At 42.0% G+C, this 135,678-nt stretch overlaps 2 protein-coding genes across 2 annotated transcripts; both read left to right on the forward strand.

The window, feature by feature from the left end:
* Positions 1–14,723: 14,723 nt before the first annotated feature.
* Positions 14,724–25,547, forward strand: OSTM1 (osteoclastogenesis associated transmembrane protein 1). Its single transcript, XM_062572678.1, has 6 exons — positions 14,724–15,065; positions 18,423–18,537; positions 19,983–20,080; positions 21,387–21,551; positions 22,307–22,472; positions 22,792–25,547. The coding sequence occupies exons 1-6, from the start codon at positions 14,724–14,726 to the stop codon at positions 22,845–22,847; spliced, it is 942 nt and encodes a 313-aa protein (XP_062428662.1). The 3' UTR covers positions 22,848–25,547.
* Positions 25,548–49,683: 24,136 nt separating this feature from the next.
* On the forward strand, positions 49,684–106,749 carry SEC63 (SEC63 homolog, protein translocation regulator). Its single transcript, XM_062572679.1, has 21 exons — positions 49,684–49,892; positions 66,310–66,409; positions 67,275–67,389; positions 70,811–70,923; positions 72,796–72,857; positions 76,162–76,220; positions 76,965–77,015; positions 79,642–79,750; positions 81,262–81,356; positions 84,098–84,230; positions 85,217–85,309; positions 91,133–91,287; positions 93,042–93,189; positions 94,928–95,010; positions 96,448–96,507; positions 96,723–96,881; positions 97,606–97,764; positions 98,703–98,804; positions 103,567–103,665; positions 104,548–104,652; positions 105,155–106,749. Exons 1-21 carry the CDS (start codon positions 49,769–49,771, stop codon positions 105,296–105,298), a joined length of 2,268 nt encoding a protein of 755 aa, XP_062428663.1. The 5' UTR covers positions 49,684–49,768; the 3' UTR covers positions 105,299–106,749.
* The last annotated feature ends 28,929 nt before the right edge of the window (positions 106,750–135,678 follow it).

The following is a 135,678-nucleotide window of genomic DNA, read 5'->3' on the forward strand; positions in this document are numbered from 1 at the left end:
GTTTGTAATCCGTCAAAAAGCCGTTGATTGCTGCAAGCGTTACTTTTCATTAAGAAAACTTCGAAGCAATTTGGGAGAACTCTCCTCAATGAATACATTTACCCCCAAATGCTTTTTATTCTTCGCCTATACTTGATGAGTTTCTCTGGCACAAATCAGTGCTTACAGGCACAGAATGGGCAATCCCCTGATCCCCATCAATTGTCATCCAGAGTTTGGGCCACTTTGACCGCCAATAGTGGGGAAGTCAGAGCTAATCCTCAGAAGGAATCACGGGAAAAGAAAAGCAACAATAACCAAGTCAAGCGTAAAAAATGAAAGAGAAATCTCTATTATCACTCACTACATTTCCCAGCGATGTCCTGAAAAAATCAGCTCGTTTGTCATTCGAGTCAGACACCCAGAGAAGAATATGGGGTCGTGGTGGGTTGGTAGACTCACACGACGTAAGGAACAATATTTTAGAGCAAAAGGCCTCTTCATTTGCCAAATCCTCCTCACATCCGCCATAACCATTAAATACAGACTGACTTTATTCTGCATGGGAAGAACAAGGGGAGAGAAGCCTCCAGCCCCATAGCCAGACAAAAAGTCCCAGGAGCCGGGGACAGGGGAGGCGAGGCAGGAGGAGAGCCGCCAGCCTCCGAGCGGGCAAGGGTGTGCGGCGGGCTGGCGGTGCCAGTGCAAGGCTGTGTGTGCAAGGCGGCACGTGTGGGAGGGGGCGGGATAGGGGGTAAGCAGCATGTAGGTGTGCCCAGAGGTGCGCAGCTGTGCCTGAGGGGGTGCGTGTGCTGCATGTGCGTGATTGTGTGAGCAGGGGTGTGTGTGTGTACGTGTGTGCTGACACGGCAGCATGTGCGTGTGTGAGCGGGGCCTGTGCACAGGAAGGGCATGTGGCAGCACTTGTGGGTGCGAGGAATCTGTGCACCCCAGGGGCAGTGTGTGCATGTCGGTGGGGGTGTGCATGGGTGCGCTTGCATGGCAGTGTGGAAGGAGCAGGAGGGGTGCACCAGCACAGGCTTGTCTGGGGGCACAAGAGATGAGCAGGGCGATGAGCGCGAGGGGGGTGTGCATGGCAGTGTGTGTGTGCAGTGCAGCGTGCGCATGTAGGGCAATGTGTGTGTGTACAGGGCAGTGTGCACGTGTGCAGGGCAGCGTGTGGATGTGCAGGGCAGCAGTGTGTGTGAGCATGTGCAGAGCAGTGCCTGCAGGCAGGGCAGTGAGTGCGTGCAGTGCAGCACGCGTGTGCAAGGCAGCACGTGCATGCAGGGCAGCATATGTGTGTGCAGGGCAGTGTGTGTGTGCTGGGCAATGTGTACATGCAGTGCAGCATGCACATGCAGGGCAGCGTGTGTATACAGGGTAGCGTGCATGTGTGTAGGGCAGTGTGTGTGCAGTGCTGTGTGTGCGTGCAGTGCAGCATGTATGCGTGCAGGGCAGTGTGTGCGTGTGCAGGGCAGCGTGCGTGTGCAGGGCAGCGTGTGGATGTGCAGGGCAGCAGTGTGTGTGTGCATGTGCAGAGCAGTGCCTGCAGGCAGGGCAGTGCGTGCGTGCAGTGCAGCATGCGTGTGCAGGGCAGCACGTGCATGCAGGGCAGCATATGTGTGTGCAGGGCAGTGTGCGTGTGTGCTGGGCAGTGTGTACATGCAGTGCAGCGTGCGCATGCAGGGCAGCGTGTGAGTACAGGGTAGCGTGCATGTGTGTAGGGCAGTGTGTGTGCAGTGCTGTGTGTGCGTGCAGTGCAGCATGTATGCGTGCAGGGCAGTGTGTGCGTGTGCAGGGCAGCGTGCGTGTGCACGCGTGGGGAGGCGGGCCGAGGGGCCGGGCGGGCAGGGGGTGCCCGGCTCCCCGCGGGGACCCCGGCCTGCTCAGCGCCCTCGGCCGGGGCAGCAGAGCTGAGCGGGGCGCGCTGGGGGCCGGGAGACTTCGGAGAGGGGCGGCGAACGCGCCGCTTTCCCTGCCGGCACCTGCGCGGAGCCCACGCAAGGCCCCAGCTCCTTCCCCCCGCGGCCAGGAGAGCGGCAAGGCGAGCGCTCAGCAGCCCCCACAGCGGGCTGCCGGCGGGTGTCCGTGCCCCCGGGGCGGCAGCCGCGGAGCCCGGGGCTGCAGCGCAGCGCGGCACTGCCCGGCCCCGCCGCCGCCCCGCGCCCACTCGTGCCGCCGCGTGGCTGCCGCCGCGCCCCGCCGGGCGCTTCCCCGCGTGGCCGCGGCCGCCGCTGTTTACTTTTGTTTTTCGTTGCGTGATGCTTGGGTTGTTCGGGTTTTCTTTTTTTTCCCCCACTCTGTGTTTTAAAAACCCGCGAAGAAAACTTTGAGCAAAGCTACGAATCATTTTATTATCGCCTTATATTTTTTTATTCTTTATTTTTATCCCCTGGTTGGTAGCGGGGAGGTGTGGGGCGGGGGGGCGGCTGGGGGTTGTTGCCGCTGTTCGCTTCCCGCCGGGCCGGCGCGTTTCGGGGCCGGGCAGAGGCGCGGGGGGCCCGGGCGCCGCAGCCCCCGCTGCCCCGGGCGCCCCGTCCTGCCCGTGGCATTAAAAAAAAGAAAGAAAGAAAGAAAGAAAGAAAGAAAGAAAGAAAGAAAGAAAGAAAGAAAGAAAGAAAGAAAGAAAGAAAGAAAGAAAGAAAAAGAAAAAAAAGGGAAAAAGTGAGCTGCCTTTGCCTCATCGCCCCTCTCGAAAGGGTGCTTGAAGAACTCGAGGCACTCTGCAGTCCTAATTAGTGATTTTTGTCCTCTTGTTACGGGGCTCAGCATCTCATGCAAATGAACTCTTCATCGCCGGCACCATTACCCCCGCGCCAGAATTAACTGACTCTTATCTTTAATGATATGCCGCTGAACTTCTCGGAGCCCGGCTAGCTTTTTATCTTGATTACTCTAATCAATAAGAAATGATAGAGTAGAATTATAAACTCTATTGGCTTTTGAATGTTGCCGACAAGCCCCCTAGATGCGCTCCCCTTCCATTGTTATTTATTAAAATGATCTTCAGCTAGCGGCGGAGGAAAACAGGGGAGTGAGCGAGGAATGGGGGGGGGGGCTGCCGGGGGGGGGCGATCCCCCCGCCCCCCAATCCCTCCCCCTCAGCGAGCTTCGCTGGGGCTGGGTTTAGACGGGGGCAACGGGGCTTCGCAAACAAACGGCTTTTTATTTATTTATTTATTTTAATTTTTTAACCAGAGGCACGAGGAAAAAAAATAAAAAGGAAAAAAAAGCGAAAGAAACTCTCCCGCACACGCACCAAGTTAGCCCCCATCCCCCGCCTTCGCCCCCGAGGCCCGGGTCCCCGCAGCCCCGCGTGGGAGCCGCCCCGGGCGGAGGGGCAGCGCGGGCGGGGGAGGCGGCCCGAGGCCATGGGGCGGCGGCGGGGGCACCCAGAGGTGCCAGCCGAGCACCGCCGCCCGCCAAGGAGCGAGGCACCGCTGTGGAGCCGAGGAGCCCCGTAGCGCGGCTCGTCCGGCAGCGCCCGGCGCCGCGGCGGGCGCTCGCCGCAGCCCCGGGCCGGCAGCCTGGGCCGGCCGTGGGGCCCGCACTGCGCGGCCCCTGCTCCAGCCCCCCCGGTCCACACGAAAACGTCCTTTCTCATGTGTCAGCAGGAATTAGACACCCTTCCAGTGACACGGAGGTGCCCAGCGCCGCGGACTGAGTTTCAAGGAAGCGGGGAAGGCAGATGTGGGTATGCGCGCACACACTCACACGAGTAGAGGAAGCGAATTTTGTGCCTGCTCTTTTCCTCCTCCTTCTTCTTCTTTTTCTTTTTCTCCTTCTTTTGACCCAAAAGAACTGCAAGGGAAGGGAACGTGCGGCTGCCTGTCCCTGCCCGCCCGCCCTCGGCGCCGGGGGCTGCTGCGGCGCCCGAGCCGCGGACAGCCCGTGCGGAGGAATTCAGAAACCTCCTGTCTTGGCAACAACGATAATTTCCCTGCAGCTACTAATCTGTCCTGCTGCACTCCTTTCTCGTAGCGAGGAGTCAATTTTATGTCAATGCTCCAGAATTTAGCTAAATTGTTAGGTGGGTGCGAGTAGTGGTTTTTACATGCAAATGCTCAACGCTGTCGCATAGAAAAGGCTACACTCAGTTATCTGCATGAAAATGAAACCTCGCTTAAACGAATTTCTAGGAAAGGTACACGTTAGCTAAAATAACAGAGGTCTAGGGGCCACAATTTCGTCCCTGTGTATTTCCGAAACGCGGTGCTCAAGTTGTTTCAAAACCCTTGCTCTTGGCAATCACCTATCCGAGAAACTCTCCATATTTATTTGCCTCCACAGTCTTTAAGCCTCCCCGTGGCATACAAACTCTTGTAGCAATTTTTTTTTAACCAACAGTTTTAATTGCTTTTAATACTTTCTGTATGAACCCGCGGGAAATACAAGGCTCATCTTGTACAGCAATCATTAATCAAAGAATAGAAGCAGTTGCAAGATTCAAGATAAGTTGGACAGAAAAATAAAATTAGAAATCTGTGCGAGACAACATTGCTTTTCTATCCTTATGCCGGGCACACATTTTGTATATTCAGACGTTGCACAGACACATAAAACATATAATTGGCATATAATGGAGCAGTATAGAGGGTAAGATTAACAAAGTAGTCATACGCATGAAAATTGAAGTTGTGTGCCACAAAGGCAGAGTCTTTATGGGGGAAGGGCTGAATGTAGCAAAATCATATAAAATCTCAGTTCTTGGTAACATCTCGTTATTAGGAATGATGACTAAACCTCCGGGATTATTCTGGACTGTAAGTTATCAAGAGCCCACTAATTTCACATTAAAACCCATTGACTGCAACAGCGTGATTGAAGGGTTTTTAACAATTAACATAATCAGAAAATGAGCGGAGATAATTTTTATTCAACTCATTACTTTTTAATCATGTATTTCTTTTAATTAATATCTTCTCCGTGAAAATAACAAAAAGCTGAGTCCCGGCGCGGCCCCAGGCAGGGGCAACGACCCCGGCGGCGGTGGGGGGTGAGGGGGGGCAGCCCCGCTGCCAGCACGCCGCTGCGCCGCTAACCCCAAACACCCCTCGGTCGACAAAACCACCCCTCCCTGGGGCTGAACCCCACAGCTGGGGGTCACCCACCCTCCTTGGAGGCCCTTGGACCCCTCCTCTCCCCGGCCCCCAAGGGGCACAAGAAAGCCCTTCGCCTGGACACCCGCATGGCAATGCTCCAGCACAGCACCCCCGTTGAGCAACCCTCCCTAGTGCCTCCTCGGGAGAAAGGGGTGCTTTCGGGGGGGAGGGGGGGAGGACCAGCCCCCCCCCCCACGCCCGGAGGCTGCTTGTGCATTCACCAGTGCCAACAGGTTGCTCTCGCCTGCTTTCTCCTGCTGTCACGCGCTCAGCCCCTGGTCCCTCCTCGCCCGGCTCCCAAGAACGCATCGCCCTCAGCGCTAACTTGACTTGCGATTTGAGCAGCTGCACTGGCTCCTGTGCTGGGACGCTCTGAATTTCCCACCAGCATGCTCAAGTGTGTGTGTGTGTGTGGGGGTGTGTGTGTGGGTCTACTTCTATGCTTGTATGCGTGTGCGCTGGTTTTCATCGTCTGTTGTCTTTCTCCCTTCTGACTTGCTTTAGCCTTCCCCGAGTGCTGTTGCAGCAAGCTCAAGGCTTGTGATGAAGACAGAGGTACCTGGCTGGATGGCACTAAGCTTGGGAAAACCCTGCAGAACCCACTCTTCTGCAGATGTCCATGTTCTGAGGAAAATTTTATTGCAGTTCTCCAAAAATCTTCTGTGGAGTGAGCCACAGAGAGAGGGCCACTTTAGTATGATCCTTATCAAAGCAGAGTCATGAGTGAGAAGGAGAAACCTGAAGTTTGTCCATCCATCCATCCACCTGTCCATCCATTCTTCTGTTCATCTATCTATCCGTCCATTCCTCCATCCATTCATCTCCCTCCAAGGGAAAGGTCAGGCTCTGCCTCATGAAGACAGCATCCTCGACCAGCAGAGCAGAGCATCTGGCAGTCTGGGTGGACATGACTTGAAAAAAACCCAGGTGAGTGTGAAAGCACAGTGGCAAGAGAAAAGCTCTTGCAGTGCCACTGAAAGGTGGCTTCACACGTGACATCAGTGCCTGAGCAAAGGCCTGCCAAAATCTGGGAAGGGCCCGGAAGTGACAACGTACTTCCAAATCAGACACCCGGTGCAGGGAGATTTCTCACCACTTGCTCAAGGCAACAAACATTCATGTACAAGAAGATCTGGCTACAGGACAGAAAACTGCATCATGAGCTCGCTAAAAATGGGGACTGGTCCTAGTCAGTGCTGAGAACTCTCCAGTTTCACTGTCTTGCATGAGGATTGAAGATTTTTAAAATTTCTGTGAAATTCCTGGCATTTCCCATGGATTTCTATTTCCTCTCCTTTTTAAAAATCATCTGTGGACAACAATATGCAGCGGATAGTAGGCTTTGAATAGCTGGAATATGGTGGGATACCAGTTCATACGATATAGTCCATTCATACACCCATTTCTTTGCTGAGAAATGCTTTCCCAAGATAGTAAAAAATTCCTAACTTTGTATTTAATGAGTTTAATGAATTTTACTCTCTTTCAAACATTTCAGTTAATGCAGTCTAGGAGGAGTATGAAAATCAAATATTATTCTTTTCTAGAGTCCCCACAGCTAAACCTGACCTCTCCAGACTTAATCCTTGGCTCTTATTAGAGGCAAAGCTTCCCATGGTTTAGCTGCCGAAACTCCTCTTCCCTACAAGAATATTTGCTTCCAGGAGTCCCTCACCCGTGGAAGTAGCCAGTAAGATTGTCCATTTGAATATGGCTTAATCCTGCCAGTCAGAGATTTCAGGAGTGTGTCGTGGCTGTGACGGCAACTTGTCCTGCATTGTCTCTGCAGATAGTCCTGTGCACAGTGCCTTGCAGCTGACAAGAAGAGTAAATACACAGTCTTACATCAGGTTTAAGACTGGAAATGGGTTGGAGCTCCTTTCTTTTTTTTCTTTGAAACTTTTTTTTTTTTTGTAAGGAAAACACTCTAAAGGGGCAAGGAAAAGATAAAAAAGAAATAAGTAAAAATAAAACACCTGTAAGTATCATCCCAGCAGAATAAGATGCATTCATTATCTGTGATATATACATTCAAAATATTATTTGTGTTGCTTAATAGTTTCTGTGTGAACCCTTGGAACATGGGAAGAAACTTTCAGGCAACAGGTCTAAGACTGAAACGCTACAGTTAACATTACCAGGTGTCTCAGCAACTCCTTACAAAATTTCATCAAGAACCTTCAGCCATTTGTAGCCTTTGGGAAGTGACTGTTGGCTCATGCTAGCATAAAGAAAGACATCTGGTATCAACATTACGTTTATATCCCTTGACCAGAGCCTGTTCTCTTTATTTCACGCACAAAACCGCAGTGAACTCAGCTGAACAGACTTACAAACTCACACCTGGAGGAAGTTTGGCCCTTTGTGGCAAACAACAACGGAACAAGGCCGGCAAAATGCCCGGGGCTGAACCGATGCGCAGTTGTTCCAAGTATCCTGGAGCTCTGAGCAGATATGGTCAGATCAAGCCTTTCTATTTTGCAGATGAGGTAACTAAGATATACTGAGGTTGATTGAGAAACCACAGTGATTTGGGCAGTGCCTGCAAAGGAGGCATAAAATGTTGTTTGCCCACCGCTCACTTGGCTGTCCTCCGCTTCCACTGCCTCCAGTGGTATCTCTGCTGACTCCTCACCAGCTGTTAAAATAACCTGAAATTGTGCTGAAGACTAATTTCTCACGATCAACATAAAAAGCGGAGTGCTTCAGGTACGATTTCAGCTGTGGAGGATAATTGGTCCTTAAATTCTGAGGAGGTCTTTACTGAAATAATCTATCATTTTAGGCCCACTCTTCTGTTATGGCTCATCTTGCTTAGGAAATATGTGATCCTTCAGCTTGAGAGAGATAGAAAAATCTGTCAGTAAGAAACGATATTAGTAAATAGATCATTTTCAACTATTAAGGATAAAAGGAAGTGCCCAGATGCAATGTAAAGAAGAGATGTAAAGCAGCAGAGTGACTAAGACAGATATATTTAAAGTGGAGATACCTATGAAAATGTTCTTCCTTAACTCATGTGAATAGTTCACATGGTCATGCTAGTTCATATGCGTAACTTCAATCCCAGTAGCACAGAATGCATGGGAGGGAAACACAGTAGCAAAAGACAACTGTTGCTGTGCAGCTACTGGGGGAGATGATCTTCAGTTGACCCAGTCAAGGGATTAAGAAGAGTGAAATTTTGCAGTTCAACTTTATGGCTGAATCGCATCCTGTTAAAAGCAGAGGAGCAGTTTGCCTTTGAGAATGTACATGAACTAGTCATCACCTTTCCATTGGAGAATCACAATCTGTCCTAACATCTGTCCCACACTGTTGGAACACTTACTAGGAGAAAAGCCTTCTGCACATCTGGAGAGCAGACCTTGGTCATTGCTGAAAAAGAGAAGCTGCAAGTGGTCTGTCATAAAATTTGATGCCCAGCTCCACATTGAAATGACCTGAAGATGACAGGATTCAAAGCCCACTGAAGCTTGGCCATTCTCTTCCCTTCAGGAACTGTGTTTTGGGCCTGTAATTTGGGAACTTGATGAAATTCAGCAGGCTATATGAGGAGGGAGCAACAATCTCTGCAAAACAATAATGGTTCTGGATTGCTTGATTATGAAAAGAAGCTGGGTTTATACCATAGTGACACTAGGGGAATTAAAAGTAGAATTTGGCTTTCTGGGTATTTCTGAGCGTAGATAGTCATCCACACTTTAATGATCTATAATAAGAATGTACCTTTCATACTATTTACAATGATCAGGAAGTTATTTATGGTAATTTCACTATTATGCTGTTCCTAATGTTTCTGCTGTGTTTTAAATATCATTATCTCCAAAAGTCTTTTTTTTCCCAGCATACATTCATTCTTTTTCTATACATTATCTGTTTCACCAGTATCATCCTCTTCTACTATTATGAAAGATACCTAATGCAACAACCCTTCTTTCATTTTATAATGAGTGGCACAATTAAGATTTAATTAGAAGTATATGAGTAAGGGAATGCCATGCTACCCAGGACCTTAAATGTGGCATCATTCAATTGTGCAAGTGCAGCTTTTCCCTGAAAAAGAAGAAAAATACATAAACTTATTTCAGGCTGGATCTTTTCAGACTGACATGATTGCCTACTGACAATTAATTGTTTTCTAGCTGTGATTCTGAAAAGATAGTGTACATTTTTTTTTCCACAGCAAAAGTGCTGACAGGTGCATGGAAATGGCATTTCTCTGTGCATTAGAATCAGTGAGAGTATTATGTGCAAATGTTTAAGATCCAAGCAAATATCATGTGGTGCTCACTATGGTTTCTCAAGCTTTTACACTCTTTTATGTGCTTACAGGAGATAAAACCCTTCAAACTAAGAAGTGAGTTTCTTTCCTCTCTGGAAGGCTTGTGGTGATAAACAGGGAAGAGAGTTAGCTGATAGATCCCCTGTCCCTGTGTTTTCTGTATATATGATTGGAAAGAGGAAAATTAATGCTAGCTTTCTGGCTACATATCTCAGGTCACCTCAGTTCCTTTCGGTAGTCTAGCTCCCAGAACCATCCATGACTGCTCCACCCAAATTGTTCTAGCTGACTGCTAGAGTATTCATCAGAGGCTACAGTAATCATCAAGCTTCAGGAGCATGAAGCCACAGAAAACTAACCTGTAACTATGCTTATGGAAAAGGCATTTTCTTTATAGAAAAGACCTACTGTCTGAGGGCAGTAGTGGTCAGAAGAGCAACCTCTGATTCTTTGAGGATCTCAGATGTGGGTTAAGCCTTCCCCTGAGAGTGACCCAGACAGCTATAAGAAGGAGATACGTGTACTAGATGGCATATAATTCATTAAAGCTTACTCTGAGATTGGGGAGGTTAATGATTCTCCAAAATTAGAGCAGAGCGGTATGGATTAGAGTGAGAAAACCCTAATTTGCCATAAAATTGATCAAGACAAAAACACTGCAGATCCTGGTTGAGTTGGCCAGCCAGGCACAGTGATTTTAGACAACAGCTTTTGGGGAAACTTCGTTGCTATCAGTTCTTCCTTGTTTCATTCGGTAATTTGAGGAATCCAACCCTGAATTTGAAGAGGATTCCTAAAAAACAAGTATGCTTTATGAGGCACTGTCACCTGCTGCCTGTAAGTCTAAAAGTCCTGAGCTTTTACTTGGTGATAGCATTTTCTTGCACTCATATAGAGGATGCTGTTTGTGAGTGTGTGTTCACATTTCAAGTGCCTGACCTTCTTTGATTCCTAGGCAGCCAATCCAGCTTTAATTGCTCTGGAGTGCTAAAGGCTGGAGGACAAGATTTAGCATCTGCTTTGCAAATCTACTGGTGAAGTTTGGGGTTCTTCTGAAGGAAAGACTGAAATTGTTTCAAATCGTCAGTGAGAATATCACTGAATTGCTTTTTTTCTAACTTGTTATTTTGCTCATTCCTCATGATTTAGAGCAGATGTGACTCTGCCTTCTTGCACTGAGTGAAAATGCTTTAATATTCTTTGCTATGCACATAGAAAAATAATAGTTCAACAGAACAGTGCTAACAAATGCTGTGGCTCAGGCTAGTCAGAAATACTGCAGCTAGAGGACTGTTTGTCAAACATTTTCAAGCAAAGGCTCACACAATCACTCAGCATAAAAATTTGCTCAGACCATTACGTAGCATTGTCATGATGATTTTCACTTACAACCAACCCAAACCAGGGCTACATACTAATAGTTTAACTTATTTCCTCTGAAGTTAATTTTCTTGGATATGATGGGGATATGTACAACTTAATTATGTTCTTATACGTAGTTGTCTTCTGGACCACCTTCTGATGCTCTGTAGAGTCTGGGAAATTGTCATTCAATCAATGCTAAGCTTTGACATCAACCATAACAAACACATAAAGGAGCTGACGTCAGTCCTGCGAAGCAATAGGGACCTCCTTACTATAATAGACAGAAAAAAGCTTTCCATATGTCAGATGTGGTTTGGCAAAGAAGATATTATAAGCTGATCTTTTGTTCATGTCAAGCTTTGCAGTGTTTTTAGAACTGCAGTGAAATCAGCCTTTAGTTCCTCATGTACTGTCATCCTTGAGCAAGATTAAAGAAGTTCTCTGTTTTCACAGCTTCAGAGACACCTCTCCAAGGAGAATGCTCACACCTCCCTGCTCTGACCTGCCCCCCGTTTCAGACAAGATCCTGCCTGTCCTTGGGCAGCAGTTTCAGCTCAGAGGGCCAGAAGCCCTTCCTTCCTTTTCCCTTCCTTTGGAGCTGCTGTCTGCCCCACTCCCCATTCCCACAGCCTTTCTGCTGCCCAAGCACCCAGCCTCCGCATCATCCCTGACTCCTACCCCTCTTTATTCTTTACATGCAGGTTATCGCTTAGTTTTCTGGCACTGCCTTGTATTTACAGTCTGTCCCCTCCTTTTCCAGCCATTTTGTTAAAACTCCTTGTCCAAGCCATCATTCTTCAAAGGTGGCAAGAAAACCTGAGAAAATGGTTTGGTTCTCAGCTTGCAGTGCTGTCACTCAAGAAACAGATCACTGAAATCTGCAGGGAGATACCACATAAACAGAGAGAGGAGAAACAGGTTCTCAGCTTCAAATTGATTATTTTCCCTGGCTGATATGACATCTCTACAAATTCAGCAAGATGGCATGGGAAATCAGTGTTCATTTACTGTGTTCTGCTTCTTCATTGTTAAGAGAAGACTCTTGCTTCTGCTTGATTATATGTATTTCTTCCCTGCAGTCAGGGCAGGTATTCAATTATTTTTATGTGGTTTTGGAATAACTAGTACTATTTAAAAACACAAGAATTCTGATGTCTATTATTCATAAAGGCCAAATTCTGCTTGCCTTAGTCACGAGTATAGCCACTTCAGTGAGATTGAGTAGAAAGTTAATGGCACCCCTCTTAAAAGAAAACTAATCAGATTTGCTTGACAGTCAAGTTCTCAGTTAGGACAAATGCTGATTTTTGCCTGATAACAGAATTTATCTATATTTATAAAACAATCCTGGACCATGTCTTCTTCCTACCTTTTAATAACAGCTGAAAACACTGTCTAATTTCTAATCTTGCTTTGTAAATTTATGCTTAATGTTATGAAAATAAGGAGGTATTTAGTGACTAGATGCCTTCCATACAAATCTGCAGCAAATACTAACACTGGAAATATTTATATTCGGCTTAAGTCTCAGAGGTTTTATCTGAAACTCTTACATTTTTCCCTCATTTTTTTAGAGTCCAGTTTTCCACTCACAGAGGACTACATTCTCTTGAAGGAGAATATTTAACTTTCATAAAATGTGAGAAAACATCTATTTTGACTTATGAAGATAAAGTTCCAGCCATCAAAAAACCCTCAGTGTGTCCTTCAAAGGGATTGTGTCTGTCCATAGGAGGGAAAGCACGGGTGAGGCGAGCTACTTTTGCAATGTGAAAGGCTTGGCTGGTCATCTTTCCATCAGCCTCTATGAGCCAGATATTTTCAATCAGTCTATAGGTAGCGGAGATTAGCTCTTGGTTTGAGAAATGCAGAAGGCCTTTTTCAGACCTGTGCTTTGGTAGGAGGATTATGAAAGACCATAGCTCTGTACACTGACCCTTTCTAAGAGAAATTCTTCATTTGGGGCAAAGTGTGATTTCAGCAGCGATGTGCATGAATGCTGCTGCCCTCTCCTGGGTGGATTAAGTCAGACAAGACACATGGTTTCTTCGCACTCTCCACCTGACCACGCTGAAGGAGCAGTGCCAGAGATACTATGTATGTCTTTGGCCCCAGGGTGCTTGATACTCTCCAAATACACAAAAATCTCCATGCCATACATTGGGAAAACAAGGCAGTTGTGCATAAGGTGAGTAAGGGATGGGCTGAGGGACACTGCAGAGGGACAGTCAGAACCATGGGCTTCTGCTTCCACCTCAGGGCTCTAGATGCAGTGCTAGGCTGGTTAAACATATGTGCTGCAAAAGCCCTAAGGCCAACTGGTTACACCTGTCCTATAAAGCAACACCTTCAAAATATTGTGTTGGTCCAAGCTGCCTAGCAGACACAGTCCCTGGTTTAGGCTGACTCCTGAAACATTGCAATTGTGCAGGAGAATATTACTTGGCCTCAGCCAAAACTTAGGGCCTACTCTAAAATTGCAGTGAGACGAAGTCAAGATCTAATGCCCAAATTCAGGCATTCAGGCATCTCCCTGTTAGAAGTTAGATGCTCTCTATTGCACTGTTTTCCTGCTGGAGGGTATTTTTATAATTATTTTTATAATGACGCAGTTGTGTTTTTACCTGACAGCATAAAACATCTTGATCCTCTGTTTGATAATTGTTCCACAGTATGATCTTGTGACGTTTGTTGTAACACTGCAACAAGTTAGGACTAGATGGACCAGATCAAATTGAGATGATTAAGCTGGGCACAGCTGGGATGCAGAAAGCCAGTTCACACAGCACTGAACTATGGGCAGCTGGGAAAATGACCATGCTGGTATCACTGTTGCTGCCTCCCGTCACTGCTGTCACATAAGCATTACTGAATCAGCTGACAACTGCAAGAAATGGATGGGACCACTCCTGGCCAGCTCTGCTTTTCCTCCTGCTGAGGAGGTACACGCCAATGGCTCATTATTCCTGAAGGCATCATCACATGGAATTGCAGGGTTGTGTTCTGCCTCTTTGGCGTATCTAACCAGAGAACTAAGAAATCAAGACTGAGACAAAAGTCCTCTGAAATCATGAAAAAGAGCTTTGGTGACATGAGATAGGCATGACGGTCAAGATCCTACCACACACAGAAGTTAGCAAAAAGCTAGGTAGTACATGGTGAGAAAGTTACCTGTTATTTTAACTCATTCATCCTGCTCTGGAAAGAATTGTCTTTTGGTGACTGTATTTTACTGAGAAGACTGTGGGAACATAGATGTCCAAGTACGAACTAAGGCGTCCAGCTCACGACAAGACATGGGAACCTTGCAGTCCCACGCACTCTTGCCGTTGGTCCTGGCCCAGGCAGTGGGACAGCTACCATGGAGGATTACCACTTGCCAGGAGCTCCTTTTTTTCAGGGCTTCTCCGGCAGGAGTGCTGCCTTATCACTGGCACCTTGTGCCCATCCATGCAGTCAGCTGTACCAGCCGTGCTGCGTTCAGCCACGGGCCCCAGCCAGCCCGCAGGCGGCCCCCGAGGCAGCTGTACCAGCACGCACCGGCCCCTTTCAAACTCGGCCACGTGCACTGAGCTGCCCCACATGGGCCCACTGCCTGTGGCATCAGCAGACCAGCCCCACAGCTCTGCCCGGAGGCAAGTGTCTCCTCACGGCCCTGTCGTGGGGACAAACGTCCCCCTCACAGCCCTCCCTGGGGACAAGTGTCCCCTCATGGCCCTCCCTGGGGACAAACATCCCCCTCACGGCGCTGTCCTGGGGACAAGTGTCCCCTCATGGCCCTCTCTGGGGACAAACGTCCCCTCACGGCCCCGCCCGCGCGCCCCTCCCCCCGCCCCGCGACCGTTGCCTTGCTCCCGCCTCCGCCCGCCCGGCTCCGCCCCCCAGGGCGCCGCCGGCCAATGAGCGGCCGCGCCGTGCTCGCCGCGGGGGCGGGGCCTGCCCGGCGTGCCGCCACGTGACGGCGCTTCCGCTTCCCCGCCGCGGCCGCCATGGCGCCGCTCGGCCGGCTGCTGCCGCTGCTGCCGGCGCTGGCGCTCGCCCTCGGCCCCGCCGCGGCGGCGGCGGGCGGGGAGCGGCGGCGGCGCCGCCACCTGCTCGCTCTGGGGGAGGCGGAGGAGCTGTCGGCCTCGCTATGGGGCGCGGCGCTGCCGGGGGACCTGCCCGAGCTGGAGCCCGAGTGTCGCCGCCTCCTGGCCGCCTTCGCCGAGGGCAGCGCGGCGCTGGCGGAGTGCCTGGGCCGCCGCGCCCGGCCCGTGCGGCTCTGCCAGGCCTGCCACCGCCAGCAGGGCCGCCTCCTGGCGCGCTACGCCGCCATCGCCCGCGCCGTCGGGGTGCGTGCGGGGCGCGGGGGCTGCCCGGGGCCGGGGGGCTGCGGCGGAGCGAGGGGCCGGCGGCGGCCTCCCCCCGGGGAAGGGTGGCGGGGAGACGGGCCCGAGTTCCCTGCCTGTTTCCTTCGTGCTCTCGGCCGGTCCGGGTCCGTTCTGCACCTGGCTGGCAGCTTTCCCTCGCGCAGGAGCGGCGAGGGCGTCTTGCTGCCTGATACTGCTGCTGCACCCTTCCCCACGAGCCTTTCTGCGCTCACAGAGCAATCCTCCCGACTTCCATGTGGAAGAGGAGAAAGGGGGTATAGGTAATCCCGGAGGCCCGGGCCAGACTTGGGTGCAGTTGGCAGTGGAGCCTGCAACAGTAATGTCGTGAAGAGGGCGCAGGGTTTGGGGTAACCAGGCCTTTGGCTTGGGAGGTGGGTTCCCGTGCTCTGAACTCCACCTGGGCGCTTAATGCGGTTTGGCAGAGGGCTGGGAGTGTGTTCAGGGAGCGTGCTGTCAGTGAGAGCTGGCTTCTGCTTCCAGGTCTTGCAGTGAGATCTGTGCAGCCTGCTCCCACTGTGGAGCAAGTAGCTCCACCTGGAGAGAAAAGCTTTTCTTCTCTATGTGAGTGGGAAAGCTTGAGCTGTTCCTGCTGTTGCAACAAGACCTAAAGCAGCGCTCTGGCTTGTAGGTGGTTGTTGTACAGCATTAATGATGCCACTGACAGGTCTTGGGTGTGTTGTGCTTCATGGAAAACTGTCATTTGGAGCTTGGCCAAGTTATCCATGTTTTTTTTTCTGTGGGCAACCACATTACAGTGTTCTTAATGCTAAATCTGATACAAGTGTGTGGCTGCAAGGTAGAAATTCTCAGCATTTGCTGGAATGTATGGACCCTAACTGAAGCCAGTTCTTCCATTTACATCCTCCAGCCTCTTAATCTTTCTTTTCTCATTTCTCAGTGTTGGAGATAGTTTATTACTAATATTGTGTATTGGAAACTCTTCTTTAGCTCATACAACCTACCTATTTGTAAAAGTCTCTGAGATGCTGTTAGGATGGCTGTAGTGCACCAGACCAAAGGTCTCTGTAACCCTTTACCGTTTATCTGATGATGGGTGCCCTGAGAAGAATACAAGAAGAGAGGAAATATGTAATAATCTGTCCTCTGGATTATGTTTCTGGTTCAGAGATTTTTTGGATGATTGTTTGAAATTGCCATTGACATGAAAAAACTACTGCTGCACATGTAAATTTCTGGCACCGCAGTGTCCTGTCACAGTTTTGCAGTGTCCTGTCACAGTTTTGCAGTGTCCTGTCACAGTTTTGCAGTGTCCTGTCACAGTTTTGCAGTTTAGTTATCTGTCATATGAAGAAGTATCACGTTCTGTCTGTTTCCGATGTGTTGCCTTGTCAGCTTTCCCATTTCTTGTATTAGGAGAGCTAAGGGATGTTTGTATGGTGTTTGCTCAGGAGAAGGCAAGTACCTAGCCAGTTTCCTCTTCTGTAGTTTGGAAAGTTGTAGTCTGTTTACTGCTTGTGATATGGAAGTTGTTCCATACCTCTAGTTTGGTCATGTAAAAGTGAGAAATTGAGCATTAATTATTTGTCTGTTAGATGATATCTTAATGGGTCTCAAATGCTTCGTGAACAGTATAGAGTTCTTCTGAAACATGATGCAATTCAGGGAGCAACAAATAATCTCTAGATACTTTCAGCTCAGTTGTTTGGGCTAGGAGTAGTTTGTCAAGTATGTCCCAGTACTTTCAATATGTATGAACCCATTACAGCTGCTGTTCTTGAGTACTGGCAGCCTGGGGAGAAGGGGGGCTGCTTCAATAATTTTATCTGAAAGACCCATCTGTATTAGAGAACACTTGGTTTTTCTCCTGTGCATGGATTAACTAATCAATTAAATAGAAGAGGTGACCTTTTTTGCCCTTAATCCACAATTGCAAGTAATCAGTTACTTGAGGTTATCTGTGCCATTGTGCACTAGTTATACTGTGATCTGAAAGAAGCAGCCATGTTCAGTTTTGGACATCTCTGAAATGTAAAATCCTCTTCCTCATTAGGCTTAATAAAGAATAAGTTAAGCAACTTCCTTAGGAAACAATTTAGGTCTACAGATCTTGTTTTGGATTTAAACTGCTTTTCCTCACTCATGAGTCAAGCTGATGAGGAAGCTTTGCAGCTGAAGGCCTTCATGAAGCAGCCAGAGGGTTTCCTGCATAAATAACTTTCTTGCGTGTCTGTATGTCACTTAGTAGAGTTGAAAGTGAATGAACGTAGGAGTTAGCAGAACTGACGGTACTATTTTGCAGTTGAGTCTGAGAGGGAAATTTTTTATTTATTTAAAAATAAACCTCTTTCCACAGAGAGGTGAAAATTGGATTTTTCCTAACCTTCTCTGGCTGCCTGATTCTCATTGAAGAGATTCTTTTATGTCCCATGTCATTTATGACTCTTAAAGAGGCTTTTGACAGCTTTGGCAATTTTGAGGAGTGCGTAAGTCAATTTAGCAGCCAGAAACCAGGAGCTAGACCACAGGAATCAGCTGACTGGAGATCATGGTTTTAGATCAGTGACTTAAGGGCAGGGGGAAAATTAAAGCTTTGCAGGACAAAAATATTCTAAATCCTGATAGGGATATTTCATTTCATTTTTATTCTGTCACTACTTTTCTATTCACTATACATTTTTTAGTTTGACCCGGAGAATGAGTTGCTGTAGGAATTTCACGAGTCTTCCTGTTCTGAGGATGGGATGCATTAGGTGGCTTTCTAAGATAGGATCAGCTCGACGCCCACATCTATTGAAGAAAAGAGAATGGTCTGACGGTAGACGTATGGGAATGGTTGCTGCGGTTGCTTTTTTAAGGGTTGCATTCCTGGTGCGTTTGCATTTAGAGGAAGCTTGCTGCTGATGCAATACACTGATACAGCACTTTTGGACATTGTGTTTTGTTATCTGTTTTGAGAACATTTGCATTGGTTCAGCTTCAGAATATTCCTTCAGTCTAATGAGAGTGACCCCGTACTTCTGTCTGGTTGCGCTTGACTTGAGCCAGTTCCTGAGCAGCTATCCAAAAACAGAAAAATGTGAACTATCTGGCAGAGGGGTCTTCTGTCTCTTCGCAGTTTCTTTTTTTGCAGGTGTATGTTTTTGACTGACTTAGTCCTAGTAGATCTTCAGAGACTCTGTGTAGTAAACTGTGTTACTCACAATATGTTTTGGAGGAGCAAAAGATACTTATTGTTCCATTGATTCTGCACTGCCTATTCTGCAGATTTTAGTGTGATAAGATGTTAGCTGTGTTTACTTAAAATATTTTTCAAAATGTTCTCTTCACATTTATAATGATTGATTCTTTTTCTTCCAGAATTCTTCCGAGAGCCACAATTGTGCGAAAAGCATCTTGACCTCAGATAGGCTACAGGTAGTTGTGACACTTTCCGAGTTCTTTAATGAAACATGGGAAACAGCCAACTGCGCAAGTACGTAACTCATTCTGTAGCTTTCATGCTTCTGTTATGTCTTCGCTTAACTTTGCTAAAATTTGTTCAAATCAGAACTGTATAGGATTTGCCATACTACTTAAATTCCTCTCATTGGAGATGTTTTTTTTCCAAAATTGTTACATAATTGTTCTTTTTAGATTAGTCTTTCAAAATGGAGCTGTGTTAGTTTTTCCTGTGGTCTTCAAATGCTGCTGAAGACTTACCTTAGATTTATTGCAGTTTCTTCTGTTTTTGCCATGTTCCTCCCTGCCTTTTTTTCCTCCTTAAATGAAGTAAGAAACTTTTACTGTTTGCTAATAAAAAGTTGGTCACTGTGGACTGCTTACACATTGACTAGGATCTTACTCTACAGCCATGCTTTTGATTTAACTCCATGGGAGGCAGATGTCCAAGTCTGTCATGTTATTTCCCCATCTCCATGCTGTTGGTGCTGTGTCACACTTACCGCTAGAGCTGTGGTTTTGGTTCCTCTTTCTTTGGTGCACAACATGGAGCCCTGCGCTATCACGTGTGCCAGAAGACAGAGGGAATGGCACTGCGGAGCTGAGTATTAAAGCGTGCCGGGTTTGCTCAAGTCCCTTGATAATGCAGAAGAGGTTGTTTCCGTTAGTGACTCTGGACTCTGTGAGGGCTGGAAAGGCGGTAGAGGAAGTGCCCTGCAATCCCTGCTCTCTTGCCATATTCAGGCTGTGACCTGTGTGCTGCCTTCCTGTGGTCCAGCTGAAGGCATGCCCTCAATGCTAGGGGTGCTCTCTTTTTCTAGAGGATTGTCTAGAGTATTGGCTCTTGAAGAACATCTAGGTTCCTGAGCTATTCTGTTTTTCGAGGGTCCAGCTGGTCAGAGTGTGTGAAGTGGGATGGATGGGTGTGAAGAGAGAACGCAGTGGGTTAAGTTGGTCTTTGACTGTGAGGGATTCCCTTCAAAGCCAATGAAAGGGTCAGCCCCTTTCTTAATGCTATGATTATAGCTATGCTCTGATTTCTACTTCTGTGCTTGTGGTCTGTTGTTTCCTGGATGTTCTGTGTTTCATCTCTACTTCTGATGCTTTTCTTTTCACATAATGACTGTTAACGTTGCTGGGCAAAGCCAGATTTGCAGGGTGGAAAATAAAAGTAATGTCTTGTTTTATCTTAAAGCCCAAAGATAATTCAGATCCCCTCTTCAGAAAGCTCTTGATGATAGTCTTCATCTTTCACTTAATCAAGGCCAATTAATTCTGAAATATGTTCTCGATGAAGAGTTAGGTCAGCAGGTCTGAGACATCAATGTCAGGCATATAAGAAAATGCAGTGTTGACTAGTCCTGTCTTTTATAGTTGAGAGCTCTTTGTGTAGTGTCTAGAAGTGGAGTGTCTAGGGCTTGTTGGCTGTGGAAATGTTAGAAATTAGAATAACCTGATGTTTTTCTTTCTCTTTAACAGATTGCTTAAAGAACAGCAGTGAGGGATTATCAAATTCTACTGTAGAATTCCTGGACTTATTCAATAAATCTCTGACGTGTTTTGAACATAACCTTCAGGTATTTATGCTGTGTGTTTAAAAGAAGCACTAAATTCTCTAATTGCTAGTAGAGTCTTATTTATGCTGAATGAACTGCAGTCGATACATATTAGGCAAATAAAATTCAGAAACTCACTGGCAGTTTAGGCTCATCGAGCAATGATCTGTAAAATGCAAATGTTTACAAATTGGGAGCTTAAAAGTAATTCTAATTGATATTCACCTTGACTTCATTTTGTATATAATTGCAATACTACTTCACATCAGAATTTCTGAGTTCATAATCGTGATAATTATAAGGTAAGAAACATCATTTCTACGTGATGTTTTTTTTTCTATCTCTTTATAGAATAGTTGTCCTCTCACTTAGCAATGTAATCGTTTAATAACATTCTCATAATATATGCTAGTCCAGAAAGACAAGCTACTCTAAAGCATTGTAACAATTCTTTTAACTGATAAGATTGTTGGTAGTCAAAGCTTGTTCGTATTACAGAGGCAATATATTTCACTTTGTGAAGTAAGTGTTGTAATTGTCCTCAAAGAAAATGCCTTAAATATCCTAAGAAACTGTGCATATTCTGTTTCAGTCAGAAAATAGGTAAGTTCTGGTATCATTCATTAGTAAAAATGGGAAATCGTGGGTGTAGCAAAGGCTCTCAGAAGACTGTCTCCTTTTTTTTTCCTCACTAATTAATGATTTCTAGGAAATGTGCTTTTATAGACCTTGACCAGGAACATTATGGGACTGGTCTGTTAGTTATTTCAGGTGTTCAAATTGGAACTTAAGCCAGTGTGTAGGGGGCCTACTTGGGTAGGTAATGCAGCAATCACTGGGTTGGAATATCTTTAGTGATTGTAGCTTTGTTTTCAAGTTTGTTGCGTTGCATTCAGTGATGGTGAAGGCCTATGTCCATTGCTTTCAGTACAGTTCAGTAATAAAAACAGGTATTTTTTTTTTAGTTATGGGCAAATGAAAAACAAAACAGTAATAAAGATCCTGATTTATGACTGCAGAATAACATTTTATTACTAGTGATCTTTTTCTTTCTTGGGAGTTGGTAGTTTCAGATTTCTTTTTAAGCTGCTGGTTCAAAAAAAACAGTTTAAGATTGATATAACTTTCTAAAAATGGATCATGTCAGACAAACACCCATTAAATTAGAATCAATCCCTTTTCTTCACCTGTTCTTATGTGATGATTGTCTGTTTAGGCCCCTTCCTGATCTGGAATGCTAGAAATCTAGATTTTGGTTCAAATTTGACTCTAGTTTTAAAGATATAATGTCTTAAAACTCTGTATGAATGGTATTTTATAATCCTAGGGACAAACTATCAATCTGTCGCCAAATAACTACACGGAAGTATGTAAAAACTGCAACGCCACCTACAAAATGTTGAATGACCTGTATAACAAATTACAGAGGGTGAACAGACAAGGTGGTGAGTCAGGACACTCGGCACACTTGTGTATTGATGTGGAAGATGCAGTAAGTATTTATCAATGCTTAGTGGGGAAACCTTGCTTTGGAGCTCTTTATTAATCTGAGCTGTTTGGACTTGCTGGGTTCACTTTTTCCCTTTCAGTTTGGGAAGGTACTGGTGGCAGTGCCTTTGGCAGGCTTATGTCATGGGGGGAATGTTCTCAGAAGTGAAGCTAGCCCGGTGAGGCTGGTTCGTTAGGTGCTGTCTCAATCAGTGCAGCAGGAGCATGGCTGAAGCTCCTGATTACCTGAGTACATTGCAGTAAAGGGGATGGATTTTCAAAAAAATCTCTTAATCTTTTGGCTTTTAATACAAAGTTTTTCTTTATTGTTCTAGTCAGTATAATAATAGATTCCTTATTACAGCAGCTGTTTCTAGGGGGTTGGAAAAAGCATTGTTATATTGTGGGTTTTTAAGCAGTTGGGCAAATGGAGAGTTGTTGAAAGTGTGAGACTGGCACCCCTCTGCACAGGCGGTCAGCAAGTTCCTAGGAAAACGGGCATGTGGCGATGTCCACAGTATATCTGAATATAGTGTTTTTTGGAGCGCGTGAAAGATTTGATCTGAAGCTTCGGTTCCATTCAGGTTGCCCATTTCTATGTTTCTGGGATTTGCTTGCTTTTGATGGGAGATCTATTACATGTATTTTTTCTGAAATCGTATTTGAATGCTTGAATGTCCTGAAGCCTGAGATTTTGCTATGCTGTTCCTGAGAAGCGCATGTGCGCGCTCTCACTGCTTGTTCATGTTTTCTTTTTAGATGAATATCACTCGGAAGCTTTGGAGCAGGACTTTCAACTGTTCTGTTCCCTGCAGCGATACAGTCCCAGTGATTGCTGTTTCATCCTTTATTCTCTTCTTACCTATTGTTTTTTATCTGAGTAGCTTCCTTCACTCAAAGCAGAAGAAACGCATACTCATTTTGCGTAAGTGATGTTGTTGGCATTTCACTGTTAGAGTTGGGTGGTGCAGGGGACTCTCAGCTCTTGTGGGAGAGGGGGGCCCAGGCAGATCTGTCTGCAGCTGTGCCGACAGTGCTAATAGCAACTATTAGTCTGCTGCTGTCCCCTGAAGAAGAGTAGTGAAGAGTTGCAGCCAAGAGTTGCAGCCATATCTTTTCATTGAAGTTCCTGGATATGAACAGAAGGCTGTTTGCGAGTGTGTGTCAGATAAATAGAGGGAGTGGAGAGACTAGTTTTGTGGAATTCTTTGTGTTTAATTTTCATATAATTTTTCCTTTTCTAGCCAAGCGTATCCAGTCAAATGCCAGTCTTGTGAACATCCAAGAAAAATACAGCTGAGCTGCAAAACAAAACCTGAGAACTGCTGCTGGTATACAGTGGGTACAATTGTGTTGGAATGAGGCCGGCATAAAAGAGGAGTTAATTATGGTTTAGTGTAATGATACAGAGCAACACAAGTTAAACAAAATGCTGTCTGACTTCTAAGCGGGGATATTAACAAACATGATAAGGCAGGGCTGTGTGACACTGTATGGACTCTGGTTTTGAAAAATCTGTTTTTTCAGGCTCAGGCTTGATGGCTTTCTGTTTCTAAGCTTTTGTACTTCTCATCAGCAGAATAGTTACACTTCCCTTGCATGCTTTTTTTTTCCCTCTTTATTTTTTCGTATTTATTTCACAAAAGCCTGTCATGCCATTGTCTGTCTTTCTGAACTGTCTGAGATCCTGAGTCTTTCTGAGGTGATTCTCACAGACAAGAGAAGCTTAAAATAATTTTTGAGGTTCCTGTTTGAAATATTATGTTTAATTCCATATAATATTCAGTCTTTTCAGATCTTGGGTGTGTAGGAGACCATTTTAAAAAAAGAAAAAAGTAAAGTTCTGCTGTTTTTAATACCTCTCTCTAAAGTCATGCTGTTTAGTTGATTGTAATGGTCTCCTTAAAAAGCATGAAATGTGCAGAGGAAGTCGTAATATATTATGTCCGATGCCAGCAACAAAAGCAACAGAACTGCCAGTGCTAGACATGAATAGTAATCATTGATGACTACATTATTCAGCTATCTCTGAAACAGGCAACATATTTAGTCACTTGCACACTTAAACCACTAAAATCATTGCTTTTCAAATGTTAAATTTTCAGAGGCTTATTTTAGATGTCTGCCTGTGTAACTGAATGCCTCACTGTTTATCGTTTTATTGAGATTGTTTCCTTTTTCAATTATAATGTCTGTTTTCTAGGGTGTTTTGTTTTTTGTTGGTTTTTTTGGGGGGATTTGCTTTTATAGAGGAGAAGTGAGGTAAGGTAAAGACACTGGAGATGCTAAATTTACTGGCTTACAGCTTGCTGTGGCTTAATACAGAGGTGTTCACAGAAACAGTGTATGGAAAATGTTGCCTGTTACTAGACACCACATGTTTTATCAGTAAATGAACCAGGGGATTCTCTAACTTAAAAACTGTCCTAAAGGACTGTGTTGGGAATTGGTGACTTTCAAGAAATATGTTCAGAAATTATCTCTGTGAAATAGATGAATGTAAATAAATTCAACCTTGCACAATTCCAGAACTGTGGTGCAGAGGCTGTAGAATAACTGCAGGGATGGACAGCACTACTGACTATGCGTAGGCACAATTCAACAGCTATAGCAATACCGACAGTTCAGTTTGGTTGATTATGGTCATAATTTAGGAGAGTAGTGGGTTGAAACAATTCAGAATTGAGGCCAATGAATACCAGAGCCTTTGCTTGTGTGTGTTCTTTAACTGTGAGATGAAAAATGAGTGGCCATATTAGCTGAAATACTAAATTTCTCTGGGAGTCTGTGTGTTTGACTTCTGTCAAAAATTATCAAAGTCTTTTGTATTTGACTTGCTTTGGGACTTAATCTGTTTAACTTTTCATTTGCACAAAGGCTGAATAAATATATAACAAAACGGTCCTAAAGCTCTTCAAGTCACTGATTCTGTTAGGATTTTTGAATTGGGACATACTATGAGTTTTTAAAGTCAAGTTGACAGTCTGTTTAGTATTAGGTAAAATAATGTTTTAGTGATTGGTCCCACCCACATGATTACTTTCTTGTGTTTTATCACTATAAAGTATTTATTGCAGTCTTGTTAACCATGTGAATTATGAGGTCAACACTCAGTTTGTTCTAGGTAGTTTCTAATAGTAACAGAAAACAGTATTTCTCTTGCTTGTTGCATGAAGTTGTCTTCTTGTGGCTGGGAAAGGCACACTGCCTTAAAAAATGAAGATGCTGTTTTTCTATCTTTTATTCTTAAACTTTAACTTTTGGGGACTTATTCAGCTGCCTCCCCTAATAGCATTATATTGATTTAGGACATCATATGATTGAGAGCTGTTCAAAGCAATCTTTCATTCGTGCAGATAAAGCCAATTTGTATGTGCAGTGTTTCAGAATGACAGCTTTTATACTGTAAGCAGTGGCTTTTTGAGCACATTCATGTTAAGTAGGTCTGAAAGTCATTACTTCTGGATATGGTGGTTAAGCACTTTATTTAAAAAAAAAAAAAAATCGGCTTTTCTTACATCCCTGGCTGCTAAGCTAAATGGAAATACTCATGTGATTTTTTTTTTTGTCGTCGTTTTTTATTTTAAAGCAGCAGTAAAGTTTACACTTGATCTTTAATCTTACATTTCCTATTTTTTTCTAAACTTTGTAATACTAACTTTCTTTATGCAGTGTTATATATTTGGTAGGCTATTTCAGATATAAATTAATTAAATTGTCTTTACACTCTTCTTTCCTAGAGAAATGTGGGAGCACACAAATTGTGTGAAGGAGAACTAAAATTCTTTTTGCTGCTAATCTTTCATCTTGGTTTACTTCTGCCTTTTTGGCATTATGTGTATGAAGTAGGATGAACTTTGAAATACCAGTTGTTTGTATCTTTTTGTGCAAATAAAGATTTCTTACTCTGGGGTAGCACTTCAATGCATATTTATACTTGTGTTAGGAAATCTCTATACACTGAAAATCAGCTCTAATAAAGATTGTCAATAAACAGTGAGCAGTGTGGTTATTTAATTGCTCCACTTACAGTAGTGTTATAGCCTTGCCATTCTGGGTTTGTGTTTAGAAGCACCTGGCTATGTTCCTTATGCCTTTTGCAGGAGAACAGTGCTGCTCTGAATTGAAGAAAAAATGAGGAACTGCAACTACTTTGAAAGGATGGAATTTGACTTCAGCCAAAACTTACCAAGTAACATGGAAAGGCTCCCATTAGTTGCAAAGGACCTTCTTGGATGTGTGTGCGTGGGACAGGATAGCGGTGATAATTTGGCTCTCTTTTGTGGGAATTTTTTATTAGTCAGTAATAGGTATTGCCAATGCTTTCAGCCTCAGTGGCCACAGTATTGAACTGTTGTTCAGCTGGAAGATTGACATTACAATGAGGAGAGATGTATCTCAGGTGATGACTTTACCAGTGTCCACCAGTTATCTGATATGGTTGTCTCGAAGGCATATTTCAATCTTGGTCTGTCACTGGCGAGGGACTCCTAGAAAGGCTTGGAAAGTATTGATGTCAAGGTACGAGGTGCAGCTTCATGTGGAAAACTAGGTACAATTCTGGTTGCACATATTCCAGGCAGCAGGGTTTAACAGGGAATAAGTGTAAGGGAATGGCAAGCAGAACCAATGCAGGATTTAGCTAGTGACTGGAGCAGAGGCTCAGGCAGTAACAGAGAGTGGAAATGTATGTCTATAAACATACTCTGGGCAAAGTGTTTGGGGTGGAGAGGTGATTCAAAGGTGTTTAAAAGAGCTTGAGAAGAGAGGGTATAAATGGGGCCTTTATTGCAAGTGAGCTGGAAAGGGAAGGCTTGGTCACCTTGGAGAAGGTGCAGTTCAGGACTGGCAGCAGGAGTGACTAAGCCCAGATCCCCATCTGTTTTTGACGGGTGACATGAAGCAAAGAGCAGGATGGCAACTGAGACTTGCTATCTAAAAGGAATTACTGCTTTCCTTTAGGAGGACGCTTGAATTGTGTAATGTGGATGATACTGAAGTAATCTGGGTTAAAGGCTCTTAAGGCTCCTGTCTTATTTTGAGCTAGCTGAGGACACCTCTTTAGCACTGAACATTGGAGTTTTCTATGAAACAAACTACTTAGACTTTTTTGTAATGGTTGCTTTTCCCCATCTTTGTTAAATGCCTCCTACATTTGCAAAATAGCTTCAGACTGTCCAGTTAATCAAGTGTCATCAAATCTACTTGCATTTCTGCTAATTTATACATTTGTTTTCATGCCCTGAATACAGAGTTTCTGTGGAACGAGGAGCTGTGTGATCAGCAAAGTCACTGCACTCCTAATCAGAATGTGTGGGTAACTTACCCATTTCCCATTATACTTTATTGTGAATTTTCCTTCTGGGAAGAATGTGAACGTTCTTAGTCTGTTTTTCACTAAGGCTGACTGTGCAGGATGGGTAGGCAGTGTGTACTGTGTGCATTTTCACCAGTGTAAGAAGTTACATACTGGAAAATTAGAGTCAATAAATTCTAACTTCTCTGAAGCATTACTTCTCCCAGGGTTGCTGTCAGCCTCTGTTGCTGCTTTGGTAGAGTCAGCCAGGATGACTTATATGTAGCAGGACTAGCACTGATTGTGCCAGGAGTTGAAATGCAGACTTGGAAAGCCTAGTCTAATCCAAGACAAAAATAACATGTAAAGAAAAGAAATGGAAGTACCATGATCTTGTTTTAGTGCTGTATGAGAGTGTAAGATGATGACCAGAGTCGGTTACGTGTTAACCTTTTTGAAGTGCAGGTATTTAATGGGTAACAGTATCATCTCTGCTGGCCATCAGCAGGTTTCTGGCATGATCTTTACCTGGAACTGCTAGCCTGTCTAAGCTACAGCTTCCACCCTTGCATCTACTCTGCCTGAAAGATGGTGTTGGTCCAAACAGGTGTGCCCAGCTCCTGCTTGAGAGCCAAAGGAGTCAGCTGGGCCGCTTCTGGTTTGTGCTGACAAATGTGAATGTGTAGGAGCCCCCATGAGGACTCCCACTTCTCCAGATGTGTGGTGGAGCTAAGACAGACCTTCATATGTTGTATGGATTGGAGGGGATGAAAAACTTTCCTACCCGTGTTTCCTGCTGAGTCCTTGCTTTTATGCACTTGTGTACAGTGTGTGGGAAAGGAAACTAGCTGACTGCAAATGCCACTGTACAGGAAGTTTCCACTCTATGTGGGTACAAACAAATTATTGAAGCTGTGGCGAGGCCATGAGGCACTAGAGGCTGTTTTGCTTTTCCACCTGAACCTCAGCTGTAATTCCTGTCCTTCTCTCAGCCCTGCTTGGGACTGGGACCCAGTTTAGGCTGCCCTGACCTAGAGCAGAGAGAGCTTCCCAGAGGCCACCTAATAACCTAGGTCGGAAGGGACCTCTGGAGGGTACCTAGTCCAGCTCCTTGCTCGCTCTCCAGAGTGAGGCCCCAGCCTCTCAGGACCTCCGGCTGTGCACGCATGGCTCCCCGCTGGCTACGCCAGGCTCTGCGGCACCACCCAGGTGTGCTCCCGGCACTCTGGGCTCCTTGCTGTCCAGGGCGGCCGCCCGGCACTGCCCTCGCCACGGCTCAGAGAAACGTGTCGGAGAAAAGAGCGTGTTCCCCACAGCCTCAGCAGCCCGTCAGCCAACATGCTGTGGCTAAGGAATATAGGGCGATATGGTAGAGGTTTTGGGAAGAGACTAAAGTTTGAAGTGTGAGCTGGATTTGGGCTTCTTTTGCTTCTGTGTGGTTTCCTCATGAAAGTGGACAGACAAAACAGGAAGGATCGGATGGCAGGATGGCAAGAATGGTGCTGCCACGTTTTGCTGAGCCAGAGCGGCAAAGTTGCATCAAGTTTAGTGCTAATTATGTTTGAAAATTACTTAAATTATGCTGGAAATGAGTTAAATGAACTACAAAAGCTTCCTCTACCCCCTTCTGAGGTGAAAATGTTGGAAAGCTATTTCAAATATTTAATAAAGGAGACACATTTGCTAGTAGCTCTGTTGAAGCTTTAACTTTTAATACTGAAAATTCCACTCTGGTGCCAGCACAGTTAGTATCATGGATTGCTGCAATTAAACCAGTGCCTTAAGTTATTCATAATACTCTTTCTGGGCAACATTCCCACCTGCTTAATCTTAGCTATACAAGCGTTTATTAGAACTGACTGTTGAAAAACGCCAAGCTAAATCAGACCCTTAAAAAAAAAATCAATATGATGCCCTAAACTGGTTTAATATGTCTTTCCTCCTCAATAATCCCACATGTTACTGATTTATTTGCTGTAATGAACATGCCATTCAACGGAAACAAGATTAGCTACTTAAACCGCAGCATTAAGCACAGAGCAACTTTAATGCTGCTTTATGTTTCGTTGTAATGCTCGGCACTTACAGCGGTGTCTCTTTCTTTCCGCGGTAATAAAGAGTTTGTGTGCGGATCACCAAGGGCTCTGGAGTGCTGTTGTGTTAAAACACACGGAGCAGTGAATTTGAATCCGGGCCGCAACGCTATGGCAGCTCCTTCATCCAAACCTAAGCAGAACCAAACTGCTGAGCAGGATTAATGCATGAGTTTATATTTCCCGCAGGATTTTTCTGGGGTTAACCATAAAATAAATGGCTTATGTCAAATTGATCTAGGTTAAGATGGAGAAAACAGCCACTGGCAGTCAGAATAGTCTCTTGGATTTTATTCTTAAGTAGCAGTTGAAACAGCCACAGTTTTCCATGCTGTGAGAAACGCAAGCTGCAAGGAGCAGGTGTCCGGATGTTGCGGGGAGGAGTGCTGGGGTAAATGTGATCACTGGCCTTTCAGAGCAGCATATTAAAAAAAGAGGCAGGGGAACATGAGCAATACCAGTATGTCTACCGGGCTTAGGGCACGGGCAGGATCAGCCTCACCTGCTGGTCCTTGGAGCAGCTCTGCTTCTCCAAAGGGAATTGAAAGGGGCTCAGGCGGAGAAGGCCCAAGCTGGCACTGGCAGGACTGATGTTGGCACAACTTCACGCAGTGATAAAACAACTAGGTCATAACTGAGAGATCACAAAGCGTGGAAAGAGAATGAGCTCCAGTGGGCAAAGAGCTGTCTTAACCAAACTCGTGTGCATGTGGCGGCTGGGGGAGTGGGTTAGGTTTGGTTTGGGGTTTTTTTTGGTCCATATTAAATGGCCAGAAAGAATTGAACGACAAGGATGCGGTGGCCCATCATACGTCTTTTAAATCTGAGGATCCTGAATTCTACCAAGAGTCACTTCTTCAGCTTGTGTGCACCTCTCCCTGCTGGGGGAATGAGGAGCTGCCAGCAAATGTGCTGTGAAAGTGTGTAACAGATGAACACGAGGGATGAATGATGGCTTGTTTGATTAAACCTGGAGAGAGGGAGATGGGCAGGTAGAGTTCACGAGAGTTCTCAGACCAAGTCCCTTCAAGGGACAGTTTGTACAGTCAATTTTGCTCCTGCAAAAAGTCTTCAAATGGGCCAGCTCTTGGCTTTTGGTTATCGGTTGAGAGCAGCTCCTGCAGGGGGGAAAAACCACCTCTCTCTATCTCTGGAAGATGCAGCGGCATCCCTGGATCTATAAGGCCAACTTTCTGAAGGATGTGGGTTTTCCTGGAAATTCAGCTATCCAAGCTTAATCTATGCCCGATTCTATTTAATTTGCACCGTGTGCCAAATTCAAACTGTAAGCACTCCAGTTTCTGGGTAAAACTCTGTACCTGCGTTCCCACTACAGGAACAATCATTAGATGCTAGTCTCCAAATTCAGCGGGTTTCGCTGAAGGGCTGGAGCCTTTCCTCTGTCCTGAGAGGATTGCCTTAGGTAAGTACCTTTCCTTGTGGCTGACTGACAAGCAAGCTGTATTTACTAAGTTGTCAATATGTTTTCAATGGTTCTAAACCCAGAATTTTCCAGGGACACTGCAGTACAATTTTGTATTTTTTTTTTCCTTTGGAAGACTATAATGAGCCACCTGGGTGTATTTCAGCAGCTTTTTCAGGTTTTGGCTCAAGGAGGAGCTTCAAAGCATGCAGAAGTGTGCTGAGTTAAGGTTGATTTCTAAAACACTGTGGAAAACAGAAAAACATCAGAAACAGTGTGCTTGCACTCTCCTGGAATAGTTTTTCAAGCATGGGGTTGTGCTTCTGACTCAGGAAAGTGCATCTGTCTGTCTTCTAGTGCCCACTGCTTTTCCTCTCAGTGATCAGAATGGAGAATCTGAAATGTTCTAGTAAGGGGAGAGATGGGGGATTCAAAGTAGCTATTTTTGCATGAGGAAATGTGCTCTGAAAGTCTATTAGGAAGAGCAGCCTTATTTTACATAGCTTTGTTTAAAAAATAACACAAAGAGCGAGTGCAAAGAGAGGGCCGGTGAGTGATGGCAAAGATAGCAGCTTGCCATCAATATGACATTTTTTCATGGAAAAACAGACTCTCAGGCTGAATGGGCTGGAGCATGCTGAATGGAGCATGTACGCTGGCTGAGGGAAATAGCCTCCCAAATGATGGGTTTAAAGTTAGTCATGTGGTGAATCATAACGGTCAAATATTATTTCTATGAAACATGAGGGCATTGCCTTTCTTCTCAGTTACCAGAAGCCTCTCCAGCAGCGTTTCATGGCATTGCCCAGACTGCACAGTGATGATTGCATCTGGTCCCTGTGATTTAATTGCTTTGCATTACAGCAGACTGCTTCACTAGTGAATAATGTATTTTTTTTGTCCTGTTATATAGACAAGCAGTATATAAGGACACACCATTACTGCAGCCATTCACCTTGAGTTACGTCAGGTCCACTCATAAACTCTGAGGCTCATATATTATTCAAAAGCAAGTGGGCTCTTAAATTCTGGTAATGGAGGCACTTGGACTGGAAGAAGACCAGAAGAAAGCCAATGTCACTCCAGTCTTCAAAAAGGTCAAGGAGGAGGACCCAGGTAACTATAGGCCGGTCAGCCTCACCTCCATCCCTGGAAAGGTGATGGAACAGCTCATTCTGGATGTCATCTCCAAGCATGCGGAGGGAAAGAAGGTGATCAGGAGTAGTCAGCATGGAGTCACCAAGGGGAAATCCTGCTTAACCAATCTGATAGCCTTCTATGATGGCATGACTGGCTGGATAGATGAGGGCAGAGCAGTGAACGTTGTGTACCTTGACTTCAGCAAGGCTTTTGACACTGTCTCCCATAACATCCTCCTAGAGAAGCTCAGGAAGTGCAGGCTAGATGAGTGGACAGTGAGGTGGATTGAGAACTGGCTGAAAGGCAGAGCTCAGAGCGCTATGCCCAGCTGTGCAGAGTCCAGTGGGTAGCCTGTAGCTAGCGGTGTCCCTCTGGGGTCAGTACTGGGCCCAGTCTCGTTCAACTTATTCATCAATGACCTGGATGAGGGGACGGAGTGCCTCCTCAGCAAGTTTATTGATGACACCAAACCAGGAGGAGTGGCTGATGCACCTGAGGGCTGTGCTGCTGTTCAGAGAGACCTGGACAGGCTGGAGAGATGGGTAGAGAGGAACCTCCTGAGGTTCAACAAGGGCAAGTGCAGATTCCTGCACCTAGGGAGAATAACTCCATGCCTTAGTAGAGGCTGGGGGCTGACCAGCTGGAGAGCAACTGTGCGGAGAAGGACCTGAGAGTCCTGCTGGACAACAAGTTGACCATGAGCCAGCAATGTGCCGTTGTGGCCAGGAAGGCCAATGGTCTCCTGGGGTGCATTAGGAACGGTGTTGCCAGCAGGTCGAGGGAGGTGATCCTGCCCCTCTACTCAGCCCTGGTGAGGCCTCATCTCGAGTACTGTGTCCAGTTCTGGGCTCCCCAGTACAAGAGAGACATGGAGCTACTGGAGAGAGTCCAGCGTAGGGCTATGAAGATGATCAGAGGGCTGGAGCATCTCTCATATGAGGAGAGTATGAGAGAGCTGGGCCTGTTCAGCCCGGAGAAGAGAAGGCTGAGGGGTGATCTTATACATGGGTATAAGCATCTGAAGGGAGGGTGTCAAGAGAGGATGGGACTTTTCAGTTGTCCCATGTTTCTTTTCAGTTGTCCCATGTGACAGGGCAAGAGGCAATAGGCACAAACTGAAACACAGGAAGTTCCACCTGAATATAAGGAAAAGCTTCTTTACTGTGAGAGTGACAGAGCATCGGAAAAGGTTACCCAGAGAGGTTGTCGAGTCTCCTCTGGAGATATTCAAAACCCACCTGGATTTTGAACCCTGTCGAACATGCTCTAGGTGACCTGCTTGAGCAGGTGGGTTGGACTAGATGATCTCCAGAGGCCCCTTCCAACCTCAGCCATTCTGTGATTCTGTGGCGAGTTTAGTGTCCCAGTGAATGCCTGGAGGAGGGACAGCTAAGAAAAAAATGAATGAATGAGTAACAGCAAAACTGAGCAATAGAAAGCAGGACTGAATAGTCCTGGGAAAGTCTCTACCCTGCCTTAGCTTGTATAATGGGGACTTATACAACACGTAACCCAATCTGACCCTGACCCTGCCAGTGTTCAGGGACTATACTTTTACTAAGATTAAGCCTTCCATTTTTTTTTTCCTCTTTCCCCCCTGGAGCAATTTCCTTGGCTTCAGTTTGCCTGTTGGCTGTCTGTCCGGCCTGGCCCAGGCAGACTCCGTTCACTCTGCCTCTTCATTTCAATGATGTTTAGCCCGCTGCCCTTTGCAGCAGGCAGCGCAGTGTGTGCCCAGCTGCCCCAGGGAAGGCTGCCGGCAGGAGCTCGCCAATGACCACAGACGGTGGCTCTTCTCCACATTTAACAGCATTGTTTGGGGAAGGATGGAAATACATAATAAATATAACAATATTCCCCAGTGCAGTGAAGCAATGGTAAGCTATTTTACCTCAGAAAGAAAAAACAATGGAGTTTTTGGACCTGAAAGAAAACCACCACTATGACTTTTGCTAAAGCACAGACTTGCAGCACTGCCTGTGTTGCCCAAGTCATTGGTGTGGGACTGGTGGATGCTGGGCCCCAGTGCTGGCATGTCCTTGGTGGCACGAGTGCCTCTGCGAGTGCACCCTGAGCCCTCTCCCCAGGGACATCGGGGGAGCTGTGGCACCCCAAAGCCTCACCCCAGGCTATAGGTCCAACCATGGGACACTGAAGGCTTGTTGAACCGACTCAATGGTGGGAATCTGTAACGCTGACCTGGGGATGAGCTGCTCTCCTCAGCAAGGGCACAGGTAACAGGGGCAACGTGAGCCAGTGCATCTACCTGGATATTGGCTGGCTCAGGCATTTTACCTGTCCCAGATTTAAGCTGGCTGGTTTTTGCTTGCTCTCATCTCGCCACTAGTCTTGACGTTTTCCTTGTGCCTCTGCTTGCAGTCGTGGGGCCGCCGTGTCCATGGGACCCAGAAATCTGAATCTGAACTGATGAGTTCATGTTTCTCAGCCTTACATCAACCGATAGCTCTTTTTCTAGTGGAGATTTGAATTTTCCTATTCAAGGCTGGCTTTATCGGGTGTGTGACCTTGCTTTTCCCGGTCATTTCTCATGGTGCCCTTCAGCACAGCCTGGGGAGCCCCTGCAGGCGACAAACCAGCACTCCAGTTCTACACAAGCTGTGAGCGTTGATGTAAGGGTTGGGAACTGGACACCTGCGACTGGTGTGCTGAGCTAGACCATCCTCACCATCAGTAACCCTTTCTTCTAGCTTTAAAATCTATGAGAGAAACCGACAAGTCCTCCTGTGCTCCGAGGAATCGGTGTTACGCCTCTCGGCTATGAAGTCCATGATCTCTGCTGCTTCTTTTAGCTCTGCCCTGCTGCGACATGATGCAGTAATATTTGCCATCTCAGAAAGGCTTCTGCACCACATGGTTTCTGCTGGATCTTTAATATTCAGAATCCTAATTCAAGCAGGATGGGTGCAACTTCCCATAATTTCATCCAATGGCAACTGGCTTCTCATGATAATGCAAAATTTACTAAGCAGCTTTTCCCAAAGAAGCGTTAGTCAGCTGACCAAGGGGGACAGCAGGGTCTCACCATCAGTAGGGTTGGAAAGCAATGACAAGTCCAAAACTGGGAAGGGCAAAATAGACTATCTGAGATGAAAGTGAGCACATATGGACGATTATCCAAAGTGTTGAACAAAGATGGTCTCTCCGCTGAATCACTGTAACGCTTGGTATTTTGCAGTACAAGCAGATTGTGGCTTTGCATTAGGAAGCACCATTTATCCCATACTGGTTCCCAAATGCTTAAAAAAAAAAAAAAAAAAAAAAAAAAAGAGAGAGAGAGAGAGCTTTCCACCTGAACATAGATCCCCTTCCCGGCAGAACATTCAACATCAGGTCAAAGTTCCCAGGGACCGAATATTATAAATACATGAGCTCTGCAAAGCACTGCAGGTACGGAAACCCTTCTTAGCTAGTAGGTGCTGCTTCTTCACATTACTGTGGCGTGCAGCCGAAAGAAGAGCTACGCACGAAGCTAGCAGGTGCACTCTCAGGGGGCACTTCCCAAGCAGAGAGCTGGGAAGGTGCGCCCTTGCTCTCACCCGGCCTGGGTTTCCATGATGAAGCAGCGCTGATGGTTTTCTCTCTGCAGAAGCATCTGGCCTCCCTTCACAACTCACGCACCTCCCAGGCTCCCTTCCCCATGCCGCTGCTGCCACGGATGGGCATCCTCAGTGCCGCTGAAGCCCAGTGCCGGGCTCCTGCCGCATGGGCACCAGGCTTTTGCCGGGATCTGCATAGCATGTGCTGGCATGCAACGTGACGTCTGGGCTGCTGACAGGAACAGCGATCGCTGGCTGTAGCTCGAGTAGGGGTGAAAGCCCTGAGAAGCAACGTTGCCAGCACAGAGGAATTCACACATGCAGTGGGCTTCGCTGGGGAAGGTGCAACAGCGGGATAGAAGGGAGCCGCTGCTAACAGGGCAGCGCTGAGCAGGCTTCCCTCGATGATGACTTTGCCGTCATTTTTCTTGGTGGTTCCTTAATGAAGCCTTGCCCCAGGTGACCAGGGAACAACAGCAACATTTTTGTTTCTTATTCAGAGGGATATCCACTTACTTTGGTTCGGACAAAATCATACGTCCTTTGCTTTCTACCTGCATTGCAGAGCGAACGCAGCTCTGGGATGGAAACCAGGGCTCTTATGGGTCATGTATCACCTTCGGGCTGGTTAACTGCTGCAGCAACACACCTGTCCGGCCAGCAGCCAGCTGTCTGGCAAATACGTAGGTAACCTAAAGCACGGATTAAAGCATATAGAGGTGTCTTCAACTTCTTTAGGATCTCTCACCTGCCTTCATCATCTAGGACGTACAGGTTTTGCTGCTGCTGTGTCTAAAATTTTGCGTGCAAAATTGCCCTGTAACGAGGAACTCAGCAGTGTGGCTGTTCTGAACCGGGATGCCAGGTTGTGACTTACACATTCAACGTCTGAACTGATGGTTCTGAATCACATATGAAATCTTGCAGGCATCTAATTTAGGCAAAAGCATATGCTCTTATTTGCTGTGGGTTGTATTTATGAACATTTCAGTTTAAGATCTGCACATTTTTTTTTCCAAAGTGTTTGTTGACCCAGCTCAGAGGGGTCTGAAGGAATAGTACAATGTCTTATATAACCAGGGCAGAAATTAAGCTTTATGTTGTCTTGATGGTATGACAGCATGAAACTCTCATTTTTAACACTGGAAACTCATTCCAAGCATTTAAGCATAAGATAACATGGACATGCATAAAGATGACAGATAAAAATATTTAAAATATAAATACCTGCTAAGTGCATCTTCTTGATTTCAGAGCACATTACTTCTTAGCTCCTTTATGTGTCAAAGGATCAGTGAAATGGGGACATATAGGTGAATTCTATATGCACAGATTGTCTAATTTACTCACTTCCGGGACCTGAGGAGGAAGATGAGAGAAGAGGGAAAAAATCCAGAGATTGTTACTTATATGTGTAAGACACCCCCTTCTTACTCACTGACAAAAAAAAATGTATATGAGGCTAAATGGGGAATAAAAAGAGCATAAATTCCAGTCAGATGTGCCTCTTCTGAAAAATGACTAATGACATTGGTAGCTTAAAAATAGATTTTGCTTTAATGGGAAAATATTTTAGAGGTCATTGAAAAAAAATAAAAAAACAGGAGAGATGAGAGAGTATGGCTGCTAGCAGCAACCTGGGTTTTGTTATTTCTTAGAAGTAAATCACATTTTGGGGGCAGCTTTCATGAGCAGCAGTAATACCTAGCACACACACAATAGCTCCGCTCATACAAACAAGTGCAGTCCGGGGGATAGATTAGTGCAGTCTCTCCTGACCCTCCAACAAACCCTCCTGCACCCACCAGTTTCAGAGAAGCCCACAAAAGATTTGCTCCTGGGGAAGCAGAAGCGGAAACACTTCTGCTGTGAGTTTTTTTTTTTTTTTTTTTTTTTTTTTACTATTATTCTGGTAGGGAATGAAATAATAGTAAGTGTTTTTGCTAATGGATCTGATGGTGGCCGTTGTCCCAGCAGGTCCCGCTGCCCTGGGGCAGCAGAGGTGCCTCTCCCAAGGCAGGGCTTCCCCCTCCCCTCCTGGGCTAGCGGGTTAGCCCTGCTTCGGGGATGGACCCCACGCGAGCCTCCAGTGGTCCCCGGGGGAGAGTGAGGATCACTGGCTGCCCTTGGAAGATGGATGCTGCCCCTGGAGGAGGCAGAGGGGCAGGTCCTGCAATAAATGTCTCCCACCTCCTGGAGCAACCATGACCTGGGGAGATGACATATTGGTTGGCTTTTCCATCTTTGGGGAACTGGGATAGTGACATCCAGGAGTGTCCCTGCAAGACTGGGCCTGAAACCATGCTGTGTTATCACCTCTAGTAACACTTATGAACAGAAGTAAAAACTCCAGATCTAATCTGAATGGACTATGCATGGAACAGCTTGAAAATCACCTGACTTCGTCACCCTTCTGCACATACTGGCAGCTCCTTGTACTTGCACGGCCCTTGGGAAGTCCGAGAGCCTTTGGGAGAGTCCTGTCCAGTGGCCCAATGCAGGACTGACACACACAGCGGAGGCTGTGCAACCAGGTTGGGCAATACATTGAGTACAGAAAAGGTCCTGCTTGGATAAATCTCTTGTGTTGCTGACACCCATGTCCTGGGCATCCTTAGCTTTACAGGAATGGCCTTTAGGGTTGCAACTGTGTAAAAACAGTGTTAAGAAAATAAGCACTGGCATTCTAGGTCATCTCTAGTCCAGCATCCTGTGTCCACTAATTCTTGCTTGATGAGGAAGACTAAATAACTATTTCCCATTCACATTCTTCATGCTGTTTGTGATTTTATAAACCTTTGCCATTTCCCTTCTGCAGTTGCTCCAGTAGCACATATGCCCCAAACAGCTATTTCTCCAACCATGTGCCTGAACACCTGCAGGGTGATTTTTTTTTTTTTTTTTTTAATATTTATTTTGTATACTGGAAACATGAAAAGGATTAATGCAAAGGAGAAACGTTTGATCTCTTTGACTAAATAACCATATCAAAAGCTCTTTTTAACGCCTTTTGTTGAAACATATAAAAGTCATGAACTCTCTAGCTGCTAGCTAATACATCAGAGTGTATGGGACAAATTGTTCCCAATGCAAGCTAATGTCACTCTGTTGATCTCAAGGGATATGAACTGATTTACACCATGTCTGTATTCGACCTCTACAGATAGAGGGCTAGCTCCCAAGATAAAACAAGTATTATCAACAAGAAGAATAGACAGAGCTTGTTTATAGGCTCTTCGAGATTATTAATAGAAAAGAAAAACAGGAATCCCCTCTAAAAATACCTAGAAGTTTTTTTTTTTTATTATTTGAAACCTGTCTTTGAACACTCAGATTTTGCCTTTCTCTTTTTTTCCAGCAAAGTTTGCTTCCTTATATACGGGAAATTGCCTTTGATTCTCACAATAGTAACAATGAAACTAGGCTACAGGAAATTCTCACCTTCTGACCCAAACCAATGGTTCAAAGGGAAAAGAAGAGGTTTCTTACTGTAGTTTTTCACCTTGTATTTTAGATCAGAGATTTGGAGGGGTGCTGAAAGGGCCAGCTTAGAATTATTACAGTGCTTTGCAGTTGCAGTGAGGTTTGCTGCCAAGAATTGCCAGGCTGCTGGAGCTGCCAAGCCACTGTGAATGCTCACTTGACACAGTGGTTTAATATCAGTGGTCAGATGGGTCTCCAAAACCAACCACAGGTCACTTACCACAGCCTTGTGCCAAGAACCAGGACACTCTCTGGCCTGGGAACCACCTCTGAACCTGGGGGTTAGCAATGCTGAAGAAGTTGCTGCCTAAATCAGGAGATGAGTGAAGCACGGAAGCTCAGGGAGGTGCATGGCTTGCTCAAAGTCATGTATCATGGTATCTTTAGAGATATTTGTTCAAAGCAGGCCAGCTGGCAGTGGTGGGCTATGTATAGCATAGCTCTTGGAGTCTGCACAATGAAAGAAACTTCTTAATATATCCTGTAAATGCTTTCTTCTGCCTGCTTTTCACATGAGTCCTTAGCTTCTCACTTGAGCATTTCATTGCAGCTACATCCAGCCCTCTACTTGCTGCTGCTGCTACGTGAACCTGTGGACATGGCTTTGAAAATTCATCCAAGATCACCCCATGGACCAAAGAAAGGTTTCAAAATTCTGTGCTGCAGCCACTTTTTGCTATTGCCTCATATCCTGTTCTTGCTTATTTTCTGCCAGCAACATCTCTGTGAGCACAGGAAATACCAATGTCCATGGAGTGGTGACTTGACTTTTTTTTCTGGCATTTTATTGGCAGCCCACCACTCTCAAATGCTTAGTACTGCAGAAAACACCTTTTCCCTCTTCCCCAACATCAACCTGCCCTGTAACCCCCTTTTACTAGGCTCCAAGCAGGCACTCCCTGCCAGAGGTGTCACGTGAGCACCACATCTGTCACAGCCCAGCACTTGGTTCTCCGTGATCTCAGACTGTGACTGCTAAATACACATTTCTGCCCCCATCCCAGCCACTGCAGGTAAGTGAATCATGAGAGAAGCCGTCCCTGCTGCTTCTGCTGTTGCGTGCCTTCAATGCCTATTGTAAACATGAGATGGTTAAAGGCATGCTGTCAACCCAGTATTTCAACAAAAAGGCCCCTAGCAAATAAGAATAAAGCAAGTTCATCTCTTAGCTTGACTTTGTGGGGAAAGCAAACTTGTACACTTATGTTCTGCATAAATGTGTGTGTGTGAAAGCAAGCAACTCCCTTGTAACTCTTGAGTCTATTGGCAAATCTCAACCAAATTTGACTGAGAGGGGGAAGACACATTAGAGAAACAAGCTCCTATGAGTTTCATGACAAGAACAGCTGAGAAGAAGAAAATGACCCTTTCAGACCATTAGAAAATAGATGTATGTGCCCACAGTACTGACTACCAGTGTATTTCTGGAATACAAGAGGATTTTCTTTACTCTTTGTACCAAGGAGTTTTATGCTGAATTGATGAAAGACTTTTCAGCACAGTGATTTCCCTGAAAGATTAGGAAAGTCAAATATTTCTGAGGATCTCTATCATGTCTGAACTCTCTTTATCCCACATATGAACCACTTTTCTTCTTTTTAAACCCACAAATGCACTAAAGCTGAACCTGACACTTTCTTTCCCAGCTGTTGCTGTTTAGCTGCTCTTCTCTCTGCTTAAAAAAACTTTCTTAAAAAAAGTATTTTAAAAGGAGAGAGCCTGAGAGAGGTCAGATGGAGCATAAGTACTCTGCTTTTTTCTTTCATTAGCACAAGTGATGGCTACCCACGGATTTCAAATTTGTTTCAGCTCTTACCAGGAGCTCTTTGCAATGTGAAGCAGGGATGGATTGTCGATGAAGAGGCTCCACAATAACAGAGACAGAAGTCATACACTGCAGCTCTGACACGGGAGCTGTCAGAAGTGATGTCACCAACAGCTGACCCATCATAAGACCTCTGGGGAAAGCCAACGGGTGCCTACTTGGGAGTTTCTAGTGTGCTGCTCCCTGCTAGTTTGTGCTTGGAAACAGATTGACTAACATAATAGAGTGATTTTGTAATCTGTCATAATACCATAAGCTACAGATCCACAGACTTTGACCCCTCACAGGTATAATGAGCTCTTTTATTCAGCTGCACATGCTCTCTCGATGGGGGACAGAGAGGGGGCTTTTTCTAATTATATATCCAAAGCATATGTTTTGCCCAGAAACAAAGCATTATATTCATTAGTAAAATCCTATAAGCTAGGCTCTTTTTATTAGCCAGTTAACTAATTGACAGTTAAGCACGTGTATTAATATCATAGTGTAACCATGCAGTCACTTAATCTGACAGCTTTATTAAAATCATAGCATTGCTCCTCTAAGTTACAAGAATGAAAGGTTGTAGCATTTGCATTATAAACCTTGATGTTTGGAAATGTAGAGCTCAGCTGTAAAAAATTCAATATAGCATCATACCAAGTCTCAGTCTAGTGGCAGTTTCTCTTAATCCTTTGACAGAGCTGGAGAAGAGAGCTAAAAGTCTTTGCATTGTTCTTTTAAAATCTGCTCAATCAATTTTAAGTAGGCTTTAGGAGTGCACAAAAACATATGGTAGTACGTTTTCTTTTACTCTTGCTAATTCAAAAAACGATCTCATAGCAAAATGCAGATCATTACACATCTCAAGGAATAATGTGAAATGCTCAGTGCAGTTCAGAGAGGGGGGTGTATGGCAGGGAGAAGGGGGAACCTAAGCACAGCTGTGAGTATCTCACTGAATAAAGCCCGTCCATTTGCAATGGGAGTTTAAGAAGGTAAATGAGCTGAATAAGAAAAAGCTTAGAAAATAAATACTGATAATAGAATCAATGTCATCATACTATGATGACATTGTACAAATCAATCTATATGTCCTCACCTCATGTAAGTAATGACTCTCTATAGTAGTCTATGTTTGAAAAGGTGTGGTCACAGATTTATGTCACTGAGTCTTTCTATGAGGAATAATAATAAAAGCTCTATAGAAATAAATTATGCCCTTCATTATGCTTGCACAGCCTCAGCATTTGGTTTATGGATCTTTATCACCTGGTGCCTGAGATATGAGACAGGCAGAATACAATATGACTTTGTGTGCATCAGCCTGACATTTAAAGAGAGGGGTTAAAAAAAAAAAAAAAAAAAAAAAAAAGGCTGTTTGACTGCAAGGTGAGGCGAACTGGAAACCAGTAAAGGAAAAATAAATACAAAAACTCACCGTGGCGTTTTTATAGGTCCTTATTTCATATAGATTGGCAAAGAGCGAGGGGAAAAAAACATTAAAACACACCTCCACCTAGCAGCAAAGCTGTTCAGTTGTCTGTCCACAGCATCCCCCTTGCAGCTGTGTTTTGAGTTTAGCAGGTCCGGAGCTATTGAGTATTTGCTGACCCAGCATGAATTGCTAGGCAGGCTCTACCCCTGTTAATTAGGATCTCTTGGAGCAGCAGCCTGGCCTTATCCGTACCAAAGATGTGTGTACACCTGCCCCCTATGTTAGGCTAAATACCACTGACTCAAGCATATGGCTGTGTTCCCTGCCTTCCGCACGAGTATCTCCAGTAATCAGTGTTTTAGCTCACTGAACAGAAGATTACGTTCTGGCACCAAAGGCCAGCTCATTCCTGATGCCGTAGGCACACAAGTCATGTGGGCACTCATTATACTTGTAGGGCACAGCTATAAATTGTTGACACTCTATTTTTTCAGAGTCCATCCCAAACCGTTGCCCATAAATCTTATTTCTGCAGCTGCCTATATGGGGAGTGTACCTGGCTGGGATGCTGCAGAAGAGTTTCAGAGCACCTCCTGGTTCCACAGTAGAGCACCTCACGAAAGAAAATCCAGACCTACTGCAGATTCACCACCTCTTAAGTGGGAGAACATTGAAAAGCATGTCTTGAAGCTGTGTGGCAAGGCTGAGCCTGCAAAACTCACTGTAAGTTCCCATGTCACGGAAGATCTGGGCTGGGAGAGTGTGGACCCAATGGAAATCATCTGGGCTGAGGAGGATGAATCTGGGCTGGATGTTCCTGATGCAAAGGCAGAAAAGTCAACATGTGCTCAAGAAACTGTTGATTTATGCTGCAGAGAAGAAGGTTGTTTATGAAAGAAGACACTTCTTCAAAGCAAAGAAACCTCTCTACCACAGGAAGTGGGCTGATGTTAGTGTGCATGTATGAATATAAGCACATGTGTTGCTGCTTTCACTGTACATTGGTGGTAGAAGATAACTTTTTAGAGAGAGCATGTGAGCCTAGCAACCTCCCATGGCCCACTGCCCCCATTCTCTGCTGTACCTAGCACTGTTGTACTACAGATGTTTGGGGAATATCCTGGCCTTTTAATATCCATGTATGGATCTATTCTCCATCTAATCCCTTTATGAACTTGCTGATACTCTGACTCCCCCAACCTCCGGTAGCTGACAGCTATGGAAGTTCACTGCCTTCTGAATAAAGACATACTTTGATTCATCTGATTTAAAACAGTCTTCTACTGGTTCCCTCAAGTCTCCCCATGCTGGTGTTGCAATATTTGTGATCAGCACTTCCACTTACTGCTCTGTCACCAGTTTTGTAAACTTTGAGCATGTCCCTTCTCAGTAGCCTTCTCTGTGGAGTCCCAGCCCTTCTCATTAAGGTGATCTCCTTGACCATTTTAATTGTCCTTCCCTCTAGCTGTCCTCCTCTAGCTCTAATTTCCATATCATGAATAAATATCAACAAACATCTGCTTCAGATGCAAAAGTGAGATGCAGATCGGTCCAGCAAGTAGGTACTGTCTTTAAAGTCCCTTTTCGCTATGGCTTCTCTTTTATATTAATTGCATTTTAATCTTAATGAAAAACAATTTTTATCCTTTGCCTTCTGACACTTTAATCTACACCCAGAAGCTCCTGCCCCTTAAAAACAAGCAAAGGAGGAAGAATTGTAAATCAGAGAATTGTAGTTAATTATAAATCACTAATGAAACCTGACAAAAACCCTGTGGAAACCAGCAAAAGTTCTTATGCATTACTTTGCATTCACAGTTTTGCACCTATTTCTTGGGCAAATCTTGCATTGGTATCAGTCAGACATTGGTGTCACTGAGAATTTTGCCTGATCACTGGCAGCATGATTGAGATTATTGAGGAATAAATAAAATGTCAGGGAAAGCCCTTCTTTAACATTCAAACAGTATTTGTTAACAAAAAACAGCCATGGTAAAGAGACTGTAGTGTTATGCTGTGCTAAGCTGCTGTGTCTTGGACCAGGCCTGTGGGCTGGACCATAATATCACACTTCCTGAGCATTTTTGGAGCAGCAGAGGAGTAAACAATACCTCTAATGCCAAATCAGAGGTAAAATGAATTGGGTGATGATAACCCTTTACAAAGAAAAGGCATTTTGTGAGTTTCTGTGTAAAGACCATTTGAGCCCTAAGCTTTATAATCAGCTTGGAAAATAGTTCAATACACAGGAATCTTAGTGACTTACTTCTGTCTTCCCCAATTCATAAGGTCAAGTATCAAAACAGATATTGTTTGAAGAATTCTGAGTGCCAGGTTTAAGTATAATTTACAATTTATTCACAATTTTGAAGACAGAACGATTGCATCAATTCTAGGCTATGTTTAAAATCATGTTTTAAAATAATGAACAAAAGCGGGAAACTCGGACCAAAAATAAGGGGGGTGGGCTTTCCAGATAATCCACTTACTGCATCTTTGTTGTGCCTATCCTCATAATACCTCTGAGTCCCAGTTGCTGGAATTAATCACAGAGAAGCAGCAGCAGTGCCCCAGCTTTCATCATTAGTATTTACAATATTACCGTGCTGTGCTGATGCCTTTGAAACCCTGCAGCAAAGCCTGCACCTCCTCAATAGCAGAACCCTCACAGCAATACCAAACCTAGGCAGGGGGCAGGCTGCTCCCTTTGTGAGAGAGGAGGAGGAAAGGTAAAGAAGAGAGAAAGAAGGGAAAGGGAGAAAGAAGAGAAAGAAGGGAAAGAGATAGAAAGAAAAAGAAAGAAAAAGGAGGAAGACAGAAAGATGAGAAAAAAAGAGGAAGAAGAGGAAAAGGTGAGAAAGAAAGATGAGAAAGAGGGAAGGAGCTTGTCCTTACCTCTCCCCAAGGGCCTAGAGAGGCTGGACTGATTTGTTACAGCTCAGCATTTTGGACCTAGGTCTGTGGAAACCCCCCACACCTAAAGCACTGCCCAATCCACAATTCTCAGCCCACAAGCATCCCTACCACCAAGCTGGAAGAAGGAAAGAAGGCCAAAATGCTGACAAAATTAATTCCTGATGCAGCTCCATTGACTGTTGGATTTCCTACTGAGGGTAAAGCCCCAGGATCCACAGCTCAAACAGCACAGATGATGGTGCAGCCACAAGGCATGTAAGCTCTTCTCTTCCCACCTTTCTTGTTCTTCTGGCACAAAATTGGGTGGCATTGTGGGTTTTGGCTGCCATTAATCTCTAGTTAGCTGAGACACAAGCTGCAAGCAACTTGCTAGAGTAACTTTTTCCTGAATTTCTCATCTCGCACCAGGAAATACCCACAATTTCTTGTCATCTGTAACCACTGAGAGAAGTTTTGCAGTACTCAGCATGCAGCCCCTATGGGCTCCATTTCCCTATCCTACAAATTCTTACACCACTGCCCTCGGGTGCTCCTCCTGCCATCTCTTTGCTATAGGATTGGCTGAATCCTTGTGACTTGCCAGGAGAGGATCTATGAAAGATTCTTTGGCAATCACACCAAAATACTGGGAACCATGCCAAGGAGAATGCATTATGTGCCTTTTCTCATCCCTAGGTGGAACCAAATCCAAATTGTGGGAGGCAAGATTGTGGTAATCCCAAACAAAGGGACTGACACACTTGTGGGCACCCCAGACAGAAGTTAAATTTTTCTTTCTCATATGGTCACATTAGATGCATTGCACAGCTGTACTCCTCTACTGTCCTGGTGAACTGCTGTATTCATTTCCACCAAAACCAACTCTGGTTCTATATGTAAATCCTAAGGAAATAGCCCCCTTGTGACCCAAGGGTGGGTCACTGGGCCATTAATTTGATTTTGGCTTCTCTGCCAGAAATAAACAAAACAGCGACTATAAAAAGTGCTAGCCAGAAAGGCAACTGTGTTTGCAGGGAAGAGGATGCAGGCATCCACCTCTCCCAGTGGGAGTAGTTGGAGGCACTTCCTTTGAGGAGAGACTTCTGTTCAGAGGTGTTCAGGTCAGTCACATACACTACTTTTGCTGACTGGAACTAACTGACTTAGCCATCTTTTGTTACACAGCACGCACTTGTAGGAAGAACATTTCTAAAGTAACTGGGTCAGATACAGAGGCTCCTATGTGTTGCTGCCTGCAGAGCAGAGGTGGCTGTGGGACCAGAGGCAGAGCAAAGGCAGGGTCTGCTCTGCCACTGAATTCTGCCAGGTAGCCTGTGGTGGATCATAGTTACATACACAGCACAGATTCTACTGCCTTTCTCATGCATATAGCTTATCCCACACTACAGGTGTTTCTGAAGTTCTTACAAAGAACTCTTTTGCTAATAATGCCCATTTCAATGACATACGTCATGCAAATCTGTTACCTTCTCTCCTCATCTAAAATACACTAAGAACATTCTTCGTTTGTTGGTTTAATGACCCAGATATGGTAGACTTATATGTCACACTACATTTTGTAGAAAGTCATATACCTATAAAGCTGGCAAACCATTTGAAATCCATCACCTTCCTATTAGACTTGTTTAGCAACAGCATGAGCTGGAGAGCTTCCCAGTGCTGTGTTTGATTGCCATCTGCCGGCCATTCAGTACCTCTGGAAATTTCTGCTTTCTAGATTTCATCTGTTCTACAAAGGTAGTTCACTACCTCAAACAAGATCAGCAAGATGATGACATGTGGAATACTTGTCCCCCACTGCTGTGGGCATATCTGCTAGATTATGATTTCCATTTCCCAAGTCATAAACTCTTTCAGTTCTTGAAAGTGTACTCTGAATGCAGCTGGTATATTTTACATCTCTTATTACAACAGAAATGTTCTAAATTTCACCATTCCTACCTGCTAGACCAGTCTGACTGTTACCGTTGGTGCCTTATCAGATTTCTCCTACAGAGATCTCACAGAGATTATAGGGTCTTGTCAAAACACTATCTTTCTACCGATCTGGCTCTTCCTCTTCTTCATCTGCTGAGCTGTTTCATCCCTCCAAGCTGCTCCTGATAAAACTGCAGGTGTGCTTCTAGGCAGCACATGGGACTGAAGATTTGTCCAGCTCATCAGAAAATGGGCGGGTTTTGAGTATGAATGTGGATTGGTTATTGTACAGTTCCAGGAATTAGGCTTAAGTTTCTCTGCTTTCACAGTACCACTTCCCCCTTACACCGGAAGATAACCCTACTAGCTGTTTGGGTCTCTGGCTCATGTGTTTAGGAATTTAGGAAGGACTGAACGCAGGTCATTCTTCCGTAACTTTGCCCTGATAAAAGCCTGGAGTAATCAGCAGTGAGACAAAGTCAACATTGTCAGTGGACGCACAAGAGATGCCACAACTATGAAAACATTGTGCAAATGAAGGAGTGTGCACAATGTTCTCCACGGGTAAATGTTTACCAAACAATTTGAACCAAGTGCAGCAGCAGAGTGCTGAAGGAAGACCAGATTAACCACAAAAGTGTTCTCTGAGATGTAGCATAGCCCCCACTATCACAGGGATAACTGCAGCAATCCATTTGCACAGACTCTGCTCAGGTGAAAGAGCATGACAAAGGCATGCCATGAAAAAGAGCACTTTTGTGCACTAAAACAACTGGTTAAAGTACTTTGACAGCATTTCCAGAAAATCTAATTCCTCTTGGTTAGAAACAGGTATCTAGGAGTTCCCATAATGCTCTCTTCATCTCCAGTGGATCCAGCTGTACTTGAAATCCAAGTAGATAGGGCTATTTTTGCTTAAATCATCTTCCAGACAGTCCATGACTGGAAAAAGCAATGCTGAATCTCCTTTCCCCCTTAGAAGCAAGGGATAACCACTAATATTTACAGTGAGTTATGTACATAAGCAACAGCACTCAAACAAACCAGATCTGTTGGGAGTCCATGCTAGAATGGGCTATGTTCACTGCTGTTCAAGGACTGTGCAACACACCTCCATTCCTGGGGTCCCCTGCACTACCAGAGCTGGACAGCAGGAATTCTTCTTCCCAGGCCGTAATTTCCAATTACTCCTGCCTTACAGCTGTAACAGGCTGGTGGGGGAAGGTGAGACAGGATGACACCCAGAGCAGACCCAGAATTCCCTGACCAGTAGATAGTTAATACCACAGGCAAAAACCCTAACAAGCAAACCAGACAAAAGAACAATGTTGCAAACAACCCAGGACTGAAAATCAGGAGTTAGCTACAAAACAAGGGCTTTGAATACTCCCATGATCTGCAGCATGATCTGCAGGGCTATTTTCCTCATGATCTGGCTCCTGTGATTAGCTGCATACACTGACTAGAGATTTTCCACAGGGCATTTACCCATTATGTCTCCTCTGTGGGTTTTTCAGTGTCCATTAAGATGTTAGCTCACCCATTCCTGCTCTGCCAACTTGGAGCACCCTCAAGTCTCCCTCCTCTATGAGCCTATTTTCACAAGACTTCCATCTATCAATTACTGTATCGTGGCACTAGGACATCTGCTTATTTGTTGGTTGTGGCATATTACTTTCACTCCAGTTGACACATCACAGCCTTTCTTAATGCTGAAATGGTACACTTCCTACTAAGCTAGGGCCAACCTCTCCCCTTCTTTGATGCTATTGCAACTTCTGTGTACTACTTCCCCATACTCTGCATTTACAAACATAGAGATAGAAAGTAGCAGAACACTTGAGATGAAGCTTTTGAGGTTGGCATGTACTTACAAAATGGGTATGATTAGCAGCTTCTCCCACTTTGAACAGATAACTAGCAAATAACGGTGCGATGAATGCCAACATTGTTTCTGCCTTTTGATTTCACACCTTTGGGGTCACATTTTCTTATAGAGTACGATGATTCCTGCAGTCAAAACCAGAGTTAAACGCATGTGAAATGTTTGCCCTCAAGCTGCTGCTGAGAGAATACATCCACCATCCTAACCCTTAAGACTTTGTATGTCTTAACTCCCTTTCTTACCCAATTTCCTATCTTTCTTAAAAATCACTGTGTGCCTTTTGGCCCCTTACTTACCTTCTGAATTTTTCTCCACAGCTCCTACCCTCCTCCTCCTCCTCTCTCCCCTAGCTGTCCCTATTCCTGCTGCCTGCTTAGCTCCCCTTGTAGACCCCACTGCCCCAGGCCCAGCACAAACTGCAGCCACCACCCGCAAGGGGCAGCCCAGCTCCCGTCTTATTGGGGATAAAGACGGCACAGCCTCCGCAGGCACATCTGCGAGCAGCAAAACGCCAAACGCCCTTTTCCTTGGCCCTCCCGGGAGGCCAGACTTCTCAGCCATCAGCGGGGACACCTACTTTCGGCGCGGGCAGAGAAGAGGGGGCCGCATACCCGCGGCCATATGCCGGGGTGATGGGGGGGGGGCGCCATTTTGCGGGGAGCGGAGGCGGCCCGGCGGCGGCGAGGACCGGCTCGCCACAGGCCACTCCTTTCGGACACCCGCCTGCAGGAGCCAGACCGGGTCGCGGTGCCCCTCGGTGCCCCTCCCGGACCGCGACCGGGACCGGGACCGGGACCGGGACCGGGACCGAGACCGAGACCGAGACCAGGACCGGGACCGGGACGCTCAGGGCCCCTAACGGCGGCAGCCGCGCCCCCCCCGCCACGCCACCACCTCGGCCCGCCCGCGCGGGGGGCGGAGCGTTGGAAGGCGAAGGGCGGGGCCTGGGGCGGGCCAATCAGAGAGAGGGAGAGGGTGGGGGGAGGGAGAGAAGGAGGAGGCACGTGCGCCGCCTGTGACGCCACAATGGCTATGGTGGCTGCACAGTGACACGTCTCCTTCCGTGGCGGAGGCCGGCGCAGGGGCGGGGGGCGCGCGCGCGCCCGTCCGTTCTCGCGGGATCGCGGAGCGGCCGGCTCGGCCCCGTGCGAGCGGCGGCGGCGGCGGCGGGACCAGGCCGCCCGGGGGGGGAGGGAGCTGGTGGCGCCGCCGGGGGCAGGGCAGCGGCGGTTGCGCGCGCGCGCGGTGCGCGGCGGCGGTTGAGCGGCCATGGCGGGGCAGCAGTTCCAGTACGACGACAGCGGCAACACGTTCTTCTACTTCCTCACCAGCTTCGTGGGGCTCATCGTCATCCCCGCCACCTACTACCTGTGGCCCCGCGACCAGCACGCCGGTGAGCGGCCCCCGGGCCGGGCCTGCGCGCGGGCCCCCGGGCCGGAGGGAGCCGCGGGGGGCGGCCCGGGCGGGGGCCGCAGGCCCTGGGCGGCCTCCGGGGGGCCCCGGGCGGCCGCCGGGGCTCGCCCCGACAGCAGGGCACACCGGGCTTCTCCCTGCTCTCTTAAAAATGATTATTTACTGAACGGTGCTGAGGTGGGGAGGGAGGGGGGAATCTTCGTGGCAGAGGCGCAAATCCTGCTCCTGCAGAGTCATGGTTTTCGCTGGGCTTTTGCTCTGTTTGGGATTTTTTTCTTTCTCTTTCCTGGGCTGTTTCAGCGTGGGTGACCTGAATGTTGATGGGGAGGAAAGAAGAAATTACCGAATGTTATTTTGGTGTTGAGGCCAAGGAGGAAAAGTTGCCAAATCCTGCTTTTAGATACTGTGAGGTCACAGGGAGCATAAAAATGGAACTTTATTTCTTCTTTTGAAAGTCGCTCTTAAATGTCTTAAGTGCTTGGTTTTTATTCTGTTCTTTGGGTTTCTTCTTGTGGCTCAAAAATGTGTTAGAAAGTTTATCTGAAGACTTTCTAAATTAAAATTTCAGTTTTTCCCTCTATCCTTTCTGTTCTTAGAAGGAGAAGGCATTTTGGTACATAGTCTGCACAGGAACACATTTTTAACTGGAGTTTTGAAACAGAAAATAGAACTATTTTCTCTCTCTGTGTTTAAAGACAGGATATTAATAAATGCTCACTAGAACAGAGTTATTTGGTGATTCCAATCCCTGAAACTACTGACCTTTTAAAAACATTTGAGCTTTGTAATTGTTTTTGTTTCCTCCTCCTCTTTACCTTCAAAATAGCCTCATGGTTATTTAATGTTTCTTGAATGGCATTTTATAGGGCTTCTGTGGTTCTGTGTTACCTATATTCTTGTAGATTAAATAAAGCAAAAAAAATCAATGATGAAATATTAATCCCACATCTTGTAGTAAGTGATTAAAAATTGACAAAACCATATTTGGTAAACACCTATGATTTATCACCAAAACAATCTTAGTTGCTGGTAAACATGCCGTTGACTTCTGATAGGGTTCTGGCTACCAACTCACTTCGGAGAGTTAATCTCCTTGCCCTCCAGATACTGCCCATTGTGTAGTCGAGGAGTTAGTTCTTTCTGCTGGAAAGAGAGAAAGAAAGATCTAGCTTGTCTTGCTGAGTCCTGGCTGTTGCAAGAGGGAGGGATTACAGTTGTTGAAGACATTTTGTAATCTTTTGGTTGTTATTAAGGAATAGGAGATTGGAGGGAGAAAACTCTTCCTCTGTGACCTTTTCCTAAACCACAGGATTTTTGTTTTTCTCGTTCTTATGTAAGGTGGAAGGAATTGGGGGAGAAAATCATTCTTCCTCCTGGATAACATTGTACTTGTTCTGTAGTTTTTAGGGGTTTAGATTTACTGTTAACTATTTCAAGTGGCTGACGGAAGCAGCAAAAGCAGTAAAAATGTTGTCAAACTTGGGAACACTGTACCAGTGTTAATTTGGTGTTCATATACGGTACTATTCTCACAGCCATTTTAATGACAAAAAATGAAAATGAAATTTTAGAACATGGCTATATGGATTGTACCCAGTATCAAGGATTTCTAGAGAGGCCTGCAGTTAAACATTCCTCATTTCTTTACATCTAGCTAGCATTGTTTTGCATGTGTGTGGAGGGCCTACTGCATATTGTTCGATAGATAGTAGTACTAGGTTCTTAAAAAGCACGGTTTATTATAGCTTTGTAAAACACGGGATAAATTTTATTGTGCTGCTGGTATAGAAAATGAGCCAACCAAGTGAAAATTACTAAGCATAGCAATGGATGGAAATGAAGGAATGATTTGTGCCTAATAATTGTCTTAAAGGATTTTAAACTTTGGGTATGGTCCTACTTCATGCGTACAGTGTAGTAGTGTGCCTGCAGTCTCCTTGCATGTGTCATAGTTGGTGCTCTGTGGTTGTATTCTGCATGGCTTGTCTTAAATAAAAAGTTGAGGTGTTGTGCTGATCACATCCAAAACTAGTGGAGTGCTTTCTTGCTTCATAGTATTGTTGTTCGAGTAGGCAGTTCTTTTTGTGAGTTGTTTCCAGCAAACTCCTCTGAATAGTCTTCACACAACTTTGTGTGAATTGGATTGTTCCTATTCCAATATTGAAACAGGATTTGAGGAATTAATTACAACCATATGATGATGCAGAATTTTGATTGATTAGCCATGAATTCTCATTTTCAGAGTAATTCACTAGTGTTAAAAAAAAAAAAAAAAAAAAAAAAACCTACCTCCCCCCAACCACAGAGCTTAGGAAGCTAGGGGAAGGACTATGTCCTCAGAAGAGCAGTCTCCCAGCACAGAGATTCCAGCACTGATTCCTATAATTAGCATCCAAACTCTGATATGAGATGTGAATTCTGATGCTAGTTTAGAGTTTTCCAAAAGGTGAGAAACAAATATAGGACCAAACTGAATAAATGCCATCAGACTTCTGCTGCCTCAGTGTAGGACCAACTCCAATATTTTTATGTTGGAATTGTTTTGTCCTGTCTGTCCTAGAGAACCTAATGTACAGATGCTTTTGTGGCTTTGGTTAGGTCTAGATAGACAAACCAGTTGTTCCCTGCTCTAGCTGAACCTTGGAGAATGAGAGGATGGAATCGGGCTGTACTTCTGAAGCAGATGACACAGTTGTCCCCCTCACTTCAAGACCTTTTCACACTGTGAACCAGAGCACCCTAAACAGACTAGATTTCTTCTGGGCAAAAGTAAATTAGAAGATGTGTCTCAGACAATAATGGCAATTTGATTAGTGAGAGCAGAGTAGAGCTAGTCTGAAGTAAAAATCCATATCCATACTTAGAGTGTGGATATCGAGCCTTCATTGTCTGCTGTTGCACTCTGTAAATGCACCACCATAGGTTTAGTGGTACTTGATTCTAAGGTAGACATAGGCAGTGGAGAGTAAGGAGCAGAAGTACAGAGCATTGCCAGCTTTCTTCTAATGATGCTTAGAACCAAAAATTTGGGACTTGCTGCTAGTAGAGGTACAGTTCCCTCACATTTTAAGGTTTGTGCTGTGCTGTAATTTTGTAGTAACCATGTGGTGTGAAATAAAGAAAAAAAGTGTTTATTTTTGCCATAGTGAAAATTGGAAAGTAGGAATATCATTGCTTTACTACTAAGAGGAAACTCAGAATATATTACTAATGTTGACTTTTTAGTAACAGAGTCTTCTGACAAGCCACTAAGGTTTCATTCTGACTTCTTTTTACAAGAAACTTTTGAAAGGCCATTTCAGCACTGCTGTGTTGAAGAGCAGCATGGTTTAACTTCTTGTCTCTCTCAAATACTGAGTAAAATTGTATTGCTTGTATTTTCTGGGTTGCTGAGCCTGTCTTTTTTTTTTTTTTTTTTTTTTTTCCTCCAAGGCATTCTGGGAAAATCCATATGAAGTGTTGCTACAGCCTGTGGTAGGAATCAGTATTTTTATTTGGGATGTAGGGGGAGTTGCTGTCATGCTATATTCACTGAATGAGCTACCCTGTAATTTCATTACCTCAGCTTTGATAAACCAAACAAGTGGATAATTGTTTCTGTAAAAGAGAATTGTTTCAAAGACAGTATCTCCTCACTGCTCGTTGTAAAACTAATACAGTTATTGTAAAAGGTTAATTGGTTAGTTTTGTGTCTTGGGCTATAGTTTCTTAATTGCTTCAAGGTAGTAGTGCTCTTACAGAAGAGGTCTTGTATTTCTTTCCTCTCTGAGTGCCAAATAAGGCTTCTGAACAGTGTGTTGGGCTGGAAGGAACTGATCTTGGCTGAAACTAATTGTTGTGGGTTTTTTCCATATGTTACTTTTGATTTCTATTGGTCTCCTGATTGGCTTCACTTCATAGATGTCTGTGCTAGCACAAGGGTGGCAGAGGTAGAGGAAGCAGCTCTGAGTTGAAAGGCGACTGATTCTTTCAGTGGTGGTGCTGGCTTCAAGTGATGGTGAAACTGTCATGCTGTTTACCTTTGACTTGTCTCTTTAAAATATGTACATACATGCTTTAAGATACAAATTTAAAAAAAACCTCTCTCGCTTGTTGTGGACTGCCTTTTTCTTGGGTAAATACTGGTGTAACTTTGGCATAATTACAGTGAGGAAAACTGTTGCAAGAAGTGTTCTTGATTTGGAATCAAAAGTGTGGTTGCTAAAAGCAAATTCACTTTTTAAATTAAGATATTTTTTGAAATGAGAAATTTAAAATTTGTTTTTCAAAAAATTATCCTTGAGAGTTGAAGAAAAGATGCTTCATCTAAGCAGTTAAGCATGGATAAGTGTCTGTCAAAGTTATTTTCATGTTGGACTTGCTTTGAGTCAGCTTGATTATAAGTTTGTGCAGGTTAAACATCGTCATCCAGGAAGGAAATGGTAGAGCAGGAGGTGAATGAGTTAGTTGGCTAATGCATCAGGTGTTACACAATGCTGATTGTGTAATACGTGAACTTTGTGTACTTTTTGACATATACCTTGCACGGTTGAATTGAGACACATGATTATAAACCTGTACTGAAACAGGTAGTCATAGATAATGGTATATTTTGAAGTTATGTACACATGAATGTATGAAAGCTTGTTCAGTGCAATTTTGGAGCTGATTTGGGTCTACGTTAAATAAATTACCCCGTTCTTAGGGAACTGAGTATTCATAATATGTTACAAAGCTAGTGAAAGACTAAGGTTTCTATTCTGAACCTTTTATATTAACTTGAACAAAACAAGATGTTTAAAACAGTTCATATGCCCCAAAGAATAATAGCTTTGTGAATACAGAGATTAATGTTAATAAAAGTTTTCTCTTGAAGTCTCTTCTTTGGGAGAAAAGAGACCATAGGAGCTTTTCTGCTTGGAATGTAGATACTCTTTACTGAAGTGGAAGAACTGAAAACTTACTGTAAAAATGACAAAAAAAAAAAAAAAAAAAAAAGGATGAGTTGCTACTTTTTCCTATTTGGGGGGGAAAAGTAAGCATATTGACATGAAATAGGTAAAGTTATTCAGTTTACTCTCATTATGATAGCAGTCCTTGTGATGTGTATGAGTGCTTTTTTTTTTAATTAACTTATCTTTTTTTTGCCCTTCCATGCTTCGAAGAGCCATATGCTTATACTTAAGGCTGCACTCTTGCTCACTAACCTTATTACTCTGCAACTTCCCTTCTCAAATATGTCCAGTTTTGAGGATGTATCTAAAGTTTACTTGAAGAATATTCAGCTGGAAGAAATACAGAAAGCTAGCTAAAGGAGGCTGTTCCCTCTGAATCTTGGAAGATACCATGTCTCTGTAAGTAGCATAGGCAGTTTGAGAACCCCAATTCTAGTCCAGGCTTTTGCTTTGAGGCTGGGCAGAGTATAGAAATAGATATATATGTAGGTAGTACTTGACACACATTCAAAACCTTGAATGAAAGATTTGACACCCTGTAAAGGTTTATTGTACGAGGAATCTTTCCACTATACTGGATATACAAGTAGTAGTATAAATATAGAGGTGTTTTGCTTAAGTATTGGTAAGGTTTTGTGCATGTGTATAGTGTTTGTTTTTGTGTGTGTGTGTGATGTGTATTTTTTTTTCATCCGTAGCTCTCAAGGCCCTTCTAATTCCATCTTTAAAAAGTGGATGAATACACATCTTAGAAGAACTGGAGCCATAACGTTTATATGTCTCTTTAAGGCCAAACAATGATTCTGCACCTTGGGTTTCATGCAGTCCAGTTTATAGAGAATATTCCCATATTTTTAGTAAAAATAATCCATTTTGTTGCAGTCATATCACTTCCCCCCCCCCCTTTGTTAGGCGTATTAGTGACTGGGAACATACTGATTCCACAGTGGTATCGTGTGCATTTAGAAGGGCAGTAGTCAAACTTAGCCATTGATGATACTGTGCTGCTTACAGCAGAAGCATCTGTGCTAGGCTGGCCAGCTTGCTGCTCCTCTGTTCTCACCCGCCTTGTGAGAGTTGAAGTGTAGTGCTGCCTGCACAGTCACCTTGATAGAGAAGTTGAGGGGGGCTGCATGCAAGTAGCTCTTCTTCCTTTGTGATTCTTTTTATTTGTAACGGAGTAAGAAACACTTGTACCCTAAAACAGCTGGAGGAGAGCAGTACTCGTACTGCTGCTCTACTCTAGAGTCAGATTCTTCTGTGCTGTTCCTAATCACCCAGCAAGATAAGATTGGTTGGAGTGGGTTGCCTGTGGTTGACTGTGACCCCCTCTCCTTGCTCACAGCTCACTGAAATCTCGTTAACCTTCTCTTAGAAATATTTCACAGCATTTGGCAGCATTTTGTTGCTGGTAAAATACAGGATAAAAACACAGGATGCCGAGCTCATTGCTAATGCTTACACAGTGGATAGGCATGGATGTGAAAACTTGATAGCTAGGAATGTAAGCTTTTTGTGCCCTTTTGTGTTTTTATTCTTTCCTGTTAATTTAACCTTTGGGCATTGTGCCATGGAATTTAGAGGCAGAGGAGAGTCAGTGAAACCTAAGTTTACATTTGAAAATGATTATTACATACAGATTGATTCCTTTCCCCCCCCCCATCAGTATTGAGAGATTAAGTGTGCTGTGGTTAACTTAAACAATTTCAAGTTTGGAAGAATATAGTTTATTAAGTGACTATAAAAAGGGAGTATATAATACAGTGATGTTACCTAATATTAGATGTTTACTGTATTGCTATTATGAAGCAGTAGTTACTTTGTAGAAATACTTCAGGAGAAAAAGGGCAGGTGTCATGGGATGCCATTAGTAATGTCTAGTAATTATCTCTAAAAATGCATTTTAGAACAACGCTTTTGGACAGAGTCATCTAAACTACTTTTATTTGGAAAAAAGATGTGTTTTCATGAAGCTTTTTTTGAAATATTGTAATGTTATTACTTGCATGATAGCTTCCTAACAGTAAGATACAATTAATAATTAAGTATTGGAGATTTGTTGAGTATCATCAAGACCGTCCAGAACATTTGATTTGAAAAAGCTTTTGTAGCAAGATAGAGAAAATCAAACTATTACAAGATTTTTATCTCATTACAAATACATGAAAATAGTTTTCTATTTTTTTATTTAAACCTATATTTGCAAGCTTAAAACAGTAGTATTAGAACAATTGTATTATGTATCTTGCTATTTTGTGTTCTATTTTAACAGAAAGTATCCTGTTAAATTCTATATAATCTTATACTCTGTATTTATATTCTCTTCTGATATATCAGTTATGGCTTTCTGAGCTGTTAACCTGTTCTTGTAATATGAACAGGAAGTTGAGGAGCAAGGAAAATAGCAAGAAATGGGATCAACAACTATTTAAAAGTGAGGATTTTGTTTTGTTCTCTAAATTCACACTAAGGAAGAAGGATGCAATTCCACAGCAATTTTAACAAGTCTAGACTGGGGCTGCTGTACCCTTTGCCCCTTTCTACTCTTGACCCTGTGGTCTTGCCTTCTCCCACTGGGGGAACAGTAGCCCTTTCCCTCAGTTGTTAGCCACTACTTGATGAACCTTAGTATCATAGTGAGAGGCTGTGTGGGCTGGGCCATATCAGTGACAGACAAATAAATGGGTGCGTGCTTTCCATCTAGAACAGAAGGATTTGTGCCTGCACCATTTGTTAAATATTTTTTTTTTGAATTCAGAAGAGGTGTTTTTCAGATTATCACCTTTTATTTAACATTTTCCATGAGTAAAAAATTACTCATAAGAATTATTTTTATTAAAAATAATTAAAAATATATGTTGCAGATGATGCATTTTAGAATCAAAAGATATCTTGGTTGGCTGATTGAGCTTTTTGGAATTAGGAAAACTGCCCACAGCATTTTGAGATAAACATTTTCTGGTTAAGCAGACTAGTTCTGAGTTGTGGGTTAGGACTGAAAGAATATACAGTATTTCTGTTCTAACCTGTTTCCAGAGTTTTGTGTAGGCATATGAAAGTTGTTAGATGTGAGCAAGTCATTATTCTGCAGTATTGAATCCACATAATGGGCTTCTAGGGCACCAGGAACCTGATGTTATCTCAGCTTGTGACCTCTCAGGCATGCCCCGGTTTAGACACCCTTTGACTGATGAACCTCTGCAATTTAATTCGGTTGGATTTTTCATCTAAGAGTGTAAAACCGGAGTGAGTAGAGAAAGTAGGAGCACCTGAAACAGTGGCAGGTAACCAAGTCCTCTCTCTTTTGTAGCAGGAGTACATTAGCTCAGTTCATCTGCCTTCAGAACCAAGCTCCAGGTTTTGTTGTTGTTACTGTTTTTGGTAATTAATATGGAGTAGCTAAGGGCCTGTAAATTTGTGCTTGTCTGTCTTCATGATGTATTCTGTGTATCCATGAACACAATGTATACATGTCCTAAAAACTGTTCTCTAACCAAAAATTCATGTGGAATTAGTGAATCATTCTTTTGTAAGTATAGAAGTAATTGACATTGTTCCTTACCTTACCTTTCCAGGCAGTTTTTCAGCTGTTAACTAAATCATAAACTTGATATTTTTTACAGGGATAGATAGTATTCATAAAAACAATTAGAATCCATAATTAGGCCTGAGTGTATATATTTTTTTTCCTTCAACTATTGTGTAAATTACTGTAATGGGGGAAAAACAGTTCTAAAAATGTGTAGTATAGTCTTGGTTGTGTTGCCTGTGTGGAGAGTTTTTGTAATATTACTGAAAATGAGTTGAGGACCTCTAATTGTTTTTTCCTCTCTGAGTTATATTATCTCTTAATACTTTTTGAAAAAAAAAGACATTCAAAGTTATCACAACATCAACTTTTTTTTTTTTTTTTTTTTTAATAAAGCCTGGATAGTGTTCTTAGGTTTTTTTCTTGTCTCTCTTGCTAATTAAGACATATTTTTTTTGACCTCTGAAGGAGTATTGTGACTTAAAGGAAAAAAAAGGGGGAAAGAATAATTATCAGTAAGCTTTTTTTCTTTTCATTCACACCATCTTTCCTAGGAACAAAAGAGTATACATAGTGGGTCAGGTCAGATGTCTTCACGTGATATCACAAGCCTGTATACCTTTAGAAATGGATAAGCCATCCCATATTCTTGATGGCCTTTGTGGACCTTAATTGAATGTTTTCCAGTTTGGGAACACATCCCAAGCTTTTGTGATGAAGTAGTGATTTTCTTCCTTTCCTCACAGTTCTTAATATTTGCTTTGCTTTTTATTTCTACTGAGCATCCAGCTGAGATTTTCATAGAGCTGGTTCTCATAACCCCAAGATCTCATTCCTGAGAGATAGTGACCACCTTTGCTTTCCTTACTAGCCTGAAGGTATATAGGATGCAGAAGGCTCATGCATACTTTACAGCTTTCCTTCTGTTTTAGGTAGAATGATGGAAAACCTCTGGGTTGTTCTTACTCTGAATGCTCTAGTTTTTTGTTAGTTTCTGGTTATCTTAGATGTTAACTGTATAGTTTTTTTTAAAAAAAACTATATACATGCTTTAAATTAATATTTATGATATCTTTCCCTAAAACTCACTTATATTTACTGTGACTGAAGGAAGATCCTAATGGTTACAACTTTCCTGTTCTGATATGATTCCAGGTGTATCTGCTGCCCTTTTCACTCTTCCAAAGCTGCATAGCTCAAGTAAATGACTAATCATGCCTTTTTCCTTGAAAGGAAGTAAAAAGTTGGGGGGAAGGGGAGATCTCACAGGTTTTCTTCTGGAGCACTTGTTGGAGCCCTTGGAACTTGAGACAAAGTTAAGCCTAAATAAACGTAATTCCTCAAGCGTTCCTGAGGATAAAATAGAGCCTCCTGTATCTTCAAAACAGACAAATAAAACATACCTAACACCTGTAATAGTAGAACAGCCAAGAACACTACCAATTCATTATCAGAAAGGAGTAAAGTAGAAATTATTTCTTATGAGAGGGCTAGTTTAGATTATCCTGTACTAGTTACTAAAAGAAACAAAATTCTTGTGGTTCTGCTTACTGGTTTAGCCAAAACCAGTTTGCATTCCAGATCTTGCTTTTGATGTCTTTACATAGCCCAGTTAGCTGGTACTGCCCACTTAGGAGTTTCATTCCACTCACGGCACTGTTTTTATTATGTTTTGTGAACATGTTTGCATACTTTGTAATATGTATGTCACAGATTTTTCTGGCCACAAAAGTGTTTGTGTTCCTGAGCTGCCTGACAGTGTCCATATTGCCAGTGGTGTTTTTATTCATTAGGTTGACAGATGTATGTCTGCTTTGTTACTGATCACTAGTACTTTTGAGGTGTGAATCACACTGTTGTAAAACAGTATGTAGTTACTGCTTTCCATGAGGGCTTTAGTTTTTTTTGAAGAGAATTCTTGTATGAGAAACCAAAGACTTTTCTCCCCACGTCATAAAAAAAAAAAAAAAAGTGTGAAGTAGGTATGTTTTTGATGTTGACACACACACTAAGTCAGGGATGGCTAAGTTGTAGGCCACAAAGTGTATGTAATCTGAGTTCCTAACCCATCCTGTCATGCGTAAATGAATAGACATTGGGCCACATGTGAAAAGACTTCTTCATTGTGAGGGTAGTTGAACTCTGAAACAGATTACTCAGGGAGGCTGTGGAATCTCTGTTCTTGGAGATATTCAAAACTCAACGGGACACAGTCCTGGCCGACCTGCTCTAGTTGACCTTGGTGGAGGGATTGGACTAGATGACTTCCAGATGTCCTATCCCACCTCAGATGTTCTGTGATACCCAAGAACTGTGTGGTCTGGGTTACTTACCCAGAAAAATTAGACACTTCTGATTTATTCACCCTAAATGTTGTCTCTCTAAAACCCTGGAGATTCGAGAGATGTATGTAATTTCTGGCGAAGGAGTTGATTATCTACTTAAGCGTTCTATACTGATATTTGTATTGTATCTAGACTATAGAGAAAGAGAAGCTCTGGTCACCAGTTGTGTGTGGGAGCTTTATTATTACTATTTATTCGTATGTGTGTATATATATAAAATATCTGAACTACAAGCTCAAAGTAATGTTATTACATACCTGCTTGGGTTCAGCATGAATATGACTCTTAAATTTACAGACACTATGATCTCTAGTTGTTCTCTAGTTAAGGTAGGTAGTCAAATTTCCAGTTAACTTTCAGGAAGGAAAAATCTAAAAAATTACTTGAGGCTAATTATTTTACTTTTACCCAGATGTAATAGCCAGACTAATTCAAAACATGATTTTTTTCACTGAATTGTTTGTAGCTAAACTGTGTTCGACTCTTATTTTTATTTGTCTGAAAGCTTTAAACAATTATGCCACTTGATTAAAGTACCAGCTGCTGTTATTGGAGGACCTGAGTAGCTCTTCCTGCATAATTTTAAGAGATGGCACTTAAGTTTCTTTTTATCTATCACCATGCATACCAGTAATTGTTTTCTTTTGTGAAAACCTAAGAAATGTGCTGAGATTTGGTTTTAGCTTAGTATTCATTAGGATTACAAAGATGTAACAGGCACTTGTGAAAATTCTTCTAGAAGGAAGAGAGATTTATTGATGAGAATTTGCTTGTGAATCTCTGGAAGGAGGAAATGGAAGAATCATGGGATGCTCCCCTAGATTATTTACAAGAGCGTACTGGCACTCATTACATCCTCATGCTTTAACAGTTATACATGATACATAGATTATTTTACTGAGATCAGTTCAGAAGCCCAAGGACGGGCTTACATCTTTGCTTTTCGAGACTGTCTGATACCTATTTTAAGAATGATAGGAGAGATGCAGTATTGCAAAAGGTTTTATCCATCAAATGAGAAGACGTTTTGACTACAGGAAAACTGTCTTTTCCGCATTTGTCTCCCTCTACTATCCTATCAGAGGACAATGTCTGAAGTGCTTTTATGCTGTAATGTGGAACCACGCTCTGGAGTGAGAAGAAACAGAAAACTTTTATCTACTTTTCAAACTCTGAACATCTTTTCCTGGCAGAGCAAGGATTCAGGAGCTAAAATCCAAATAAGGTGCCATCCCCTTTTCATTGCTGTTCAGGGTGAACCTTTAGAGAGAAATGTATTTTTTTTCCTGCATGCTCAGAGTCTGCAGGATATTACACTGAGTACCAGTGCTGTAGCATGGCAAAACTGTTTGTGTGGAAGAAGGGCACTCAAGAGGGGAAGGCAAAGGGGAAAAAAAGGTCCTGATTTATTCATAACTTGTTCATTAGGAACATATTCACTGCTTTTATTAAGCACAGTAATTATCCAGTATTCAGATGCGTACTAGATTTTTTTTTTGTGCAACCAGTTTCATCCTAACATGATAAATATTTTCTTTGTGCAATCATGTACGTGGTCTGTAAATAAGCAGGAAGTCTGTTTTTCCTGAATGCAGCAGATATGTAACACATTTTTTTTTTCTTTTCTTTTTCTTTTTTTTTTCCTCTCAGTGTGATCTTTTACTAGCAACTTGCTGCCTGTGTTGGGACTGCTGCTGTCTTTACTCCCTCTTTCTTCTCCCAAGCAGTTGCCTGGTTTTGAATTCCACAAGTTATGAGATATACACGTTAATGATGAATTATGACAGAGGAAGTGCCTCAGGATAGTTTTCAATAATTTGAGGAAGTCTAGACTTTAGCTTCAGTTTGGGAAGGGTTTGACTTTCTCTTTTATGTTTCAGACAGATAAATATAAACTGTCATTCATCTTTTTAATGCCCTGTTACTTCTAGGGGTTGATAATCAAATGAGACCATTGCAATCCCAAGACTGAAGCCTGCCTTTTTTCTTTGATACGGTTTAATCAATTGTAATTAGATTTGATTTGGAATTGTTTGTATGCATGTGTAAAATGTAGTGGCTATTTAGCATCATAAAATATACTAGATAACATTAATTCTATGTTAATCTGAAAATGTCTGCTGCACAGCATTGCTATCCCAAGATATCATTGCCAGGAACTCTTTAGCTGGCTTACGTGTATCATGTTTACTTATCCAGAAGGCTTAACTTTTGCTCACACCATTTTTTTTTTTTTCCCTTCTCTCCTCTCCTTGTCCTTTCAGGACCGTTAACAAAATGTTGCTCCTTCAAGCTGTTATTAGAAGGCTGTTCCAAAACCTCAGACTATTTTTTTCCCCCTATGGTCGATTATATTTGACCTACTGACTCTTGTTTAGCTTGCATAATACATTTATTTTTTCTTCTTGGTGTCTTCTCTTAAAGGCCTTTTGGAAGCTTTTTGATGTAATAAGGTGAAGGGTATTGGCTGTTCCTGCGGGAAGAATGTAGACATTGAAAAAAGGAGAGGATTATCTGGCACGTGTCAGGGCTGGACAGTAGGCAGATTTTAGAACTAGGGCATTGTGTCAGAGGGCACAGCATGGCACAGATTTTTAAAGACAGGATGCAGCATCTTATTGAAAACATCCTAGCAAAAACACTGAAAGCAGTCATATCCTGTTCAGTTTAGTTGTATAGGATTAAGTAAACCAAGTCTTCTTAGTTCCCTCTGAGTCTCTTCCAAGTTCTCTTAGTCACCTTCCATTTCCCCAAGCCCATTACTGAACTATTTCCACATTAGTTTCAGGTGTTTCTCCAAGCAATACACATAGTTTAAACAGTTTCCAGATAGCACTGCTGCATAGTTGTGCTGCAGAGGTGTCTGGGAGGTTGTGTTACAAATCAGAGCATGTAGTTGATCTGATTGAGCATAGTTGAACTGAACAGTTGGCTTCATCTTGCTTCAGTGTAACTACATTTATAGACAGTATCTGAAGTGAGACATTTGCACTTCACATCAGCACATCTGTCTTCTATTAGATTTATCATTTCTGATTTGTTCAAGGATCACAGGTAACTTTCGTAAAAACTTGACATTATGGCTCATAGTTGTCGGTGACTGCTTGGAATCCCCAAAACATTTTCCTACTTGTTTCTGTAGGAAAATTCTTTAGTGCCCGTGTATATAGTCTTGCATTATTTAATGTAATTTGCTGTCTAGATATCTAAAGACCATCAGCTTTTTTGATATGCCAGTTCCATGTACTAATAATGTCTCTTACTTTGCATCAAAAACTTTTCGTTTATTTTTAAGTGGTAATTAACTCACTGCTTCTGGGGTAGATCCGTTACTGAATCAATATTGATCTCCAATAATTTTCATTTTAAGAGGAAAAAAATTGCAGAGAGAACATACCGAATTAGTTCTGGTGCAACCTACCATTAGGGAGTCAGTGCATTTTAACATGATTTTCATTGCCTACTTAATTTTCCTTTACAATGCATTCAAAAGTCATGCACAACAGTGAGTTGAAGTTAAGTGTGTGTTTGCATAAACAAATATTAATCATACTGTCTTTGTTTATGGAGTTTCACATTTAATACCTATTTTAAGTATGGGAACAATTCTTGCAGATCAGGAAAATCCTACTTGTTAAACAAAAATGTGAGATAAGTTCAGAGGCTTATTTTGAAGCCTGTATGAGTTGAATCACTTGCAAGGTATTGAATTATTCATTCTGTCTGCATTCCTTCTTTCTTGGGGGTGATAGGAATAGTAAAATAATCTTCAGAAACTTGATGTGGTGCCCCACCTCCAGATTGTTGGAGGTTCAGAGGAATCACATTAAGCTGTTTCATATTGTGTTGAGGTTTTAGGGAGATGTGCTCTGTATTAAGTATCATAGAATCAGTAAGGTTGGAAGGGAACTCTGGAGATCATCTAGTCCAACCCCTGTGCTCCTGCAGGGTCACCTAGAGCATTCAGACAGGGTTGCATCTAGGCGGGCCTTGAAGATCTCCAGAGAAGAAGCTGATGGATTTGTCTGATTCAGCATTATTGGTCCCTGCAGGCTACAGTTCTTGTCTGCTTGACTAGTCTGTGGCTAATCAGGTATAATCTGTGTTTCCCACATACTCTTTCGGCCAAATCGGCCAGAATTAACAATACAGTTTTGTGCCCACATCTGATCCAGATGAAATCTGAACTTCTGGTTGATGTGGTGCACAGTACTGTTGTTTGTGGTCATGATTCTCTGGCCTCGGGTAGTTTGGTGACTAAGAATTGAAGCTCCTAGATATTTCACTGGAATTGTGTGCTTACAAATTCAGTTAGATTACTGTGTGCCTTATCATTAGAAAAATCTTCAGAAAAACTCATTTTCCGCAACAACCTTTCAAAAATTTGGCAAAGAGCAATATTTCCATGTATCATAATTGCTACTTTAGTTAAATCCATGTCATTATCTTGTTAAAAGTCTTCAGAAATAAGACTTTTCTAGGAGGTGATTGACATGTGCTTTGAATCAGATTTGTTCACACAATTAGATAATTCACAATACTTGTACTAGAATGGCATATTTAGCTTGTTTATGTTCACAGGCAACATTTAAATGTATTGAAATATGTTGAGGATTTTTCCCTTAATTCTCCTTCAGCCTGAAAATGGCCACATGGTCTTATTTTTGTGCCGGTAAAATAATTACAATGACCTCCTCACTTTAGAAATGTTGTGGGCCAGACTGCTTATCCAAAAAGACAAGTTACTTAAAAGCTGGACAGAAGTGAAACCGCTTTATAACATAAAATTTCAGTGGTAACAGAAATTGCTCTTCACTTTCCATCACATCTGTCTTAGTGTGAAAGACTTCTCTGACCAAGTCAAACTTGATCTTGATCAATGCTCAGTTACAACTAAAATTCTCCTAACAGATGTAGATTCCATGTCTTGTCATGCTGATAGTGACAGTATTAATACAATTAACTCTAGTCCCTTTCTGCCGTAAAAGAGTTAAGGAGAAATCTTGCTGACTAGTTTGTTGTTAATGCAGGTGCTCCCTTGCCAAGGGCCCATATTGCTGAGCTACGTGGCCCACATAAATAGTGTTTTTCCTCCTTTTCCCCCTCAACAGGTAAAAAATAAATGAAGGCCAGTTGCAAAAAGTGTTGCAAAGAGGAGGAAATATTCCCTGTTTGGTTGTATAAAGACACTAGTCTGGTGTGGTTGTTTTTCTTTTGCCCCCTGTGCGCTGTGGCTTGTATACTGAAAGGGAGGACTTGTTGGAGTTGACTATAAAATGACAGAGGTAAATTTTACAGTTGCACATTAGACAAAGACTGGATTCACAAGTGATGTTTGCTTCATGGCATGTGGCAAAGATAATTGATTCCTTCTAGATAGTGCAGAATAATCTGGACAAATGTCTTATGGTTGTAGAGCGTGCAGCATCAGTCAAGCAGCTGAAAAGCATTCTTAACTCCTATAATTCTGGAATTTGTGTTAGTCCTCAAACTGACCTTGCACTACCTGTGCTGGGATGAAGTGAGCATATTTGTCATTTTGTTTTTGTCACATCAGTTAATCAGAACCTTTCTTGTTGTTTTTTATAGAGCAAATCCGATTAAAAAATATAAGAAACGTATATGGAAGATGCTTGTGGTATCGTTTGCGACTGTTAAAACCACAGCAAAACATAATTCCTACAGTAAAGTAAGTATGTTTCATTTGCATGCCTTTTCTCACTTAAATTATTACATTTTTATTTTTATAAAAAAAAAATCTTTTTGTAATCAGAGCAGTTGTAGCTAGTTATATAATAATGGTTTTCGTGTCATAGAGGAAAAATTTACAATCTGCTACGTTTGAATAATGAATAGTTAATCATTATGATCTAGTAGGGCCTGAAATATAGATGACTACAGTTTGCAGCTTATAAAATACCTGCTGAATGAAACAAGTGAACCTCAGCACTAATAAATATATAAACAGTTCATTTATTTCAAAAAACAACCCCCCCCACTCCTTTACTGAAATTAGTGGTGGTAATGATGTCCTTCGGTTTAAATACCTAAATGTATATATTTAAATCTGTAATAGCAATCATTTGCACGTTCAAAGTTGAGGTCTTTATTTCCATCTGCTCTTTTTCTTATTCCTGCCCCCAAAATACCTTCCTCTCTGTTATGTATCTTTTTCATCCTCCTTCTCTCTCTCTTTTTTTTTTCTTTAAAAACCTTACCTTTTTGTAGGATTAGGTTAAAATCATTGTTCAGAAATAAGAAATGCTATTGTATACCTACTTAGGACAGAGTTAAAGAATGTAAAGAGTCTTTGCTGTTATTGGTTTGCCTGTTTAGAAAAAGAAATTAATTAGAAATTTGATCGTCCGTCTCATCTGTGTCAGAGGCTGTAAAACACTCATACCTGCTTTAAGATTGCTTTATTGTTCATTGTTGTGGGTATCTGTGGAGGGATGCTTTTTAAGATTGATATCAAATCACTTCAACTGGTGTATATATAGAATTGTATTGGACTTAGTTGATTTGTGCATTTTTTAATTATTTTTTCCAAACAGGAAAATAATCCTCCTTGCTGGATGGGCATTATTTTTGTTTCTTGCCTACAAGGTTTCCAAAACAGATCGAGAATATCAAGAATACAACCCTTACGAGGTTTTGCATTTGGATCCTGTAAGTATTAGCGTCTTTCACTAGTCTGTACTACTGTGACTGTATGTTCTGTGTCTATATGACAAATTTAGGACTTGCTTTTTAAACAACTGAAGTATAACCAGTGTAAACTAAATTCAGTGAATATACCTAATGGTTTTGGATTTTTTTGGCATCTGCAGTTTGCTGCTGCGTATTTTAAAATCCATGGTTAGATACTGTTGCATGTATCTTTAGTAGTTTACAACTTTCCTATCTAACTCCTATGTTATTCTAATAACATAGTGGGGTGGAAATTTTTATCTATTTTGGGACTTATTATGATGTTTTCTTTTTTTCCTCAATTAGTGGAGAAAGACTTATTTCTGTCTTTGAGTGGAGTGATACTATGTGTATAGTTGCTAATTTAGCAAACCTGTTAAGGAAAATCATTCTGCTTTGATGCACCCCATGAAGCCCTCTTGATAGCTTTTTTCAGGGATCCTGGCAAATAATCTGTGTAAGCAAGGATGCTGTTTTATGTAATTCAGTGTTTCTTGTATAATTTTTCTTGTAAATGGAAAGGTAGGCTAAATATTGTGATAAGCATTTTGCTGTAGTAAAGGTTACCTTCAATCTCAGTTGCATCTATAGATGGAGTGTTGAGAGCAGGAAATTCTAAACAGCAAGAGGATCCAATTAGTTTATTAAGATGATTTTTAAAAAAGATACAGTGTTTCTCTAGAAAAAAGAGCTCTGGTGCTTTCTTTATATTGAAGGTGTAATTCAGTACAGGTTTAAAAAGGTGCCTGGGAAGTCCAGAGGCGACTAATAGACCTTTTGGACATAACTTAAACTCTTCCTTAGTCTTGTCCAACTCTTTTCTTCATTTTTAACCATGATATCTCAAGGAAATATTCTACTTATGCTAATTAATTTTGGATACAAAACTACTGTTTTGAGTAGCAGTAGAGTCATCTTTTCAGTGTTGAAGTCTGAGGTATGTTATACTCTCCAGCCTAAGGAAATGGATTGTGCATAGAGCTCAACAACGAGTAGGGAAGAACTTTATATATATACCAATTTGGATTTAACTTGGTATTTGTATTGCTAGTGTGCTTAACAGGAATACGAACATTAACAAATGCATCTTTTACCATTAATGACATGGCTTGTCAGCATAAGGATAGGCATCACTGTGCAGGGAAGCTATTATTGCAGATCTGTAGACTTCAGTCTTTTTCTAGCTAGGAATAGAACAAGATCTGTCTGTCATGTTCAGTAGGCAAATTATTTAAATTGAACCTCTGCACAGTTCCTCTATGAATGACTGATTGCTGACTTGCGTTCTCTTACTAATGCATTGGAATTCTTCTAGTGAATGGTATCTCTTAGAACTGTGCAATTTAAATGTTCTTATACCTGGGATAACTTTTGATTAAACAAGTCAGACCAGGGAGTAGGTTGTCAGGGGATTTTTCTGCTCTCATCACTAGCAAAATTTTCCAAGTAACAACTCTGAGGAAAAAAAAGTATGTATACACTGAATTGTAGCTTAATCTTTATTAACTAAAATTTTTGAACATGTGCAAGATGTGTTAACTCTTAGTCCAGGCAGAGACTAATACTGGAATGCACTGAGAACTGATACAGGGATGGAGTGCATGGAAGAATCAGAAGGACTGTTTGTGTTGGAGATGTTACAGGGTAAACAGAGATCGATATGAAGATAGATTGAAATAGGGTTGTATAATAGAATGTGGGATTCCAGAGCATGTTTGTTCTTCATATTTCTGTGCTTTCAGAAGCCGCATCCCCTTGACAATCCCCTGGAAAAGTTTTAGTTCAGCCTACATGAAAGTTAATAGCGTTATTCTATTATCGTTCAAGTGGAACTTCTGGAATCATTGCCAGCCCTGCTGATGAACGATACGGATGTTTAAGTGATGTCAGATAGTGGAAATGTTGCAGTTAAAGAAAAAAAGTATTTTGTTGTGGAAAAAATGATGAAAAGGTTTCTGATGCAAACACTTGGAAGTTTTGATACACCATGATTAATTTGATTCCTTGCTTTCACATCAGGGCCTAAATTATTTTTTTATGTTAAGTTAGCATATAAGCATGTAACTAGAGGCTCTAGAGGCTTTTTCTTTTCTCCAGGGGACTTTTAATTCACTATGCATGCAACATGGATGAAGTTCAATTAATGATGCATGCTTAGTTATTATATATGATATCATCATTTTGTTTGAACATAGAATAGCTCATATTGGAGCATTATCACTTAAATTCATTGATATATGAGGCAGTTGGATAGTATTATTGATACATTGAGTAAATAACCTTAGTACCATTTTACAAAAGGTATCCAAGACAGAAAGGTGAAGATACTGATTATAATCCTGGTTTCATCAGGTAGGCAAGGCCTTAATTTTTTTGTAAGTAATTAGTGTGGGGAAGCTTGATGTTCCAAACACAATGCTGATTGACATTAGCTGTCCTAGATGGCTAGTCAGGCCTAGCCTTTGCTATCTAGCATTTGAAAATAAGGAGTAAGCAGTTAATGTTATATAGAAAGTTTGTCATCAGCTTGTGTGGGATCACATGCTATCTCTGTGGCAGAAGAAAAGAGAAAAATTTTTGAGGGTAGCATTCACCAAAGCCATGAAAATCCTTCTGTCCTGCAAACTGTATGATATGCTTTGCGCTTTCCAGCTTCTGCTACCTTAATCTGACATAGCTCATGTGGTATTAAAATGCCTGTGTTTTCTCAGTCTAATTTATTGTGGAGTCATTTCATCCTGAGCATTAAATCAGGGAGGCATGCTGTTGAAAAATAGTGTTGGAAAATAATTGACATATAGGATAAAAATTAAAGTAACATTAAAAAAAAAAGCATAATAGTAACTTAATTTCTGGCCTAATTTTATTATCATTTATAAATAACTTATGTGTTTGTTTTGCACTCAAGATCAGCCTACTAAGCCTCTCTACAGCCAGAATGTTGACAAGTCCTTTGTAATGGTTCTGTGAAACTTATCAGATAACTTTCTAGGAAAACTTCTGTGTTTGTTAGCATTTTGGAAGTTTCCTTGAGTGATGAAGATCACAGCCCAAATTGAAATTTAATGCGTAGGAATTTGGGTAGAATTTAACAACATTCCGTAGTAGAATAAACATCTGTCTATTTCTCAAGTATAGATAATGTGTTCCTTTTATTCAGTAAGTTTGAAATAATTTATGGGCAGCATGGTCTAGTCAAAGGTATTCTTATGTGGCAGTGCAATCTATTATTCAATATGAAATGCATATACAGTGTCATGATCACATTATATTAAAACATAACTGTTTAGGTGTGATGGTTTGGAGAAATATTGGATGATATACTTTATAACACATAGTAGAAGAGAATTATTTGGTTTAAGATATCTATTAATAACACATTTTTTGTTTTGTTTTTAAGGGAGCAAGTGTATCTGAAATTAAGAAACAATACCGTGCACTGTCACTAAAATACCATCCAGATAAAGGGGGAGATGAAGTTATGTTCATGCGGATTGCTAAGGCTTATGCAGCGTAAGTTTGTTTTCTGTGAAAAAGGAGAACTTGATACTATGGAGAAGGAAACCTGTAAGGTAGTGGCAGGGAGGACCTGAGCAGCCAGGGAAAATGTCTTCAGGTATACAATGAAAGGTCAAAACATGTCTTAGTACAACAGATACCTGTTTAGTGTACAAGTTAGGGAGGATAATTCAATTGCTTTGCCACTCAAAATACTCTAAAAAGTTACTTTTTCTATTAAACTTTCTTGTCAGCTGGGAAAAGTGCTTCCAGTGACACTTACCATATCTTAAAGATGACAAAGAACAAAACAGCTCTTTGTAGTGTTTCGGCAACTAGCCTTTTATGGCAATTCTGAAAGCATTGTTCAGAGCATAAATACACTGTTCATTTCACATCATGATAGAGCTGAAGAACAAGGTACATTGTTGCTGGACAAAAACAGAACTGAAATAGAGATGCTTCATTTTGGCTCTAAATCATTTTTTTTCTCAGCTTCCCCACGTCTCTTACCATTCAAACTTGTCATGCAGTCCTGATCTTTGACTTAGTGACCACTTCAGATTATCTGTGTAGTCTTAATGGCTGAATCCTCTTTTCCTTCAGAGTGTTGTTGCAGTTACGCCTCTGCTTACAGCTTTTCTTGGATCTGAGAGCTGATGTGCAATATTGGGATTTGGTCTAGAAGAAATCCCCCCCCTTTTTTTCCCCTTCTCTCTCTAAATCAGTGTGTTTTTTTTTTTCCTTTTTAAAGCTGTTTGTACACTGAATCTTAGAACAACTCAATGTTCCTTCTACTCTCAATGATCATCCAAGGGCTGAGCAAGTTGATAACTTCTGTTTTTAAGTCATTTGCCTATATCATTGGCCTTACTGACTGAATGACTTTTCTGAAGTGGGGTGAGAAAGAGAGCCAAACACAGAGTGGTTTTAAAATTATTCTTTCTACTTAAACGTTTGCATCACTGTGGGCGTATCTCTAATAGGATAATCTGGGATCGCTTTCTAAACTCCTTAAACATCTCCTGTCTTTATTTTACAAACTAGTGCTCAAGTGCTTGGTGAATACAGTTTGATACTTCAGACTAGTGCAAAAACTGGCAGAGGCGTATCTTCAAGTGAGTCACAGTGAAGTTCCTCTGGCCACGCAGTCTTGAAAGAGTATAGAACCTACTCAGTCAATGAGTCTGCTTGGTAAAGTGCAAGACCAAGAAACAGTTCAGGAGACATCTGGCTTACTCACTAGGTCTCTTCTGTGAGACAAGATTTTCTGTGTAGTGAATGTGAGGTGTTCTGTTTCCAAAAGCAACATTCTTCCTTGTAGTAACAGGGAAGTGAGGTGGTATAAGCGGTAAAGTATATTGCCAAGAAACTCAGCACGGAACAGATTTAGAAACTGTAAGATTTAGGAGATAGTACCTTTTTGTTTGTTTATTTCCCTTCTCTTAAATATAAAACTAGGTAGCTTCAGGGGGGAAAAAATGCCATGAAGGCTAAAAGCCTATAATAAAAGACTAAATGAACAACTTCTACCATAACAACTCATCCTGCATGTTGACCTTCCACCAAAAAAAAGACAATTTCAATCCTTACCTCTTGAGGTTTGCTCTACTGTAACCTGTCACAGAAAAGTGTTTTTTGTTAAAGGAGTACACTGTTGTTCTCATAAAATGGGATATAATTGTTCCATTTCCTGTATATTATGGAGTAAAGTAGTATTGTTTTGTTATGACAGATTTCATTCAAGCAGTAACATATTATGTATGGTTTGTCAAATGATCTCTGAAACATAATAAAAATGCTACATTTTTAAGTTTCTGTAAATACCAATTATCTAGAGAAGTTTCTTTACTTTTATATTTACTTAATATCTCTCCTTGAAATTAGTTTAACAGATGAAGAATCACGAAAAAATTGGGAAGAATTTGGCAATCCAGATGGACCACAAGGTAAAAAACAAAACAAAACAAAAAACAGAAACCTTAAATTCTTTAGTTTATACACCTTAAACTGTGTCCTATGTGATCATCTGAGAACAACTCAGTTCTTACATGTGCGAAATATCTTTTTTCCTTTGATTTAAAGGAACACAGGTCAATTTTCTGCTTGTGAAACTGGAAAAATAAAGATGCATAGAGGGAGAAAAAGGAAAACCAAGAAAGATTTTTACTTTTAAGTTTGTCAGACTTCTTGCTAGGAGGAAAAAAGAAAAGGGGGGGAAGAGAAAGATGTTTCTGTTTTTTTAATTAATCAGCTTCAGTAAGTTTTGAGAGAGCAATGCCAGTATTAAAAGAATGGAAGATATAAGCAGAAACTTGTCAGTTTTAAGCATTTCTCTGTATTTATGTGATACTATAAATGTGTGTCAAAGTAAATTACTAGCCATAATGCAATAAGTGCACTTCGAGATGTATGTGAGTATATATGTGTATTTAAATACTGTATACACATCTACCTTCCATTTGGTGGAAGCAATGCAGTGTGAGTGTAGCTCTATGCTACCTTCATTTCGAGGAATCCCTGTGATTATCCCTGTGCTAGTAGACTGTTTTCTGGGCAAGTGGCTATGTGTGAATTATCCTAATGATATATTAAAATTGTAGAGCAGATGGTCTGCACTGTAAAACAGTTTAGAACTGAAATTTAATACAGTTTTCAAACTATTTATAATTGCATCAGTCACTTATATAACATCTTTGTGATGGTGGTTTAAGTAGGCTAGTTTGGAGGAAGAATGTTATGTATTCCTAGCTGCTTCTGATACTCCTTACAAGCAAAAGGAAACCTGCAATCTGGTAAGACCAACCTGCGTAGATCTACTGTTATTAGTGCCCTGCAGTCTGAGAGACTAAGTTATACAGAATATCTATATGGAATGAGTTAAGGCCAGCTGGGAACAGTAAATGGAATTTTTAACTTAAATGTGAAGTTACAGGATGACACGTGACACAAATCTGTGCTGAAAATTCCTTATCTATTTAATTGGAGAATTGGGGAAAAAATCTTTTAAAATCCAAAAAATAAAACCCTACTACCAAAACCCTAGAACAACGTTTCGAAGAAACAGTCTTCCCCATCCATTCAAATAAAACCAGTTTTGCTAGCTAAATCATACAACTAAGGCGTTTCTGGTGGACTGAGGTGGTGATTTCATTTCTTTGACCATTTATTTTATAGTATAGCAAATTCCTTTCAGCTTTTCGCTTTTCCTGCTTTCCTAGTCAAGTAGGAGGACTCTGCCATTCTTACTGCAGAATACAAAAAGAACTTGCTTCAGAAATGCTGCCCCAATATTAGCAAAACAGCAGTATTGTATGTGTACAAACAGCTTTCCTAGGCTCTTTCTCAGAGGCTGAACTGTATTTTGGATCCCCAAGCTACTTTGTGTAGCTAGGACATAGGGCTTCAAGTTATGTGCTATGCCAGCGTCCTTGAACTGGCCCAAAGCTGTGACTTCAAAAGAAGGCCTAGCCAGACACGCATATGAGTATTTAAAGGCAATAAGATCCTTGTATGGTGTGCTGACATGTAGCTTTCACAGATTAAAGGGGCAAAGTGAAATAATTTTTCTGTAGGGCAGCAGTCTGTACTGTTAGGGTGGAAGCCTTCTACTCTTCTGAAACCTTAACTCCTGTTTCAGTGTACTCCAAGTTATCTCTGCTTTGCCCTAGATCGTATGTTGTTGGTTTATCTGAAGGGTGGGAAGAAGTCTGAAGTTTTGCCTCAGCCATCCTCTACTCTGTAGTCTTGTTCCACATTGAAGTGTGAGGTCCTTTCTCAGTGAAATTCATCTTACCTTTATTTAGACACCTGTAATGTAAAACCCCCCATTCAAGCTATCTACTCTAGTTCTTGTTTTTGTATAGTCGTATAAAGGAGATGGACCTTTACAGAGATGTATTTTGGCGTGAGATGAACAACATCCTACATTAGACATTCTAAAGTTAAATAAGGTGCATCTCACCTGTGGTTCCCCATGCAAAGGAAAAAAAGTATTCCATTCATTATCCAACTGAATTAGTGTGGAGTTTAGAGCCAGGCAAGCAAATGTTACTTTCAGCATGACTTACTCCTTCAGTAAGTACAACAGTGGATGTGCAGAATCATTTGGAGAATATTTAAAAGCAAGAGGCAAACCTAGAGAGTAAACATACATGCTTTTTAAGATTTTAAGGCAGTTTTACTAGACTGTGTCCAGTTGGTATCTGCTGGTGCCTCTGTTCAGTAAGCATAAATCGGGACAAGTAGATTCTCAGACCAGAAGAGAAAGAGCTTGTACTGAACTACTTCTGTACCTAGAGTAATTTGAAGAAAAAGTGAAGGTTCCTCAAGTTTGAAGCTGAACTCCTAAAGATCAAAAATGTAGTGGGAAACTGAAGTTGATAGAGCCACAACTGAAAAACACAATCACACTTCTGGTATTTTCTTTTAAAAAATACGTAGCTATTACACGTAGGGAAAGGTCTCCAGACTGCTCTTCAGACCAAAGCATTTCCCATGACTTAATTTAGTAAGTTCATTTGGTAGAAAGCTGTTGAGCATCTAAGCTTGAGCTATGTGCTGGTCGGATGTTTAATCTTTCTTTTTTTCCCTTGGCTTCCTGGAACCTTTAGAGTTGGGACAGGCAGCATTTGCAGAGTTCAAGTTCTTGATTCAAAAGCTAACAGCCTGTTTTGATTCTGTCCTGTGTTCAGATCAGTGCACTGTAGTTGTTACTGTTAGAGAATTGCCTTGTATTTTCTGCAACCTAACTTACTTTCAATGGAAAAGTGTTCCTTTCTTGTTGACACCCTAGAAATTCAAACAGATATTTTTTTTTTCAATTTACAGCTCAGAATCTTTTCTTAAAGTTAAAAATAAGTGAAGCATTCTCCACAGATCTCATTTGCTCAGTTGTCATGCATTCATGTATTTACTGATCTCTACATATGTAAACTGCTGAAAGCTCTGCAAGGCTAAACTCATAAATCTTTACCTCTGTTAAATTTCTCTTCTTTGATGTATTAATAAATCTTGCAGATCACTATAATATGTTAAGCTAAAATCTGCGGGAATCAGATGTGGCATATAGTGTGTTTAAACCTATCATTTCACTGCATGCTTGAGTATATATCTAATTTGGGTTTTTTTGATTAGGTAAATGTGTTAACATTTACTAATTAAAGTGATAAACATGAAATTTTGCTAGATTTGATGTGAATTTAAAGCAGTTCTTTAGTACTTTACAATGAATTTCTTTATTTCATCCTACAGCTACTAGCTTTGGTATAGCTTTGCCAGCTTGGATTGTGGATCAGAAAAACTCAATTTTGGTGAGTTAACGTACTTGGCTTAAAATTTTATGATAAACTTTCAAATGTTGACCTTTAAAATACTTGCATACTCTACGTAGTATTATTAACTATGACTTTTGACTAGTAATACTGTGGCCTGAATGTGCCTCTTTGAAGCAAGTCTCAAAAGTCAAGAGTAATATGGTAGCTTAAATCTAACCTTTTTGAGAGTATTGGTATGTTTGGAAGTATTTCACTGCAAGGATAAAAAAGTGGCAGGATGGTCACTCTTGTGAAGTGCATGTTTACTATTGTGAGGAAACGCATGTGCAACTATTTCTATTTTATGGACTTCTGTAGTTCCATTTGGCTTGCTAGAGATACCGTAATCATACTGTGTCTGAATGTTCTTTCTGTTCCATTATATTGCTACAATATCGTGCCTGCCTACTTCGTAATGCAGTAATTATCTCTGTTCCCTGCATCATTGTTTAGCTGCCAGTTCTTTAATAATTAAAGCAACCCACCCAAGACAATGTGTGGATAACTTAAAAGATTACTTAGACTGAACAGATGCTTCTTATTTGAATCCTACCTGACTGATTATATTACTGATAACTTGCTCTTCAGGAATAATAGCAGGTACTATGTGATAAGCTTGCATTCATTTGTTGTAGAGTTGTGGTAATACTGCTTGACTGTATTTTAGAATAAAGATTAAATAGGAATAATATTAAATAACTGAAGTGCCTAACGCAGTATATGTCATCATTTTTCCTCTAGGTTTTGCTTGTATATGGATTAGCATTTATGGTTATTCTGCCAGTTGTTGTGGTAAGTATTAGCTAATTAAGAAATAAAAGCTATCCCTCTTTGAAAGGGAAGAATGAGCAAGTCTACTCTAAGAAAAAGCCTTATTTACATCTTGTTTACAAAGGGTAGAATATTAAAGTGGATGTTTTCTCTCATTGTGGAAAAAGTGTAGCTACTTAAGAGTTTCAAAAAGAAAAAAAGTGAAGTACCATGATAGAAATACGGCTGTAAGGAAAATACTAGATACCACAAAAGCTGGAAACTGTGTATAATTTGTCTTGTATCTTCTTTCATTCATCATATGGAAATTAATTGCATGTGATGAACTTGCGAGGATATTCAGTAGTGTTATTGTAAACCCAAGACTGAGATGTCTTTCACTTATGGTACCAGAATAATTACTGCTTGTGGAACAAATTGTTGCTTTAGTTTTTCCTGATTGCCTTTGTTTTCATGACTTTAATTTTTACTGATCTTTGTGCACTATGAAATGTCTGCTCTTGAGATTCCTTTGCCTGAGGAATCAGTTGCTAGATGAGTGATATTTCAGGGCTCTGGTTTGCTCTACCCTATTGCTTTTGAACAACGTCCCTTCTCCAGTGGCAGATGCATTTGAGTTATCGCTTGAAGAGGGGCTCAGAGAATTGACATTCATAAGCCTCGATTCTCTTGAGGAAGATGATTTTTCATTTAAGAAAGTGTGCTGGTTCTTGGCACCTGCTTGTGTCTCTGTGTACAGAGTCTCAGCCAGCCATGTCCCTTTTCTTTGGGAGTCTTTATACATAAAGACTATTGAATGAACTATGAAGATTGAATGTAGCAAATTTCAGATGCACTGATTTCAGCAAGGAGTTGATTAGGAAGCTTAAAATCCAGAGTAAAAAGTGTGCCTACTCTCCCTCCTTCCCTTTCAAGTTTCAATTGCTATGTGTTGATGCTTCTTGTACGCATTCACTCTTAGTGATTTATACCAGGATTATCACAGCCCAAGTGAAAGTAAACATCTTTTCTATTATGAAGAAATGTCTTAAGCAGAAGAAAAGTCTGCCTCTTCTTGCCCCTGTAACAGAAGTAGACTTCAGCATTCAAACTTGTCACTCTAAATTTCTTTTATAATCAGTGAAGAGGAATAGTTATTTTTATGGAGCAAGTTACCTTATAGTTTCGTTCTAAAATAGATGTGTAAGATAATTAATACCTTTAATGCACCTATTTCTCTTTTGTAAATCAATAAAGAAGCCTAAGTTAACTACAAATGTAACCATCCTATAACTGAGATAAACATCTAGAATAAGGCAAGGTTAGTTCCACCCTTTGAATCCAGATGTAAGAAAGGGGAAAATACTGATTTGGAGATCTAGGAAGACCACTGACCTAAAATAACATTCTGCGCATGAGGCAAGAGGCATTGTATCTGCAAAAACAGATAGATCTACAGCCAGCCCAGATCCACATGTAGCGCTTTTTTTCTTCCAGCATCTGGATTTAGCTTGGAAAAAATTCTAGTGTTTTATTAGCTATGGGATTATGATATGAATTCTTTTGCAGAAAACCTTTTTTTAAGGACATTTATTCTTCTGTGCTGGAGGTGTTCATCTATGCATAGAGAAAGCAAAACCAATTTATTTTTAAAAAAACCTTTTTGTTGGGAATCTACAGCATCTTTCAAATAACTGAGTAAATTCCAAAGCCCTTGCTGTGCTAGGAGAATTTAGACTTTTGCCTATTAATTCAACAGTAATTAGCATTGCTTACTACTTCACTGCTTGTTACCCTTAATTTGTGGTAAGTTGTACAGTAGATTGAGATGTATTCTGGATGATTTTGTTACGTTATTGAGCTTTATTTACGAGGAGGAGTAAACTTAACTTTATAACCAACCAGACCATTTTTCTTAATTCTGGGGTATAGTCATACAGTTATGGGTAATTCTGGGGTACAGTCATATAGTCATATAGTTATACAGTTGAGTTATATAATTTGAAGTCATTGGTATAATGCTAATGAAGGAATAGCTGTAGTGTTTCTGAAGCTTTGGAAGAATTCTTCTGTCAGCCTGACCGGAAGGATGGCTTAATTCTGAAAATATCCGGCAAGGGCACAGGGCTACTTCCAAATGCCCCTCTGTGAAAAGTATTTTCTAATTATGTGGCTTCATCTATCTATTTATTTATTTGTTTATTGCAAACTTAATGAGAAAAGTCTCTTATTTTGGTCTTCTAGTCTCAATCTGCTTATACTGAGTTTGATTTGAATGCTACGTTGCACAATAAAGAATTACCACTTAAAAAGGACTGTCTTTTCACTAAAGAACACTAGAAATAATCAAAAAAGCCTCTGTGCATGTGTTGAGGGGGAGGGAAAATTCTCCAAGCTAAAAATCATTTTCAAAATTTTTAAAGCATCAGACTGTCCTTCAAATAAATATATACATTTAAAATTTTTGTAGACAAAGATTTTTTTTCTTCCCCTCCTCTCTAAAATTCATTTGATCTTAACACATCTGAAATCACTTCGAATATAATAAAAAAATATAGGCATATGGATTTTTCTTTATCTATTTTTGAACAAATTTGATAGGATCATCTCTAGCTTTCCTGATGGTTTGTCATAGCTGATATAATTTTTTTCTTATTAAATATCGCAGGGTTCCTGGTGGTATCGATCAATACGATATAGTGGAGATCAGATTCTCATTCGCACAACTCAAATATATACGTATTTTGTCTATAAAACGCGAAATATGGACATGAAACGTAAGTAAAAGGCCCCTTAAAATGTCAATCAATTATGTTAAAATGCTTCTACTTTGTAAGTCTTTGTTAGGTTAAAATAATATTTTGGTTATTTCAAGGGTGTTTTTAAAAAACTTTATTGTACTGAAGAGTAAGCTGTAAGACAACTTGAGTACTTGAGGGGAGTTATATAAATATTTAGCTGTCTCTTTCAAAAAAAAAAAAAAAAATATGCTGGAAAAAACAGATGCTGATCTACCTGAAGTCATGGGTTACTGTGTGTCCACTAGGAATGTAACCTGTATCTGTGTGTGTTCTTTTGATGTTACCACAGCAGAATAGGCTTTGGGATTTTACTAGGGATTGTTGTGAGATTTTTATATCAGCAAAAATCAAATAACCATTCAATTTTTCTGTTTTTTCTACTTGTTATGTTACAGCTGTTTCTGTTTTAAAATTTTACTCCTATTGAATTCATGTAGCTTTTTTACTCCTTCATAGTTTTTTATATACTTATTTTTCCTGTCTGCTCATACTTGAAAAAAAAATCTTTTTAGGGGGCAATCTGCAGATGTATTATGTTGGGTTTTATCTTGACCTACAGTATCATCAGGCAGAACTGGATCTTTCAGCTGGGAGGTTGGCTTGGCCCTGAAGAATTAGTGTACTACTAGTTTAGACTGACTTTTACTAGGTCTGATGCTCAGAGCAAAAACCTGGTTCAGAACCCTAGGTTTGAGACCTGTCTTGTCTCTCCAACAGATTGATAAAAAGTTTAGCCCAAGTTTAGTTGGCCTTATTTAAAATCCTCAGGGAATTCTAGGGTCAGAGGCAAGCTGGATTGCTCCACTGAGGTCTGTTGTGCAGTCTGAATGTGAGCCATTATTGAGGTGACTTAGATCACATGCTGGTCAAGTGAAGACTGTATTTGATTGTTGGTTCCACAGTGGTGAGGTACCAGTGCCAAAAGCTGAGGCTTAAGCCTGGAAAAATCATAAAATATAAATCATAAATGATAAAAATCATTTCCCAGGCTAGGGAAATGATGAGGCTTGTCTGAGATGTTTTTTCAGGTTTCGAGGCAAACTTAGGCTTTTAAATCTTCTTTTCCTTATGATCCACGGTTGTATTGTAAACAGTAGGAAAGTATACTTCATGAAACTTTTCAGTATGCTCCACTCTGGAGCATATTTTATATTCATAAATGAATAATTGAGAATGGAAATGAAAATTGACACCCAGGGAGCTTGGCTTGTTACTAGTAGGTTGAATTTACTGAGCACTAGGAAGTAGACAAAATAATTTTGGCTTGCACAGAAATGAACTTGCTCCAAAATCTTATGTCAGGAATTGGCTCATGCCATTTTTGCAGTGTAGCAGCAGAATATGATCCACTAAATGGAGAACGTGGATACTCACGATTGTTAGGAAGTAGTAGAAATAGAATTTATGCCAGAGAATTCTGAAGAAATTGCTCAGTGTCACAGGATATTGTTGACATTTTATCTGTCTGCATCCAATTATTTTTGCAGGACTTACCATGGTTTTAGCAGGAGCGTCTGAATTTGATCCTCAGTACAATAAAGATGCTACAAGCAGACCAGCAGACAACATTCAGATACCACAGGTTAGTTATTTCGAGAGATGTTTTATAAATAACTGACCTCTTCAGGGGAAGAGGGAGATGTCACTTCTCATTGACAATTATAGAGTACAAGTTCTCAAGCTGTTACTTGTTGTTAGAGATGCAATTGTATCTTCTTGGAAATACAAATTAGAAGCTAGACTTTGGTTTTTAAAAAAGTGATAAACTACATTAACTGGTTATAATGCTCAACTTAAATGGAATCAGTTAGTGTTGTCTTTTTTGTGGTGGAGAAGAGTGAACTAAATATGGAATAAATATGGTCTGTGCAAATTTTGAGGATCAATGTAATTGCTATTTGATAAATCCTTTACCTGTAATTTAAAACTAACATCAGTTAAATCACTACGTAGATCTGGTTAAATACATTAATACTGAAATCAAACTATTATCTAGTGTGTGAATTAATAATCCTTTTAACTGTTATAAAGATTCTTTCATGAATGGCCGTTCCTCTGTGGTGGCCTTTTCACTTCCATTCTGTCTTCCCAACAGAGATACCATTATGCACACTATGACAAAATAATTATTGCCATCAGAATTTTAGCAAGGCTTTTTATCAGAAACTGACATTTAGATTTTAAGAACTTTCAAAAACAACATGCAAAATATTCTCCACTGAGTTTTGTTGTGAAATATTTTGCAAATAGTTCACAAAGTATGGAGAGTAGTCCCCCAGATTTAAAATTTGTAATCATATAAATATATGGACACAACTGGATTTTCAAGTCCTGAATATGGTTTCATGCGCTGAACACTCCCTAAGATGCATCCTTACTTGATTGTCTTCATCTCCTTCACAAACTCATCGTCATCTTTAAGATTTTAGGAAAATTGTGGTTAGGTGGGATTTTTCGGCAGGCATTGTACTTGGCAACTCGGAAAGATCACTTTTGTTATCATTTCTTCTCCCGTGCTGTTGCAAGCGTTGGCGTTGTACAACCCTTTTACATTTAATCATTCTTTGTTTAAAAGTCAATCAAACCTCCTGTAATCACTGTAACCGTATCCTATTGAGAAGCTGTTCCAGAACTCACTGCGCTAGTGGTTAGGAATCTTGTCTGTGACCAATTTATGCATGCATTTTTATCATCATTGCTCTTGAGTTTAAGTAGTTCTTGCTGTGTATGTCCTTAAGATATTCATAGACATGAGCAATAGGCCATTTGTTTTCTTTTTGTCTTCAGTTTGCTAAGCTGGGAAAGCTATTGTCTTGTAATCCTCTTTCCTGAAAAGCTCTTCATTTCCCTCGTCCTGCTATATGCTGAATTGGGTACTGTTCCCAATTGATTTTAATTTTATATATATTTTTTTCATCTGGCTAGGACTGTCCGCATTATCTCCTGTTATGTCTCAGCAGTGCTTTGGACTATGACTCTGCTATTTGTTGCAGGCAAAAACTTCTAGTGTAGTGTTTTCCACAACTGTTCCGTATGGCTGGCTTAGGATAACTGGTGTGGGATCACTAAGTTTTCCAGATTTCTCTTGTCTTACACCTAAATTTTCCAACTAACAAGATCCCATCTTTAGTCAGCAATTCCTGTTAGTATGCAAGTGCATGACCTTGCATTTTATACTGCTAGATTTTTGTTCCACTTTTAAAGTTCCAGTCCTCAGTGTTATCTGTGGGTCTTTTTTTCTTATTGTATACCAGTATAATCTCAGAAGCATCAACGCAGAAAGGCATTGACAATAATTTTTATTGGTTTTTCAGCCGTGGTTATTGTTCCATGTTTTTATTTCACTGTTTTATCATAAACCCAGTATGAATACTTCTTACAAAAGCTTTTTCTTATCAAAATGATGCTGCTCTTACCTAGTGTTTTACCAGGATCTCTTTAAAAAATACCTTCTTGTTAGAAGGTCTTTTTCAAGTACAAGGAAAGATTGGTCAAAGGTCAATGTACCCGGACTGTTGATATTCTAACTTCCTTTTGTGGCTGGAGATTGTGGAGCCTCAGTATCTCCTCAGGTGACTTGTTGACCTAAAAAATGAAGTTTCTGGGCAGCGTATTGCTTCTTACAAGCTCTGAACTCTTGCTACTCAGCTTTGCAGCCTCTCCCCCCAGGGTCTTCTATAAATTCAGGTGAGAGGCCTCTTTGAACTGTCTGTCTTCATCTACTCAGGTTCAAGTTAGGTCATCCTGAGTAAAGAACACCATGCTTTTTCCAATTTGGTGCTGTTTTTAATGAACAAACAAAAATAAACTTGATCTTTTGCCTACTAGAGGCTTTAGGCTTGTAACCACCTTCCTACTGTGATACATGAAACTATTTCTGAGGAAGCGATCTGGGTCTTAGGATCATCTCAAGGTGCTGCTGTAACTAGTTTATATTGAGTTTAATATAAATGTCTTAGATATATGGCTTAATTTAATAAACCTTGGCAGTAACACCACTTCTTAGAAGTTTTTATTTAACAATATAAAATAACTCAATGTTCACTGAAAGCAAGTTTCTTGTGTTCAAATCCCTTGTTTATTTATTTATTTATTCCCCCCTCCTCCCCTCTTTGAAACAAGGCACTTACCTTTTGGAACTGGGTTATAAGTAAAATGGCCAATGTTCATCTATAGGTTCATCTGTACTTTATACAGAACATTCTAGAGAAATGTTACTTAAAAGCTTGCTTATGTGAAAGTAAACCTTTTCTCCTTGTAAACTGTTTTCTCACATGTTTGTGGCACCAAAGTAGCCATTTGTATTTAACTATTTTATTTTAGTTAATCAGAGAAATTGGTGGCATAAATTTAAAGAAGAATGAGCCTCCACTTACCTGCCCTTACAGCCTGAAAGCCAGAGTTTTGTTGTTGACTCATCTTGCCAGGATGAAAGTTCCTGAGACTCTTGAAGAAGGTAATGGCTTCTCCACTAATCCAGTGTTATTGGAAATGAAACACCAAACTACAGGCTACAGCATTTGTAAACATAATTTTTGTCCATTAGAGTTGCATGGACAACTGTTCAATAATCTGTACCTAGTGCATTTAGTTTTTCAACTTGAATGACTCTTTACAATTATTTAGCATTTTCTTGTTCTCTTCATATACTTGCAATACTAATATTCTGCGCTTTAATGCTTTTTGGCTGCAAATGTGATTTCAGTCATAATCTGCGCTTTAATGCTTTTTGGCTGCAAATGTGATTTCAGTCATAATGTTTTTTTCCTTGGTAATAGAATAAAAAGCTAAACATTTCAAAGTGAAGTATATTTACTTCTCGGAGTAAAGAAATCAGATAAGCATTCAACTTCTCTCTATAGCATCTTTATTACATGTAGGTTTTTTGAGGATCTCTACCCCGCTGTATTTAGCAAGGGAGATAAGATTAAAACTTTAAAATACAAATATGATCTTCATTTTTGTGTTCCCATTTTTCATACTTGTACATAGGTATAAAAGGTGAAAGATTTCTGAATGAAGTTTTTAGTTTTTATATGTGAAACCAGTGATTCCTTAGGCTGACCAGCAAACTTGTGATGTTCTATGTTTTAATGCAAATTAGGAAAAAAAAAACAAGATGTTTTGGTTCAAATTTTCTAATTTTGACCTGGTACATTACCTGTGCCATCCTGCTGCTTTTTTGGATTGTTATAACAAGTGTTTCTTCATTTTGCTGTTGTGCCTTCTTGTTTGGTATATTATTCTCTCCTAGCCTGGCTCTTCCTATCTTGTTAGGGCATGTTATGGATGAATGTGTCAATGAGAATAGAATAAATGGTATTTTCAATACTATGATAATAAACAGAAATAAAGACTGCACTATTAAATGCCTAGCTTATGTAAACTCTCTCTTCTTCTTAGTAGAAGTGCAACATAATTGCAGCAAGTTATGTCTTGCAGATCAACAGTTTATCCTGAAAAAGAGTCCTGCACTACTTCAAGAAATGATTAATGTGATCTGCCAGCTAATAATAATGGCTCGTAGCCGTGAAGGTAAGTAAAGAAATGATATAATTAAAACTAATGAATATTGCTCTTCATTGTAGCACTTCCTAAAGAGTCTTTGGCTCTTGTGGGGAAACTTACTGTGATATTTAGAAAACCTTAAATGCACTTTTGCTGTTACTACTGTAATGAGGGAGCTTTCCATTTTGAGAAATGAACTGCTGCTGCTGCCAAGCCCTGCTCTGAAATCTTGAGTATCTCCATTCATCTTGTAATTTTTGCAGTTAAGTTTCTCTTTAAATATTACTGAAAACCTTTTCTTTTTTTTTAAGAGCTGTTCTATTTTGGTAGCAGAACGCTTAATATATACCGCACTGATCTTTGTATTCATCTGTCTCTTTCCACTGATGAGCATGGGTACTTTTTCAACTTTTCTTTCTTTTCTGATAGAAGCACCCTGTGCCATTCTCCCCCACCCGCTCTCTCCTCCCCCCCCCCCATCTCTGCTTTCTGGTTTTTGCATTGCTCATATTTGCCCATGTCTAGTTCATATACCATTCAGCCTGCTCTGCAGGTTTTGTTTTTAGTGGCAGGTGCTTTGTCATAATAGCTGTAAAAATCACAATTTAATTGAAATGTAGTATTTAATATTAAAGCTTCTCTATTTTTACCATAAACAATGAATTAATCTTACAATAGCTTAAGGTATTTGTCCTCAGGGTAAGGGATTTGTCACAAAGAAACTATATCCAAGTCTCAACAAACAAAAGTGTGTGTGTGAGAAAGAAATTTTGAATAAGTGTATTAGTAATTCTGTCTTAAACTCTATCAACCTATGAACCTATGATGCTTCTGGGAAGAAAACTCGAAACTTAGGAAAAAAGCGTAGCCATATTTTTCATTTGTATGATCAATCTGCACCTAGCATTAGATTGTATTTATAAATGGAAGTATGAATTTATACAATAAATTCATAAATTTAGTTGTGGATGGATGTTTTTGTGAATAGTGTCCAGGCTAGCACTATAACTATGTTGCAGAGATATCTCCAATACAGATTTAAGGAAGGTAAACTAATACTGTGAAACTCAATTTGTTTAATAGTTTATTTCATAAAAAGGTAAGCAGCCGTTTTGGAAGCTGGTTGCTCATGTATGTTCATTTTCTTGAAGACTTGCTAGCTGAACTAGATTGAGTCCACGTATTAGCTAGTTTGTTTTTTTTTTAAAAAAGTTGCTTCTGAGATGACAACTTTTTCTTGCACATACGAAATGTAAGCTCTTGCACATACAAAATGTAAGTACTTCTTTCCTGTTTATCTTGATGTACAGAATTTTGCTATTAAAAAAAAATCCAAATCTGGAAAATGATCTTTAAGATATTAGTCATCTTGCGAATACTTTCACTTCTGCAATCTGAAACCAAAATAATATGGCCAAAAGTTGGAGTGTTTTGTGCAGCAGAACTGAAAGCTTTTGAAAAATCAAATATCTACAACTCTTGTAAAAGCTGATATAAGATGCTTTACATAGTACATGATAGACTTTCCCATAACGTCAGTGACCTTCAAGTAGCTGTATTTTTCCCCTCCAGTTCTCTATGTATGTAGAAATACCTTTTTAATTTGTCAGGAAAATGATTACTCATGAGTGCAGTGTATTTAATAAACTGCTTTGAAGCTGTAGCAAATTTATTTTACCATAAATTAAAATGAAAAATCAAACAGTGATTTTTAAAATAAAGCCATAGGGCGATCTTAAATATCAGTGAGTAGTTGCTTTGAACTTTTTTCCTCAACTTTTTCAACTTTATTGGAAAGTATATAATGTGAACTATTAAAAAGGAAACAAGTCTAAACTACCTCTCATAGGAGCAATTTGTAGACATTAGCACAGTCCCTTCCAACCTCAGTGATCCTCTGATTCTGTGAAAGTGGATAGAAACATATTGTTGTCATATGACTCATCATATGATGAAAAATGTAGAAGGCTTGCCATGTATAGTAGAAGTTACTTTCATAACTTTGAAAAAAAATAACAAAGTGCATGCAGTTGAGGAATCGTTTAGTGTTTCTTGTAGTTCTTTGTTAACAATTTCTTGTTTAGTATTTCTTGAACAGTATTTCTCAAAATTCTTTCCAAAATTTTAAAATGGCACAATCAGATAACAAGTGTAGCAAACCTTTCATCTCACTTTCTTCCTGGTGCTTTCAGGTTGAGGTATTGAGATAGATGTCCATCTGGGCAGGTAATATTAAACATTTGCCCATCAGTCATGCCAGCAATAACAGAGCTGAGGACCTAAGGTGAACGATTTCAGAATTTTACTCTTTGAGCTAAAGGAAGACTGCTATTTTTGCATTCATGGAAACAAAATGGGTATTATTTTTATTTTATCCTTGTCAGAGTTTTACTTGATTCTGTGTTTTCTCCAGCTTGGTGGAGTGTGTAGCAGTTGTGAGCTACCTCTGGATATACTGTCTTCTAGTCTTCTGCCTGACTGTGTGTAGTCTGAGAGACTGTATTTTACTTGCCCCTGAAAACATGCTTTGCCCTGCTAGCTTGCATCCACTGTTCTCTGGCAATTAACTAATAATTTAAGCCCATTGATTATAAACTATCTTGGTGACTTCCTTGAGATCATCTTTCAAGCATGTGGTACCCTGACAAGCAAAGTGTTTCTGCTGAAAAGATAGACATCAGTTGAGCTGTCTATACAAAACAGGTTTGTTTCTTCAGATTGGAAGTTACAGTGTAATGCAGAGGGTGCTTTTTGAGCTAGATTCCCTCAGATGGACCATTTGACCATTCCTTCACAAGGAACTATTATTTGCATTTATTTTTATGATTAAGTACTTCAGTGTCATACGCTTTGGATGACTTGATGTATTGCACAGTTAAGCTTTAAAACTTGGCTAAAGGTCTTGCACACTTTGGCAAGCAGAAGCCATCAAAATATGTGCAGTAATAATGTTCGTTTTATGGTGGGAGACAGATGGGTATTGTTAAAAGCTCTAGAGTATCTCTTCAGATGTATTCTATGGGAATATTTATGATAGTATTTTATGGAATTTGCCACCAAATGTGAATGAAGGTAATCAAGAAATGAAGATAATATTATCCTACTTTAAGATACACATTTTCCTCTGACAGATGAATGAGTCAGTGCTTTAGGAAAGAGAAGAATTTTCATCCTGCAAAGTGCTCTGTGGTTTCAAAACTGTAGATAAATTTCTTGTTAAGGCCAGTTGGTCAGAGAATAGTTATAGTTCTTTTGTTAACTTGGCTTGTAGCTTTTTTAAATACAAAAAATCTGTGAAACTTCAGTAACAGACAAAAAAAAAAAAAAAAAAGGTTTTGGGGAAGCAGAAAATAGGATGGAAAGCAAGCTTTGTACTGCTTTGTGTGTGTGAGGGAGTGAGTCTTTCCAAGATTGTATTTTGAAAAGAAGTTAAGTCTTTGTTACCTAACCAGTATTTTTAACCAGTTGATTTTATCTCTCTGGTGTTATCTTTCTCTTTGCTCTACATATAGTTTTCTGTGTGTGTGTGTGTGTGTGTTTAAGTGCTTTCTTGTAATTTGTCTGGTAGCTGATTACAGTTATAGCCTGGTGTCATTCATGAAGAAACAGGCCATCCTGGAGCAAGGGGAAGAATCACATGCTTGTAACATGCTAGTGTAGCTACTTGCAAATTTACAGCAAGGTAAAGGTCAAAGGAGTAACATGCTGAAGACACTTCTTTCTCTCCCCTCCTCTTGCTTTGGTCAGTTTTGTTACCTCTTTCTATTACTTCTTCAAAGTGTTTTAAAATTAACCTAAACTTACTTTTTTGTCAAGATACACGGCCATTTGACTTCAGTTTAAATATTCAGCGCTTTTTGCTTTGGTATCTTTTTGGTCAGCTGCACATTATAGCTTGTATACCTTCTGATCCAGCTGGAGGTAAATCTGCTTTTCTCCAAGTCTGTAATTACCTTAATACTGTGGTAAGCTTGATCAAACAGCTCTTCTGTAGTGGGCATACTCCATGGAACTCTACAGATGCCTGTGTATCCCTGTTGTAGTATCTCAAATATACCTGTACCAGTCAAATCTATCTACACCAAATACGGACATGCACACACATGTATGTGTAAAAAAAAATATAATTTGTGTGTGTGTATATTTTATATATATATATATGGATATGTATGTATATGGATATACATATCCATATATATATATATATCCATATATATGTATATATGTACATACACATACACTCAGCATGCAGGTGCCAAATATACCTATACCAGTGAAGGTAATGAAAGGTTCATTGTTTCTGAGATTTTTTTTGAGATAAAATGACAGACCTCTTAAATTACAGATGCTTTCTATAAATGTTTGCTTAATATTATCTTTGTTTCTTTTGTGTGCCATGTATTAATCCAGAAAAATGTTTAAGCAGCTTAAATCCTTCTCAGGTTCCTCAAAAGAATTTAACTCATTTTTCTCCTTTGCCAGAAAGTATATATAGAATAACTTGAACATTGCAGATAACAAACTTACAAGAAGAGTTCTATTCTGTTGAGCCGTTGGAGTATTCTGAAGTGATTTTTCCAAAGAGAGCTTTGAAAATTCAAACAAATAGACACTTTTCTATTAAAGTTAAATGGCATTATGTAGAAACATGTATGCTTAGCTTTTTCATTTTTTTGCAGGCCATGGTGAAAGGTACTAAATAACTTTTTTCCCTTTGCTCCTGTGCTGGTTAGGACTTTGTGCTTGAACAACTTTTAATGGTTTAAATTATGTAGAGTTGGCATTTTTTAAAATACTGAACTTTGGGTAATCTCTAAAGAAAAGTTGCATATATGTTTACTTAAGACATATCTTTAAACCTTCAGGTTTACTTATGAAAGCTTGCAGAGTTTAGAGTTACGGTTAGCAGGAGTTGTAAGATGTATAGTACTCAGAACATTTTTCCTCTTTTTGATGAGTAAACGTGATTTTAATGAGTAAGTCAGTGAAAGAAGAATATGACATGAAAGATTTGTGTAACATAGAAGGTATGAAACTGGTATGCAAATAATGGGTTAGAGGAATACAAAGAGAAGACGATTTTGCTTAAGTCCAGAAGTGCTTTTTGCACTGAGGATAGTCCTTTCATGTAGAACTGTTATAAAATCATCTAGCTTTGACATCTGCCTGCACAAAGTCCCACTTGTTTCTTGCTTCAGAACCTCCTTGCCTTTGATATTTTACAGCTATCTTTATTGCTTTCTAACATACCTAAACCTAAGCTGAGTTTATTATGAATAGCCTTGCATACGCTAGGGCTGCTACCTGCATGTTCATCGCAAAAGGGTTGTAAGATGATCTTTAAAATCTCAGAAACAGTGTGTTGTGCAATAAAAGATAAATAGTTAATGATAGGCTTGTAAAATTGACCTAAGTGCATGTTGTACACAAATACATATAATAATTTTAAAACAAACTGTTTCTAATTTATTTTTTGTCAAAATAATTTTGACAGACGTCATGGTGGTGTTACCCGTAATCAGTCATAGATACGTTGTGCCATTGTTCCCCAAGACAACATTAGAGAGAAGTCTTTCCCCTTGTAGGGTTCAGCTGTGATAGCATGTCTTGGGCAGGGGGGGAGGGAAGGTCTGCAGAGCTGTGTTACTGTGAAGAGGAAAAAATGTCTGCAGATCTGTGTGCAGTTCTTACAGTAAAGTGTCTAACCTGGTCAGTATATATGCTCAACATTTTACTATCCATCTTCTGCTTATTCTACTGAGAGGAAGACTATAGTCTGTAACACAAGTATATATTGTAAAATTATAAGAGGAAAAAAAATAACAAAAGATATGTTTCGTTCTCCCCAAGAAAGGGAGTTCCGTGCTCCATCTTTGGGCTCTTTGGAAAATTGCATGAAGCTTTCCCAGATGACTGTCCAAGGACTTCAGCAGTTCAAGTCTCCCCTTTTGCAGCTGCCGCACATTGAAGAGGACAATCTCAGGCGGGTCTCCAATCATAAAAAGGTATAGCACTACAAATAACACTTGGCAACTTTTTTTTAAAAAAAATTGTTACTCCTTTAACCTGACTTTGATTGTAAGGAAGCAAGGTCGTTGGCTCAGAATAAATAAAACAAAGAAAAAAACCCTCAGCTTCTCAGCAATTCAGTACAATACCTCCTAGATCTATGTGCTTTTTATTTCTTTAAAGTCCATTTCTATTAGGAGGTGGGAATTAGAATGAAAAATCTCATAGCAGTGAAAGAGGTGGATTGGATTAAAAAACTCATTCTTACTGCAGAGTACTAGCTCTTCTTTAATATAACTTCTTTTCTGAATACAGCTTGGGGAAAAATATATTTTGCTTGTTTGACTTCGCATCATTCTTTTAACTAGTTTGGGAGAAAATATATTTTGACACTAGCACAGAAGAATTAATAGAAAAAAATTGTATTGGTTACTGTGTTAAGTATATAAAGTTTTGTAGTTCTTTATGTGCAAAAGGAGATGGGATGGAAAAGCCATTGCTATGTAGTTGGAAAGTGCTGATATTTGGGGAGTTTACAGTCAAAAAAGACTGTGGAATTATGTAGTCTGACCACTTGCATATGCTCCTTGGCTCCTGTTGCACTGTCAGCCTCCTTATTCAAGCCTGCCAGGCTGGTGGTTTGCCTGTTTGATGTCTTGTAAGAATGCCTGATTAGAAAAGAAACAAGCAGTAACTTCTAGAAGAAGCTGTTGACTTTGTGATAAGTCTTATAGCAATGGTTAGTCATGGCCAGTATTAAAAATATTCTTTATATCTCATGTAAGCTTAACTACCAGCCTTAGGTGATTTTTAAACGTTTCTGTGTTAGTTAAAATAAAGAATTGAGTACCACACTTCTAACACCTTTGAAGATGCTTGTTCACTGGAATCAAGTTGCCTCTTCCTTTTGATGAGGTAAAGGAACTGATCTCTTACAGGTTTTGTCAAACACTCATTTATTTTTTTTTCCAATCCAGCCCTAAACTACAGGAGTACAGACAGGTCCACACAGTTTTAGACATACTTTTTGACATGTATGATGTAATTAAGTACAGAAATCAAGAATTCAGCTATCTCATAGTCCCACTATCTTTCCTGTTTTTTTTTTTTATGAGAACAATTTATTAGGCCTGTTAGCCACAACATAGCATAGGATTCCCATGTATTGAGTTTTCAAAAATACCTTCCTCTAACTTGAAGGTATGATCAGTCTAACCAGATGTATGGTTTTGTTTATGTTAAAATTACTTTTCCTAATGGGCTGAAGCAGTCGTGTTCACACGTCTGTGTTGTCTTACTCTTTTCACTCTACTCTGTGTTGAAATCTTAAAAAGAGTGATTTTAGATTTGTTTCCAAATCGGTATAAAAAGCTAAATAACGTATAATCTGCTAACATGTAATTCACAAAGCACTGAAATTCTATAGTTAAATGAAGAACCCAATTAGTAAGACTTCTTGGCTTGAGTTTCTGAACTGGAGTAGTTGTTTTATAATACATTATTTTAGTTTTTAATGTGTCAGCACTCAAAGCAGTACTGTTCAGTGGGTTTGAATGGAATCTTTTGTTTTACTATTTCTCAAATATATGCTTGCTAGCTTTTTAAAGTGTTGTTTTTTTTTAAATAAGAATAAATCAAATAGCTCATATGTCTTTGTGCTGTGGGAACACAAATGCTGTATTAATGTGAGTTTGTTTTGTGGACTGTGTTCTCTGCTACCATGTGACTTCCTTTTTATTTTTTAATTCAGTATAAAATCAAAAGTATTCAGGATTTGGTGAGTTTGAAAGGTTCTGATCGTCGTAATTTGCTGCATTTCCTAGAAGATAAGAAATATGATGAAGTTATGGCTGTCCTTGGTAGTTTTCCCTATGTCACTATGGATATAAAACCACAGGGTGAGTGAGAGGTCCTTTTGTTCTCTGTATGTCATCCTTCTGACATTTTGATAGTCTGTTGGCAGTAATCTTCTGGAGGACTCTGAAACACAACTGTTATTTATGTGACCTGGAAATGACAGACTTTTTTGAGTGGCAGGCTCAGATTTATAGTCTCGGAAGATAAAATACATTAAAACATTTTACAGACTCCCAAGGCAGCAGTAGTTTCTCCTATAGGAGCTTATTTGGTATTTCGTTAGTTGAATTAATATTCCATGAGCACCGTGGAATTCTGATTGAAATACCACTTTTACTAGCTTTCTTTAAAAGTTGTGGTTATTCCAGAATTTATGCGTATGCTTGCACCATCACGGAGAGTTCATTTTTAAATGTTTTGAATTGGAGACCCTGATGACTAAATATCCATGGAAATCTTTGTATGGTTTTGTACGAAATCTTTGTATGGTTTGTATAGTTTTTATATATGGCAGAGTCTGTCCAAGCTACGCTTAGCGACGTTTCGTCTGCACTGTTTCAATGAGTATGTAATTCTCTTCTCTGGAGATGACATGTTATTAAGCAATTCCTATTAGGCATCCTTTCAGTAGGAAGTGAATTCGTTCTTCAGTCTCCTTTCCTGTGAAGATGATCAGTGTTAGTAAATGTGAGATACTTAAAAGGTTGCTCTAATGTTTAATTTTATATTATTACTGTGGTGACAGTGGTCAAATTCAAAATGTGACGCATTTTCTTTGGGTTATATACTTATGATTTGGTATATGCGTAGTCCTCTATATAAATGTGATTTAGAAGCAAGTGTATCTGTTAAACTTGATGTTTATAAATGTGTATGCTCTTTTTAAAAAGAAAGAAAAATTTTTACCTGGTTGTAGGATAGGATTGTGTGCAGTCCTATTATTCAGTCTACTTAATTCAGTCCTTGAGTACCTTCCCATAGTTTGGCAGGCAACCCTTTTCTTTCTATAGTCTTAATTTGTCATGGGATTTTACTGAGGTGTGATATGGAGAATTAAACAATGTGTATGCTTTTCTGTTTACTCCATATTGCCATTATATAAAATATCCATGTAAAACTAGTAAATAGGAAAACTGCTTCCTGAGAAAGTTTTCCACACTTGAATTTAACCCTATTCCTCCTCAACTTGGGACGTTATCTCATCCGCAGACTGGAGATAAAACTGCTCAATGGCCTTCGTGCAGGTTTTATAGTTGATATTTTAGTTAAAGTAATCATTGCTGTTCTTTTATTTTCCTTTTTCTTCTGCTTAAAAAGGAATTAAATGCATGATTGTTAATGCGGAATTGAAATTGAGTTGTTAATCATATGAAAGTCAGGAAAATCAAAATTATGATTCCCAGAACAAATATAACAAGGTCCCTTTGTTCATATGTGGTTTTTTATGTTACTAAAGTTTTATGCTTTACTATATAAAATGCACAATGTTACAGAATTATGGTTCCCATAGCAGTCATAACTTTGAATTTTTTAACTTTCATGCGATTAAAATTTCAAACTCGGTGTTGCTGTAGTACCATTTGCTGAATTACCAGTTCTCATCCTCGTAATGTATTTGATGTTGTTAAGAGACTTACTAAATAATATTTTGAGATATTTTCTGTTAAAAATTCTTGATTTTTTTTGTTTATATTTAGACATATCAGAAGCAGTGTTTAATGGGGAAAGAAAAGGTTTCAAAAAGTTTAATAGATGTATTGATTTTTCTTTTTACATCAGTTTTGGATGATGAAGACAGCAACAATATTACAGTAGGTTCACTTGTCACTGTTCTGGTCACACTGACAAGACAGACCATGGCGGTAAGTATTAAGAATGCTTGTTCTATCAGGTAACTGCAGCTGTATGTTAATAGGCACTTTTTCTTTGGGAGCTAGTTTAGTGTTTTGTAAAGGTAATGATAAAAAATAAGATTTTGGATCAAGCACTTTTGCTCTTGATCCTCTTATATTTCTGGTTTCTGAATGACAAACATGAATGGGGTCACGTCACAGTTCAATCTGCCCATTGCAGTGGTCCAGAAAATGATACAAGAATATGGCAAGTGATGCAGCCCTGAGGTTTGTAAATAGTAGAGGAAGAGATATTCAGAAACTTTCTCTTAAAACTAGAATAAATTATTCACTAAACACCTTAGGATAGTGCTTTTAACTAATTTAACTTCTTGTGGGCTCATAAGGAGCAAAGCCATTGGATTTAGATGCTTTCAGGAAAAAGTCCAGCAGAATGTGGAACAAATGTAATATGGTATAAAGGGTATATGCTATGTGAAGCAAGTAACCTGTTTGCTGAATAAGTAGCAACATGGCATAACCAAAATAATGCTATGCTGTAGTAGTTAAACGTCCAACTTGTGCTTAGTTTCAGCTTAAAAGGTGGCAACAACTTTCTCTGAACAAGAAATGTAATACATGGAAACTAAATGAGCGTTTACTGAATGAAGCCTACAATATAAATTACTACACTGGTGCTGTTCAGTTAACTGCATAATTAAACAGGAAGCCTGACTTACGCCTCGGGGCACACAGGTGTGGTTTGGGGATCAGACTCCACACTGAAGCCAATTTACATTGTGGGATTTTAGGAGGTGTGATTGTGATGGGAACTGCAGGAGGGAGCAAGTAAAAGCGTGGTGATACACTGTGCTGGACATAAAGGGTTTTTGAGCAAATTGAACAAATTGAACTGTACTTAGAAATAAGCTAAAAGGTCTGGCGATATATAGAAAACTCATTTAAGATACTTTGTTATGAACAGCTCCCTATTTCAGAATTTTTGTGCCATTGAATACATGTAAATGGAAGAGCACTTCAAAAATTTTAATTTGTACAGAGATATTCTTGTCTATAGAATGCTAACATTGTTTCATCTTAATATTTCATTTTTATAGCTTGATGTTTTTAATGTTCTTGTAACTAGAGCAGATTTTGCATTTTATTACTTCTTGCTTTTGTGATACAGAATTTGTGTTTTATAAAGCAGATTTTTTGGAAGAGAACAACTTGTCATTACCAAGTTTCTTTTTAGTGCTGGTGATGGAAAAATGTTAGATCAAGTGTTTGAAATAGGATTTAGTTTGGATCTCTTAATCTCCTGTTGTGTTTATCACTGAGAAAAAAGTTGCCACAATGAATAAAACCTTCAGACCTGATTTATATTTTATATGCATTTGTATTTTTGTTTAGTTTGTTCTTTTGGTACAGAGAGAAATTAATAATTTTGACATTTTCTATAATCAGGAAGTGTTTGAAAAGGAACAGTCTATATGTGCAGCAGAAGAGCAACCAGCAGAAGATGGGGTAAGTTAAAAATTAGTGTTCCTCTAGGTAAAGAGGAGAACTTTTTCAGAGTTAAGTTGTTAATTGTGTGCTTCTTGGACATTTTTTTTGGCAACACCTACCAAGTGTGTCTTGAATTCTCCTTCTGCTTTGGTTCTCAACTTAAAAGTTAGTGTAGTGAAAATGTCTGGAATTTAATGAGCAGTATAAATATTTTAAACATTGCTTTCTTACAGCAAGGAGACGTCAACAAAATTAAGAGCAAAGGATGGCAGCAAAAGAATAAAGGAACCAAGAAAGCTTCAAAATCAAAGAAAAAGAAACCATTGAAAAAGAAACCCCTGCCACCTTCATTGCAGCCACCGAAACAGCAGAAGCAAAAACAAGCTAATGGGGTAGCTCATAGATTCATTGATATTATAATTTTGTGTTCAGCGTACCATTTTGAATCTGATGTTTTTCTATCTTGCATTTCATTCTACACTTGTACAGAGTACAGAAACCATCTGTAAAGCATGTCTCCTAAAATAGCTTGCTTGTTTGTTTCTTTTATAATTACCAGAAAAATTACCATGAAACCACCTCAGTAGTGTTTCTAGTGGCCCGTTGAAAGTTGTTTCTAACTAATTTAGAAGTTCCGCTTCATCATCCCTTTTTATTAGTTCTTATTATGCTGTCTTCTGGTAGCTGAATTTTTCTGTACCTGGTATGTTTACTCTAAGAGGAAAAAGATGAGATTTTCTTTTATTAAATTAAGCAACTTCTTGTCTTCTGGATGCCACTTTATGGTGGTTTTTTTTTTCCATTACATAAGCCAAGTTGTACTTTCTTATGTCCGCTCTAGTTTTTGTATGGCTTGTTCGAAGTGTGACCCCAGAATCATATACTGTTTATTCTGTTTGTGTTGTGGATGCCTTATAGAAGAGTAAAGTTGCTTCCCTGCCCCTCTCAGAATGTCAGGTAAAAAGAATACATTTTCATCAGACACAATCTGTGGCACAGGAAATATGTAGATTAAAATAGGAAATGAGCACTGTGACCTTCAGTCTGGTGTTATGAATGCTGCACACTACAATGATGCAGACAAACTAAGTTAGAGTTGCTTTTTTTCCCCATTAGGAAGTGGTTGCGAAGGAAGAAGAAGAAGAAATTTCTGATAAAGGAAGTGAATCTGAAGAAGAAGAAACAAACAGAGACTCTCAAAGTGAAAAAGATGATGGAAGTGACAGAGACTCTGACAGAGAACAGGATGAGAAACAAAACAAAGATGATGAAGCTGTAAGTCTTACTTTTTGTTGAAGGGTAATGTTGCCTCTGGGGTTGAGAGAAAAGGCATTTTCATCCTCTAGCATCCCCTCAGGCTGAACAACACTAAGATGAAGGAATAATACCAGTTCTCTAGAGACTTTTCAGGCCTCATTCTGCTGTAACAACATTGTCATTACAAGTCTTCTTTAAAGAGGGCAATGAAGGGTCTTTGCAGAATAGACAGAAGCCTTAAAAATTACAGGAGAAAAATAGCTCAACTTCAGGGAAAGATTGTAGTTTTTCTTTCATCTTAATTGGATTACTAACTGTTGTGGATATTGTGAGATTGACCCAAAGCATCTCTTTTGAACTTTACATTTTTTACATGCAGTAGTTGTTGTACACTGTAGGATGCATCCCATACGCATGCAGTAGTTGAAGAAGCTTGTGTGTGTGCTTAATACAAAAAAAATACTAACTGCTATTATTAGATTAATCATTAGAAATTATGTATGAAAAAGTTATAACTGAGTGTGAGGCAGTGTGGTGGTAGATAGTTTCTGTACCAAAGGTCTTGCAGTGGAAGACTTGAGAGAGACAACTGGAAACCCAACACAGGATGAGAATAAGCTTCTAATGGCAAAATGATTATCACGTTTTGTAATCAGGACTACTGTAATTTAGCTAGTGTTTTATAAGCAGTGCTCTAGGAATGAGTTTTGAAGAAGAATGCACAAGTCCTGAAGATCTATATGTGTTTTTAAATACCTGTATGACTGATCTATTGGTTTATTGCTAATTGACTTATGCTTTTAATAATACTTTATACTTCAATCTGTTTGCCTTTTTGTTTTATAATAAGTAGCTTAGTGCAGGAGTTTTATATACCTTTTTTAATTGATTAAAATTTCTTTTTTTAGGCTAGAAGGCTAGTGCATAATAACTCTTCAAATTTTTGTCTTTGACAGGAGTGGCAAGAATTACAGCAAAGTATACAGAGAAAGGAGCGAGCTCTTCTTGAAACCAAATCAAAGATAACACATCCTGTTTACAGTCTTTTTTTTCCTGAGGTCAGTAATAGAAAACATTAGGGTTGTGAAACGTGAGAATGAATATACCAAAGATAATAGCTTTTTATATATTGTTACTGCAAATACTATACTTTTTAATAATTTCTTATTTATATGTGGAAAAGAGCCAATGTTTAAAAAAAAACCCCTCAAAACAACAAAAAACCTGATTTTGAAAATCCCATGAAGTTCCTTCAGTCAGCTTTCCTAGAACATTCTAACTTATTTTTTCTTCTCTCCAGTTCCCAGGAACTTGCAAACTTGTATGCAGTTTAAGGGTCTTTTTGACAGCAACAATGATGAGGTTTTCTTCTGCTGAGCTACTACATATACATAGATTCAAAGCGGAACCTTCCAGATTCAGGGAACTTAAAATCCTTTCAAAATCCTCTTTCCTTTTGTGTTATGGAACATAAAAGCATAGCAGTGGCTCTAACAGAGCTAAGGTTGAGTTTTAGTTACTTTTGATCTAACTTGAAGAGCTGGTGAGAGGGTAATGTTCTGACCCTTCCCGTGTCAACAGTAAGGACAGGAGCGTTTTGGTGTCAGTTGAATCTGCAACTTGGTTTGACTTGCTACTTGACTTCTAGCCTCAACACATTAGCATTGTGGCAGTACAAGAGTACAGCTGTGGGATGCTGAGAGGGTTTTCAAAGCTGCCTCTTTCCAGCACAGTGTAGTATGGCAATGATATAAGCCAGTCACGAAACAATCTTTACTATACGGCATAAAAATACAGGATTATGTGTGGGTGAGTGTCACAGAAAGGAGAAGGGGATGTATGTGAGAGTAGTGGCTCAGTACAGTAGGTAGGCTGAGGTGTCTTTATTGCAGCCTTTGGAGTTGAAGTTACATTCTGGTATATCAGTTGTTATTTATATAAACTGCTAACCAAATGATAAGTGTCTGAAAATCCATTACAGCACTAAAATCTTGAAAAATGTTGGATTTTTCAAAGCATAGGTTTTGTGTTCTGAGCAAGTAAGATAGGTCTTTGGAACACTACCAGATGGGAATCAGGAGGAAGGAGTATTTGGCTACAATTTCCTTCCAATCCAGTGGTTTAGAGGGTTCCCCTCCCTGCTGTCTGACTGGGGAAAGAATCTAAGATCTTTTTTCCCTCATGCTGCCTCCAATAACAGGGAAGGGATGCAAAGCATGTATTTCCTCTTCTGATTTTAAAGGAACAGCTGAGACACAGAAGAATAGGAGAATATGGGGGGAAAAAAAGGAAGATTCTGTATATCTTTGTTCCCTCTCTTCACTCCCCAAGGCTCTTTAAGTCTGTATTCTGTACAGCTTATTGCACATGCAAAACATCCCGTTTTTTTTACGTCATTCTGCCATCCCTAGAAAGCAAAGTGGCAACAGGCTAGAGTTCTGGACCTGTACAGAGGTGAGGATGTAATTGCAAGGTTAGGGTTGGTCTGACCAACGTGCATTCGTTGTCTTCTGTGATTTCTCCTTAATCTAAGGAGCTAGACAACATATATATGAAACTCTCTTCCAAAAGACCTTATCCAAGAGTTGTGCTGCCTTGTGACATCTAGTTCTCTAGCAGCTGATCTTAATGCCCTATTTCCCTGATGCTCAGTTAGGGTACCCTCCCATCTCTCAACTAAACTTTCAGCAGTGCACCAGCATAACAACAAAAGGTGTGCTGGTGTTCTGCTTTTCTACTCCCTTCAGGTAACGTCATGTGTTCAGCAGAGCCTAACACCTCCTTGCCACAAAGGCAGCTGGCTTAGGTCAGCAGTATAAACTTGGGCAGTGAATATGCATTATGCCCAGTATCACAGGGGTACTAACTGTTAACGTCTGTCTTTTGCTGCACTGGAGAACCCTTCACAGATTTTGCTTTTTCTTAATCTGTACCAAGCTTAAACTTCAGCTGAGCTGCTAATAAATTTTGTGACAAAACTTAAATATAGTGTTATGAGTTTAAAAAAAAATAGACTGAACTGAATATTTGAACTTGAAATACATATGTGTGTTATCTCATAATATTACAGTTGTAAACTTCACAACTCTATATCATTAATTTCCTGAAATTTGAATGCAGCTGTACTTAATACTGCAGCTTCAATTGGAGCTTGTTCACATACAGTTGATTTGCGACATCTGAAGAACAAAACCCATGGTGCTTTGGGCTGGTGGGGGGCAAGGAGGGAAGGGCACCTATAGTTTAGGGTATCACCTGTGTTGTGATCTTTACCTATTCCAAGATGAAGTGTTAAGGATGAAGTGCTATAGTTGTATGATTTTATTTTATTTTATTATTTCTAGGATTTACAGATATTTGAATGTAGCTGAATCTGTTATACTGGTCCTCGGGAAGTAGCCCTGACACTGCTTCATCTAAGTTTCTGAGTGATTGGTTACTGTGCCAATGATGCATCTTTAATCTATGCATGTTCCTAAATAATTATCTTCTTCTGCTTCTACATCCATAGATCCAGAAACTGCACAGATTGTAGTTTTGACATTTTTAGGTAGAAACTGGCCGTGGTATTCCAATTTCATGAACATAACTTGTTCCCTGGCATGCTGAAGCCTGCACCCATCTGTTAAAGGGCATATTGCCCACTTGCCTGTTAGCTTGCCAGGTTCTCACAGGCATAAATTTTAAATTCCACCCAATAAGAGAGAGGAAAGTGACACTCCTGCACAGTTGTTTTCCTCTTAAAAAGAGAGACTTACTGTTTAAAATATCTTATGCATTGTAATCACATGGGACAGTTAATCATAAATGAAGTCATTCAAATAGTTGCAAATAGACCTTATAGTTTTAGGTCATAAATAGTTAATTAATAATTTATGAATAGTTTATGAATAGTTTCCTGTCCTATTCTTAGTGCCTCATATTCTAAACACCTGAAGGAATGCTGTTGCTTTATTGTGATGTGGTTGCTTTTGCTTTGATAAATTGTAACATGGGGCATGAACATATTGAGCTAGTTTTGCACTCCTCTGCTCTAGGACTGAACAGGGCTAATCAGAGTGTTTTGGTTGCTAGAGTGTAAGTTCTGCCATCTAAAGTCGATAGTTTGCCAGCTGAATGTTTCAGTGAGATGATAATTCTCACTAGCATAACAAATAGTTATTTGAAAAGAAAAAAAGAGTTGACTTAGCTTTTTGTAATATTTTATTTGCATTATTTAAATTTCAATTCCAAATTTTGACTTCTGAAGTGTTCCCAGAAATTTTGAGTGTTTAACTACTTGCAGTAGAGGCACGTTCTTCAATTTGTACATGTTAACAGCATTTGCTTCCCACCTGCGGAATTTGGAAGGGGTCCAGTAGTGCTGTTAAAGATCCAAAACCTGTATCTTTTTCAGTCTGTGTACTGATTCAGTGCTTTCAATACCATAAAATAAAGAAATAAATGTCATCAGTCACCAACACTAAATAACCCCCTGATTATTGCTGGTATAAATATGACAATTATAACTTAAGCTCTAAACCAGGTCAGTTTTTATATAAGAAGCTCTCTTTCGTGCTCCAGTTTGTTGTAAACTTCATCAGTTACCAGGCTGTCAGTGGAAGGTAAAACTTGTTTTGAAACAGGTCATCAATCTAACATTTGGTTTGTCTAAAATGTTTAGGTTTTTACTTTTTTTCTCTGAAGGATAAGATTATCCTATTTTGACTATTAGTAGAAACTACTGTATAGTACTTCATAAATAGCAGTAACTACTGTATAGTACTTCATAAATAGCAGTGTCTGCCTTTTCTTTTTCCTCATGTTTTATTTTCACCTTCCTGGCACCATATATTGTTCTGCCTTTTTTTAGGAAAAGACTTAGGTGAAAGAATGGAAACATCATTTAAAGTACTAAACTAACTTCTTTACAATAGAAAGGTTCCTGATTCATTAACTCAATGTTGTTGTTTACCAAAGATGTCAAAAAGGAATAGTTGTTAAGTGAAAAGCAGATGATGCTGTTATATGAAGAGCAACAGTCTTTTCCCATTTGAGAATGATTGTGTCTCTGCTGCTGAACTCCACCAGTTTTAAAAAATCTGACTCCGGTTCCAGAATGTGTTAACATTCTTGTGCAATGTTTCTCTGCCCTTCATAGAGGACTACACTCCTCACCTGTATTTATTTATTTGTTCTTAAGGAACTCTACTTTTGTACCTTCAGTAGCAAAATCTGGCCTTGAGACCTGTAGTGATTTTAAAACTATACGTAATAGGCAGAAGTATCCTTTGCAGTACTGATACCACTATCCTCTACAGTTCATGCTTTTTGGAAGTGAAATCTTGGTTTTCTCAAATTCCAGCTTTCAGCAGATTCCCACTTTTTTTCATATGCCTGAAAAAGATTGTTTATTGGAAGGGGGACTTGAATTGTCTCTGGGCGTGCTTTGCTTTATATGCTAATCTTTTCATTTTTGGTGGGTTTCTAAGGACCTGAAGTATTTTTCTATGAAGTGGTTGTTGTTGCTTGTTGCTCTTGCATGAAATGGCTCGTTAATCCCCAGTGAATACAGTTCTTCAGAAAGTTACCATCTGACATACTGAGCCAAAGTCTGAAAATACAGAATGAAGCTTTTGGAGTTGCTTAGGATAACTTGTTTCCTTTCAGTGTGCAGTATGTACCCTTTATTGTATTCCTGCATTGTGAAGAGTTGATAAGTCCTGTGTGTATGCGTTGCAAGGACCAGTGAATCATACCTGCCTGTTATAAAATGATGCCCCTACAATTTGTAAGATTTTATTATTCTTTTTTTTTTTTTTTTTTTTTTTTTAATAAAAGGAAAAACAAGAATGGTGGTGGCTATATATTGCAGATCGGAAGGAGCAGATGCTAATATGTATGCCATATCATGTTTGTACACTAAAAGACAAAGAAGAGGTAAAGTATTCAGTTTTCTTCTTGGATATTACAAAACTGTACGGACATGTCTTATAGTATGCAAGCACGTTTAATTGATTTCAATTTTAATTTTTCATTCTTTTTGAGATGGGAGGCAAATTACACTGTTCTCTGATAAAACTTGGATAATGTGAAACTTGATAATGGAGAAAACAAGTTAAACCTTTCAACTTTCTTTCCAGAATGAGGCTAGTCTTTTTTTTGCTGATGTCAAGAACTGATGAAAACCAGTATTCATACGAACTGATTATTCTTTTTTTTTTAAAAAAAGTAAAACAAAACAAAAAAAAATTATTCAGATGAATGATAAATTAAGTGCTCTTTTTTTCTGTAGAATGGACTGTGACAAATTCATTGGACTTGGGTCATATGAGCCTTTCCGAGGCTGTAACCTTTTGCTGTGTTCTGTGCTTTTTAAAAATGGGAGATGTAATGTCTTTTGTTCTTTCAAAATAGATTTTATGTTCTGCTTCAAATATAGTAGAGTTGAGCTAGTACTTTCAACAGAATGAATATTTTAACCTGTCTAGGTTTTTGAGCTTTAGCAAGCCCACAACATGGTGAAATTCTGTGGTTAAAATCTAAATGTGCTTTGGTCTAATTCAGAGAGATAATGTGACTGAGTCTTCTTTCACTGAAGATACTGTAGGTAGGTGTTTTATCTCTTTTCTGCAGGTATTTTACTATGCAGTGATTCTCAGAAAAATGTCAGTTGTAAGACACTTAGACTTTTTAAGAAAAAGTATTACTCGGTAGTAGTATTTATTGCCTGTTAGGGTATCATAGTCAGTTACCTGTTTTAATGTGTTGCTTGAAAGATTGCTGTAGTTAAGGTCTCATGGAGTGAATTCTGTTTTGTAGGTAGAGCTGAAATTCCCAGCACCAGGCAAGCCTGGAAACTATCAGTACACGGTTTATTTGAGATCGGATTCATATATGGGTTTGGACCAGATTAAACCGTTGAAGGTAATGCTTAACTGCGCCATATACCTGTATTATATTGAAACTGACTTCATGTTGCTATTCAAATCCAAGAAACTCCCCTGTTATCTTCAAGAGCTCATGCTGTCCTAATTTTAAAATAGCAGCAAACACCTTCTGATGGTGACTATTAAATATTTTTTGCCTAAGGCTAGTAGTGGCAAATTTATGCTGAATTAAATGGGGCTCAAGTATGTGATGCTTTCCAGTGCCTGCAATTTTAATACATGTTTTTCATATCTATTCAGCTTCTGCAGTATGATTGGCTCTGGGTTTTTACACCTTGAGTTCTGTCCTTCCATTTCTCTGTCCTTAGTCATAGATACACACAGTTTTGAGAAAAATCTGACATGCCGTATTTCTGGAAGCTGCTTGATTTCCCCCTTTCCTCCCTCCCTGCCCTCCCCAATTGGGTGTTTTGTTTTGTTTGTTTGTTGTCCCTAACTCTTTTTTCCTTTTTCCTTTTCTTCTTTTTACACAATCAAAGCTGGAAGTTCACGAAGCAAAACCAGTACCAGAAAATCATCCACAATGGGATACAGCAATAGAAGGTGATGAGGACCAGGAAGATAGTGAGGGCTTTGAAGACAGTTTTGAGGAGGAAGAGGAAGAAGAGGATGACGATGATTAAACAGTACTATTGATTGACTACAATATTTGCACACTCTGCAAACTCTTGGTCTGACTGTGGAACTGTACAATAATCAAGAAACACAGTACAGAAGCTTTGAGAAGGCTCAGTTTAATTTTTCTTTATCAATTATGAGTGCATTATGTAACTTTTCAGTGGAGATCAAACAAATCTGTTGCCATTGATACAACCTTGGAATATGCTTTTGGCTCATTATAGCCTTCAAGTGCAGGATGGTGCATTTGTTTCAACTGAAAATAAAAGCTTTTTTATTATAAATGTCCAAAAGTGTGGGCTATGTATTGTCTGATCAGTTTAGGGTCCAGTTAAAATAAAAGGTACCACTAGCTAGGAGCGAACTTTAAATCAGTTTTCTGCATTAGGAGTATATTTTAGAGAACACTCTGATATATTTGATATTTCAAATTTCTGTTGACTGAAATAACATCTGCTCAAATTTCAGACTTGGTTTGTTCTGTGATACTCATTTTGCTGTGATACTGCTCACATTCATAGCTTTAAAATCTGTTTTACTTAACTTTTATAATAAATTGTCATCATACCCATTGCCACGTTCCATGTATTCTGGAGGGCTGCTTTTTTAGGACTGTTGCCTTTTTATGCCAAGATTGTCATGGAAATCACATACTTTCTTGATTCTGCCGTAAGATGCTATTAATGGCTTAAAACATTTTTAAGCCTTTATTTCATCAGATCAATAGAAGATCTGAGCTTTTTGATAAACTAGATATCTGAAAGCAATTTTGGGACCATGTGTTACATAAGTTGGTGGCTTATTTGTAGTACCTTTCTAGATGCTGAAAGCTGAAAGAAATTCTTAACATTGAATCTACCTGACACTGTCAGAAAATATTTTAAGGGTAAAATAAAACATGCAAAGAGGGCGTGTTTTCTATCAATTTTGAATGCCCACCAATAAAATGGACAAAATTTGATGGCTGTTTGCATTTGTAATAGTGTGCATCTCTCTTATAACCTCATTGTCCCACAGGGCCATAAACCAGACAGTGATTCTATCCCTTCCCTTCTTTAAAATAAACAAACAGAGAAAAAAGGATGAGATTTGGGGAAGAGAGGATTGTGGCTGTTGTTATGTTTGTATGACTTGACAAAAGCCACAAACAGGTTCTTCCTATTCTCCCTCTCAGTAAAAGAAGGTGATTATTTGTAAGCTGCATTTCAGCACATAAATATTCTCAAAGTAGGAGCAGGGGTACTTTTTTTTAACTATATATTGAACTGTGAAAATGTAGTGCCATGAAATGTGACAGAGAAACTTCCATCCTATGAAAATTGCCCAAAGCCAGAATAGCTGTACACTAATTTGTGACCTTGTTTATTAAAAAGGGATATCACTTTAAATGCAGATTTACAATGATATATTCTTTGTAATTGCAATAGTTGCAAATAAAATTTGAAAATGTCCTAAATGTGATTATGGTATCTTTCAAAGTATTTCTAAAGTGCATGCAGGAAAAACTTCTGTGGAGCACAAACAGTATGTCAGGTGTTCAACACTCAAGGATAAAGACTATGCTTAAATTAAAAAGCTTTTACACGTGGCACCTTTTAACTGCAATTTTCATTTTCAAAATACAATAAATGAATTAAAAATCTGTTATATTCCAAAGGCTTTCAAGCTAAATACTGCATTGATGAGAGTAATACTTGAGGAAGAGTCGTTAGACTCACTATAATAAAGTGGGCAAAATTAATGCTAAACTTGGGTTGTTCTTCCTGAATAGTATATAAGTAAGCTTCTGCAGTTACTAAAAGTTAGAAGGTGACAGCAGTTAGGAGATATAGTTGATAATAAGAGCATAAAGGGGAGGGAACGTGAAATGTTCCAACTATGCTGATTTATAAATTTCACTATTAAAATTCAAGTTATATCCTTGAAAGACTTAAGCATGGAGGACATAATTTTTTTAAAAAGTCATGTCTGGTTTGAATGCTGAAGTATTTTCTTCTTAAAGTTTAAGGCTGACAGCTGGGATGACACTGAAAGTGTAATCCAGGTGTAACTATTGTACTAACAAACACTAATATTTCCTGAAATGTGAGTATAGTCAGGGAACTTAACAGAAGATGCAAAGAAAACAGCTGTGATGATACTGAAATAACAGTTTACAATCTAGCTAAGACTTTAACACAATAGCAAATGCAAAATATTTCTTGTTCCTATATGTCCTCTTTTCAATTTCACACTCAGTTCTTCTGAAACTGTGGGCTTGCAGCTGAAGACTAGAAAAGCTACAGAAATAAAATCTGTCCTACAGCTGCACCCATGGTTGAAAAGCAGCCTAAGCATAATCTTGAAACATCTGCTATGATCATTTGGTAAGTGTTAATAGACTTTCTTTTTGCATGCTCCTTGTAGTCTTTTGGTGTCCCTGACAGTAGGCGTAGACACAACTGAACTGTCCATGCAAGCAGAGATGCTACAAAAACACCTCCTGGGCTTGCAGAAGACGTTTCTGCGGGTGCATACGTGGGGCTGGCTGGAGTGAGGAGCGGGGTGAGGCAGAACAGCTGGCCCTGTTACTTCAGTCCCAATGTACTTCTTGATACAGGGTGCAGTAACCTGCATTTACCAACTGTTAGTGGTTGGAGTTAGATTTAGTTTAGATCAGTATGCCTATTCAGTCAGAATACTGGATAAATCTTAATACAAAATGTAGTTATAAGGAACAAATTGTAATTGTGATTTTTCTTTTGGTTGGTTGCTTGTTTCTGTGTAAAATGGTTTAATCCTCTTCGCCTGCCCTCCGCCCTCTGGGTGTTGACAGTGGTTGGTTGGTATCAAAGGAAGCTCCACACCACTTTCCAATCTGTTGTATGATATGATCCCTCTCCAAATTGCAAATGTCTTGGGAGTGGAAAACACCCTAAGCTATGCAGGAAGAAAAGGTACTTCTAAAAATTACTAAATGTAGTTCCTGCTCTTATTCCAGCAGGGGGAAGCAGGGGCATAAACTTCATGCACAAACACTGCGCTTGTTCAAGAGGATAGTTAGCATGCTTTCAGCTGTGGGTTTGATTTTGTTTCCCTTCTGTTTTTTTGGAGGTGGAAGGAATAGATAAAAGTTTCTGTTATCTATTTGTTTTCTTTTAAATATAACTTACTGGTACATGTAAATGTGTATTTTCCTTATCTTTATATCTCTGGATCTATTTCCCCACCTCTTTGGTGGCTACTCTTTAAATATTGCTGTAGGAAACCCATTTTCAGATAGAAACGACTGTAGGGATATTTAAAAACTTGACAGAGAAGGAAAGGAAGAGTTTAACAGTCGACATCGGGCTGCCAATGCATGCATTTGGGGACTTAAGTGTTGTTTTGCATTACTTCTCAGAAAATAATGAGGCGAACACTTGCAGATATCTCCAACTCAGCTCTGTTTTAAGGTCTGCAAAGTGAAATGCCCAAACCTCAAAGACCCGGTTTGTGATGAACGTGGGGCATCCTGCTGGCAGCGGCCGCATCTTCAGTGTGCCCTGGTCAGCCGAGTTTTAAACCCCGAGCAAAGGTGTGTTATTTTTAAGATGTCCCTGGAAGCTACTGTGCAGGCTGTGACTTTCCCTGACCTTAAGAGTTGTCAAAGACTTGGCAAACTGCTCGCGTGCTGTTAGAGGTTGAGCATATGCTTAAATTCATTCCTATTTATTAAGTTAAGCAGGTGCTTTATTGGCTGTGTTGTGTTAGGGCCTTGGGGAGTCGGAGCAACAAAAACAAAGTAGTACGTGAGATAACCGTGGCGGCTTGTGTTCAGCAGCAAACTCCAGATCGAATACCAAATTCATACACGCTTTACATTTGTGCGACATCCTTCATGTCTCACACTTGATTTCTTTCATGTCAACGTGTAAACTTATTTTAAGCTACAACTTGAGCCCGTGCAGACACCATTTAGTTGCTAGAAGTAAGTTTCTACCAAAATTTTTGTCACTCACGTAAATTTTTCAGAGCGGAACTGTTTCCAGAAAAGAAGCTTAAAATGAACGTAATTGACACAATAGATTTTAAAGCTAATTGTAATGCTCTCATTGCAAGCTATATACACTGTATTTAGTTAGAATTTAATTTCAAAGGTGTGTTAAATTGGGAAGCGATTTTCAGCTTTTTACTATGTACAACCCTTTGGCATATATACTCTGAAAATGTAGCAATGTTACATTGCGTGTGTGGGATGTAGTGGCATGAAGGAGACGCTATGGATCGCCTTGAGCAATGGTGTTTAATTCTTCCACCTTTATTTCAAAAAACCGTGAGCACCATTTCTTACTCCCCAGTGACTTTAGTATTGCTGAATCTTAGCAGATGTACTTGCCTTTAGACTGAACTGCCCCAAATTCACCCCCCTCCAAAAAAAAAAAAAGTCCCAGTTTAAAAATGCTCATTCCTGCAGCCTTGAATCAGCGCTGCTGCCTGGCTTGCGAGTGCTCGGAGGAGAAACCTTTGACGTTCTGCAGTTTCCATCGCTGGAGTTGCTCCTGGGCGTACCGCAGACCGAGCACGTCCTGCTTTGCAGCCGTTACGCTTTAATCCGCCCCGGTCCCTCTGACGGATACTTGCGCCAAATGCGCGTGGGATAATATTCACCGATTCGCCAGCCTGTTGCTTCCCACAGCCGGGAAATGGGATAGCGGTGGTGGTGTGGGGGGCTTTTCCTTGGCATTTCCAAACACCTCCGCTGACATCCCAGATTTATTTGCGTGTCCTGCTGCCATCAAGGAGACCCTTGGGGAGGTAAGAGGAGTGGAAGGCCAGCAGCGCGCGGTTCCTCGGTTTTGTTTTTTCCTTCACAGCACGCAACCGTTTGCCTGTACCCCCCCGACAAATTCGGGTGAGCGAGAGGCACTGCTGCGTGCCGGGGCGGCTGGTGCTGCCCGTCGCTGCGCCCCTGCTGCGGGGCAGTTTGGGCCATCTCCTTTGCTGACACCTTCTCTTTAAAAGTCGCGTAGCACAAGCGACTGCTACGCATAGCTGTTTCTTCCTAAAGTTGCAAAGCGGACTCTCTCTTTGCTGCTAACTTCCTTACTTAGAGTTTCATCTTGTTTGGATCTTTTTGTGGTTCCGTCTCGGCACAGGTTTCTTGGGTGTATTTGCAACGAGGTTAAACAGTTTGTTCAGATGATGAAAAGCTGCTCCATTACATTTTACATTCAAAAATTCACATTTAATTTAGAGTACGTATGCTAAATGTTACAGGTAATTTAAAATACAGATATTCCTATAGGCAGGCTGCTCGAGTCTTGGCAAAACCTGCTCCGGGCATGCAGCAGGAGAAGCGGTGCGACAGCAGCGTTTCGGGGAGCAGCGGGACAACGCTCAAATGTTGAAAGCCAGAGTGGGTGGGAAGAGCAGCGTGAACACGGAGACGCTGCAGTTATTAGATTCGCAGAACCAGCGGGGTTAAAAAGAGAAACTTATTTTGTCTAATCCTTGTCTCCAGGCAGTGTCAACTCCTAAACAAGCCCTGATCGGTGTGTCTCTAACCTTTTCCTCCAAAACAGCATTGGTGGAGATGCCTCCCTGTTAGATGTCACGAGCACTCCTGTATATTTTGTTTATTTTTTCCTTTTTTTTTTTCTTGGTGACAGCTGTCCCAAAACCAGAGAGAAAATTTGCTCCATCTTTAGCACTGAGCACAGACCACTTGCAAAGTTGAAATCTCCTTTGCTGTGTTAAATTAATTTCTTGCCTGTGACAGCAAGTGACGAGTCTCGGCAGAGTTGCACGCAGGTGAAGGACGATAGAGCCATTCTTGCGATTCCTAGTTTTGCGCAGCTTTGGAGTGCTTTGGGTCTAGACTGCGCTAGAATCAGGGCTTCCCAGCACCACCAATAACACTAAATCCAGATGTAGATCTTCCCTGGAAGATGACTGAATAGTAAAATGAGGTCTTCAGTATCTTTCTGATCTCTGATTAATAAAAATGTTATCCGGCACGCACCTTTGCATTCAGCTCCAGTTCCAGGACAGCCCTGTCGTTCCCCAAGCTCCGCTCACAGGTCCTGCAGCGACCTGCAGCCGGCGAGGCGGCTCCTTGCGCTTTTTACAGCGATGATGGATCTCCGTGAAGGGTTTCTGGAGAGCAGTCTGCTATCTGTTTCCCATCGGTAATTTTGCCTGGAAATGTTTTAGGTGGCATTTGGGGGTTTTCTTCACTTCTCTCTGGTTTCTAGACACCTGAAAGCCCAGACAGGGCTCTGCCCAGAGCTGCTGTAACCTTAAACATGGTGCTACACGTGCAGATCAACTGGAAAGCAAACCTGGTGCTTTGAGAAGGTGACAGCCCTGTTTACCACATATTTGTACATCAGCTCCTCAGCTCATCCGAAATTAAAGGTCAGTCTTTACTACACATCGTATCTGCTTGCGCTTGGACATACTGGAATGGGCCAAGAAATGGCTGTTGCGCATCTTTGCTCTTGAAATTGTGCTTTAAGCACTCACCCTGGGATTTATTTTGCTGTCCAGTTAATGATCTACTGGACAGCAAATGTTTGAATAAATTGGTGCAAAAAAAGCTTTTTCTTCCTTGAATGATGACTGTCTAGGCATATGCATTATATTCAGTTGCAAAAATTACTAAAGAAATACATGTGAAAGAAGCAAGTGTTGCTTGGTTCAAGTTCCAAAGGCTCCCCCCCCTCCTTTTTTTTTTGTCTTTGTAATTGGAGAGAATGAAGATGGGATGTTTTTAGGATCTAAAATTCAAAACTCCCTAACCCGTTTCTCGCTTGAAGTGTTTCCAGCCGCTGGGGCCAGGCTATTACAAGCCGCTCTTGGGCTTTAGCACGTAGTGCTGCAGCAGGCTAGGTTCGTCCAGCCCTGACCAAGGTGATGGGTCTTATTTCAATGATTCTTGCGTCGGCTCAGCTGGCCGCTGATGTTAGCGTGTCCTACGTGTGGGCGTTCAGCAGTGCTTCCCTGCTGGACAGCCGGGGGTTCGTCATGAAGGGTCTGATTCTCCAAAGGGAGTCTCCATAAGGAAAACGTTAAAATGAACAATTTCCAGAGTAAAATTTGATCTCTGTGTAACGAGACGCTTATTAGCAGAAAACGAGGAAGTGCTGGAAGAGCTGGAGGGGCACCTGCAGTACGCTAGCCTGACGGGACAGTCCCGAGGTCGCCCGTCCCATCAGCCGGACCAAGTCTTCGGCATGCAGCGCAAGGCGGAGCGCCGAGGAGCCCTCAGGACGTCCCCTGACGGGCACGGACGGCGCGCCGGGCAGAGCTCGAGCCACGAGCTGCGGGGCAGGTGGGGCAGGGGCTGCTCCGCGGCTCCGGCCGCCTACGGCCTGCACCGAGCTTTGCCCATGGAGAGGGTCTGCCCCTCCTCGACCGCGCAAACAGATGGCGGGTAGGGAAGTTTCTTGGCTGAGTTTGTATGCAAACGGCATGCAGCTCCTCGACTGAGCATGGCTATCCAGCGCCATATCTAATTAAAATCTGTGAATTATACTGGCAGATATAATTTAAAAACCAGCTATGCTATAGTATGATTATGCATGCGTGTAGACTAAAAATAGCACTTGCCAAGAGAAAGGAAAAAAAGATAATTACAGTAGATTTGGAAAGGGTCTGATTTTATTTTTTCTATTGAATTAAGGAAAATGATTATGCAAATACATCTCATATATTAAAAAACTGCTTTTTTAACAGTGGAGAAAAACCTACTGGGTCTGCACGTTTTTATGAGAGGTTATAGTCGGTTGTTATTACTGGCTGTCTCTTTGGTGAGCTTTGCTTTGAAAGGGCGGTCGGCGAGAGGTAGCGCTCCCGCTGCGGCGGTCGGAAAGTGGCACCGCTGCACTCGGCTTTCTGTCCGGTTTTGGTGTGCGAGCAAGTGTTCAGTCTGCGGGAGACCCGTTTCGAGGCAATTCTGTCCCGCAGCAACTGCTGGGAAGGCGCCGGGGCAGGAGTGTTGTTTCCTCCCTGCCGCGGCGGGTACCGGCTGGTGGGTTTGGCTTGGTGACCAGATGTTTGGGACCGAACACCTGGCGAGGAGCTGGCTTTCTCGACCTTCGCCCCCGCTCCCGCCCACCCCGAGGTGCACGACACCCATCAGCCGTCGTCACCTCCCTGCCTAGCGTCTTCAGCCGTGTTTCCTCGCCCACTCGTTGGGGTGCCAAGCTTTAAGCCGGCCAAGGCGCTTAATCGCCCACCGGCGCCGGGGGCAGCTTTCGGCACGGAGGCCACCACTGCGGGGCAGGTTTAGCTCAGCCGGTTGGAGCGTGGTGCTGCTAATGCCAAGGTCGTGGGTTCAGTCCCCACGTGGGCTACGCCGAGGGTTGGACTAGATGATCTCCAGAGGGGTTGGAGCGTGGTGCTGCTAATGCCGAGGTCGTGGGTTCAATCCCCGCATGGGCTACGCCGAGGGTTGGACTAGATGATCTCCAGAGGTCCCTTCTAACCTTACCAGTCTATGAAGACAACCGAGTATTTCTACGTACGAGCAGCGCGGCGCGCTCGCCCATCTCGTGCCGCGGGCAGGGAGATCCCCAGCGCTGTCCCTCCTGTGCCCGCGTTAACTAGCGAGCCTCCTCGGGGCCTCCTCGGGGTGGCCGGCCGGCCGGTCCTTCTCCGCCGCGGCGCCACCTCCGCACCGGTCCGGACAAAGAGAGGATGCTGCAGCCGGGTTTCCACGGTAACGGAGGAGGGGTAGCCGAAACAGAAGCGCTGCGACCACCCGCTCCGCTCCCCGCGAGGCGGTTCGCGGCGGGGCTGGGGGCTGGGGAGGGGGGTCAGCGTGCCTTCACCTCTCGGCCCGGGGAGTCCTGGCGCAAGCGGCAGCGGCGCGCTCCCCCGAGCTCGGCCCCGAGGAGAAAGGGGCCGCGGCCCGCCGAACGCGTGCGCTCTCCGGAAGGCGGCGGTTGGCTGCCTGTCCGGACGTGATGCGGTCGAAGCTGTCATCGTAATGGAAATTCATTGCCGTAGCTCTGGTAAATCGAGTTTTCTGCCTGCGCTGAACGCGTCAGTCCAACGGGATGTTTGCAGCCGGCGAGCTGAGCCGCCGGAGCCGTGCGGCGCGCTAGCGGGCAGCGCGACGATGGCTTTTGCTGCGGTCTGCGTGCACGTGCCCCAAGCCGCCTGCCCCTGGGGGCCCGGGGCTCTCTGAAGCCGCCGCTCAGCGCTTCGCCGTACGCACTAGGTAAGGGGGACGCGCACCTCTTCCCCCGCGCCCGGCGCGCGTCGCCGCGCCGCCCCGCCGGCGCCGCTAACTTTGCAGCGCCCGAGCCGGAGACTCGCCGCGGCGGCACGCGGAGAGCGGCGCTGCCGCCCCGTCCTCTCCTCGTCCTGGCGGAGCAGCGGGTGCGAGGAGAGGGGCGGCGGGGCCGGGGCGGCGCGTGTGCCTGCGGGCGAGCGTGGGCACGTGCGCGCGGGCACGTGCGCGCACTGGTGCGCTGGTTTCTGCAGACTTCTGCCTGCGGCATACTCCGAATACAGAGCGGCTCCGTGCTTCTGCAAACCCCGATCCGAGTGTTTTTCTTTCTTTCTTTTCTTTTTTTTTTTTTTTTTTTTTTGGGGGGGGGGCAGGTAAATGTCTCTTCCATTTTAAAAGCAACTCACCTTGCACCACATGTTTTGGCTGTCAGTGCAGTTCAAAAAGCAATTATAATTTTATACATACATATATGTATATATATATATATAATGTGTGTGCATAATATACATGTATGTGTGTGTGTATATAATATATATACATAAAATAATATTTTTTATAGCTTCAAACCATTGACTGAGTGCAAGCTTGTCCTTTACTGGCAAGCGAAGGAAGCGATACTGCCCATACGCCGGGATTTTTGCCTTCGGGACCAGGAGCGCCTCGCTCGCGAAGGGCATCCTTCCACGGAGCGGTTTTTAGGGATAACTTTGAGAGAAGGCAGAGCGCGGGGCTGCCGCTCGCCTTGCCAGCTCCCCAGGCCCGCGCGGGCTCGGGGCGGTCGCTGCGGGGACGCCGCTCCCCGCCCGGTGGGGACGGGGGTCGCGAGCGCGGCTCGCTCTGCCTCGGTTTTTGCCCCAAAGCACCAAGCTGGCAGGAAGGAGTTGCTTTTGGCCGCAGCGTCGCGGCAGCACCAAGCGCAAGCTAGCAAGCTGCGGACGGAGTGCGCTGCAAGTTCGCTGCTCGGAGGCAGGTTTCTGTTTAATCCCATTTTCCTCTCAAGCGAGTGCTGAGGATGCTCTGCTCAAGGAGAGAGCGACGGCTTTTAAAATTGCTTAAAGGCGCTACGAGAAATGTAAAACACAGGGGAAGGGATGCAAAAAAAATGCTTGGGAAGGGCAGGGGTGCTGTTATTTGTGGCCGCAGGGTCGTATGCTGAAAAGCGTCTTTGTGCCGTACTGACATTTACAGCTTCCTCCGAACGCCGGTGCTGTGCCACGGGCGCCCAGCTCAGGCTAAACCCACCGGGCTCGGGCAGCCGGCGGCGTAAACCCGGCTGGGGGTATGACTGGGAGAGCTGGAAGTGCAGCTTTGGTGACCTTATTTAGATCAGGTGTCTCCCACTCCTTCCTGGTTACAGTTTTTTTTTTTTTTTTTTTTTTTTTTTTTTTTTAATTAAGAAACCTTATTGATTTTCCTGGTAAGCCAGAACCCTCCCACCCTATCATAAAAGTTTCTGAGCCCAGGTCCACGTTCTCTAGATTAGAAAGGTTTGCAGTGACACACACTTTGTAAACACTGTTTGGTGGAAGAATGGCAAGAAAACAAATTTACCCCTAACAAAAAAAAAAAAAAGTACATTTTCTGGAGTAGAGCAGAAAATCTGCAGAGGATCTACCTTGCCAAATACCATGTTGATGTAGCACTGTAATTCCAAGATTTCTTTGAGCTATTGGAAAGGTTTAGTTTAAGTACTTCTCTGTGTTTTGTGGAAAAGAATGAGTAGAAAGAGGCAGCTTTTATTTTTTATTTTTTTTTATGCTGGGTGAATGGTATCTTACCCCAGGGTTTCTCACATGCTGGTAAAGCATGACTGTACAGATGCTTAATGCTGGCTTTATTACTTGAAAGTACAAATTGCAGTTAAAATGCTTTTTCTTTTTCCCCCTCAGCCATTCCCTCAGCTCTGCGCTTGCCACAAAAAGTGGGTTTTGGTATTAAAAAAAAAAAAAAAAAAAAGTTTAAAGGCAAAACTCGGGGTTAGGTGGGTGGTGCCCCGAGCTGCGGGAGGCTGAGAGCTGGGCTGACCGCAGATCTGCCCCGACCCTCCCCTCTCCCGCTGCCCCGAACCGAGGCGCGTTCCCCTCCTGCGAGCTGCTGGGAAACCGTGCAAACCAGGGGAATAAAAATTCGGTCGGGGTGAGGAAGACCACCTGGAAATAGTTGGTGAGCGTAAGAGGAGGAGAATTCTTATCAAAGATTGGGTGCAGCAAAATTCCTGCACCTGACGGATCTGCGTCAGGAGCCCAGAAGTCAGGAAAGCCCTGTTATCCTGAGGGGGATTTAGATCATTTTTATAGGGCATATTCGATAGCATCGTGATGTTTTTTGATAGAAAAATGTAACAGTAAGAAGAAACGTCCCTATTTCCCTGAAATTTTGACCCACCTCTCTCCCTAAAGCTTTAAAATGCTGCAAAAGAGGACTCAGCTTTATTTACACACACCCCCAGCTGAGTTCCCCAGCTGACCATTAAGAGCAGCTGCAGTATTTAACAGGTGATGGTCATCACCAGTTTCCTTCCAGTGTGAATTAACAGTAATTGGTTTACTCAAACAAAGAAAAATATTCTAGGTTCACCTTAAATGGAAACAAAATGAATTACTTGTATTATTTCTGCGAGAACTGGCTGCCTTAGAAGGAACTGGTTTCCTGTGCAAATGAAGCAAAATCTTCTCTTTATTTTGCTGTGTCTCAGAAAAAGCTCTTTCAGAACTGTGTGTCTGCATGCTATTGCTCTGAACAGACAGAATCACAAAATATGGGTGTGTTAAACATACTAGTTAAATTTGCCATTGACTGATAAAACTGCAAATGGTTTGCAATCTAAGGTAGTATCTTTGCACCAAGTTTTCCCGCTGATGGAAATGAAGGAATTGTCAAAAGGAAGGGTGATGCACAGCAAAGGTAGGGTTAAAATTTACTAATTAAAGATCTAAACTTCTGATATTCTTCTTTTTAATAAAATCTTATAAAGGTGATAAAATTGTAAGTCATTCATTAAGATTGACTGCTCCCTTTAGGAGCTAGTGTAAATTTGGCCGGGATAAAGAACTGCCCAGGGACGATCTGGATGTGTAATTATGTTACGCTGAAGGATGAATAATTCCTCTCGTGCCGAGCAGCTTGCCGTTGCCCTGCAATTTATTCCGAGCCCACCTTTGAAGGTGATGCTCGTCTTAGAGGAGGCACAGCACTAAAAACGCCAGCCTTTCGCCCTCGGCCTGCTTTGGTCTGCTGCCCTGCTCGTTTTGGGAGCGGGATGTGAAGGACATCCCTCCTTTCCTCTCCCTCCTTCGCTTTCTTTCCCAGTTGAATGTATTTGCTGTGCCCCAAAGCGTACTCAAAAGAGGTCCCAAAGAGGTCCCCAAGGCTCTTTTCCTCAAAATCCTTTGCTTTTACACGTGGAGTCTGCGCTTTAATGAAGCAGTGCCTGGATCCCCAGGAAGGCTAATCGGTACCTGCGGCCGTCTGCCGGCGGCAGGGCTGAGGACGTGGCTCTGGGTTCGGCCGCCTCTCGCCCGGCGCGTGTGACACGCTTGTGCCCGGGCGCTCTCCTCCCACCTGAAACGTCAGGCTAACAAAAGCTTTTGCAAGAGCCAGCTGGCAGCCTCGCTGCTTCAAACGTTTATGTACATGCTCGGTGGGACTCCCCTGAGTATCCCCTGGCATTTTCTTGATTTACTGCAGGTGCGACTAAAATTGAGCATTGAGGGCTGGATCTTAAACTACTCTTGGTGCATTTGTTTTACTGCATTGCTTGCAGAAGGTCTGCTCCAACCTGCATTTCTGCTTATACAGACCTCCGTGTAGCTCTGAGGCAGGTCCTGAGCTGTGATGCCCATACTTGGGACAGGGCAGGAGACAGCCTAGGGCTTTCCTCCTCCGTTAACTTTGTGTCTGGGCACTGGCACCACGCTCCTTCCTACTCTTGCCCTGCAACGCCAAGCTCCCCATCCAGGAGATAAGGAGCTGGTGGTTGCTCTGCTAGCACAAGTGCAAGCCTTGCTTTCTGGGAGGCAGCGGCAAAGGGTTAATCCGACAGCACGTGAAGTGATATATGCAATTCCTGTGCGACCTGATGCTCACAACATCTTTTGTGATCTCAAGCAGCGCAAGTAATTTGTAAAAAGTCAGTTATTTTTCTCTTTGAATTGCTCCTTGGATGTGAGGAGCATGTGTGCATGCTTCTTTTGCAGATGGACTGTACTGCAAACGCTGCTGTACCTTTGTATTGGGTAAATACATTTTTCTGCTGCTTGCCTGAATCCCTCCACGTTTCTGGTTGTGTGTCAATGATGTGAATGAGGAACCACAAAATATGGCTTGTTTTATGTGGCGGGAGGTGTCAGAGAAGGTGCCAGATGCTTTCTTCCTTCACCCCTGTATTCCTGCTGTCCCACAGCTGATGTTTCAATCCATAGACCTATGGTGAGGATATTTGTTTTCAAGATTGCAGCTAGATTTAACGTCTGTAGCTAGCTAGAGACCTGAGAGAGAGTATGATCTTAGTGTCTGAGGCAAAGGAGAGTCATGAGCCTTTTCAAGCTGTTGCCGAAGTGGGTGAGCGATATGTTGGGGCTTTTCAGGATATTCAGGCTTTACCAGTGCTGAGCAGTTCCTCCAGTTGTAACGTACGTTGTGTTGAAGGGGACGCTGTCTCCTTCAGGGGCTGTGCCGTAGGTGGAAGAGCAAGACTTAGGCTTGGCTTGTGCCGTCTCTCCCTGCTTGCAGCAGTGCTAGTACCGGAGATGAGGCTCTGGTGTTGTGACAGGCCGTCACAGCGTCCCAGGACACGGGAGAGACTTCTTGAGTGAATTTCCCCACAATCGTCATGAAGAGCATCTGCATGCAGGAGCGTGCATTTCCTACAGGGTTTTAGAGATGGGAATGCTCTAGCCAAATAAGGTCCCTAGAGGAAAACGCCTCCCTGTTGAAAAGAGCAGGTTGGCCTCAGTTGGTTGGTGGGAGCTGCCTTGGAGCGGGCGTTTCCGTGCCGCAGCATCAGTCCCCGCCGGCTAGCAGGAGCGAGAGGCGATGTCCCTGTAGCGTCAGAGGAGTCCTTGCTGACAAGAGAGCTTTGAACAGCGTCGACTTCCAGTGATTTCTTCCTGCCGGTGTTTCTGAGAGGACAACACAGGCAGGTAAGTTTTTAACCCGAGACCTTGCCTTGCACCACAGCCAGATTTGTTAAGACTTACGGTTGCTATCCCTAGAGGCTCCAGCTAAGGTTTAGGCACTCCGTAAATTCACCGGCAGAGGGAATTTGTCACTCAAACACTTCAAGTCTATCCAGCGGAGAGAGATGAAAGGTGAGAGAAAGGGTCTGCCGTTAGCCCTGCTTCAGGGGTGGGGAATCTAAGCACGGAGGGAGCAAGTGACTTGCTCCGGGAGCTTGTAGAGACACTGGGGTGAAACCTCGCTCTCCTTTTCAATTCAACCTCAAGACAGACCCACTTGCTGTGAAGGTCTCCCTTATCCCTGCCCCTTTCCCCTCGCTAAATACCTAAGAAATTAGATATTGGGTGTCATTCAATTGTGGTCTTGCCTGTATCTCAATTCCAGGCTGGTTTTTGGACGTGCTAAACAAGTGCAATGGAATATTTGGGGAATTTCTGTGGGCACCACTGTTTTTCCTCAAATAGTTTCCCTTTGAACTGTATATCTGAAAAGCAAAGCTGAGCTAAACACAGTCTCCCCAAGGCTCTCCCTGACCCTGTTACATTACTTCCTTGAAGAAAGCCATTTGCCTCCATTTGCTGATGCCACAAACTCGCTCCTCCATGCACCCTCCAGGTTCCTCAGTGCCTCTCAGGGTCCCACAGCACCTCAGGGTCTGGGTCAGAGCAGGAGCATTTGAGCATCAGACTGGGTCTGTCACGCTGCACCCGTAAGTGGAGACGGAGGCACCTTCCAAGGGGGCAGACAGGGAGGGTGGCAGCCGGGACGGAGCAGAGAGAGCACGGGACAGCCAGCATGCACCAAGCAGCTTTGGTTTGTGGGTTCCCTTTTACAGATTTATTGTGTAAAATGATCTGATTTCCAAAACGTAAATTATAGGTTTACAGCTGTCTGCATCTATTGGCACAATCAGGAGAGAGAAAAGTCTGTATCAGGAGAGAGAGAGAAAAGATTTAGGGAAGGGGCTTTCAGATCTAGCCAGAAATAATACTCAGACGTAAGAGATCCTTAAAATATGAGGTAGTCACTGGAGAGGGGTAAAAAAGAGCTCTAGGGCCAAACTTGAAAGGTAATGTTACAAGGGGGGATTCTCCATTGAGGACAGAGATTTGCTTCATATTTTTTTCTTTTGATGACCACTTTTGCTTGGGGCTGAGCAACGCAAGGTCCATTACGAGCCCAGGAGGTCCCCCCGGCCAGCCTGTGATGCCCGTAGACAGCAGCGCATGGGAGGAGAGAGGGGCTGCCACCACCTCGGCCACCTCTGGCTGTCCCCCCGGACAGCCAGGTAAGTGCCCCAACTGGCCAGCCCTGTTGGTGGCCGTAGTGGGGGCTCAGCTCACATCGCTGGCTCGGTCAGACACCTTCACCGCCATGCCCTCAAGCTTGGATAAATTTACTGAAAATGAAGTTTTTATTTCTGACTGTCCCCAGCTGGGCTCTAGGCTTAGTTACATACTTGCATGCGTGCTCACGTGAGCGTTTATCTGCAAAAAACGCTCTGAGAGCAAGGTGAGGGAGTGCAGCTGTGTAGGCGCGATGAGGTGCCTCTTCACCTTGTCCCTGCCGCCTGCCCAGAAGTCCCGACTCGCCTGCGCTGCGCTGGGGGGACGGCCGCTTCGGTCCTGCCACGCAGCGTGGCAATGTGGCGGGACCAGCTCTGCAGACCTTGCTCCCAGAGCACTCACCGGTACCCCCGAAAAGAGCTCAGCGCTTGGTTGGTGGTCCCTCTGGGAAAGTCTTGGAGCCTGCGTAGGGACAGCAGAGTGCTGTGGAGTTTAACGGTAGGTGAGGGGACAGGAGGGGCTGCAGTGCCACGAATGTGGGACTGCAATATAACAAAGAATGAACTAAATATGGATGCGTAGTATACACACACACACAAGAAATATACCGAAGAGAGAACATCTTCGAGAAACTATTTATGATCATTATTTATGTATATGTAGAGATTCGGTCCCCTTGCCCCCTGTTGCCTGAGAAAAAAACGTTCGTAGCATTTATCTCCTGATTTCATCTGGCAGCCTCCATCTATTTCCCTATAAACGATGACTGAGAGATGTGCCTAGTAACTGCCTCTTACGGCTCAGTAAATACCTGAATTTATTTGCATATTAAGTCAGCCGCGTTTTCTGTTGCACGCGCTAAAAGCAGCAGTACCCAACACCGCGCGTCGGCGGCTAGCCGGCCGTCAACGCGCTTAGGGTTTGCGGGAACGACTCCGTTTAGCGCTAGCGGACGTCGCCCGCGCGTCCGCTGGCGGAGCGGCCCGTAACGCGCGTCGGCGCGGGCGCCCTTCGGAGGCGGGCAGGGTGGCGGCCGCTCGGGTCGCCCGGGCGGCTCTTCCTCCTCCGTCCGGCCCGCGTGCCTGCTCTCGCGAGCCGCGCACGCGTCCTCCCCGCGCCCCACCGGCTCCTCCTCCGGCCGAGCTGGCCGGACGCGCGCGTCTTGCTGCTCCGCGTGGGACATCCGCAGCTGCGTTAGGCTGCTGAAGTTGAACCTGCGCGAATATCCTTCCTTCTCGGGACGTGGACTTTTTGGGGGTGGTGTGAGAGGAAAAATGGGAAATAGGCCTCTTCTGCTTTTTTTAACAGCTGGCTAGATGAAGGTAAGTTTGGTCTGAGACTGAAAACCAAATCGTTAGGCCAACGGGACCAACCCCAACGTTACAGTTTCAGCCTGTCGTGGGAGCTCGGACCGCGATTCATTCACGAAAGGGCGACGGTTTGCTGATTTTTAGCAAAGTCGGTACATTTTAGCAAACAGGGGAGGCGTTCCCGGCGGGAGCGGCAGCCCCGTCTCTTTGCAGGGACGGGTGTCGAAGGCCGTCGCGGCCGCCTCGTCCCCCAACCTTGCGGCGGCGCGTCGAGCTGGGGACGGGGTGCGGGAAACCAACTTTTCTTTAACCACGTCGCTGTTTTCGTTTACGAGGTTGCTTCACCCATCTCAGTTGCTCGATACCTGAGGTTTGTTTGTAATGTTTTTTATGCTAAAATCCAGAGGAGCTGGAACTGGAAATGACTGAGCGGGCCACAGGCTCAGCCCTGCGTCCCAGGCTGCAAACGGAGCTTTACTTATCCTTGGATTAAAAAGTGTTGCTACTCGGAGACTTACTGATGCTTGCTAGCAACTCGGGGAGACGGAGCACAACTTTTTGTTATTAGTAGGCAACAGAGGAACAAACGCATGAATCAGCCCCGAAAGGTGACGTTTGCCTCCAGCCGTAATCAATGTGCAGGCTTAATACGCTGAGCTGGGGGCAGCGGAAAGCCCCACGCTGGTGACCTTTGCCTGGTGACGGCTAGAAAGGGCAGCGCCGTCTGGTCAAGGTAAGGACCTTAAAGCATCAGGAGAGAAATGATGCGCTGGGAAGGCTGATAGACCGCGCTCTGTAAGGGAGCGCAAAATAAGAGGCGAGCGGAGGGACTAGGGGTGGAAAATGAAATAAATAAATCCCTGAAATCCCTCCACGTATTCGCAGGGCTCCATTCATCACGCGCTGCGGATGGCACCGTGCCACAGCCCCTCGCAGGCTCCATGCAAGCGTGGAAGATCTCTCCGAATGAAGCATGAGAATTTGATTAAAATCATCTCAGAGATGAAAAAGGAGTAAGAAAGCTTGTGGGAGAAAAACAGGATAAACTCAGAGTGGAAAAAATAGCTTGAGCCAAAGAGTTTGGGGCATACTGATGACATTGATGGTCTTGGGTCCCATACGAATTACTATGCCAGAGACTAAATCTGACTTCGGGCTCTAAAAGCGGGGGGAGGAGTTTGCAGTGGTGCACTTTGCCTGTTCTCCTACAGCTGCGTTGAGCACATCCGATCCACTGGCATTTAGAGAATAGCTTTGATTTCCAAGAGGGATACAATGGACATTTTAACCTGCTGGGTTTTTCCTCTGCTATTTCACAGAGATTTCATCAAGAGATAAGTACTAGTCATCCTAAGCACTGTACTGTCCCTCAAAGCTTATAACAAGTGCCTGAATGACAGGGGTGCACGCAGAAAGGAAAAAAGGGGAAAGGGAAAGTGAGATGCTCCGGATTACTTATGTCTGTACAAAGTCCCCATCATCAGCAGGCAGAGTGAACTATACTGCTGTTGCAAAGGTAATCCCCCGAATGCTTTCCCTGTCTCATGATCATCTGTGTTTTCTCACTGGCAGAAGAAGGGTATCAATAGGTGGAACATTTCATTGAACAATTCTGAAATTATATGGGGGGGGGGGGGGGAGAGAGGGGAAGATATGACCAGAAACTGGAGGTGTTTATGAAGGCTGTTGTGTGTAAAATGTTTAGAGATATTTTTAGGAATACAGAGGAGAACACAACACCTTTCTCACCAGGGCATGTGTAGGCCCCTTGAGTACTTCTCAGTGAGCAAAAGCTGAGTTTGGCAGGTGGCGGAGGTCTCTTTCTTCCAGAGAAAATGAGGTGCTGTCAGTTGTAACTGTGATGTTGCTCCTCCGGTGATTCATGTACCTGAAGTGTCTTTAGATGCTGAGAGATTTCCCACTGCCGTAAAGGATGAAAACCTCAGCACTTGATCAGAATATGCTACAAGCCATTGCCTGGTGTCAGGGTCAGGATTGCTGCTCACTTGAGTCTGTGCATGAAGAGATTTCTCTTGGGGCAGCGGCAGGTATTTCTGAGGAGCAGCAATAAGTGTCTTTGCAACTTGAATTGTTGTCCCAATTAATAAGAAGTTAAAAAAAATGTAGCCAGGAGTGGAAGAGATTGTTGATCTGTGCTGAACACATACTGCAAATTTGACAATAAAGACATAGAAAAAAGTGAAATAATGATGTCTCAAGAGCTACTAAGCAATTCAGTGTGTCCTGGGAAAAAAATGCCACACAGGGGATGAGCGCACGAGTATGACCTCCTCTCTGGTCTTGCAGAGCACTGTTTTAGAAGGCTTAAATTGGGTGGCTACAGTGCATATGCCTTCTGCCGGTGTTCTCCACTGCTCTCACCAAGTCGTGGTGGATTTAACGGGGGATGAACTTGTGAACATTTTCCATGTTGTGCCTGAAAACTTTCCGTTAGCTGCTCATTGAACTTGTTTGGAAGCATTCCTTCTACTAATTGATACTTGGAAGGACAAACTAATTGAAAGTTTATTGAACAATGTCTTTAATCTGTTTGGTAGGTTGTTATTTTTTTTAAGAAGGTCAAAACAGTGAATGCAGACATTTACTCAGGAAAGTTTTGCAAACTATATTGCTCAGGGTGTGCACACTGTGACACACAAGCCAGCTGGAGTATTTTTGTTCTGAATATAAAGTTTCTTGATGATGAAAACAGAATTGTTGTCAAACAGTATAAAAATAATCTAGAAAACAGGAAATAGTAGTTCATTGTAGGGGGAAAAGGTATCAAAACAGTTCTGAAAAGTGAAAGTAGTATATTTATTTAGAAAATGAATCAGAGATGTAATCAGACTGTCTGACTGTGGCAAACTTTACTCTTGCATCATACCAGCTTTACTAACCAGCTAGAGTTAGTAAAGCTTTACTCTCTAGCCACAGTTAAACTTTACTAACACGTCACATTGTGTTCTCGTGTTTCAATCTTAGTTCCAAGATACTTTGCAGTTTCCCAGCATGTTTTTACCCCAGATCTAATTTGCATCTTGAGGGCCCCCTGCAGCCTCTCCCAAGGAGAGATTGCCCATGCAGAGAGGAAGCAGCCAGGGCTTGCGTTCCCAAATAGGAGGCACGTTTGTCCTGAATCACAGCTGGTGGCCTAAAACACCATCACCAAGCTCCCCCAGTCTGCCTCGTCATTTGGGTGGGAGGGATGCTGAGAAGGAGAGGGGTAATGGCATAGGGTACATGTCCACGGCGTAGGCAAGGCTCTCTGGCCATGCTGAGCACAGTGAAGCAGCCAGGACTTGGTCACACCGGTGGCCCGAGCCTTTGCTCTGCTCCTGGCCGCTGCGATGGGCATGATGCTAGCACATGACCTTACCTTGCTGCTTGTGAAATGAGTGTAAAAAATATCTCAGAGAGCCCTTGTCAGGTAGTTAGGTTAATTTAGGTTACAGAGTTAGGAGATGTGTTTCCATCCTGAGGTCACTGCGAGTTTAGCCACAAATTTCGATAGACCCAGGGATTTTCCTCTGAGGTAGAAAGTGACGGCAGTGATGTGACTGTCCAGTTCCTTAGCACTCCTGTATAACACATCAGACTCCAGCAAGTGACACACATGCTTTTCTTGTTTCTGAACCTAATCATTAAATCATTTTCCTTTAAGTTATGTCATTCAATTTCAATGTTAAAATGTAGTTTGAATATAAACATTTCTCCTGTGCATGGAAATAAAACCTTTGAGCATCTTCAGAAACTGCAGTCCCTGAAGTCTCTAAAGACAGGAACATAAGAGCTACTCCAGTTTATGCGAGAAAAGAATGAATCTTTTATAAGTATTATGTCTCAAAATGTAATATAAAAGTGCATCAGGTCACTGAGGAATAAGGATAATCTTATGTGAGAAATATGTGAAGTTCCTGCCCTACGTTTAAGGAAAGATATTTCCCTATCGACTTTTGTAATATCACTTCTTCAGATTTAGGGAGTTAATTTATTTCCTGGGACAGAGATCTGCACTAGGCCTATCAGCTAGTGTGACCGATTTCCCGAGCACATTGGCAGAGGAGAGCAATCTTCCTGAAGTCAATGGTGGACGTTAATGCTGGACAGCAAGGGCAGGCAGACTGCGTGGCAGTGTGGGAGCAGAGGGACTGCCACCCCACCAGCCCCCGTGGGGGCACATCTCACTCCTGATAGCATCTCGGGGTCAGACCTGACATTGGGCACCAGCCGGCCAACAGGGAGGAGCTTCTGAGCTTTGCTTTTCTACCCTCAACTCAGTTGACTGATAATCTAATTTAATCTAAGTTGACTGATAGACATTGATCTGTTTTCAAAATGCTGCTCCGTGTACTGTGAAACATCTGCTGGGAGAGTACAGCAGGGGAACAGACCCAGACAGGAGTCTGGATTCCTTTGTGCCTGCTGGAGACCTGGGGTGAGAAACCAAAGCCCTGAAGTCAGCAGCTCTGAGCCTCGCGCAGTGCCAGAGTTTGAGGCTGAGAGCGAAGGGACTTGTTGTGTTTTGTACCTGGAGCAAGGCAGGTGTATAGTTATAGTTACACACACCCGTGCAAACCAAAGCACTGCAGCGCTTATGGGTGGGTACAGTTTGTGCAGGGTAGAAGAAGCAATGGACTACTGCCTCCGTCTCAGACTGCTCGTAGGGTGACTTTTAGCAGGAAAGGGCTTTCCCACCTCGTTTTTTTCAAAATGTGTTAATTAGCCCTGGATTTCATTCAGCAGGCAAAATTTGACAAGGAAGGAAGCACAGAAGTTTTGTTCCATACTGACAACTCGTGCAAGGCAGGGGATGATGTGAGCTGTATCTAGAGCTAGGACTGTCTCTATGTTAAGAATATACTGAGTTGGTAAAGTAATTGAGATTGCTACTAGGTAAGCAATAACGAAATGCTCAGAGTAGCATAGGAGGCAATATATGCCAGCAAAAAACATCCAGACCACCTCAAGCTTCTCATTGCAATAATTTTCTCTTTTCTACTATAAAGTTTGCTCATATTCCTTGTTACACAAGAAGACCATTGAGGTTTTCAGGGGAAAAGAAAGACTGTTTTTCAGCCTAACTCCAGTTTTTCTGCCTTCAGCGATGCTTTTTCTACTAATTCCAGATCATTTCAGGGATCAGTCTTGCTGTCTGAGGACCAGCCAGGTTCCAGGCAAGGACAACTGCTGACATCTGTTTCTGAACATTTATGTGATTAATTAAGCATTCATATTCTGTATTTCTGTATCTCAAGACTAGACAGGGGTCCCTAACGTAGGAAGACTCACTGGTAGTGTCAGATTTGGTGAGACTGCTACTGAGGGAGGTGAATTCCCTTTGCGTTAAGCAACTGAGAAGCTTATAAAGTCTCGCGCTGGGAAATATCAGGACTGCGATCATCTCCTCATGCCCAGTTCAGCCCACCTATGCAGAGGATCTGTTTCTTATGGGCATAGTTCACTAACGCTCATACAATCCAGGGTGGCCCTGGCATGGCAAGTGTTACAGAAAGGCTGGGGCCATGATAGGCAGGGCCACATAGGAAGCAGACTGTTGTCTTGATAGCATTTTTGAGATGGAAAGTTCTTTCTCCTTCTGCATTAGGCTTAAATCACAGCCCTTTGGATATTTGTATGAGAAAGTTATCTGGATAGTGCACACATATCTGGTGTGAGGGATCGGGATGGCATCTCCCTGTAATGAGTATATATAACACAGGATTGCAGTGACGATGGGAAACTGGGACCTCACATTAGGTAACAGGCTGCCACCAATGGGCCACCTGAGTGTAAGAAAGCTCCATTTAATAAATAAAAAAGGGAAATACTCTCAACCTTGTCCACTCTGCTTAATATTAGCAACCTCCTTGGCTCTCTTCCAGGCTGCTCCACCCAACTCTTCCCAAGGCAAATCTGCTGTATGGGGCCAGTCCTAGCAGTGTGAACACAAGCTATGCTGTGCCCCTGGCCCTGGAGAGGGAGGTCTATCACCATCTGACTTGAACACATTAGCCCTCTCCAAATTTGATATCTAGTCCTTTTTCCTGATAAGTGTGAATGTCAAATTCCCTTTCCGTGCAGGGGAAATAATTAATTAATAACAGACTTTCTGAGCATGTTTGCATTCAGGGTTTGCTCTGAACAAGCTGGGCCTTGAGGATCTTGGTGTTGGAAATCATGGTTGGTAGTTCGGGGAGAAAAGAGAGATGTGCTCTACATTACTATCTTCCTTGTCACTGGAAAAACAATTTGGTCCTACAGCAAGATAGCCAGAAGCAGGAGAATGATGAAGCATGAAGTGGGCCCTCAGAAGGCAATTTCAGCTGATTTCAGCCCTCCCTTGCATGTGAGTAGCTCCATACACCTGGGGAGATGCTGGTGCAAGAGGCAGTGTCCCATCTATCTCCTGAATGGAGGGAAGGTAACAGGGATAGGACCTACTTCCTTGGGAAACTTTGCAGCTGTCAGTTGGGAGGGAAATATCATCTCAGATAGGGTAGATGAGATACGAAGTGGAGGTAGCCTAGTGGGAAGGTCTGGCAAACAGCAGTCTTAACATAGGTAGTCTGCAGGGGTAACTACTTCTACAGTAATTACCAAACTGTTAATACTCATCCCTCACCCTCCATTCTCCATCCAGTCACGTTTGCATGGATGGAGAATTTTGCATGATTCCTGGACTCTGTGCCAACTAGCAGCCTCTGTCTAACTACCTTCCAGGATCTCAGCACAGAGGATTTTAAGATGCTCCTTTTAGCAAACTGAAATTGCACCTATGCAAGCCCAGGAGCTGTGGCAGGAGGTCTTGGGGTAGTGAGGGGAGGGACACCAGTTGTTTTGTTGAGACCTTGTCTTGCAAGTTGTAAACCACAGCCTGAGGTGAAGACTTCAGAGGAACTCACCTTCTCTGCAGCTCATCGAGGTGGTAGACTGAATCCAGACACTATTTTTCTTCTCATTTCTCTGCAGTATCACAACCAGTACTACCAGTTGCACATCTTTGTTTAACATAAGAGAGACAAGCAATGAATTACCTTTGTTTTCTTCATGTTGTGCATGAGCCTGTTTTGCATGCATTTGGTTTGACTGCCACTGCAGAGCAGCGCTTGCTGCTCACGTGGTCTTCTCGCGTCCATTTTTCCACATCTTTCTTTTGATTTTTCTCTCTCCTGAGGTCTCTCTCTCTCACAAAAGTTTCATTTCCTCAACTCCCCGCCACAGGCTACTAGCCTGCAACAAAAATGTCAGGCCAAATGAAGAAAGGTAAGCTCGTGAGGAGAGGCTGGCCTCTGCTACTCCTGGGGGTCCCATTCTTGCAAGGGTTTTCAGGTTTTTCTGGCTCATTAAGCAAATCTGAGTTAGAGGGGGCAGACAGCTACTGCTCTACCTGCTGTCACCAGGGTGCTATCCTTCAAAAGAACACCTCCACAAGGACTGCACTGTTACTGCTGCTGAATTTAACTTTAAAAAAAAAAAAAAAAACACTCCAGCTCTAAGATGACACTGGGAACTATTTTTTTTCTTTCTTTTGCTCCTAGTAACAAGGAGAAGGGCAAATACCACTGGCACTTTTTGTCTGGATTTTAAAGAAAACAGTATTTTCATCTCAATTTTGAGGAATCCTGTGCTATTTTTTACTGGCTCCCTATCCTTTTGTTAAGGCACATAGACCATGAGAGAAACATGAGGGAAGGGCAGAGCACTGGACTCTAATTATATTTTGCCTGGTCTTTTCCCAGCCCCAACAGAGTGACTATTACGCTACCAAATGCACCTACGTAGGATCTGTTTATAGCAGCTCAAAAGGAAGCCCACTGCAGGGCCTGCTCTGTATGAGCGCTGTGACTTGCAAGCATAAAGCAACCAGCAAAGTACTGTAGCAGAGATGTTCTTGGCTGTCTGCTTCATGTGGACACATTTGGAAATACAGGTAAATGCAAGAGTAAAACGTTGTTTCCTTGTTTTAACTCTTTTGCCTCTTGATCCGTAGGCAAATTATTTAAAAGTGCCCTGTGACTACCCTTGCAACGTAACCTGCAGCACAGCCTGTAGTTGGAGACGTGGGTAAACATGGGCTGAAGCTAGCTGTGAGGAGAAATGTGATTTGCCAGAGGTCCAAGTCTCCCAGCAGTGCTGTGCAATGTCCACATTGGCTTGTGCACCTACTTCATCAGCTGTGAAGCAGGTGACAAACAAACATGGAGAAATTAGAAAACCAACTCGAAGCATTTTCCTGAGCAGACAAATGAAGGAAGTTTTTTTTTTCTATAGATTTGTGTCTTGTAGCTGCTTGATTCCGGTGGCCAAGATGGTGTTAGGTCTAAAAACAACTTTTCCCAGAGCTGAAGCTATTATGTTCTCCTGCTTTCACTTGTGTGCATCCTCTGACATCTAATTAGACAGGCGGCTAAATCTGAGGGAGCACAAGTGTGGGTCTCGCATCTCTAGTAGTCATGTATTTCCACTAAACCTACAAACGTTTGCACCCCTTCCTCTCATGCTCCATCAAATTTGGTTGAAATGAACCAACATGTTCAAAAGTCGTATCAGGAACAAATGAGAGAATGAGAGTGTGGTTGCATAAATTCTTATTCTGCAGGAAAGGAGGCTGAAAAAAATGGACAGCACGTCTTTGCTCAGTGTGTTTCAGGCATGGAAAGGCTACACTGAAGGAAATCATCCCCACCACACCCTTCAGCAGCGCTACCACCACCCCTTGTCTCACTGTCTGAAACGATGGCTCCAGGCAAGGTGGACGAACAGAGTCTACACGGTAACGGATGCTGGTGTGTGTTGTTTCAGATACTGCTGCTACTTTCAGTTCTATCAAGGAGAGTTAAATCTCTACTGTGCTGCAGGGAGAAAATGATGTATGGCTACTAGCTCCAACAGAAGATTACAGCTCATTAGAAATCCATGTTTTTACAGCCCATGAACAGCCAGAACAAAAACACATTCATTCCTCCTTGTATCACTTGCAGGCTCTGCTGCAGCATTGCTTCATGTAGGAAGGAATAAATACCTCTTTGCTATAAAGATCATTCTCCCTGAGAGTGGCTCCAGTAGAAAAAGAGCTGTATTTTCTCCAGCCTTTTCTAAACTCTTTGTAAGAATGTTTAAAGTGTGAGATAGCTGGCAAAATTCAACCACTCTAGAAACTTAGAGTTTTGTTTTGTCCAAACTTGCTTTGTCCAAGTTAGAGGTGCTAGGATATTTTGCCCACTTTTCCTTGAGAATCAACACGTGGCAGTGGTTGGGATTCCTATCACAATGTAATGCATGTTATGACTTCGCCTAATTGTCTAAATGTCTAAAATTGTCCAAAATTGTCATTTAGATGTCTTAATCTGTTACTGAATTCTTCCTTATGGTTAAATCCAGTCACCTAAAAGAGTGACCAAGTGCCATTTGAGTTGCCTGAGATGCCCAACATATTTTGGCAGATGTGACACAGGGTCTAAGGCAGATCACATCTGAAATGAGAGGAGGCACCTGTATTGGGATGACTGATGAACTGACCTTCAAATATAGGTGAGATGAATCCCACTCTTGATTCCCATAGATATTTGTGGGGTTTGTTTCTTTAATGCTTGGTCATTCTAACTTGGATCCTGTTGGGTGGACAGTCTCAAGGTCTTTATATAGTGAGTCTCCTGTTGGGGTCAAAGAGGGCAGGAGAGTCCCTCAGGGAAACAGCTTCCTCTCACTTCAGCCCCAAGGCAGTAGGCAAGGGAAGAGGGGAGCTTTGCATCCTCACCACAGAAGAACCTCGTGCCAAGCTAGACATTTTCCTGACCTTTCTCTCCTTAAGCAATTGTGAGATGAGTGCTTGCTCTCCATACAATGCTTTTGGGCAAGCAAATCTGGACAGCAGAGGATATGAATTCAGTGCTTTTATTCGCAAAATTTCCTACCATCTGCTTCACTAAACTCCTGCCTTTCAAGTACTGTGCCATGCTGCTTTGGTGTTCAGCATACACCATAATGAAGATGTGTAATGCCTCATATTCCTCAAAGCTATCCAGGAGAAGCACTCAGATATAAAGCTTTGCTTCCAGATCAAGCAGCACTTCTCATTTTGCTCACCTGCTCTGCAGGCCATCCTCTCCAAATGGTCACAGTTAAAGAGGTGCCCTGCTGAGTATAGAGAATGAGGGGCAAATATCCCCCTAGCTGAAAAGTATTCACTCCCTTCCATTTAATAGTGTAATCCCCTCTCCATGCAGTGTGCGCTCTCCTGAACTGTTCAACAGCTGAAGGAAATCCACACACGATCTATGAAAAGTTTATGTCTTTTCCATGTATGGATGTTGAGTACTTAGAACTTCGCAACAAGAAGCTCTGCAGGGGTCAAGAGTTGTAGACAGGGCAGTGCTGCCACCTGAGAGGATTTCAGTGCCTGAAGAAGGCTTCTGTGAATAGCTTCCCACCATACTCAGCTGAGACTTGGGGACTCCTGGGTCAGAGCCTTTTGCAGCGGAGAGCAGTGACTGTACTGGGAGTGCAGGGAATTTTCCTCTGGCTGTTGTGAAGTGGGCGTATTTTCTACTTTTGCAGCTCGCTTGGCTTAAGGCACAGGTAGCTTGTTTCTTCCTTGTGACAGAATCCAAGCACAGGTCTGCATGAGACCTGGTGTACGTCAGGTTTAAATGATCATCCTCTGGAATTACCAATATAAAATTTAATGTGATATTTTTACCTTCAGCCCTTGCAGTTACTGGAGCACAGGTTAAAAGCCACATTTATTGCAGGCTTTTATTTTTATTAAGAAAGGTTCTTTGCAGCCCATCAAACACACTCAGCTTAGGAGGAGATGCACTAAAGATCCCTCAGCTATCAGGTACAGTTGTCAGTACAGGAAGCTGTGGTGTTAGTCATACAGTATACATACTGACACGTGATGTAAGGCAAGCACAACACAAAGCACGTGCTGTTAGAAACCTCCTACAACTCATCTGCATTGGTCTAGGATGTATTTTTCTTTCCGTCTTTGATGTTCCTCCAGCAGACACTAGTGCAGGCACACAAGCTCCTCTGGCTCCTCTGCAGGCACCAGCAGATGCTCTGCTTCCTGGAGGGGGCAAGATCTCAGCTTTTGTGCGGCACTTGCCCAGGTGGCAGAGTAGAGAGGTTTTTTTCTGCTACCATCTACCTGAGGTCTAATAGCGGAATGTGGAAGGCAGGGTTAGAAATAAAATTGTCAGATAGTTGTGTTTGAGAGCCAAGTAATGAAAAATTACTCTATGTCTAGTCCTTCATTAAGTGGAAAGAAGCCATAAACCTAAGGCAGTTTTCTGCTGTTATTTTTAAACTAAGAATACAAAAGTGATAGACTTTGACTAGGTTAGACTGAAGGGTCAAGATGTCAAAGCTAATGCCTCAGGAAAAGAGTAAGGATAGGGCAAGAATAAAGGGACTTCGCTCTCAATAAACTTTCCCAGCCATTCATTGCTAAATGTTATCAGGCTCTCCACACTTCCCTGGAAGCCCCCAAGCTTTCCAGAATCCGTACTGTGGATACAGCACAGAGCAGAGCTATCCAGCTGCCTCCAGGACTTGGGAAGTCTTGCCAGGGTGGTGCTTTGGCTTTGTTGAGGCACAGTCACACAAGCCCTTGTGGCATTACTCAAGTGCCTAAGAGGTTGCCACTGCTCGTCTGTTAGCTACTAGCCCTCTGGCTAAGAGTTACCACCATTCACCTTTGGTTATTGGCTGAGCTGCTGACATGCTGCTGGTTCATTTTACTGAGAAGCAAGACATGTCTCCACAGACTTATGCTTTGGTGCAAATCAAACCTACACGGCAAGCTTACGCGTCATTGCTGAGCGGGCTGAGTCCATCTAGGCATCCTAACCACAGCATCCATGGGCATGCTGGTAAATTAGTCTCTGCAGATTTATTGTACAGCACTTGCTCTGATCTGGTATTAGACCTTTGGTGTTTGCACGAGTGTTTTAGGCAGTTGGTGTTAAAGACCAGACACTTTATAGTCAATCTATAACTCCTGCCATATGTAATGGATATGTATGAAGTGAGCAGATATCTCTAAAGTTATTAAAAAATCAGTTTTCAACATATTGCAAATACATGTATTTGCTGGAGAGTAGAGCTAGAAGTGCTTTAATTTTCTTATCCAACAGCAGACTGTGGATACTACTGAAGGGATAAGGCTGGAGAAATGAGTCACTTGCCAGTCAATCACGCTTGCAAAGTTTTGCCAAGGCAAAGTATGTTTGCCTCTGAGGCACCAAGACCCCCAGCTGCAGGTACTTTTCACCAGGCAGAGGCCCCCCCCATCAAGCAGTAGGTATCCCTTCACATAAGCAGGAGCTTAATTTTTGTTATCAGCAATGTCAATGCTGATCAGTCCAATCATATTGGGTTCTGAAATTATGAGATTTTAAAACGTGGCTATAAACTTCTAGATCTTGCAACTTGTAGACCTTGTAAATACTTGTAATTTTTTTTGTAGTAATAAACAAATCTTTAGTTGCCTTCTGCTTTTTGGGCTTCAAGAATGCTCTGGGATCACATCTTAAAGTTTGTCTCTGTAACCAAGAGGGCTAGAAACCTGCTCTGTAAAAATGGAGCACAAGGAGCCCTCTGATATCACTGGCCTGAGGGAGCATGAAATTGAAAATGTCAGCTGCTGTAAGGCCTATCATAAAAGCATGAGAACTGGCAATACCTTTATGTTTAGCAATGTACGCACGCTAGGGCTAGGACTGGTCTTCTGTCCACGGTCGGGAAAGCAGACACCCAGACAAACCAGCATTTGAAAACATCCAGGTTTTTCTTTTTGCCCTTTGTTAGCGCGAGCCCTTTGCCAGAAGCTGTGAAGAATGTCGTACATTCCCTTGATACTCAATGTATGTTTGTGTATTTGTTTTCTTTATTAAAACTTGGACAGAAGAAAATGGACTAGATTCCACTCCATTACCCCTGCTCGACTTCATCAGCTGCATGGAGCTGTGATAAAATAGCGGCTCTTGATGAAGTACGTCCAAAGCCCACCACTAACACGCATGGGAGCAGATGCTGTAAGAACTGCAGAGCGCGAGTGTTCGGCAGCTCTCCTCCAGTGCGGCTCCCCTTGCGCAAGCAGCCTGGTGGCCCCGTTGGGCTCCCAGCTCAGGAGGGAGGCCTGGGAAATGGAGGAAAGACCATTTTGGTATCAGTAGCGCTTCCAAGGTGAGGAAGGGTTGCAGGATCAGACCCATGATTGCAGAATCACTGAACTCTAGAATAATTCAGGTCTAGAGGGACTGCAACAGGTCATCTCCTCCAATCCCCTTTCAAAGCAGGGTTGAAACATCGAATTCAGACCAGGTCACCCAACGATCATTGTGGCTGTTCACCAATTCTTTGGTGATGGGAAAATAAGCACGCACTGGAGACACAGAAGT

The sequence above is a fragment of the Rhea pennata genome, chromosome 3 (assembly GCF_028389875.1).
Source record: "Rhea pennata isolate bPtePen1 chromosome 3, bPtePen1.pri, whole genome shotgun sequence".
NCBI classification, from domain to species: Eukaryota; Metazoa; Chordata; class Aves; order Rheiformes; family Rheidae; genus Rhea; species Rhea pennata.

What these genes read in the sequence shown, in the direction of transcription:
- OSTM1 (XM_062572678.1), top strand. Translation starts at nt 14,724, where the DNA reads ATGGCGCCGCTCGGCCGGCTGCTGCCGCTGCTGCCGGCGCTGGCGCTC. An exon ending in GTATTGATGTGGAAGATGCA is followed by an intron (nt 21,552 to 22,306) that starts GTAAGTATTTAT and finishes TTTTCTTTTTAG; the next exon opens with ATGAATATCACTCGGAAGCT. An exon ending in GAAACGCATACTCATTTTGC is followed by an intron (nt 22,473 to 22,791) that starts GTAAGTGATGTT and finishes TTCCTTTTCTAG; the next exon opens with CCAAGCGTATCCAGTCAAAT.
- SEC63 (XM_062572679.1), top strand. Translation starts at nt 49,769, where the DNA reads ATGGCGGGGCAGCAGTTCCAGTACGACGACAGCGGCAACACGTTCTTC. An exon ending in ATCAGAAAAACTCAATTTTG is followed by an intron (nt 76,221 to 76,964) that starts GTGAGTTAACGT and finishes TTTTTCCTCTAG; the next exon opens with GTTTTGCTTGTATATGGATT. An exon ending in TCCTGAGACTCTTGAAGAAG is followed by an intron (nt 84,231 to 85,216) that starts GTAATGGCTTCT and finishes TATGTCTTGCAG; the next exon opens with ATCAACAGTTTATCCTGAAA.